The sequence below is a fragment of the Anas acuta genome, chromosome 2, assembly GCF_963932015.1.
Source record: "Anas acuta chromosome 2, bAnaAcu1.1, whole genome shotgun sequence".
Classification (NCBI taxonomy): Eukaryota; Metazoa; Chordata; class Aves; order Anseriformes; family Anatidae; genus Anas; species Anas acuta.
In genome coordinates, this window is record NC_088980.1 from 156,601,173 (window position 1) to 156,741,462 (window position 140,290).

At 49.5% G+C, this 140,290-nt stretch overlaps 4 protein-coding genes across 9 annotated transcripts; 1 reads left to right on the forward strand and 3 right to left on the reverse strand.

Annotated features, from left to right (window-relative positions):
- Positions 1-2,960: 2,960 nt before the first annotated feature.
- Positions 2,961-6,931, reverse strand: LOC137851551 (lymphocyte antigen 6E-like). The gene is made up of 3 exons (XM_068672776.1): positions 6,771-6,931; positions 4,075-4,194; positions 2,961-3,469 (listed from the first exon to the last, which is right to left on the reverse strand). Exons 1-3 carry the CDS (start codon positions 6,820-6,822, stop codon positions 3,261-3,263), a joined length of 381 nt encoding a protein of 126 aa, XP_068528877.1. The 5' UTR covers positions 6,823-6,931; the 3' UTR covers positions 2,961-3,260.
- Positions 6,932-16,937: 10,006 nt separating this feature from the next.
- On the reverse strand, positions 16,938-21,555 carry LOC137851552 (lymphocyte antigen 6E-like). Of its 2 annotated transcripts, XR_011093279.1 has the most exons (4): positions 20,991-21,555; positions 19,520-19,639; positions 18,650-18,904; positions 16,938-17,266 (listed from the first exon to the last, which is right to left on the reverse strand). XR_011093279.1 is itself a non-coding variant. In XM_068672778.1 (3 exons), exons 1-3 carry the CDS (start codon positions 21,082-21,084, stop codon positions 18,747-18,749), a joined length of 372 nt encoding a protein of 123 aa, XP_068528879.1. In that variant the 5' UTR covers positions 21,085-21,555; the 3' UTR covers positions 18,601-18,746. The 2 variants fall into 2 exon arrangements, 1 of the variants encoding a protein (XP_068528879.1); XM_068672778.1 differs by lacking the exon at positions 16,938-17,266 and having other exon boundaries at positions 18,601-18,904.
- A 9,633-nt stretch (positions 21,556-31,188) lies between these two features.
- TOP1MT (DNA topoisomerase I mitochondrial) lies at positions 31,189-53,320 on the reverse strand. Of its 4 annotated transcripts, none has more exons than XM_068672780.1 (20): positions 52,169-52,294; positions 51,793-51,892; positions 51,601-51,674; positions 51,350-51,434; positions 49,657-49,715; positions 47,197-47,269; positions 46,193-47,049; positions 43,851-43,966; positions 41,755-41,876; positions 41,092-41,214; positions 40,385-40,572; positions 39,506-39,650; positions 38,486-38,629; positions 38,157-38,342; positions 37,506-37,574; positions 36,492-36,606; positions 35,906-36,033; positions 35,061-35,155; positions 34,098-34,247; positions 33,859-33,993 (listed from the first exon to the last, which is right to left on the reverse strand). In XM_068672780.1, the coding sequence occupies exons 1-20, from the start codon at positions 52,210-52,212 to the stop codon at positions 33,900-33,902; spliced, it is 2,967 nt and encodes a 988-aa protein (XP_068528881.1). In that variant the 5' UTR covers positions 52,213-52,294; the 3' UTR covers positions 33,859-33,899. The 4 variants fall into 4 exon arrangements, with proteins under 4 accessions (XP_068528880.1, XP_068528883.1, XP_068528881.1 ...); XM_068672781.1 differs by lacking the exon at positions 33,859-33,993 and adding an exon at positions 53,291-53,320 and having other exon boundaries at positions 34,094-34,247; positions 52,169-52,317; XM_068672779.1 differs by lacking the exons at positions 33,859-33,993; positions 47,197-47,269; positions 49,657-49,715; ... (2 more) ...; positions 51,793-51,892; positions 52,169-52,294 and adding an exon at positions 31,189-33,737 and having other exon boundaries at positions 46,193-46,501.
- A 1,912-nt stretch (positions 53,321-55,232) lies between these two features.
- On the forward strand, positions 55,233-79,080 carry RHPN1 (rhophilin Rho GTPase binding protein 1). Of its 2 annotated transcripts, none has more exons than XM_068672783.1 (15): positions 55,233-55,455; positions 61,744-61,862; positions 65,543-65,671; positions 67,506-67,581; positions 67,982-68,059; positions 69,218-69,342; positions 69,620-69,786; positions 70,273-70,460; positions 70,584-70,740; positions 71,647-71,766; positions 73,644-73,838; positions 74,002-74,078; positions 75,295-75,441; positions 76,371-76,529; positions 76,854-79,080. In XM_068672783.1, exons 1-15 carry the CDS (start codon positions 55,354-55,356, stop codon positions 77,046-77,048), a joined length of 2,034 nt encoding a protein of 677 aa, XP_068528884.1. In that variant the 5' UTR covers positions 55,233-55,353; the 3' UTR covers positions 77,049-79,080. The 2 variants fall into 2 exon arrangements, with proteins under 2 accessions (XP_068528884.1, XP_068528885.1); XM_068672784.1 differs by having other exon boundaries at positions 55,234-55,455; positions 61,747-61,862.
- The last annotated feature ends 61,210 nt before the right edge of the window (positions 79,081-140,290 follow it).

Genomic DNA, 140,290 nt, shown 5'->3' on the forward strand with positions numbered 1-140,290 from the left:
AGATAATTTTCTGTGGGCCTTTTTAATATTGCAGTTCAAAATCCTAAATGTTTCTGTTCAGAAATTGGATATTTTATATGAGGGAAAAAGTTGCCTTATTGGAAAATAAATTCCACTGGGCATTGAAAATGACCACCTAAATTAAAAAATAAGAATAACACCCACCCACCCCCATCACATCAAACAAGCTGTGAATTTTCTCACAAATTGCAAAAAAATAAATGTCAAGGAGAACACAAAACAATGAAAGCATGGAGAATGAGGGGCTGCCTGATCAAGTTTCTCAACTCATTAAGTGTTAGGAAAAAAAAAATAAATTACAGCCAACCAAAATTATTTGAAATGCCAAATAAGAATACTCCACTGGGTTTCTATACAGTGCTCTTTATTCCTCCTTTTTTAACGTGTTCTCACTGTACAAACTCAGAATGTTTCTCATTTTATTCTGATTTCCTTTGCCTTTTCCTCCCACCATTGCCTCTCTGCCATCTGATCGTGGGGACGGAAGCACGGTCCCAAAAAAAAGGACCCGTCTGGATCCCTTTCGCATGGCAGCCTGATCAACCTGTGTGCCCCAAGCTTCTGCCAGGAACTCTGCCCCTTGCTGCTCTCCATCTGTTGTACTTCCCCTTTTTTCTTAGCCTCAGAGCTGCTCAGATTTCTGTCTCCCACTAAATATTTGAGCTTTCGGTATGACCCGCCTGTAGTCATCATCTCATTGAAAAAGCATGCCTTAGCTCTTCAGGTGATGTAAGTGTTTCCAGCCCCTGTAAATTGGAAATACAAATATTGCTAGTATGGAAACCTGTGTGACTAAGGTGAGGAAATTTCTGCTTTCTCAATAGGTAGAGCATGAAACTCGGTTGAAACAGAGGTGGCAATTAACCAGGAAAGCTCAAAGGAGGGGTGTTGTTTGGCATTGTAACGCCAGTGCCTTTGTAACGTACCAGAATGAGGAAAACAGAAGCTTGCACCCTCCATACCGGGGACTGCAGCCCTCATCTCCTTGAGAAATAGTTTATTTGCTCCAGTCCAAAAGAGACGTCGTGAGTCTTTATTGGTAAATCAACTTTTTATTGCAGACTATTCGAGGTAACAGCAGAAAAGGGGGCTCCAGTCACCAGGCAATGCCGTTCCGCAGCCTGTACATTGCACTGCAGAGGCAGCCCACATTCAGATTTATTTCAGCCAACAGCATCCATTAACAGGTACAGAAATAGCAGCTCAGCCAGGCACTTTTTTTTTTTTTTTCCCTCCCTTGTAGTCTCATCCAAGCAAAAACTAAAATATCTCTTGTCTCCTGCAAGCTGCTGAGATTTTGATATGGAGAGGCTGTGTATTTTTTAAAGGAATTATTGCAGGGTTTTTCTGTCAGATGGGATTTGCCATTAGATGGTCCTGCACTCTTCCAACTGGTCCCATGCGTCCCTCTGATGTTAATGCTATCTTCATCCCTCACCAGTACCAGGTGAGACAGATTGAAAAGAATCCAGGGGGACAGAAAGGACACAGATCATTAGGTCACTGGAGGGCCCAGGCAAAGAGAAGATAATATTGCAGTTTACAAGTATCTATCGGGAACTTATGAAAAGAGGAACAAAGGATATAACTGAGAGTGAAAGGGGTGAGTGTTTTTCTTGCCTTGTTCTAAACCTCATTGAAATTGTCATGTGAGAAGGAAGGAAGAACAATTTATTTTGGTGGAAACGTGTATTTTTCATGAAACAAAAGCTGAAATTTAAAACTAACCACGATGCTTAATTCGAATGTTGTTTGTGGATTTTTCCAGTTGGCCTAAAGCTTTAAGAACAATTTCAGAAATTGCTGTGGTTAGCATACGGGGAAAGAAAAAGATGGTAAAAGTGATAAAAAAGAGTGCGGAAGCCAAGTTTCCATGGGATTCTCTGAACAGAAATGCCACAACACTGCCATTCTTCAGCTAGCCCATATATACTGTGTATTTAACCAAATGCCAGGACACCCTCCTTGCCCAGAAACTACATCTTTGCAGAATGACTAACCACCACCCCATCCATCCTCACAGCCTGCAGCCAGCGCTGCGAGTTCTCCCCGCTTCCCAGACCCTTTGCCTGGAGCAGGGCTCCCCACAAAACCAGCTGGGCTGAGAACAAGGGAGGGTTTTCCAGCTACTGCTTCTCCACCAGCCCTCCTGAAGCTCAGTGCCTGTGGGATGCTCAGCCAGGAATTACAAGAGTGGATTTACAAGAGAGGAATTATAAGAGAGGATCCAAGAATGCATGTTGTTTGATCATCTTAGGTGTAGCTCTGCTCCTCCAAGAGCTCCTCAGGGATCTCCACCTCATCTCCCCCATCCCCAAGCCTGGAAATGCAGCAGGGACAGAGCAGAGAGCTCCCCATCCGATCGGGCACCACCACGTCTACCCGTTCCCCATTCCCCATAGGAAAATCAGGAGCAATCTCTCGGCAGCAGCTCCTCCTCAAGGCACGTTGCCTCCCAATGAGGACAACTCCAGCATCACCGTCCTCATCTCGGACATCCCCAGCGCCATGGGGAGGGCCTTTTACTTGTTTTAAAAGACAAAATCACCCACCTTGCAGAGATCCCATGAGGAGCTGCTGGCGCAGCCACGAGTGCAACCTGACGCCCCCCGCTCCCTTGTGTCTGTAGTTACAAAACTCCTCTCTGCTGCTGCAAGCGCCACCTTGCAATGGGGACAGCGCAAATGGCTTTGACCTTTCCAGATTGACACCTTCATTCATCAGCTCTGAGTCATCAGGCATAACGTGGGGCGTTATGGAGTGGCTTTCTTGAGCTGCTGGATGCAACCAAGTCAATGGAGAAAGGCAGCCAAGGGAGGATCCCAGATGCTAAAAGAATAAAAGGAATTTGATGTGAAGTAGAGATTCAAAGCACAGCCTTTTCTCTGGAAGACCGGTTTTCTCAAGCTGAGCTTAGTGTGGATATGTCAAACAGGCTGTAGAATAACATAAATCTTTATTTTGGCTGACGATTGTCACACACATGATATCAAAAGAGCTTTCTTGGGGAAAATTAGTACAAAACAACAAATTACACAAGGGAAAAATAGGAGCTATACTGCCATGCCATTTTGTGGATCGGATCTGAAACGAGATCTTAGAAAAAAAAAAAAAACAAACAAACAAACAACGTAATAGCACAGCCCCTGGTGGAGACACTTAGAAGGTGTTGGTTTCTTGGTTTGGCAAGACCGTGCAGGTCCTTGGGTTGTGATGTCTTCTCCTACCTGCAACCCTCATCACAAACCTGCCCTGATGACACAGACCAAGCTGGCCACAATTCCCAGGAGCATCACAGCGTAGCTGATTTTCACGCTGTTGGCCCCGCTGAAATTGCACAGGGAGGTACCGCAGCATTTGGTGGAAATGGCCGCCACGCCAAAGTTCATGTTAGTCTCAGGACAGTCTGCAGAACACTTCTTGGTGATGCGGTATCCCGTGTCCTTGCCTGGATGGGGAGCAGACGAGAAAGGACAGGCGTGATTTAAGATTCCTCTGCAAGTCCTGACCAGAGGACAACGGGAGGAGGTATATTGCTCTACGGTTAATTTGCAATGAAGCAATAAAAGAGATCAGTGGAGTTGTTGAGTGCTGGGTGAATATCCACTCAACCTGGCTCAAACGGAGGACACTAGAAAGTCCTTGCTAGAAACCCATACCATGCTTCATGTAGCACAGCAAAAATCACTCCCAATGCATATGCAATTCCTAAAACCACTTTTCTTATGGCCAACCCCTTTCTGTCCTCTTTTACGAGGTGTGGATGTGAGCTCCCAGAGCAAGCAAGAAGGTCTGCTCGTGAAAATCTCTTTGCTCCAGCCAGCCCTGCCACAAGGTGGTGAGGAACGTAGCCCAGGTGGTGCCTCACAAGGCACTGCTGGGGATACACACACATTACACAACGTGAGCCTTAACCTTCAGTGACCAACTCTTTCCAACCAGACCAACTACTTCCCTGAAGATATTATTGCCCATCAGTGTCCTTGGAGAAAAGAAAAAAATCATAATAACAATAATAAATAAGAAAAGCCTTGATGTGTTATTACTACTCACCGAACCCAGAAGTGCTGTATGTGGTTATACAGTATTTCTCATGATCTTCACACTTGTAGGTTTTAAGGCAGTTCCAGTTAGAGTGCTCATTATCACATGTGTAGCAAAACAGCGAGGAAGCTGGAAAAAAGCACACATGACAAGCGTTAGTGGTTTCCAGCTATGCCCTCCTGGGAAGAAAGTGTCAAAAGCCCTGTCCCTTTTTGGAAAATGCAAGGTAAAAAGTATGTTACAAATGTGTTTGAAAGTGAAATAGGAAGTTGGTTTGCTTTGATTAATGAAGCTGAAAAGACAAACAGAACAAAACTAGTTCTCTTTCTTTGCTTGAAATTTTTGGTGATTAAATCTGAAAACACATTTTTCAGCCTGAGCAGCGCTCTCGCGTGATTTTTCTTCCAGACCGAGCTCCATTTCCCCCGGGTCCACGTTGGCCTGGTTGACAGCCAGCCTGCAGAAGCAGAACTTGCAACCTGGTATAGTTTAGTCTAGTACAGTTTTGGCAAGCGGAGGATGAGCTGGCACCGTTCTCAGGTGAGAGCCAAGTTTTTAGTGTTTTCAGAGTGCATCTGCAAAGCACTGTACAAACATGAATTAATTAAAGCCTATGACACCCCGGTGAAGTAAATTACTGAGCACAGAGTCACGTTAAAGGGAGTTCCCTGGGAGAGGTTGCTCTGAACAATGGAGAGATTATTTCAGCCATCGCCTGGAACAACATGTCCTCAGTGATATTATTAGCAGGTCTCAGCCAGGGCTATTACAACGCCAGAAGGAGGTAGGATATCTGTTTCTGAACAAAAACTGCAGTAAATGGAGTCGAATTTGCAGGCTGGCCAGCTGGCCAAGCTAGAAGCACGGGCACGTGCCGTCGTGTTTCCTGGAGGTTGATTGACAATTGGTGGAAATATTTTCCCTCCCGTTTGGAGTTTGTTGAAATGCTCCTTACGTTCCTTATGTTTGCTGAAATGTTCCTGGCCAGAGGGGCAGAGGGGCTGAGCAGCTCTCAGGACAGCCAGCTCCATTGCCACCACCAGTCCTGGACAAAAGTGACTGAATGACAACCCAGGGAGGGTTCTCATTTAGACCAAAATTCCCCTAGTTCATATTCTTTCGGTTTTCTCAGCCCAGGAAGGTTCTTATTTCAACACAGAGCAGCTCTTTTCAGTTGAACTTGAACCTGCTTTTTTAATCTCCTCCCGGACATTCTCCAAAGCCCAGCTGCTCAGCTGATTCAAATATTTGAACCTGTCCTTGACATTTGCTCAGACAATTCCAGAAGCAGCTTTAGAAGAAAATGAGAACCCATTTTATGCTCCAGATGCCCCAGGACAGAGAGGTAAAGGCCACCTCTTTGCTGCAAGGAGCTCAGGTGCCCTGGGTATGGCTCTGGAGCCACCTCTGGTCCTCACCAAAGAACTGACTGCCTTTTTCTGGTAGAAACCTACCCAAATGTTCTCTTCTAGTGCCACGTATTGTTAGCGTGGGTGTTCTCCATACCAACAGACAAAACAAGCCGTGTTGCAGCCTGCTTCTAACCTCCTTTTAACAGACTCGTCAGCACTCACTGCTTCTCCACGCGTGGACAGGTTAAACCTCTCACTGCTCCCTCTGGAGTCCTCTGATCTCAGCTGTGCGCTGCTGCCCTTTTGCATACCATGCCAGAGCAATCCTTGCTGCCTAGCTAATACGTGATTGCATTTTATAGCCCCTCTGGTTGTCCCTAATTCATTCCCCTGACAAATCTCGCACAGCCATTCAAACCACTTCCTGCTGCAGATAGAGCCAAGACCCCAGCACATGTGCAAAATCAGCTGAAATGTGTTCATGCTCTCTTGCACTGACTGATGCAAGAAAAAGCCCTCCCAGTCAGGAAAACACTTAAACCCTCATCGTTGTTGTGAAGCCTACTATATCTGGCCTCCATCCTCCATTAGCTCTGGTTTTGCAAATGCAGCCAGAAGCAGCTTTAACAGTGAAAAAAAAAAAAAAAAAAAAAAAAAAAAAAGCCTTGCAGGACTCCGTGGGATTACAGACGTGCACAGAGCCGCTGTTTCTCATCTGGATATTTCTAGACAATTTTCTACTTATATCTGCATCTCCTTTCAAAAGAGGCCAAGCGCAACGCACTGTGGATCCCATTACAAACACACTCACTCCAAGACATTTAAAAAAGCTCATCAAACCTATGAACAAAGAGCTCTTTAGGCTTTCAAGTGTCTGCCAGCAGCCTGGTTTCTTAATTGCAATGCCATTGTGGGAACTAAAGTAAAATGCTGGCAGAAGATGCGGTCTCGACACCAGCCCTGTTATCTTTATCAACAACTCCAGCAGTTTCATTCAGGAACAAAAGCAAAACCGAAGGCAAAACCGTGAGCCCAGCTCTATTCCTCGACTGTTAGTGTTTTTCAGTTCGTGTGTCTGTCTTCAGATGCTCGGAGCACGGTACTCCAGGGTGTGAGAAAGCAGGGTGGTGAATTCATCTTCTTTGGGTTATGAGCTGCTTGGTAGAGCTCAAGCAGAGGCTAAAACCCAACCGCACTAAATATCATTTGAAGCAAGCAATACCAAAGAAAAACTGCACTACCAAGGCTTCAGCGATTGCAGCAAAAGCAGTCAAACCTTCTTGTTCCTGCGTTATCTCTACCTGATCTTCTGGTGTTTTCATCCTGGCTTCCCCAGCCTCTGTAGCATCTTACCTCGCTCGGCACACAGGACTGCCGCCAGCAGGGCAATGAGAAAAGCCTTCATGGTCGGTGCTCCCTCAGAGCCTGCACGGTGCAGGACGGGGCACCATCGGAAGGTTTTATACTGGGACTGTGTTTCCTTTGCCTTCCTCTGATTACAGCAATTTGAGGTTTTGGGGAGTGACGGCCCATCACATGGAATCAGCGCTGGGTGTGTTTGTGCGTAGGATCTAGCCCATTACAAGTAGCAATTTCTTCTCCCTCTCCTTCAGATCCAATCTGTTATTCCAAGACCTACTTCTGCTGACAACGTCTGCCTGGCTAATTGGGGGAACAATTTATGACTCAAGCACGGGAGTCCCTTCTAACTCGGCAGGGCTGAACCACGAAACTTGGAGCAAGGCAGAGGCAGTTGTGCCAGTCCAGTGTGGCTCATCGTTTCCAAAACAGAAGGCATTGCCTTGTACCCTCCATCCCTCCTCTCCACCATGATATGAAGCTTCATAGCTGTAATACTGCAAAGTGGGAGAGGACTAAAAAAAAAAAAAGAAAAAAAAAAATCTATTATTTTGGCTATTATAATCCAAAAAGAATTCAATGAGGGAAAAAAAAAAAAAAAAAAAGGATTTTCAGTGCATTGCCCATAGTCATTCAGAATTAACTCACTTGCACTAAGTGCTTTAAGCAGAAAATCATTGAATTTTAGCATTCCATTTCTTTGTGCCTGGAGACTGTCACAGGGGCTCCCAAGGGCCCAGGCATGGATGGGGTCCAATACTTTTGTTTGCTTTGCTTCTCTGTCCTCCAAAAGCCACCGAGGTCTCCAGGTGACAATGTTTGTTGCTATCTGTTGGCCAGCTCTGAACTCTGACAGGTTTTTCCAGTCCCCAGTGACCTTCCCAGTCTGTCTGGGCTCCCTCCTTCTGCTCCCACCACCACCACGTCACCGTCTCTTGCCAAACTGCTCAGCTTGCGGCAGAGGCAGCAAGCGCATGGGAATGGCTGCGGGAGTTTAACTGGGAATGGAAAGAAGAGAAAATGGTAAAGAAATGAAACATTTCCTGGTCAAGAAGGGATCCCAGCAGACCAGGACCCTTCATCTTTAAAGAGAGAAAAGACCAAGTTCATAAGCAAGGTTTGCAAGGTCACAAAACACATGGAAAATGAATAAAGAATTTCCAATTGCTCTTTCTTTTCCCCAAATTGCTCCCCAAGAAGCTGGTCCATGGGCTCTTCCTCCAGTCCCCTATCTATAGGATCCTGGACAGGTGGCTCCTTGCCCAGCCCCTGTGACTGTTCATTTTCCTCCACTCATTCTTCTTTTGCCCAATTCTTCATTTTCTACAGCAACTTCAGCCCCCAATGATTTCTGTCTCTGCGTTGCCCGTACCAGGGTGGTAAACTGGATGCTCACCCCCTCCACTCTGATCTCTAGATTTTCCCTGACCTTGTGCATGAATCTTTAATCATTCTCATTTTTAACAAGGTTGTGATGGACCCACGTGGCAGCTAATGTAGCAATTATGCTTAGGAAATAATCTGCTAAAAAGCCATACTCTGAACAAGACGTTGTACTAATACATCCTCAAATGACATCAGGAAGGAAATACAATCTGCTAGAATGTGAAGGGAAAGAATAAATATTCGACAAGTTTGTTTAACTTTTATTGGCCAGCAGGTGAAATAGAAAGCAAAACTTATTTCCCTTCAATCCACTTTGAAAATCCAGAAAAGAAACTGAATTATTGCTCTGAATTCAGCTCATCTTGGAGCCAACCGAGCAGAAAAATGCTGCTCCTCAGCAGGAAGAAGAGAGCAATGCGTGAACACAGCCCACAATAAGAAAGGAGAAAGGCTTTGAAATTAAAACAAATAAATGAGCAGTAAATAAATGACACTGTTAAAGCAAAGTGCAGCTGAATAGAAAATCTACAAGTGAGAAATGGGCTGTAGGAAGTGGAAATGTGAGAAAGCATTTAAATAGATTAGGGAGAGGGAAGGTTAATAATAATAAACAAGATTAATATTTAACCCAGAACTGGAAAGAGAGAAGGAAAGGGCTGAGAATTATTGGTACAAAGCAAAATAAATCAAAGCAAACAGGCAAAGCTTGAGCAGGGAAATAATTAAAGACAGGCACGGGGAAGGTAAGAAAATGGGATGGGAGGGAAGGATCAGTCCTTCACCATGTCCCCTGTGATGGCATTACTTATCAGGGTGCAAAGTGCACATGTTCTTGCGTGCAGATGCTGTTTAGGTATTAAACATAGCCTGTCAAGGTCTGAGGAGCATTTTCTACAGCTCCACAAATCCCACTTTAACCATCTGCTGGAGTCAGACTGCCTGGCCTCCTGTGGAGCCTGGATGGAGAAGGCATCTAGGGCACCGCTGGCCCCCATCCCCATGTCCCTGAAGGAGAAAATCACAAAAGATTTTGTCCTGTCTTGTCTACCAGGGTCTGGCCAGCTCCCAAAGGACAGTTTTCTTGCACGCTGTTGATATTGCAGTCACGCCCAGGGCCACTGCCAGGGCTCGGGTGTCCCGTGTAGCACAGAGCAGCCCAGTTTTTCAGCTAAAGAAGAAGAAGGCTGGAAAAAAAATAAAAAAAAAAAAATGGCCAGGGAGATGGGGCAGTGGGGAGTGAAGACGGTGGCAGAAGACTTCAGGGAAGGTGGGAAGATGGAGAAGGTGTGAAAAATACTTACCCAGGGACCTCAAAAAAAGAGAGGAGGCCAGCGGGGTGAAGCTTCCTGCAGGAAGGTGGGTGTAAACCTGGTGGGGTCAAGGAGGGTGTTAAAGAGTTAACAGAGCATGGGAATCTGAAGGAAGAAACTTTAACTCCCTTTGCGTTTGGCAGCGGTCAGCGTGTCTGTTTGTGCCAGACCTTGGGAGCACATTGTGCAAGGCTTGTCCCCTTTTGTGTAACCAGGGTGAGACAAAGAGGGTTTTCAGCCCGTGATGGAGCAGCTATGTGGAACAAGCTGCCAAGCCCGGGGAATTTTTAATGTCAGCTCCCCCTTCTTCCTTCTGGAGGGTGGCTCAGATCGTGGACAGCGGGGAGGAAATTCTCCCTTTCAGCTCGGGGATGTAAAAAGTGCAGACTCGGTAGGGGAAAGGAGAGACCATGGGACAAGAAGGGAAGGAACTGGCCATGAGTCGTGCTCCTGGTGTGCCTGAGTCACTCATACGAAGCACAGGAGGCAAGAGGGACAGATCAGCCCCAAATAGCAACAGGCTGGTCTGGTCGTGTCCCCTCCTTCCTCCTTGGGAGGCCAGGGAGTGCTTCATCTGGGCAATGGGGTTATTGGAGAGGAGATCTTGTGAGCAAGAAACACCAAGGAAAAAGGAAGGCCTGCACATGAGATTGTGCCTTTTCTCTCTGTTTCAGGCCTCCTGTGCTCTTCTTCCCTTCCCTGAAACACAGGTAGGACTCCGTCTGACACGGAAGGCTCAAAACAAGACAGAGCTCCTCAAGGCAGCCTTGTGGCAGATGATGGAGGCTTCCAAACCTCCCCTAGGAAGCATAGGGCTGGCCAAATCCACCACATCAGGCTGAAACACAAGGAGATCCAGGTAGACTTCCTTCTCAGTGACCATCACAGAGGCCTTGCCTCAACAGGGGTGAGGAACCTGAGTCCTTCAGGGCCACAGCTCCAACCAAGAAGCTACCAAATCCATCCTCCCACATCCCCTTAACCTCCAAGGTCCTAAGAGGTAATTCAGCCCCGCCAGCTTGAAGGCTCCTGGGGAGACACCAAACAACATATCATGGGGTGAAACACCCTGATTCACAACCCCATCGATGTCCTGGCTGAAGGGTCAGAGCCCAACCAGCTCACCAAACAGGGCACAAGCCCAGCCCCAAGGCCACCCATGCCATCGGGTCAGACAATCAGCATGGCTTGGGCACACCCCAACCAGCTTTGTCGCATGTCCTGACATGGGATTGCTCTTGGGCACCGCCCTGTTTGCAGAGGGAAAAGGTTATGGATGTGAATCATCCTCCTTGGATCCAAGGTGAAGGTTTATTAGTCTGTGGTGGGGTCTGTGCAGCCAGGAGGGGGGATATTAAGAGACCTGCAGGGCCTGAAGGAAAAAGGATGGTGAAGAAGGGGGGCTGGGAGGAAGAAGAGGTGAAAGAGAAAATCCTGTTACCCTCTTAGGATACCCCCTAAGGAGTTAATGCCAGTCCTCTCCAAGGAGGACACCCACATTTGGGGAGAAATGACCCCCCATAGATTACTGCAGTTGTCATTTTTCTAGGGCTCTGTTGATAATTCCCAAATCTGTCATTGCCTTTTCTCTGAAAGTGCGAAATTTCCCCTCATCCCAGGGCCAGCCCTGCTGATTCTCCTTCACGTGAACTGTCAAGGCGCTGGCACCAAAACGGGGCCATTCCCCGCAGCGTGTTCCTGCTGGTCCCAACAAGCAGAGCTTTGGAAGTTCTGGGATGTGATAAACATCTGAACCGTGCCAGTGCAAATGCTAAGGAAAAGCCAACCTAAAGCTTTGCAGCAAATCATTTTGGCCACCCTCTGCAGCAAGAAAATGCATGATATCACTGATGTCTTTCTGATTCCTGTTTTTTTTTTTGTTTTGTTTTGTTTTGTTTTTTGTTTTCTTTGTCTTTTTTTTTTTTTTTTTAATTTCCAACTGAAATTCCAGATCCTGGAGACACGTGGTGGTGTAGAAAGCACATGTCTGGAGCTGCCAGGCCAGGGATATGAGAGAAACTCATCTGTGACACAGCTGGGGGAGCAGCTGGCCTTGAGAGAGCCTCCGCAGCCGTCCACAGGGACACCAAGAAAGTCTCAATGTATTTATCCATTTTGCTTCTGTAAGAAATATAATTTCCCTTACCTACCCATTATAAAGGCTCCCAGCATGCCACACACCCCCTCCTTCCCCAGAAGGCAAGGAAAGAGTCATGATTTTCAAAATTGCTCTTTTTTTTTTTTTTTTTTTTTTTAATTTGCTTTAGGTTCTTGACTCATCCAATGCTTTTGAGTGATGGGTATTTCAGGGCTGGAAATATCCTGTGCTGTGCAACCCGATAGCTAAAATTTCCAAGGTTAGGTGAGAGCTGAGAGTGAAATGAGAAAACCTCCTTTCTCTCTGGCGGAGGGAAAGCTGTGATGAGCTCCGTAGACAACCCCACTTCTGTTCATTGCTTTTAGGGGCTCTGGGTCTGAATTTTTACAGGCTGAGAGTGGAAAACTCAGCACAGGTGTGGGGAGATCAGGATGCTCTGGTTTCTCCCCTGACCCGCTCCTGCTGACCCAGCCAGGAAGGACACCAAAACCCCAGCTGCATGGTGAGAACCAGGTGTTTTGGTTACGTCTAGAAACTCGTCACACCTTGGGTAACAGCCAGGCTGAAACCTCCACCACCGCACCAGCAAAGGCAACCGAGGAGGGCACGGAGAGCGGGGCTGACCCCGGAGGAGGAGGAGAGCCCACAGCAGGCGGAGGAGCTGTGGATGATGGAAACATCCTGGCTGAAACCACCCCAGCCCGATGGGTGTGTTCGGCAGGGCAGGGGAACAAACACAGGATATCTGGGAACACGATCGTGTTCCTCACGGGGTGAGCAAAAAGGGTATTTTCCCAGGAGGGCTAGCCAAAAACTCAAAGCTGTGTGTGTGTGTGTGTGTGTATGTTTTTCAATATTGTTATTGTTGGGGAAAAATAAAAGTGTGGTTTTGCTGGGGGACGTTTATGCTGGTGGTCACGCAGAGGGAAAAGCATCGGTCTCTCCCCAGAGCACTCCTGGGTGCTGCAGATGCTTGGAGCCCCCCCCCCAAGTTTTGGCTCCTCTAACCCCATCCCTGTTGCTCCAGGCTATGGCGAGCTTCCTTGCCCTGATCGATCCCATCTGTTGGCAACAATCCCCTACAAGCCCAGCTCGCCAGCCACACAGCACGAAGGCTTGAAAACCTCGTGGATACCCGCCTGGGAAGGGCATGGGAACCAAAAGCCACCCACACGGAGCCAAGGAGCAACACCAGGGTGGAAAACCGCCCTGGGTTTGCAGACACCCTTCTGCTTTGACAAGGAAAGGGCATAGCTGGAACAACTCACCCCCGCTTTGATTGCATGCACTGAGTTTTGGGGGGTTGACCCATTCCCACCTTGAGAAACATGCCCAAAATCTCTGGCACGGGAGAGCTGGGGCTTTTTACTCCTCAAATGTGGCCGCTAAGGGAAGCTGCTGCAGGAGCAGGGTGAGGGGAAGGAATTGGGATCTCTGATCTGGGGAAAAGAGGCCCCTCAAAGCTTTCCTTTCTCTGAAAGCACGGGACAGAGCAGTGCCCTCCCATTTCCGAGCTGTAAACACAGCGCTTGGTGCCAGGCCCAGCTTCTGCTCACAGCTGCTCTTTCCTGCCTCGCTGCGTGGAGGAAAAACCCACTTTTTTCCCTATAAAAAGGGGTTTGGGATGAAGGAAAAGCCAAGAGAAGTGGATCTGGGGTGGCTCAGAAATGGACACCCATTTGGCAGACAAAACCTCACCCCTCATCCTCCAGGCATGGCTTTCACAGCGGAGATACAGGGTCCTGGCTGGCCCCCTGAAGTGCTCTGACAACAAAAAAATAGCTGCAAGCCTACTTCTGTGCCAGAAAATAAATCAAGGACAGGTCACAGGCTCACAAAATTGCCCATCAGTGCACCCCAGAGGCCAAATTTTCACTTCCCAGATCCTGTGCAGGAGACAGCCCAGTCCCAATGGACAGTCCCGTGCCCACCAAGGAGAGAGGCAGCTCAGCAGCAGCATGAGGCCCTCCTGCTGCCTTCAGAGGCTTTTTGAGGACATGAGGCTCTGCATCTCCTTCTGGCACTGAGCTCATCCCTGGGGACCCATCCCTGGCCCCGTGGATTCCTGTTTGCACTGCCAGGATCCTCGTGCAACGAGGCCAAAGGGTCCTGAATGCTTCCAGATGAGCTCGAGCAGATGCCTCTGGCCACAAGACTTGTGTCCCTGCCGACACCAGATCAGGCTTTGGCCAAGCAGCCGACACATTGAGCAGCATCCACTCCCTCACCCTCACCTCCATGGATCCATTGTAAAACCTCACGTGTGATGGACAGCAAGGGAGAGAGCTCCTTCTGCTCTCTGTGCATGCCCAGCCCCTAACTGAGCTGCTCACAAAAGCTCCTCGGCACCACAGTGAGTCAAAGAACAGCATTTCTGGAGGAGGGAGCGACGTGGGAGCAGCCCCAGCTTTGCCACAACAGGTTTCTGCATTGCACTGCGGGGAGGATGAGTGTTCACACCGGGTCCTGCAGCACGGCGCTGCAGGGGCCAGGGTGGAGGCAGGAGCATCGGTGGCACCAGGTGGGCACGGTGACCCTCCCCGGCCCTGGGTAAGGACATCCCTGGACCAGTTGGAGGAAACATCATCAAAATACTGAGTGCTGAGAGCCACAGAGCCCCATAGCTCAGGGGAGAAGCCCTGTGTTGTTATCTCCATCAGAATCACATGAATCAGAGACACCAAATGGTTTCCTGAGGTCAGATGTGGGATTGAAGCCTCACCTGGACCATCCTCTCCCCTAAAACCTTCACGGATCTCTTCCCCTCTCTGGTTCCATGAAGTTGATGAAGGCAATGGGCAGTGGGTTAAAGAGCAAGTTAAAACCCCATGCACGAGGAGGAGAAAAGGGAAATTTCCATTATTTGCTTGGTTGCAGGTGCCAGTCTTGTCTTTTGGCTGAGACCATTGGAAGGAGTTAGAGGGGCTTAGCTTTAGAGGGGAGGGAATTTGTTGGAGTCACTGCAAAAGGAAAATCAGCCATCCAAAACGGGGCAGAAAGGTGCAGACCCATCTGGTTTGATCCCCTCTTCCCTCCCCATGCCAGGGGACCTTGCAGGTGCCAAGAAAAAAGAGACGAAGAACCCCGCGCCGCCGAACCGAGGCACGTCCCCGGCTGCCGACGGCGTGGGAGCAGGCAGACACTGGAGGCTTGCCAGGGCTGCTCACGCAGCCGTCCTTCCCTGGGAGGCTTCCAGCAGGGCCCTCGCATCCCTTGTACGGCTGCTGATTTTTTTTTTCATCCCTTGCAAATCGCTCCGGCAGCTCCAGCTCTCCGCATTCGGTAGCCAGTCCGGCGCCGCGCAGAGGCACCAGCTCCCTCTCGTGGGCTCAGCCCGGCTCTCAGCACTGGAAACTGTCCAAAATTTCCCAGGAAAGTGGTTTTCTCTGTTTTTATTCCCCCCTCAAGTCTGAATATTCATTAAAGCCAAACAGAAGTTTTGCTGGAATGGGCCAACCTCCATCGAGCTTCCTTTTGATACTTACATGGTGTTTTATTTTTCCCCATAGTTTTAATGCCTATTTATCTTTCCCTGTAGTTTTGCTGCCCTTTTATTTTGTCACTGATTGAAAGCAGCTGATTTGGGGAATCACCCTGAAGTGCCCAGCTCTCTGTTAATGGGGCAGGCACGGGCTGAGGCTCCCAGCACTGAGATACATCAATGAAGGCTGTGGCGTGAGTTCCCAAAGGTTTCTTTACTTCCTAATGGTTGAAATTGAGCTTTATGAAGTCAAAAATGAAGAAAGAAAAGGAAATAACATGGCAAAAAGCTTTCTTGATCAGTGCAACAAACAAAAATGTGTCTTGGCCCCATCCAGTTCTTGGGAAACGCTCTCATTCCAGCTTCTGACTTTGGTTTGGAAAACTCTTGGTTTCCCTAAAAAGCTGGAATTACCCCCAAAATCTTAATGTCCCAGTGGAGTACCTACACCAGCCCAAATCAGGGAGGTGGAGTGAATTTGGGGAGATTTTTGTCCATCCTGTAGCACTGGATGCCTGCTGGGGACCTGCTACCAGGTTGCATGACCCAGCAGGTCCCACCAACATCCTGGTGACGCTCAGCACCCCACAAAGCAAACAAAGTCCTCACCCCTCACCCTGCAAAGGGTTAGGCAACAGGTCAGTGCCATTGCTCTTCAGAAATGTGGCTTGGGGTTTTCCTGCCTGCTGCGACACTCATCTCGGTGGCTTGGGAGGTGGTGGGACAAGAGGGGCGGCTGCTGGCCACGGGGAGGCTTGGCTGCCCTTGTCTTCACAAGGCTTGACAGCTCCTGTTGGCTTCCAGCACTCCTCCAGCCTTGCCCACACACGCACAGCTTGGTGCAGAGATAAATTTATTGCGTGGGTTTGGCTGCTGGAGGCTTCAAGCTGGCAGCGCCGATGCTGGAGGAGGAGGGGGACAACGGCATGCTGCGGGTCTGGCCATCTTACAACCCCAGACCCGAAGCAGCTACGTCACAGCTCCCCCTTACACCCATCTGACTAGCTCCTTAGGTATTTAAACTGCTGCTAATTACCCGCAATCAGGCATTTATGACGTCATTTGTAATTGCGTATTGCTTCATGTCCCTGCTGCATGCGTGCGCCAGCCCCGGCCACAGGAAGGATTTGGGGTTTGCTTCGTGCTGCCTCTAAGTGCTGAGCTCGGGCACTTCTTTCTCCCTCTTCTTTCTCTCTCTCACCCACAGCCTGGAGTTGTCCTGTTTGCACCAAGCATTGGCACAGCAAGGGGCAGAAGAAAATGCTGAAATCCCATGGAAACAGCAAAAAACCACAATGGGATGGGAAACAAACTACCCTACTAAGATCCTTCTTTACCCCAACATGCTCTTCCCCTCCTGTCCATGCCTTGTGCTCAGACACGAGGGGATGGGTGCAGCAGTGCCCATCCTAATTTAAGTGCCCATTCTAATTTAAGTTCTTGGGATCCACCGGGTAATTTTCTGGACAGCCTCATCCTCGTGCTAATGATCGCCATCTCTCTGTGGTCCCCACCAGCTCTAATTGTGATCAGAATTAGTGGTTGGAAATCGCACCCGTGCCTTATTTCTCCCCCACATCGCAGAGGAGGAATTGCCACCAGGGTGGTTTTGCTCCGTGGGAGGAGGGAAGTTTTGAGTGCCCTGGAGCTGCAGTGCCCTTTGCTCCCCATCTATGGCCAGGATGATTTATGTCCCCTTATATTCACCATAGAAATTCACAAGAAAGCTTTTCTGCAGCAAAGACAGACCAAACCAAGCAAAAACAGCCAGTTTTGCTTTAAAAGAGAAAAAAAAAATAACAACAAAAAAACACAACCAACTGTGTTTTCCTGCAGGCTGCGGGGGACTCTGTCTCTGCTGCTGCAGGACGTGTAAATCCAACGCAATGAAATATTAATTATTAGAGTCTGTCCAACTGGGATTCCTCAGTGCTTTCAGAGAGCTGAATAATTCTGGCACAATGAGAAAAAAATAAAACACACGCACAAAAAGCACTTTTTTTTTTTAATGTGAAGATATCGTGTGTGGAGTAAATTAGAGCTTTTGAGAACTCGGACTGAGGGGTGGGAGGGGTCTCTGAGTGCTTCGGGGAGAAAAATGCAAATTCCTACACCAGCACGAAAAAAAAATCATGGTCTAATGAAGAGGTAAAGGGAGGTGCATCGCCGGCACAGCTTCTTCGGCGCGGAGATCTGCCCTCGCAGCACGGCGTAGCTGTGAGAAGGAGGGGGCAAAGGAAAGCAGAAGTCGATTAATAAAAGAGGGCACTCATCTCTGAAGGCTCCCGTTATGCGGCACGTCAGGAGGAGGCATTCATCCGGAGCAGCCACGGGCACCAGCCCAAGGGAGCCGCGCTCGGCACGGCTCAAAGCCCCTTTTGTCCCCCTTGTTTACCAGGGCTGGGCTGGAAATGCTGCACGCACCAAGCGTCATCCTCTGGCTGAGCAACGCTTGCGGATTTGCAGGCTCAGGGGGTGGTTGGAAACCAAGCCCTGGGCTGCAGCCATGCCCTGTTTTGCCCAGGGGACTTGGTACGTGGGTTCGGCATCCAAACCACAACCCCTGCTCTGAGAAGTGCTCCTCTGCCCTCTCGGCCCATCCGAGTGGATGTATTTACATTTTCTTACAAAAAGTGCTGCATGGGAGGAGGGAAGGGCATTCAGCAGCACCTCTGGCAATGAGGAACCCTAAGCTCCCATCATCACCACCCATTTTTAAACATCCTTTTACCCTCTATTATCTGCTGGAAACATCTACACAAAATGTTTGGCCTCTCAAAAACCTGTATTCTTCTCTTATAACCCCCTCTACTATTCCTCACCATCTCGGCCCAAATACTTCTCATTACCCTGCAGTTGCTTTGGGGGATGTCTGAGGGATGGGTAAATGAATGAGTTGGAGGAGGACACGTTGCCAAGAGGAGGGTCCTGGTGGTTCAGGTCACTTGGCTCAAAGAGCAGCAAGAAGCGAGTGAGGCAGTATGAAAAAAGGGAGGACCAAGGGCAGCTGCTGGAAGGGGAGATGGGGATGAAGACTGCAGAGAATATGTGAAGATAAGCATAATTCTGATAAAAACACGGCACCACAGGCAGAGCCAACAGTGTGCCTGGTGTGTCCAGGTGCTAATGGGGTGGTGGCACTGGGATTGTCACTGGGGGCACAAAGCATGAGGCTGTATGGAAAAGAAGAGGTGTGCCAGGGAGGAAAGCTATGGCTGAAACCCATCACAAGGTGAGGATTTTACACTCAGGGCAGGTTCTTCCCTTCCCCAGCAGCGAGTTTGCACAATTTGCCTTGAGTTGGCACAGAGGGGTCATCAGTTTTGGTCTCCCTTTGCTGGGAAGGTGCTGCCTGCTGTGTATCTTCCAGCTGTGCCCAAGACAAAGTGAGGCTGCAGGAGATGCTCAGCACATGCAGGAGCAGCATTGCTGCTGGCTGCAGGGGACACAGCTTGGCCACTTTTCTCCACCGAGCTGCTGGGGCAACAGAGCTCAGGCACGAAAAGCAAGCAAGGAGCTACAGGTTGAGAGGCAACACAGGGCAGGAGGTGGTGACCATAATGCTTTATCTACTCTGCAGCGTGCTTGGTGGCCATACCCTCTTGGGGGAATCCAACCGTGCTCTTCAGGCCATCAGGAGCCCTTTTCTCCCCACCACCAGTGAAGAAGGACACTGACACAGGACCCCCAGCATCTTATGGACGAGCTAGCCTGGGCCCCGGGCAGGCACTCAGGTTGCACAAGAAGGTCTGGCAGCAGTACGAGGTGTAGGTGGCCAGACCCAGGCTGAAGTTGTGGTACGGGCACCTCCCAGCACACTTCTTGGTGATCCTCTTCCACAGAGACAAAAAGCCTGGCCCAAAGGAGAAAGGAGAGAGAGAGGTGTTAGCAAGGAGGGTTTCCCAAGTTATCCTCGAGATCAAAGAGGATGAGGCCAGTGAGACCCATCCCCATCCCACCCAACGCAGCTGGGACCAGCTACACAAGGCATTCAATATCTCTGCTGGGCATTCAGCACTAGCCTCATGGCATACATTAAACAGTATTCTTGCCTGGGCTGAAAATGCATTTCCAGGCTTCTATTCCCTTCTTTTAGAGAGCTTTTATTCCCTTCTGCACCTCCTCATCCATCTTGGTTACCTGCTTCATTTCATCTCCCTGTCTAACTAAAGTCTGAATTTCTTTATTCATCCCCCCGAAGACTGCTTGCTTTATGTCTCAGTGTCCCCTGCTGCTTCCAAGCAGGCTTAAAATAAAGAGGAAGATCCCAACGTGTGTCAGGGAGGAGGATTTCAAACCCTGCAAACTTCAGCACTGCCAGGTTGGGCTCGCCAGGTCTCCACCTCCCACATGCACTTCCCTGTGACTCCTCATCCCATCCATCCACAGAGGGCAACCATAAAAACCCAGGCAAAACCCCACATCCCATTCCTGCGTCCCCTCGAGAGGACGCCCTCATAGCACATACCGATCCCTACGGAGGCAACATTTGTCACACAGTACTCATCCGTGTCCGAGCACTTCTGGGCCTTCAGACAGCTCCAGTTGCTTTGCTCCCACTCGCAGGTGTAGCAGTACAGGGCATCTGCTGCAGGAGGAGACAGGGGAAATGGAAAATGAAGACAAAATGCCACCACTCCCAGCAGCAAAGATTTCCTTCCATTGACCCTTGAATGCACAAGGGCCAGGGCACCAGGTTTGATGTGATGCAGGGAGCAGGAAGGCCAGGATCGGCTGTAGGAGTCTACAGGGATGTCCCAAGGCTTGGGTTCACCCTTTCCAGCTGCTGGAGACCCTACAAATTACACTCCTGACTAATTGGGCAGTAAGCACTGGCAGTTGTTAGTCCCATTAATTGGGACCTCCTTGGTCTGAAGAAGTCAGTCTGCCACACCTGCATCTTTGAGTGGGATTTAATGCCCCCAAATCTGGGTTAAAACACTGATGAGAAGACTGGCATTTAACTCTTAGCAGTGTGAATTCACCCCTATGCAGTCCAACACTTCATTTTTACTTCCTAGGTCTTCTAACTCGAGTTAAGGTGCTCTTGGTTTTGGGGCTGAAGACAATCTCTGTCCCTCGGGCCTTGTTAATGTTAGGAAATTTGTCAAGATCACTATTCTGGAAAGCGAACCATGTTAAATGGCAGAAAAGTATTCTTAGGCCACAATGAGACAGAAATAACTACTCCAAGACATTATTTTTCCGCACCAGATAATGTGGCAAATCTCCAAGAGCTGGCAAAAGCTAATTCCTCTCTAGAAAATGATGATAACATTAATTCTCTTTGGCTGCTTAAGTGACTTGTCTGTGGAGGCTGTAGGACCATGTACTTTTCCTTTGCAATCTCTTTGTGAAATAAACTATGTAATCTGTAATGCAAATAATATGCAAACGTTCCTCTCCACCCAATATCCCAGCATAAGGCTGTTGACCCCGTATAGCAACTTCTCCCCATCTTGACACCAAAGCCTCTGAAATCACCCCTGTAGGGTCTCTGAGATGGGCAAACATCGGGGCACAAGGGCAGATGTTGTTGGTCTGGCCCTGTCTAGGTCTGGCCGGGAGCTGTTGATGTGTTTTGTGATAGTGGGCTGCAGCACTTCTTCATCAAGATTTAGAAATAACCACAGCCTTACATCATCTGAACAAGTAAACCCACAGGAAAATCTTTTAACAAAGACTTAAAAGTGGCAACTAACTGCTTCCTTTTTTTTTTTTCTTTTTAGTCCAGTAGTACACAAGTTCATAGAGAAATTTCCCCTGCAGAAAAAAAACCACCCTTGGCACAGCCAGGCTGAGAAACCCAAAGAGAAACACTAAGTCCTTCATCAAGCATTAAGGCAACCCCTTCCATCACTTCTTTCCCTGGCTACAAGGCCTTCTTGGCCTTCCAACATGCAATTATTCTTTGTCTAGAAGGAACCGTAATGCCTTACCTTGCTCTGCACATAGGACCAAAGCCAGCAGGGCGAGGAGCAAGGCCTTCATCGTTTCCCAGCCGTGTCCGCAGCCCAGGAAAATCACCCTCATCTGGGGACAGGATATATATCTTCCCTGCGTTTGGACCGAGTGATTATGAAGACAACAATTTTGAAAGAATGGGCAGGGATCATGTGTTATTTGACAGGATAGGAATGCATGTGGGTTGTTTTCTCACCTCGGCGTTGCCTTCAGGCTGGTCAGATGGGGTCGGAGATGAGTGAAAGCACTAAGGCAATTCATTCCATTTATTGCTTTTAATACTTTGATGTCTCCATGGTCAGGCTAGTAGTGCTACTGATGTCTGAGTGGGGTTTTTGTACTGTTTAGTTCCAATCTGATCATCATGTTTGTGGCCAGATAATTCAGTGAAGGCATCCACTCAAAGCAAAATGGCAGTAAGTTGCACAAATTGATGGCTTCATCGGGGTGGATGACTGCCAAGAGCCTTTCCAGGGTCAGATTTGGAGAACTCCCAGTACCTACGGTCGGGACAAACCTAGCTGTGTCTCCATGGTTGGCAATACAAACAGGAAAGGTTTTATTATTTCCCGTTGTCTATAAAAGCTGCTGGTTAGTTACAAAGTCCTAAATGTTCCACATCCTACTTTTGTGAGCAGCTGCAGCAAGGGAGCAATGTCTTTGGGGTCCACACGCAGGAGCCAGCATACTGGAGGGTGGTTTCCAGTTTTGCTACATCTGAGTAAACGGTAAAAACATCTTTGTCCTCCTTCTACATGGAACATCCGATCCAAAGTCCTGCTGGATAACAGTCAAACGTAAGGCTCCCATCCTTTACCATTTCTCTGCATGTTTATCTTTTTGGGTGGAGCTGGAGATGGTAATTTCAACCCTTCTGGGTCCTCAGTTTGACCGCCTGTCCCACTTCTGCTTCCAGGGAACGAGCCATCAGGAGGTTTGGTGCAGCAAATCAGCAGATGTCTCCGTGAGTCACCACCCGCCCAGGCACCAAAGAGCAGAGAGGACAAAGCAGGAGCAGCCTCTCTGAATAAATCTGAATAAATCTGCCTGGGCACTCAGCTCTCTGCTCTCCCCTTCCCCACCCTGCAAGTGTTGGTCTGCAGGAAAGAGATAACAGGTATCCAGCTGTATCTGCACAACCTGTGGTTTATCAGATGGAACTGCAGAAGAAGAGAGAGAACGTGAAAAAAAAATAAAATGCTTAGATTGACTAGGGGAGGGCAAAAATGCCTGGGGTTGAGCTCTTTGGGAGCATATGGGTAAGCATCTCTGAAGCACAGGTCATGTGCATCTTGCACATTCAGGGCAGCTGATAGGACTAATCATTGCTCATCACAGTGAAGGCATGACCAGAGGAAGTTCAGAAGGACACCAAAACATGTGGTTTCTTCCATTTTAAGGAGAAAAAAAAAAAAAAAGGGGGGGGGGGAGGGGGAGGTGTTTAGGGGCGGGTAATTTTCAGGTACTGTTGAGGTTTCTGCCACTGGCTTTAAACCACTGGGGCTATCAGTACTGCTGACATAGAGCAGGATTAACAGGATGGTGAAGTCAGCCCTGATAACCCCACGGAGCATTCCCCATTCCTTTCCAATGGACATTCAGCTGGTAGGCGTGGAGAGGAGAAGCCACATCGCTTGCCCAACAGATGAAGTTCTGCCAGACTCGGGGGCTGCATGCCACCGCGGATGCCAGAGGAGGTGTGTCAGTCCTCCCAGGTGTCACAAGGCAGCAACTAAAGAGCTAGACCCATTCCAGGGAGCAAGAATTGTCCGGAGTGATTCACAGTGTGGAGTCCTCCTGCAGGGGTGACTCTTTGGCAGGATCTGGAAATCAGCCTGGACAGCCAAGGTTGAGCATCCTGCAGCAGCAGGAGCACCCTGGCAAAGGTCTGCATGGACAAAGAAGCAGCTTGCTCTAAGCAGATTTGACTCTTTTTTTTGAGGAAGAAGGGAAAAATAATTGTATTACTCTTCAACGTGATTTGCAAGGTGCATTATTGAATTATGATTATTATTTTAAGAAATAAACGGTTCTGATTTAGTTTATCTGCTCACTGCCAAATAATGATGTCGTGAACATTTCTCTGATGCAGAGCTGAAGCAGAGTCACCTAGGGTAGGGTTTTGAATATGTTCTTTGCTGATAGCAGGAAGAGGGGCTGCAAGGCCATGGGAAGTGGTCTACGGTGGTCCACCAGCAGGAGTGGTTTGAAGGAAAAGTGTGGTGATAGCCAAGGGAGCACGATGGGCCACTTGGCATTCAGGGGGTTGCCCGTGGCCCACTGAGCCAGATATTTGGGAAATTACCAACCTGGCCTCAAGTATTTCTGATGCACGTGTGTGAGGTGTGGGGGTGCCAGCACATGGCTGGCATTTCCTTGGTGGCACACGGGAGACTGAGGTTGGCATTGGCACCTTGGGTGGCCAACACGTGCAGGCACCGTGGCTGCAGCATGGAAGGCAAAGCTGGGCTGGATCTGGGCAAAGAGCTGCAAAAAAGTTGCCTTGGTGTCCACCACTACAGAGCAGAAATGAGGAGGCAGCTGTAGAGCTAAAGGCTTCCAAGGACCATCTCCAGCATGGATCCAAGAGGTGGGTGTAAGAGGACCTCTTGCTAATAGCCCTTGTGCCTTCTCCTCTCTTGTTGCCAGACACTGCATGGGTGGTGGTAGCTGCCCCACGTTAAAACCCTGCCAGGAAACGTGCTAACAACTCTATGATTAATTAATTAAACGGTATGGATGACAGCATCCCAGACCAGGGAACGTTTCCAAGCACTGTTTGTTTCCCTTCCTTAGATTCAGCTCTGAAGATCGGATGTTCTCAGGCACGTGGCAGGCCTCTGATTTTGTTCTTGACCATACAACATTACGCCACCCCAGCTTTATTTTGCTGCCCTCTCCAATGTTCTGGCCTTTGAGTCTTCCTAGGTGGAGAAGAGACATGGGAAGTCAACGGCTAGAAGCCAGGCAGGGAGCTGCTCATCCCCCACCTCCCCGGAGCCCCATACTGGGGTCTTCTCACACCAGACCTGCAGACAAGTGTCCATGTGTTGAACAGAGGTGAAGTAGAACAGAAATATCATGGTTTGGTCTCATGAAAGCTCTTCATAGAACTATAGAATATCCCGAGTTGTAAAGGACCCACAAGGATCGATTCCGACTCTTGGCTCCACACAGGACTTTCTTGAATTTGTCCTGAAGTCTTTAACCTTGTTGCCCTGAAGTCTAGTTACATCACTAGCTCTGCCAGGCCCTCATCACCACTTCACTGGCACCTCAGGAGGTTCCCAAACATCTCCCCCTATCCCAGCATCATCCCAGACCATGCTTATTGCCACCTCCCACCCATTTGCCAACACCCCCAGGAGCCAAGCGCTGTGGGATGAAGGAGGTTCTCAGCACCAGGTATGGCTGTGCCACCAAAGATTTTTCAGATGTAGATAAAAACCTATCAAAGAGACACTGTTAAGGTGGTGCCATTTGTTGCTTTTTGTAGGGAGGACAATGTCTTGAAGCACACATTGCCCAGGGAGGAGAATCACAGAACATTAAGGATTGGAAGGGACCTTGAAAGATCATCTAAAGATCAGAAGATCTGATTTTAGAACATTTTAGAAGGGAAACAGCAGCAGTGTATGTTTAGCATCTCTTGGGAGAGGGCAAGCTCCAGATCTTCCCACCCCGGAGTCCGAGGAGAGAAGCTGATAAGTAATTTTTCCTCCTGGCTCCTTCCTTCCACCTTTCTCCTCCTCCCAAATCCCTGTAGGACTCTGCCCCCACCTCCCACACGCTGTGCATGGAGCTGGGTGCTCACCTGGGGGGTCACACCATAGCCCAAAGACACTCAGGTTCTGCCACATATAATGGACAGCCTGGGGCCAAGTTACACTGAGGTGATGAAATCCTTCTGAGAACCTGCCCTTGGGCTCCCCTTCTTTGAATCAGGGCAGGAGAACAGTGCCTTGGGGTTATCCCAAGTCTCCATTTCCCATATTACCTATTTTTTTGGAGTATGTTACACTGCTGTACTGCCCAAATCCCAGCTGGGTCTGGGCTAAGTTAAATACAGAATGATACCTGCACCTGGAGGCTGTAATAGGGGAATCCAGCTGTGGCCTCCAGGTGTCACAAGCTCCAGAGGAGGTCCCCACCCTTCCAGGAGCCCTGAGGCTGGATCCACACTGCCGAAGAGCTGACATGGAAACATTCAGCAGCAAAACATGCAGAATTTCAAAGGCTGTCCCACGTTTGTCCATGCTATTTAATTGTTAGCATGGTTTTATGCACAGTTTTGGCCTAAGACCATCTCTGGCATTTCCTGGGCAGGGTGCAGGTTTTATCACAAGTCAAATAAAATTTCCAATGGGTGCTTTGGACTCAGCCACCTTGTTTTGGGGGGAGAGAGCCTGGCTGTACAGATGGATACCAGCTAATCCCAGGGCCAGGAACAGACACAGGACGTTATATTTGCTAATATGCCTTCCCCATGGCTTCAGGACCCCTCGTCAGGACCAGAGTGCAGACAACGTGCTAGTAAAATACCCCCGTAAATTCATTATTTTCACATAAATTTTCATTTCTGTGAGCCCTCAGAAATTTCTGCCTGGCTGAAGCAGTAGGAGACAGGCTCTGATTTGGGGCTGTGCCGATCAGGATCGTACCCTCCTCCTACTCACCTCCATTTGTTTAGCTCTCCATGTAATTGCACGAACAAGCAGCCCTTGCTGCCTGCAAAACCCCGGCCCTGCTGTGAGTCAGCAATCAACAGAAATTTCCAAGATGGGCGTTACTTATTCTCTTTTATTTTATGGTGGCTGCAGAGCCCTGATGCATGAGAAGCTATAAAAGATTAATGAAGGGATCTCTTTGCCATCAAGCTCACGTTAGGTTCAGGCTGGCCTGCCTGTGTCTGAACATCGGATATTCAGAAGATGTGCTGGGAGCAGATGAATGAAACAACTGGAGGCACTGGGGGATCAGGATGGGCTAAGAGGCCATGGGTTATTCAGCAGGAACCCAATTCCCCAGGGCATCACGGTCCGTCCTGGCACCGAACCAGAACTGTGGTTGCCAACACCAGGAAGGGATGAAGGGATGTCTCCCCCTGGATGCCTCATTGCAATTGCAGCAGCGATGACGGCAGCATTCACGAAAGGTGGGTCAGATTCTGCAATGTGTTTTGCAGCTTTTTTGTGAATTCACCTCTGGTGAATGTCTGGAGCAAAAGACAAATATAAGCAGCCCGTGAACCTTTTTTCACCAGGGTAAATCTCGACTTGAATGTGTAAGCAGCATGTGAGATCACCCAAGTCTGTAGGGGTCATGGCTCATTTGCTCTGTCTTGCTGCTCAAGCAAACAATTAGGCTTCACCTGTAACCCAACATTATTCAGGTCTCCCAAAACCCCAACAATGGGAGTGTTCCAGACCCCAGCGCTCTGGAGAATAAAGTGGGGAATCACAGAATCCTAGGATCATTAAGGTTGGAAAAGCCCTCCAAGGTCATCTGGTCCAGCCATCCGCCTACCACCAATGTCACCCACTGAACCATGTCCCTCAGCACCACGTCCAACCTTTCCTTGAACACCCCCAGGGATGGTGATGCCACCACTTCCCTGTAGGACATAGCTTTATTTGGGCAGCCGGGCTGGGATGTCACAGCCCAGGTGGGTCACGGCAGTGGGACTCACCAACCTTAGTCTATCACAACTGGCGTTACACAAAATGTCTCATTTCTGGCACGTTTGGAAGCCTCCAGGCACTGATCGTTGCTGGTCTGGTTGGTGTAGAGTCAAGGTTGAAGCCTTGGGTTAGCACTGGGCCACTGGGAAAGCTCATTTCCTTTGAGACTTTGCAGATTTCTCTTTGGTGACTTGGCCCAAGCACAGCTCTACCAGCTCCATTACCACGTCTTGAGCTTGGTGTGGTACCAGCAACATGAGGGGAGCACAAGGGAAGTGGAGAAAAAACAGGGGGAAGATGCTGTGCTAGTGTTACAACCTCAAATTCTTGTCTTATGGGCAAAGAAGCAGCATATAAATATATATTAATAATAATAAATATATTTATTATATAAATAAATATAATATATATGTATTTAGATACTTTTTTTTTTCATTTTATTTAATTTGTTACCCCTACAACCAACCTGATCCAACTCCAGCTCTTGCATTTCTTCAGTTGCCAACAGCTTAGAGGTCTCCAGTGCCAGCCTCGGCCCCATCTCTTCTCATCCGCTTGGGTCAGTGCTGTAAAAACCTCACTGTATACAAAACAGTAGGTTGTTATTGCTATCTATACAAACCTACGGTTGCACCATAAAAAAAATACATAAAAGAGGAACAAATTAGCCATAGCCACCTAGTCAATTAGAAAAATTGCTCTTACAGCTCAGCCAAGTAAAACAAAGCTTCAGGCAGGTCAGGACAAAGTCAGAGCAAACCCAGTGAGCCTCAGCCCTGAGGCTGTCTCAGTACAAAGCTCATGGCCTGCTACTAGCAGTGGCAATTCCAAATTAAGGTGCTAGGGGATTACAAACCATCTTGCCTTGGCCTCTCATAGGGGAAAAATTAGACTGAGCACTTTGGTTTTATTTATAGAATTTTGTATCCTATATATTTTTTCCCTTTTCCAGCATATAGGAAGGCATTATGAGGGCAACCCAGTGCAGCCCCATGGAGAAGTTCTTTCAAAGGTCACAATATGGAAAAGAAAAGAAAAAAAAGGAGGATTTATTTATGCATCAGAGGAGTTAGGGTTGTGCAGCCACAGTTCAGGCATGCTGCTTGCTCAAGAAGCCACGCTGCACGGGCCTAGGGAAAGTGGAACTAAATCAAACAAACCAGTAGGAACAATTAAGGAGGACACCACAAAAGGAGATGTAAATGAACCATGAACTCCACGCCAGACTGCAAGGATGCTCAGAGCTTTGCCAGCAGCGCCAGGACACCGTTGGGTGTTCGCATGGCACACTTTGCTACGCCAGGATGGAGTTGAGGTGGTGCTGGGTCTCAAAATGTGGGGATGAAGCAGAAAACTTTAGTAAGACATGAAGCTGCAGCTGCCCCATTCAGGATCCCAAGGAAAAGGAGCCAAGCACAATAAAAAATTGGGATTGTGCTACGTGCCTGCACTAGGAAAAAACAGGAAGAGAGGTCAAACCTCCAGGGTCCTGTTCTTCCCCTCTCAATTTCACCTTCGAGCCTTACCTCTGGAAGGAGAGCCTCCAGAATTTGTCTCTGTAGGCAGACAGAGCCATCTCCTGCCTGCCTTGGTGGGGAATCCTACTGGGCTTCCACTTGAGCAAAATCTGCTCCCTTTCTTTGATCCTACAGAAAGAGGGATGGTGCTAGGTCCGAGGATGCACAGGAGAGGGAATGGTAGAGATTTAACCCCCCCAGCTTCTGCCTCTGAAATGGGATTTGCAGCACCAGGAATGAACCACAGGAAACCTGTTTCTGCCTGGAGGTCTACCAAGAAGGAAACACGAGCCTTAATTAACACAGGTTGCAATCATTCCCACCCAATTTTCCTTCTCTAGGGCAAACCAAGCCTTCAGGGGTTGAAGAGTCCAACCATCCCTTGAGAAATGGCTGGAGGAGATTACACAAAAAAGCAAGTTTAACAAACAAAGAGCTCATTCACGTGTCGATGACCTCTGGGAAAGGATCAGAGACTTCCTCGTCTGACCCACCCTGACGGATAAATAACCTGCCCTGTGTGCAAGAGTAGGGGGTGGTCTGTATGCAATCCACCAAGCTAGAAACACAGCATTTTTTGGAAAGGCCATCAGCCATCCACCTCGTCATCCCTCCTTTGCAAGCCTGCTCCGACACAAGACAACCTATTGGAAATTTCCCAAAACCAAGGAAGTTACCCTGGTTTTAGAGAGATTTCACATCATGCTCTTCCCAGGCTCGTGGCAGCAGAAGCAATTTATGAGCCCTCTTGCAGCTGTGAAGGCAGTTATTAAAAGGCTTATTTCTGAGTCAAACTGATCACTTATAATTGCAGCCTAATCCAGGCTTGGATTAAGAATCGTAATTGAGCAATTTATTGGAATTTTTCATGCCCCAGCTTGCAGCAGCTCAGGATTAAGGTCTGGAGAAGCCTTTCTCAGAGCTCAGGATGGGCTCAGCTGGGCTGAGCTCTTCCTTAGAAGCCCTTTATTGTTCTTTCAAACAATGCATGTGCTCGGCTGGCCAACAATACCACAATTACAGCTAAAAAGAAGCTGTTGGAAGAACCAGCCTCCGTGCCATTTACTCATTCCCTGTGGGACACCAGAGTCAGGCAGCAAAACCTTCCCCTCCCTGGCCCAAGTTGCACTCCGTGCCAGCAGGACTCACAAATCTGATATCCTGGAGTTTTATCCTATTAAAAACCCTTCCTCTAGCCCTCATTAGACTGCCCTTCATTTTATGATGGGGATCCAATTTCTCGTAGGTTAATCATTTACTTTCCTTTGCAGCCACTCCCATTGGAACCCATCCCGTCGGAGCTTATTTTAAGTGGTCTGAACTTGGCTGTCAGTCGATGGATGCAGAGCACAACTGCGTAAGCCCGGGGAGCTCCTTAAACACGGGTTTTATTTCTGCCAAACCACAGCCACGATCTCCTCCTCCTGCTAATCCAGGCTGGGAAAGGAAGCGCCTCCGTTTATTGCGCTCAGAGGGAGAAGCTCTGAATCACAGCAGCGATAGGAAACAACAACGTTTAAGCGAGGCTCTCACATTGACAACATTCCCCTTGAAAGTTTCTGTTCCATTTCTCCCAAATTTTGCAGTTTTTTGTAACATCAGCCCTCAAGGGAAGGAGGCGGGGGGGGGGGGAAAGAAGGAAAAACCCTCTGGCAACCCTTGTGGTTTCTCATCCCCGCAGGGGCTTCCCACTTCTCCCACGTCTGCCCGGCTCCAGCTGTTTTTGCTTTCTCCTTAATTTGATGGCTCACCAGGGAGCAGACACAGGGTGTAAGGAGCAGCTCAGCAGCAAATTCCTTTCCGAGGAGCTCTTATCACACCCGCTTGCCTCTCTGCACCAATTAAGATGAATCAGCCACAAGCCGCCCACCTACAAGCGAGCGATGGCCCTGTCATTAAGAAGATGAAGGACACACACGTGATGGGCACCCACCAGGTCCCCTTCTCCACCCCAGGAAGCCGTGGTGGGCAAGGGAGCAGTGCTGCCCACCCTAAAACCAGCCCTGATAGCCCTAAAAAGCAGGAGGCAGCTCCAGGGAAGGGGAGGCCAATGCACGGCCTTCAGCAGCGAGGATGGATAAGGTTGGTTGAACAAAAAGAGGTTGACTCATCCCCAGGAGAAAGCACCACGTGGGAAGGTTTCTGATGAGCAGAGGCTCAGACCAAGGGCTTCAGCTCCTGCAAAGGGTGCCAGCGCATCGGCTTTCTGTTCCCAGCTCCCTGGGATGGTGACACAGAAGCCCTGTTAGAGCCTCCAGGAGATACAGCAAGGCATACAGGATACAGGAAAAAATAAATAAATAAAAGGACAGAAAAATAAATGTTTGGAAAAATAAATGTTTGTCTGTTTAAATACCAAAAGAGATGCTCAGGGAAATAGTGGAGGAAAATCTCCCTCCCTGGAGATTTAAAGTTTGCCCCAAAGCAACCCAACCAAAGCTTGCCATGCTTTGAGGTTGGACCATTGGACCAGAGCCCTCAGAGACTCTCCCAGCCTCAGCACTTCCACAGAGAGCCTGAGAAGGACAGGAGATGCTAATACAAGTCAAGAGGAACTTCTCACCGCCTCCTGCCACCCACAGGCTTGTTTTGGGGAGCAGCTGTGGCACCAGTGCTGTCCTTCAGCCATCACACAGCGTGGGACAGCCCAAGCCTGCAGGCAGGGAGACTCCAGCCACCAAGAGGATTTTTTGAGCACTGTTATGAAACAAGAGCAGCCCTGAGCCCATCCCAGGATCAGCATGAGCAGCCAGCTTTGTTCCTGATAAATTTGCCATGAGGTCTCCTCCCAGCCAAGATGAACAGCAGGCTTCTGCGAAAAGCCCATTAGCAGCCCAAAAAGTTACAGGGAAACGCACCTCTTCTGGTTTTGCCTGAAACCAGATCTTCTATTTCTGCATTTTTTCCCCACTTTTTTTTTTTTTAAGTGATTGCAATGAAAAATGCTCAAGTTCAGAGCATTTTTTTTATTATGATTATTATTATTTTTTTTTTTTACTTTGAGCTACCAGATATCTTAGTCACCAAAGCCTACAGTAAAGTCACCTCGTTGGAGATATTAAGCTGAAAGCAACCCAAAAAGGGCCAAGAGAGGTGAAGCAGGGTTCAGCTGAGCATGCAAGCATTGCTCTGAATCCCCAAGTAACCCCAATCTGGTCCCTGAAAGAGAAGGGTCCTGCTCTTATAGGCACATGTGATGGGGTCAAGTTCCTGCTCCACTAGGTCCTGAGCAGGGGAAAATCCCTGACAAGATGGGGAACTAGGGCAGATTGCTGCATTATGTGATATCATCAGTAAAAATCCAGCTTCTCCAACCTGTGTCTTGCTTGGGTATGGCCAGAAGCTAGGAGGAGGACACTCCCCAGTCATACCAGCTTCTCCCCTCAAAGCTGGCTCAGATGTATTGTATTACTCAAACCAATAAGAAGCAAAACAAAACCCATCCAACCTCAGTTTGCTCCATTGTCTTTCTGATTTTTGTTTCACTGAGCTTTTTGACAGAACTGGTTACGCCGTAGATGTAGAGTGAATGACATAGGTCAACATTCTCTAGGGAAAAATATAGCTACTTTATTTAGCTCCTACAGAGTAGTCAGTAATTATTTAGCTGATACTGACAGCTCTTCACAGCCCTGATTTCCAGAGCATGGCCAAGGAGCCTTCAGTGTGACACTGAGCCACGTTGGTTGCTCCTCAGCTGCTGCAGTGCAAGAGGAAAGCACAAGGCTTGCAGCTGGATTTCCCTGATGTCTTGATGGGTTTTGCTCCAAGCACAAACTTCTGGAGAGAAGCAAGATGAATGGAGGTGTTTTCCACTGCTTCCTCAGCAGCTATTCAGATTGCTGCAGTGGTTCTCACAACTCTTTTCCCTCACGTGGATCCTGAGAAACTTTCCTCTAAAAGATACTTAAAAAAAAAAAAGGGAAAAATCTACTGGTCCCATGGAAACACCCGCAGTGCTCATCCACTTATGTCTTGCTCCTTTTTCTGCAACTGGAAGTGAGCATTTTTCCCCTCTACAGGCTTGCTAGATGGGACCTTCCCACCACAGTTAGTGGTGATTAATCACTTCGACAATTTTTAAAGCCAGAAAGCATTTGTAACAGAGTGGGCAGGAAAAAACCTCCATGCAGTGGACCCAGACTAGGTCCCCTTGCATTCACAAGTACAAATCCAACAGAGGGGTCAAGGCACGTTTGGCAGCTCCTGTCCAGTTGGCAACTGCATCAGCTTGGTCAGAAAAAGTAAGTAAATCCCCTCTAACTTCTGCCATCAGATTGTTTCAGATCCCTGTTTTAAGATTCACTTGTCTCTTCAAACCCTAGATAAGCACTTACAGCTTGGAGAGGGAGTCCTGGTGATCAGAGTTTCGTAAGCTGCCACATCCCAGCCACGTGGTAGAGCATTGCACATGCCCTCCTACTGCAGATACGAGATAAAAATATTGTTTGCCCTCCTGTGTTTCTCCTTGTACTTGTCCCATCTCAGCTAACATGCAGCAGCAAGTGTAGGGGCTCCGTTTCACATATAGGCCCTTAGGAACCAACACAAATTGTTTTGGAGAGGTGCAGGCAGGCTTGTTGCTTGAAGGCAAAGCACTTCATATCAAGCCTAATCCCTGTGGACAATTGAGCATTCACACACCCATTCCAAAGACCAAATTCCAGCTTGGACTCAGTTCCACTGAGAGCTGATGCACAATGTCTTGGATAAGCTGCAAGAAAGCCTCTGGCCTCCAGTCTCCCAATATTCAGACAGACCACTTCCAGTTTTAATGACTGAAATAGTAATTAATGGAAGGAAGCAGCATCCCTCCCTCTCAAGGATGGAACTCCTCCTATAGCAACACAAAACGTCTCCCTTTTGATTATGTCAGTGCAATTGCACAATTCTCTCACATCCTGAGGGCAAAATGCCACAAAAACACCCCCAGATTTGTCCTTTTTCTCCCAGTGTAACCCCTGACCCAAGCCCAGGTCTTATACTGCAGCTGCCTGTTTCAGTGCTGTCATTGCCTCGTATTTCCCCATCAGGCTAATTCAGAGTAGCTAAAAGCGCAGCACATCTCCATTACAGCAAGGAGATGGGATTAGACTCTGTAATCTCATTTATTGGCACTGTTAAGGCTCTCAAATCTTCTTCCCGTACTCTCAAGGAGGAGGAAAGAAGAGATCCAGTGCACTTGGCAGCTCTGGAGAGGAATTAAAAGTTCACAGCAAAGTTACTGCACTCAGAACGAGCATCACAAGTCAGTTGTTTTAAACATCTGGTTTCTAGTTTTTATACAAAAAAACAATATGAAATACATAGCTCAAACTTCCTTTAGGAAAGCACCCCACATCTGCAACAACCACTGCAGCATGTAAAAAAATGATATCAAACAGCACCAAGTGAGCATGAGGTAACAGGAAAGGCGCTTTTTCAGAATTCAAAGTCCTCATCGGCCATGTCGATCGCCCAGGCAAACTTCTCCCTCTGTGTCTTGTTGTAGATCTTCTCAATGGGCACACCAAACTTCTTACACCTACGGCGAGCACAAGGCACTGAGGGGACATCCCAGGGGCTGCCCAACCCATCCCACCTGACTCCCACCATGGCAGTCCTCCCTCATCATCTGTGATAATTCCTTAGCTCCCCTAATTACCCTTACAGTTGATAAAGATGTAAAAAGTGACTCTTTCTTGCCCTAAACCCTGCAAACAGTTATTTGCAGAAAGGAAGGCCACAGCTTTGGACTTTGCTCTAGCATCTCCAGAGTTTGGAGAGGTCTCTCTGGCCAGCTAGAAACAAAGTTTATTCCTTTATCAAAGAGGCTCAGACATGTTTGTTCCCCAACAAGCATATTTCCTGCACATCTCTCTGTAGGAGCACACCCAAGACTTACCAGGCTATGCTAATCCTGGGGTCCAGGTAATTCAGCTTGGACGTGCCCAGAGCTATCTGCTTGTTCTCCTCCTTGTCTGTGGCCTGGACGTTCAGCTTGGCCAGCTGCTCTTTTAGACGCTCCAACAGCTTCTTTTTCTTCCGTATATTGCTGAGGACAGAGAAAGAACAACACAGTAAGTTAAAGGGAAAAAAAAAAAAGCAGCAGCAGAGGCAAAACACAGCAGTTCTCCTGGTTTGATGCTGCCTGGGAGCGGTCAGTTCAGCTCGGAGCAGTCTCTAAATTCACTCTAAGTCCTGAGCCTGGAAATAGCTCCAGAATGGCAAAGCAGAAGATGCTACGTAGTACTAACCTATCAGATGACAGTATTTGAGGAAAAAAATAAAAATCACACCTTAACTATTAGCACCAAAGTTGTACAAGCACAAAAGCCTGCAGCCAGCCAGCAGTGAGCAATGATCATCTCAGGCAGCCTGCTCTCCACATTAGCAGCACAAGAAACCCCACAGTACAAAAAAAAAGAGAAAAAAAGCTTTATTTCCTTTTCTCCAGCTGCCCTCTGTCACTGGGCAGAAAGTCACATTAGGGCTCTGGGAAGGGGAGAGATACATGACAAATCCTCCAGCCAGAAGTCTCACAAGAAAACTTGCATTAGGGCCAGCTTCAACCCCAAGTCAGGCATCCTTTACACCATGACATTTGTAGGACAACCCAGCAGCTTGGGCTGAAATCCAAGTATTTGGAGATATGGGCCCTATCACACAGAAACACCCCCCCATGGAACTCTTTGTCCTGCTATTGCAGACAACCACACGATCTCCATCCATCCCATAGGACAGGAGGCACCCAGTACCCAATTCAGTTCCCATGAGCTACACGTAGGGTGTTGGACCACACCGTTCCCACCCACAGGTCCCAGCCAGACCCCTCTGCAAACAGGAATTATAACGAAGAGTCACTCACGCCTCTGCTTTGGCATCTTTTGTCTCCTCAAACTCATCTTCAGCTTTTTTCAGCTCTTTTTCGGCTTCCTCCAGCTGTTGCTTCTTGGCATCAATCTGTGAAGGCAAACACAGAGTGAGCCCATGCTCCTGTCCTCCCCAGGGATTTCAGCTGCCTCTCCCTTACCCTACCAAATTACTCCTCAACTTCTCATCAGCCTTGATCTAAACCTCTAAACCCAATAACTGCCTGAGACACATGTAGATGTAGAGCTCACGGACATAGTTTAACAGTGAACTTGGCAATGCTAGGTTAAAGGTTGGACTTTCTGATCTTAGAGGTTTTTTCCAACGCAAATGTTTGGAAAAACTCACAGCTTTTTCATGTTGTGCACGTTTGAGATTGACTGGCTCATAACAATATTAGACCCTACTGCAAAGTCCCAGGCCCAGTGGTAGAGCATGAACAAAAGATCTGAGGACAATTAAAAGTCAGTTTGTGGAATTTCCATAAGAGACCCATTAAATTTCAGCTGGTTCTCCTACAAACAACTAAATAGGAGAACTCATTTCCATAGTCCTGAGCTGTGGCATCACAAACAACACCCAGCTTGGTTTGAAGACACTAAGCAGTGAAAATAATTCAGTGCCACATGGGCTTCAGCCAGCATTTGACCTTATTCCACCCCTCTCCACTCCTGGGTTGTGGATGCACCCACACCACTTCTGGTACATTTCCTAGATGCCACACTTGATCAGGGCAATCTCTTTAGGCATCAGGTTATTCACCCCCTTCCCTTTTCACATCCAAGAAAGAGATTGGTGAGGTGGGAGCAGGGTGAGGGCTCTCAGTTTGGTCTTCCTCACCTTACTCTGGAGGTTTTGCATTGACTTCTCAAAGGTTTTTGGTGTGGACCTCTGATGGTTGCACAGGATGGCCACAGCTCGGTTAGCTCGGTTGTAGGAGAGCAGCTTTCCTGCAACACTGTCTTCAGCTGGAAAAAAAGTGCAGGATCGTTATTTGTCTCCTCTCTGGGAGTTGGAGAAGACAGAGAGCAGACCAGAACAACAGCAATATGTTTGCCTTTCCCATCCTTTCTCAGGAGAGAGCAGTGTTGGCTGTAAAAATTGGTAAAGGGCACCTGGGAAGCACCAAATTTGAAAGTACATCCCATCACTAGAAGGCAGGACAGAAATAATACAATAAACAATACAAAGAAGGGGAAAAATCTAATCCTGTCTTGGCTGTCAGACTACCATTGAGCAGGTAATTTGATTTCATCACTCGGCATGGCTCCTAACCTGTTGCATGCACCCATAAGCTACGCACCACCCTACAACGTGGTGCATGACCAGCCAAGGAGGAGCAGGCAGTTATGGGGACAATGAGTGGACATCTGAGCCCACTTCCCCCACATGGCAGCTGGGGACAACATAAACTCTTAAAACTCACAGTTAGTGAGGGCCTTGAGCTGCTCCTGCAACGTGATGGAAGCATTGTAGGTCCTGAACACTTTGGCAGTCAAGCCATTCATCAGATTCTGGAGGTGTTTGTTCAAGATGACCGTCTGGAGGAAGGAGAAGAAGACAAAGTGAAGAAAAAAAAAAGGACGGAAGAGAAGCAGCAGGAGCCAGGACAATAAATCACTTCTCAGACCATCATATTTTGCCTAAACAAACCTAGTAGGCATTTAAAAAAAGTCTCAAAAAAACCCACACATTTTCTGTAACTTGCAGATCTACTTATTGGGTCAGGCCTTCGACTATTGAAGATTAGGACAAACACTAAAATTCACAAAGAACTTCCCTCAAATTGAATAATTTCTGCCTATTTATGTCCAAGGGGACATATCTCACATCCAATATCACATCTCACACGTATCACATCCGATATCTTTATTCTACAGAGCACACAGGGCTGCAGTCAGAGCAGAAACAGAAGATGCTAAAATGACTCATTTGGGGTTTGGAGAAAGCCTTCCTTAGAAGCAAGATGGACAAGTGGGTTTGTGGCCATGTGGCAGAAGGGGGGGGCACAGGGAGCAGCAGCCCATATTTGATGCTGAAGAGGAGGTAGAAATTTTTCTAAGAGGGTTCCTGGGAGGAAAAGGCTGCAGCACATCTCTTCAGCACCCCTATGCTCCTGAAGTCTCTCTCCCTTTTTTTGTTGAACCCCAGCAAGGCATGGAAATGTCAAACAGCTGAGATTTGACACCTCCAGCAATGTCCTGGGCAACACGCACGTGGGCAGGTCTTCCCAGGCTAAAAAAAGCCCAGGCAGATAAGTTCCAGGAGGGAAGCATCAGAAAAACACCTCCTTAGCAGGGATATGGGTTAGTCGTGGGCGCAGGCAGACAGACAAGCCTGCATTTGGGAAAGGAGATGTTGCCAATGCTAAAAGAAGTTGGGATGTTGTGACTTTTTTTCCCTATCAAGGGGGTTCAAGAGCAGAGAGGTGACAACTTACAGTGAGCCTATCAAAGAGGTCATCTCCTGGGTCCTTGTTCTTCATGAACAGTTGCAGGTTTTTGAACACCTAGAGAGGAGGAAGGGATGGTCCTGGTCAGGGACAAAGAGCACACTGCTCCCAGACACCTCCCTCATCTCCATCTGCCTCCTCATCCCTTCATCCAGATACACTGATTTGTATTCACAAAGCATCCATCCTACTACAGCACCAGCCTGCTCAACTTCAAGAACTTCCACTGACCCCTCAAACACTGGTGCCACAGACTGTTCTCCCCATCCCTGCTATCCCTGGCACTCCACTTTCCCCACAAACAGCATTAACTTCATCTCACAGGCAAAACGAAAAGGAATGGGGACACTTTTAAGCCTTAATTCCCACTCAGTCAACCAAGGATGCTCCTTCCAGCAGGAGGCAGGACTTCTCTCACAGCTCATGGGCTAAAACAACCTTGAAACCCCTACCCCAAAGCTTCTACCCTCTTCTCCAGGCTATGGTCAACATGTGTGTCCTCATCCCACAACACTCTTGCATGTGCTGTCACAGTGGGGTTGAAACACACATTTCATATATGGATTTGGGACCACCACCAAGTGAACCAAAGCCCCCTTGCACCACACCAGCCACGGCACCCATCTCGGCCACGCTCACCGGCTTCTCCACCGACACTTTGTTGTAGTAGCGGATGGAGTCTTTCCCCAGGAAGTCAAACTCCACCACGTGCTCCTGCCCGTCCAGCTTGGGGTGCAGCTTGATGTGCTCCACGCGCAGGGAGCAGCAGCCAACTGTGTCCGCAGTCTCCCCTTCCTCTTTCTCATTGCCAGCTCGCAGGGCCAGCTGGAAGGAGCCACAGGAGACCATGAGTCACCTCCAACCCACCACAACTCCCCTTTCTAAAGAGGGCATGGACATCAGGAAGAAAGACAAACTAAATAATTAAAAAAACCTCACCCTGGGGGCCATGGTGAGGCCACAGGTACCTTATCAATGAAGTAGAGAGCAACTGCTCTTTGCCGTTTCTTCATCTCCTTTGACTTCCAGTCAGCCTGGTACTGAGCACGGATTTTGTGGACAACATCCTTTAGCTTCCTGGCTACCTCATACTTCTGCCAGTCCTTTTCCCCCTGAAAAAAAGAGGCCAAGGCATTTCCATTCAGTGCCCTGTCTTATTTCCATCTCCACCAGCCAGCCCGTTTTGGAAAAACACGACCTCCAGGGTCGAAATATCATTCAAAACCCAGTGCTTTCTGAAAAAAAAAATAATCCAGGAAATTAAAAATTAAAGCAGAAACAACTCAACTGGGGGTTTTGTGCCCTCTGCTGGCTGCACTGGGTTCAGGATCCTCACAAAATCGGAGCTGCTCATACTCTGCATGAGCCTTCCACCAGCTTGTGGCCAGCACAGAGTAAACTGGGAGCCAACTGGTCCAGCACTGCACAGCCATGGCCACCGATACTCGCACACCACCAGCATGGACTGGCACGATGTGCTTGCTTGGCTTGTGGCTTCCTTTTTTTTTTTTTATTTAGCTTTGAGGACTGGAAATAGCTTTAAGTCACCTTTCTCTTCCCGCTGTGTTCCCTCCCTCCCTCCCACAGGGCTACAGATGGTGATCCCACCTTCTCCTGTCCTTCGTTTGCTGGCACAAATGGACTAGACCTCATAGGATCTCATACCCTGTGGATCCCCTCTGCCTCTGCCCAGCTTTCAGCAGCCTTCCCAGGATGAAAACGAGCAGCATGGCACTGGGACAGTTCTGCCAGCAGCAATCCATCCCTAAGAACAGGCTCAATGCTTAAAGAATTTACCTTTTTTCCCCCCCCAACCACAACCAAGGGCATCCCAATTAATCTAGTTGAATTAATCCAGTTTACCTCCTTTTTCTTGGAAAGGAAAGTATGTTTTTGTTGACGTGCCACATTTTTTCCCCCTAAACCTTTCCACCTGACAAAAGGCCAGCAGCTCACAAGCCCTGCACAAAAGGCAGCATCTCACTGACCTTCAGCTTGGAGCTGGGGTTCAGCATGATGTACTTCAGGGAGTTCTGGATGTTTTCGGTCCACGAGGCCAGCCAGGTGACCGTGTTGTCAAAGCGCACCTCCTTCCATTTGTGGCCCGCAGGAGGTTCGGGGATCTTGGAGTCCCTGGGGACAGAGCAAGAACACAGCCCTCATACCAAAGAGGCCACAAAAGGAGAAGAAATGGGTCAGCATCTCAACTATTTCTTCACAGCAAACAAAGGATGGTCAAGAAGCTGCAGCACTCCTTACTGAAAGCACACAGTCTGCCCCAAATTGCTCGATTACATGATCAGTCTGTACCCTTTGGATGTTGAGGACAAGAGGAGAACTTGTTGGGCTGGTGGGGACTGATTTGAAGCAAGGCCACGAGGTCTTCCTGCGGGTGCAGCATTAAGGCCAACCCAACCAACATCATTTATAGCAAATACACTCTTAAGTGATTGCTACCCTTCCTCCCTCCAGTGAGGATGATGTTGATGCTTCCAGCCAGCAAAAAAACCTGTGAAGTGAGGAAGAATGACACTTTTTTTTTAAAAAAAGAAGCACAGCAGAAACAATACCCAGCTTCAAAGAGATGATAGGAGCACTGCTGGACCCGCAGATGATATCCTGCTAAAGGTGCTGGCACCAACGAGAGACAGGACTGATGATCAACCTGCCCAGCCACCATACATCCACAGAGAGACTAGGTCAGACCTGACTGCAAAGCAGAAGTCTGGAGGTCCCAGAAGGGTATAACAGGGCTCCAGTTGCACCAGACAGCAAAATCCCATGGCAGCTCCACGTAGAGGAGATGTGCTGTTTACCCCAGTCCCAAAAGCAGCCCCCCAACCTCAGCTCTTCTCTCGGCAACTCACTTGCTGCAGTTGATTATCACATCCTCTGGCATGATCCTCTTCTTGAGCATGCCCATTTTGGGGTGGTCACCGCGGCCACGGAACAGCCCCGGAGGCTCAGTTTTAAAGTTGCCTATCTTCTCCCGGTGCCCATCGAGGATGCAGTACCCGTACTCTTCCTGGATCTTGTCTGCTGCCTCCTTCAGTTTCTGAAACGAGCACCACGCCACCATCACCCTACAAGACATAGCTGAAACCCCATGACTTGTGCTTGCCCACCATCCTCTCCCTGGAGAGATCAAGGCAGGAAAGACAAAGCTCAAAGGACTGGAGAAAGAGTCAAGCATAACACAGATCACCTCCACCTGCTTTGCAAACCCTCATCAGGATGCTGTCCCAGCATGAGATGCTGATGAAACAAAGCTTGGGTTTTATTAGTACCATACAGCAAGGGTCCACCACCTCCTGGATAAGGCAGGACCCCAAACCATGGCCTGAGGATGACTGGGATTTCTCAAAGCTAGGAGGCATGCACCACCTGCAGAAAAGCTCAGTGAAGAAGGGTGTGATGGCCCTGGAGAGATGGAACCAGCCAAATACCTAAGAGGTCCCAGGTGAGGACATCACCCACCAAAAAAAAAAAAGATAGCCCAGCAGGAGATAGGACACCTCAAGCTGGTCCCCAAGCATATCAGCCAGCCCCAGATATCATGGGAAACAGTCTTCACCTGCTTCTCCTCTTTGGGGAGCGCCTTCCGTGCCTCATTTTTGTCTACGAAGTACTTGTGGATCTCCCTGAAGTCACACTTGTCCAGGTGCTTGATTATCTTCTGCTCCTGAGGGGTCATCTCCTGAGGGAGGGATGACAGGGACTAGGTAAAGACAGTTTGGGTAAAAAAAAGTTGGCAAAAAGAGCTCTGCACAGTGCTGCTGGCTACGTCTCACCCCAGAGAAAAGGGAATACAGAGCTGCACACCAGTTCTTCAGAAAAAAATCATAGGGAAACAGCCACATCAGGGTCTGAAAAAGGGGCACTGAAGGGTGAGGTAAGCGCTAGGAGGGGTCTTGCTTGTGCAGGGGGACTGAGCCATGGTGCTGTAGGTTCTTGATGTTTATCTTTCAGAGGAAGGCACACCCTAAACAGCTTGCAAAGACCCCATGCCTACTCTGTTAGATAGCATCACTTAAACTCTAAAGGAGCTCAAGTGCCAACATGAAGTGCTCAAGGATTGCTCTAGACAAAAAGCCCTGGCCCAAACCCATAGGGAGCATGAAAATAAAGAGCTAAACCCCCAAAAAACATCCCCGTCCTCCCATGCTATGCCTGCAGCTGACAGTTTTAATGTTCGGGTGTTTAATGTAGAGGATGCCCCTCCCTGCAGTGAAGGTACCTTCCTCCAGTCGTTAAAAAAGTTGTTCTGGAAGATCTCCTTGGTGGTGTACTCGTGATCGAGCATTTTGGCATAGAAGGTAGCAATCTCCTCCGTGGCCAGGCTCAGCTTCAGGGGTTTGCCTGCGAAGAGAGAGGAGTATTAGCATCAGTTTTGGGGACAGTCCCACTCTGCAGCCCCAGGAGATCACCTGGTCAGTCCCCAATGCTCAGCATGGTGCCAAAAAGGGACACAGGCTGAGAATGGACATTGGCACCCCCATACACCAAGCAACCTTGCTTGTGGATCAATCTCCTGAGCTCTCAAGCACAGCAGGACACTGCCACGACTAATTTGCAATCACATTTCATCATTTTGCTCTCTGTAAGAGCCCGGTTTACACCGAGGTCACTGAGCCATGAGGCTTTCAGCAGCTGTCCTGCAACATCAAGCCCCAAATTCTTGGCTTAACGAGGCAACACAAAAGGTTTGTTTTCCAGCTGTGATCACTTCCAGGACCACGCTGAACAGCCAGGATCCCTCCCATAGCTTCATCTCAAATCATCTCCTGTGCAGATGGAGCAATCATGGGAAACTCAAAGAAAACATGCATGAAACAAATACAGGTGCAAGATTCACTGGATGACCACAAGAGGGTTTTGGATCATTTTTTTTGGAGGTGGCAAAGCCACCACCAGCCTCTCCTGAGCTCCCTGGCTGTAGCAACAAAACCCAAAGAAGCCAGGGAACATTCTGGCTCTTCCTGGGAAGCACACTTATTTTTAAAAATAGCTTTTCTAGGCAAGCCACAGGGAAAAAAAAATGCCCTTCAGAGCTCCAGGGATGGTTTGATCCTGCCTACACCAGGTGCTGATTTTGGGGTTTTGACCTCCACCTGCACTGCAGAGCATGGTGAGTCACAGCCTCACAGCAACCTACGTGCAGCAGCTCCCTTCCTACTCAGGGCTGCTGCCTGGGCACAAAAACATGGGTTTTCATCCAGGAACGGTGAAACCTTTCAGCAACCGAGCCAACTGCTCTCCAGATGCCAAACCAAAGCCACCAGCCTGGATGCACACAACACGGATGGGTCTGCAATGGAGCAGAAACCACAGAGGAGGTCCAAACCCTACATGAACTACATGTATATGACAAGATTTCTCCTCACTGAGCCAAAAAAAAAAAATAGAAGTCTCCAACAGCCCCATTGATATCCCAGCAGTGCCCTCTACTGACAGTGTTGCCACACACCTCATTTTGCCAAATTGGCCTCTTTTTCGCCCCCATATTCATAAAAAAAAAAAAGGAATAGGAAGCCCCTAGGAGAGCCTGAGGAGGACCAAGACTCCATAGGACTGTGGTCCCATCTCCAGCATCCCTTGGATGATTCCCATCATGGTCCTTCCCACCTCCTTCCCCCACTCCAGAAGGAAGGGTTCAGGGCTGGAGACAAGATTGTGGAAGAAAAGAGCCCAACAGCCACAGTGAGAAACCCAAGAAGGTCAGCAGAAGCCTGGATCCATCCCTCCAACCTCTCAGCCCTTCACTGATGCACTGGGTTGCAGTAAGAAAAACGTGGTGGCTCTGGGGACAACACAGGGAGCCGTGACCAGGAGCTCAGAGCAGCCTGGCCAGATCCTGCAGTGTCCTGGAGGATAAGTGACATGTCACTGAGACCATGGGACAGCAAATCTGCAGCTCTCATCAAAAGCAAAAACGCTTTTTTTCCCCCCAGTGTGCAGAGAAACCGTGCGTGAGCTGACTTAAAGCTCAAACCCAGAAAGCATGTTAATCAGGAAAAAAAAATGCTATGCATAGGCTGGGAGGGAAAAAAAAATATATATATATATTCAGAAAATGTACACAAGGTCTTCAAGTGATGGCATCAAGATGCATTGCTTCCCCTCAAGAAGCTCAGAGACCATCACTGCACACCCCGCACCAGAAAAAGCTGTGAGCAGAGGAGCAAGCCTCAGACACGACTGAGGGTATTGCAATATTTTCAGCATTTAATAATTCATGCCCAGCATTATGCCCCTCTTTATATAAGAGGAGATAATCGTCTCCTTGGCTGTGCAGAGGAGAACAACACACGCCTCCTCCCAAGGTGGGCTTACCATCGTAATAAAACTGCACATCATCAGGCAACGGCTCGTAGAGGGGGGCAAAATAGGGTCCTCGGTGCTCCAGCTGTGTCCACTTCACCCCGTCAGCTGTCTTTTCCTCTTCCCACCTGGGACAGAAGCACACAGATCCATGAGAGCATCTCTACTTCAAGGGTTTGAGACCTTCTCCTGAGCATTGCTGCAAAATTCAAGTGAAATTCCATCACACCTGATGCTGCCTCAGTTTCCCCACTCTTTCAAACGTAGAAAATAATGACCTAAACGAGGGAAAAGCATCATGAGGAGGGAAGGGATGTGCTCAGTGGGACGTGGAGGGACTCAGGGAGAGCAAAGGGATGGAGCCATCAGGCAAACCCATGGGACAACCATCAAAATCCCACCTTTGGACCATAAAGGCTGCTCAGGTTGTATTAAAGAGGCTGCAAGGGTTAACACACACCCCAGCCCCCACTGCCTCCTTTAATCGGCACCAAAAAAAAAAAACCAAAGGGCTCATGGGCATCCACCACACTGACCCGCAATCTTAATGCAAATCAGACCTTAAAACACCTCCCTCCACCCCCCCACAGAGCAAGGAGGGTTTTAAGGCACCATAAACCTCGGTTGCAAAATAAGGATTTAAAAAATAAAGAAAAAGACATCAAGACACCCACCCTGAAGAGCTTTTTTTTTTTTTTTAAAAAAAAAAAAAACAATGAACACTTTAAACATGAAATTAAAAGAGAACTAAGGTGTGTGGCAGAGGAAGAAGCCTGCCTGAGGAGCATTTGGGGACAAGCGGGGGATCCGCACCCCAGGGCTCAGCACCAGCTGGGTGGGCAGCAGCAGGAGCCAGCCCGTTAACCCCAGCATCTCCAGGAAAATTCGGATTGCAGGAGAAACAACAAGATTTTACCCCCAGGGGAAAAAAAATAACTAAAAGCGTGTTTCTCATTCAGCAGTGCCCCGGAAGTATTTCAGAGCTGTCTCCTCCCCGCAGGAGGGGATTGCATCAAAAGCCGGATAGATTGCATCAAGTAGGGCACCAGGAAAAAAATATATTAAAAAATGTATTTAGGAAAATATAAATATATATTATAAAATGCAACAGGCTGCAGAAAACGTAGCTGGGAGCACCTCTGAAAAGCAGGCACCTAAAAGGGTGATTTGTGATTTAAGGAGCACTGGTAAGGTCTCCATCTCTCTTCCCCAAATTCATGCAATCCTCCACCCCGGCACCACCTGCACTTACCTGCTGCAGCCCCCCGAGCCTGCACGGAGGCCTGTGGGGATCATCCGGGGGCGAGGGACCCCCCGACCCAGCAGCGAGGTGGTGAGACGCCAGTACATGCCACCCTGTGCCCCCAGAGCTGGTCACCCCCCCCAGCATCCCAAACCAGCACCCCGCTACCCGCCGGGGCAGGGTGGCATTGCCCAAAGCATTGCCAGGAAAAGCCACCAGCACCAAAAGGTCCAGGTTGTGGCTCTCCCCACGTGTCAGGGCTGTGTAGCCTTATGGGAAGTGTAGTCCTGTGTGTGTTTCGGGGCAAATCTGCTGCAAATTAAGTTTACATAGCAGTATTGCTTAAAAAATAATAATAAAAAAAAAAACAACAACAGAAAGTCATCTATTTTCAAAGCACCCCATGTCCCAAAAAGCTGTCCCAGAGGTCCAGGATGGGATGCTTAGGGCATCATCCACAATCTGGGATAACTGGGATAATGCCCAGCAGCCCTCTTCTGCTCAGGGTTTATGACAGGCTGCAAAGCATCCAGCCCCCCAAAATGCTCCTTCCCTGCCTCAGGTATTGGGGTGCTTGGGGACAGAGTGACACCAAGTGGCTAAAGCCACCAGTCTCCACCTTGAAAAAATTAGAGCAGATGTTGTCCCTCTATCAGCCCCATCCATGTGCTCTTTTCTGATGCTCTCCTAAGCAAAAATCTCGCCTGGAACATACAAAAAACACTGCAAAGAGAAAAAACTGCAGCCTCGTTATGACCTCCTCGACATGGCTCCCACTGATATGGAAGTGGTTTTGTGGGTTATCTCCTTCCACCAGCCATGAGCACATCCCTTGCCTGGCTGGACACCAGCAAAGCCAGTTGAGGAGAAATATATAATCTTATAACAGCATAAAAATACCATAAAAATACCATTTTGTATTTGGGACCTCCCATCCTCTCTCACCCTGTTCCCTCCTGCCAAGTTCAGAGCTCAGGAAAATACAGCCAAGCAGTTAAAGATATTAATAAAAACTGAATTTTTACAGTTTTACTCTCAGAAATAAGATGAAAAACCCCAGTTACATTCAAGTTAAACCTGCCCAGAGGCCAAACACATGCAAGACATTTACCATTTCCACTTCTTTTCTGCCTCTTCTTTCTTTTCTTTCTCTTTCTCCTCCTTTTTAGCCTTTTTGTTGTTCTTCTCCTCTCCTTCCTCCTTAGATTTTCTTTTCCGGGTTTTCTCTGGGATCTCCTCGTTCTCACTCTTCTCTTTACTTTTCTTCCCCTTCTCCTTTTTCTCTTTTGGCTTTTTCTCTTTGTTTTTCTGCTTTTTCCCTTTCTCTGGCCCATCTCCATTCCCCATCTCATCTTCCTCCTGTCCCCATCTCTCATCCCCTTGCTCATCCACCTCCTCCTTTATTCCTTTCCCATCTTCACTTCCCTTTCCCACATCTCCCCCTCTTAATTCCTTATTTGCCCTCTCCAGCTCTTGCTCCTCTTCTAGCATTTTTTCCTTCTTTATTTTCTTCCCCGTTTTCTCCTCCCCCTCTATTTTCACCTTCTTGCGTTTCTCTGCTTTCCCCTTCTCCTGCTTTTCCTTCTCATTACCCCTTTCCTGGGCACAACTGCTGCTCTCTTGCTTGGCTCTGTCCTGCCCCACTCCCCAATTTCCATCCCCATCAGCACCATCCTCATCCTCAATGCCTTCCATCACACCCTCGAGATCTTCCTCAAACTCATCCTTCTTGCTCCCTCCCTTTTTCAGCAACCCCTTCTCCCTCTGCTTCCTTTGCTCTTGCTTCTTCTCTCTCTCTTTTTTCCTCTTTGGGTCTCGGTCATCCCCTTTCTGCTGTGGGACAGAGGAGTCCAGCTCCTTCTCCATCCCCACCCTCATAGCAGTGACCCCCAGAGACAACCCCGAACCCCCAGGCTCTCCAGAGAGGCACGCAGCCATGCCAGAAACACTACCACTTGATTTCAGGACCTGCAGGAAGCAGTAAGAAGGGAAAAAATGGTTGATATTAGGAAAGGAGAGCAATTATCCTGAAGTCCAGGCACACAGAAGAGATAAGGGATGCATCCCATTGAAGATTGGGTCTTGACAGCCACCTGTACCCCCTAGGTTTCCTACCCCAACTCCGTCCTTGGTCTCTGAGAGCTGCTGTCCCACTGCAGGTCCCTTTCTCCAGGATTTGGGCTGTGACCTGTAACAAATGCACAGACAATTCTCATCACAGAATGACCGAGGTTGGAGGCACCTCTGGTCCAGTCCCCTGCTGAAGCAGGGCCAACCAGAGCTCAGGACCACATGGACCAAGAGGCTGAAAAGCAGCCCCAATGTAACAAGGGCATAAAAACTATTAAAGAGTGTCCTAAGAAAGGCTATAAAGTTGCTCAAGGGCCTATAGGGGAAGACATATGAGGAGTTGCTGAGATGCCTTGGTTTGTTGAACCCAGAGCAGAGCAGGCCGAGGGGAGGCCTCATGGCGGCCTGCAGCTCCCTCATCAGGGGAGCGGAGGGGCAGGCGCTGAGCTCTGCTCTCTGGGGACAGCGACAGGAGTTGGACTCGATGGTCCACGTGCGGCTGTGTCTTTTGAACAGAGAGGCCCTGGCCTCTCACACCTCCCTGCAGGGCCGCAGGGACATGGGGGAGCTCCCCCATAGCCTCCTCCTCTCCAGGCCGAGCAGCCCCAGCTCTCGGGGTCTCTCCTCATGGCAGGGGGGCTCCAGGCCCTGCTGCCCCTTGAGGCCCCAAGGAAACATCCCCAGGGACATTCCTGCCCAGAGAACAGGACAAGCTTGCAGGGTTTGGTGACTAAGAGCAGGATGTGGATGTGGCATCAGGCTGAGCATCATGGACATGGAAGGAGAGGCAGTCTTTGGATGAGACATGTCTCCCAGGACTGTGTGGATTTGGGGACAGGCACCCTCAATCCCCTCAGAAGTAGGGGACCTGAGATTCAGCACATTGGGGAAGGATGAAGCCCCTTTATCACAAAAACCAATGGGACCAGAAACATCCAGATCTGTAGCCACCACTAGCAGCAACATGGGTGGGGAAATCATGAATGTTTCCCCGGTCAAAGAGGTTGGGTGAATTCTGGGGAGCCCTGCGGCATGTGCCAATGTTACAAAGCACCAACTTTCCCCTATAAAATCACTTTCACCAGACATTTCTCCAAGCTGGGCAGGGAGTTGGGAACCTCATCTTCCAGTTGCTTGCATTACAGAAAAAGAAAGCAAAAGATGAACTAGACAGTAGCAAGAGCAACCTAAACCATACCCAGTGGTGGATATACCTCTGCAGGGTCAAGGTGATGGTGTTCCCTTGCCCACAGGGAAACTTGAGGCTGTCTCTGCTGGGTCACAGCCACTTCCCAACCATACAAAGCACCCACCAGTCTGTCAAGCATCACAACCTGAGCTTGTGATCAGCTCAGAGCCAAGCTAGGGCCAGTTTTCAAGAACCACCACTGTTCCAATGCCATCAGGGATGAAGCTTGGAAGCAAGGTTTCTCCCTCAAAGGAGGGTGGTGATGGCTCTCCCACATGTCCAGGTGAGCACAAATGACTAGAGAACAGGGGCCCAGTTTCTGCTTTTAGCCAAAAAAAACACAGACAAGGTTTCAGAGAGGAAAAGGGAGAGTTTATCCTATGCCTTTCAAGAAGAATGATGCTTAATTACTGGGCTGTAGGACTTGAGAGCAATGCAGGCTCTCCATGGCTCTCAAACCCTATTAAACTTTTAAACGATCCCTGTATGTCCCACCAGGCTCCTCCATGGGCAAGCATCAGTCTCAAGCCAAGTTGGAGTATTGCTTTGCGGTGAAATAAATCCCTAGGGATTGCCCATTTTCCCACAGCCCAAGCCCCAAAGCAGCTTTGAGGAAATAACGCCAGGGAGACGGCTGAGACCGGATGCTTTTTTGGAGCAAGCATTGCACAATTTCCACTAAACTCATTAGTGCAAATAGCTTGGCAAAACATTCTCCAATCTCATTAGGAGCCAGTAGATTTGTGACTCAGAAGGCAAAGTCCTGCAGCCTTTTCGGACCAGCTCCCTCCCCAAAAGGTCTTATTAGAGGCTTCTCGCTGGACATGAAAGCCCCTGCCTCCACGAGGTGGAGAGGATTATCCTGCTAAAGGCCAGCATAATGAATTCAGGCTCCTATCTCTGCCCAGATCTAGCACAGGGCGAGGGAGAGAAACACCCTTTTCCCAAGCTTTGCGAGGCTGGTTGTCCCCGCTAGCACTTCCCCACCGCCTACCTCTGCATTTATGTAGGTATGTGCGGCCAAGCCATCCCACCTTGCTGACTCGAGCATCCTTCTGTGCTTGGGGAGGTTGGATCAGGCCAGGAGCCTTCCTCACCCACCCAAAGGCCAGGATGAAGGCTCAAATGCCACTTGTGATGTTTTCTGACAAGCTTTCAGGGTTACCAAAGACACTAAGACATGGCCGAGCCACATAAAGGCATCAAAAGTGGGGTTGTCTCAGTGATAAATGAGGGGCTGCACAAGCCCACAGCAAGAAGGACAATTTTCCAGTTCTTTAGGCAGAAAAAGCCATCAAGAAAGTGGCTTGACTTACCTGGAAGAGCCCTCCAGCCCTGCTGATGACCCTTGGTGAAGGCTGGATTCAGTCTTCTCCTGAAAGAAGTTCATGGCATTGATGCAGAAGTTTAAAAAAAAAAAAAAAAAAAGATGCAGAGCTGGCACGGGTACCCCAACAGCAGCATCACCCCCAAGCAATCACCCAGCCAGGCCATGGTCCCTGCATCCCAACAGCATCACCCTCCCCTTCTTCGGCCACTTCTGCCAGAAACCAGGAGCCCAAAACAGCAGGCCTATACTAGCCTGACTTCCCCAGCCATGCTGGAAGCTTCAAGGTTTTATGGGGTTCAGAAACCCGTATCTTATTTCATCAACACTAAAAAGAGATTTTGTGGCTTTGCTGTACAAAATACATCACCCCCTCAACCACCCGCTCATTAGATGTGCTGCTGTTATTGGGGACACTGGGCCAGGACGCCAGAAGGACAGAAGGGCTCCAAAAAGATGGTTCTAATCACAGCTCATGTGCAGCCAGGCCAGTTTATTCCACAGGAGATTAAAAAATGGCCACTGGAGCAGATGGCAAGAGGGAAAGAAGCAGGGGGCAAAGCCATCAGTGGGAAATATGACAAGAAACAGTAGGGAAGGAAGAAGGAAAAAAGAGCAAAAATTAGAGAAAAACTGGGACAGGATCTGGAAGAAAATGAGCTCAGATGGGACTTGAACAGAGACCCCAAAAGCTTCCAACCAACGTGCAAGGCTACAGCCAAGCATGCAGTGCCCTGAAACCCATCCCAAGCATTGAGGCTCTTGTTAACAAATTCTGACTCCCCGAGTTTCTCTTTCCAAGGCTTTCAAGGGAGGCCAAAACCACACAGGGATTTTTTTTTCTTGAAAGCTGCTCATGAGAAGCAGCTGGGTTAACTCATTAAGTGGAATAAAAACCTGAGTTAATTACAGGTTGGCTGTGGCAATGTGCACTTTCGTTCCCTGGGAATACTCCTGCTCTCGGGTTCACAATCCTTCAGCTGCTGTCAGCAGCCAGGATGGGCCATGCAGGAGCCACATTCTTCCTGCACGCAAATGCCACCAGGAATGGTGGCACTACCAGGGCACCAGCCACGATGCCCTCTGGGGGTTTCATGGCTTCAGTTCTCTCCCGATGCAATCAGAGCTGACCGCTGACATTAACACCAGCATTTACAAGAAGGATGGGGTGGACAGTCACCTCTCCTAGGAGGAAAGGCTGAAAGCTGGGGATGTTCAGCCCGGAGAAGAGATGGCTCTAAGGAGACTTCCTTGAGACCCTTCAACACTTAAAGAGGTCTCAAAAAGGATGGAGAAGGACTCTTGTTGCCCAGAGAGGTTGTGGATGCACCATCACTGGAGCTGTTCAAGGCCAGGCTGGATGAGGCCTTGGCCAACGTGATCTGGTGGATGACATCCCTGCTCATGGCAGGGGGTTGGAGTTAAATAATTCAAGTCCCTTCCAACTCAAGCCAGCTCATGCTCAATCCAGCAAAAAATACATTTGATTCAACCCCAATCCCACCCACATCCACTAGCAGGACACCCAAGCTTCAGTCAGTTTGCTCTTTAGTTTAATTCCAGATGCCCAAAGGATCCCTTTTATGGGCTCACACCAAGCTGTAGGACACCATCGCCAAGCTCCCTTGAGAACAAACCACACGAGGACTCCTAAATCCCCCGGCACTGAGACCACCACCTACCAACCCAGATGCAGCTGCCTCCTTCGCTCGGATCCCATCCCACTGGCTTGAGCCTTCACCTTCCACAGCCTCATGCTTTAGGGAGCTTCCCGACCAAAAAATGAAAAAAAAAAAGAGAGAAAAGGCAAGATTTTCCCATTAGTAAAAACCTTTTTAATAGCAAGAACCCCAAAATGAGGTGGACAAAGCCCCACAGTTCCCATCTCCTCCCCGCAGCCACCTCCATCCCTTCCACCCCATTGAGGGGTTACCTGCTGATGATGTTCTCCTGCAGTGGTTTCTCTTTGGTTTTTGCAGATTTTTTCTTCCCTTTCAGCACAGGGGGCTGCATGCCAGTAGAAGGGAAGAGAAGAGTTTGCGCAATGGGGTTTGATGCCCACAAAACACCAAAGAAGGCACAAGGATCATCTCCAGAGCCTAAATTGTAAGAGGGCTGATGGTACCTGCACCACACATGGAGTTTCCTCTGGTTCCTTCTTCACAGCCTTTCCCTGGGGTGCCTTCAGCACCTCCTGCCCTGTCTCTGCCTCATTCTTCCGCTTCCTGGGGACAACAGCGAGTTCATCCCACCAAGGCCAAGCAGGCAAAACCTCTTAAACCCCCCTTGGTGCTAAAAATAAGCTACACTACATAGCCTTTATACCCAAAAGCACAAAAAAAAAAAAAAAAAAAAAACACACACACCAAAATCTCTCCCAAAAGGAGATTTGTAGGGTTTTCCTCCCCACTGATTATTTTAGGGGTACGCTGCCCAATAGAGCCACCTGCAGCACCATAAAGCCAGGGGGTCCCCAACCTTCCTACCCCCATGGTGCCCACCGGTTGCTGCTGTCCTTCGCCCCGTGGGCCCTGGAGAACCCCATGGCTTTGTCACCCGCTGGCTCTTCAGGGGGGGACACAGGGTCACGGCAGTGGTCCTGAGGATGGGCACTGCAACGAGATGGAGAAAGAAACCCCACAGCCCAACCCTAAAATTTGGTGCAACACACGGGAGCAAGCTCACCTTCTGCAAGGACCCAAGAGGAGCACTGAGTGCTAAGCGTTGAGCTCAGCACCTAAAATGCTATTAAAGAGATAAAAATAAGGTTGTCCTAAAATAAATGGGATCCCCAAACGTCAGAATTCACGGACCCATATGGGTGGATGGGGGCTGTGTGCTGGGGTGGGTTGTACATTACCCAAGGCCCTTTCTACACCCTGAAAATGAGCATAATGAAAAAAATAATGGATTACAACAAATAAGCAATAGCAAAACTATGAATTTGACTCCCCCCAAAGCACACAGCTAGGCCACCATCATCCAGCAGCCTTCTCCCCTCCTTCTCAGGGCTGGAAGAGACAAATCCTTCCCCAAATCACCCCCCAAAAAAACAAAGTCTGAGAGAAAGCAAGCAACAAAGCTCAGATTGAAACACCAAGGTGGACTTCACCCATAAAGGTCCTTCCCCATCAAGGAAACCAGGGGAATTTCCAAGGATTGAAGGGCAAGCTGCAAAGCACCATAAGATATCCCACAAACTTCACAAGGAAGAAGAAATATGTTGAAAATTTTGGTGTTTTACCAGCTGGTGGTGGGACCACGCTCACCCAGCATGGGGTGACATGCTCAGAGCCACCCCAAGCTGGAAAAGATCTCACCCTCACTGCAACCCTAGGGGAAATGTCCTCCCCCAAGCAGCCTCCCTAAAACCTCCCCTCAGTGTTGATTGGAGGCCCCCAACCCAAGGTGAGCCCTGGGAAATGAAGTTTTTAACCCAAAATATGAGCTTCAGGAGAACCCCACAACTTTGGTAAGGGGATTTGCTAAGTGGGGACAAAAATCCCTTTGTGTTGCTCAGGTGTGTTGTCTCAAAAATAATGTTGTACAAACACCACCCTCCCAGGGGACACCACCCCTACAATCACGTGACAAAATAAAACCCCAAATCCAGCATTTCTCACCTTCTTCTTCCCCATCAGATCCCCATGGCTGGTTTCAGTGGGGTCTTTAAGCCCAGGCAGGGGGGGGGCACAGAGGCCAGATCCCAAACAATGCTACCACCCATAGCTCTCCCCCTACAGCACAGCCCCCATCCCACCCGTCTCCAGCCCTATTCATGCAGACGAGCCTATTACTTCCACCTGCCCTCATCCCCACCAAAATTCTCCCAGCTGAGCCTCATGAGGGTCTCCTAACCCCAAACAGTGGCCCTACAGCAGCACCGGGGCCTGCTACAAAGGGGCCGCAGCTGCTGCAGCACCCTTCAACTGCATAATGGGAAGAAACACCCCTTTTCCCCAAAAAATTTTGGCTTCTGAGGGAATTTCGAGGCATTGCCCTGTGTTTGGGGCGAGTTAGTGGGGCCATGTGTTCCCTTGGGAAGGTGCCGGAGCGGAAACCCCCCGAGGCAGGGCTGGCTCGGGGAGAACCTCTTTGATCCCCCATTGCACCACCCGGGGAAGAGGCGCCCAAGCCACCTTTCTGGCTGGATGAGGAAAAAAAAAAATAAAAAAAATTTAGGGGTTGGGAGCCGGCCCCGGGGCAGGGAGCAGGAGCTGGGCCTTGTTTGCTCTTCTGCCAAGAGATTATATGTTTTTTTGGGGGGTTTTGTGGCAGTCCCATATGGGTTTGTTCAGCCCTGGTGCTGGGGAGGGTTGGCCCTCCTGGGAAAGGACGGGGTTTGTGCTGGGAAATGCCTGTTCCTACCCAAACTCACTTGGGTTTTAACCCTGCCTGGGTTAAAAACCTTAATAATCGAGGTGGGTTTCACATCTTTTCCCTTTCTGGGTGCTAAGACTCTTTGCAAGTGGGAGCAGGACGGCTCCAGATGATGCTCTGCAAATGGGAAATCCACACCACAAATGGGGACCTGCATGGTCCAGCGATGGTCCAGGACCCTATTGATACCCTATTGATTTACAGTTTTCATCAGCCTCATTTTAGGATCAAAGCCGTGTCCCGGTGGAGACCCCAAGCCCCATTTTGAGATGACCCAACCAGCTCAGCATCCCCGTGTGGGCACCGCACACCTTGAGGTCCCATGGAACCAGAGTTTGTCCACCCCTGGGTGCTTTTATTAATTAATTAATTTATTTATTTTATATAACTTATTTATTTTATTTTATTTATTTATTTTGTTCTTTTTCAGGATGGAAATTCCCCCCCAGAATTCCACCTGGCTCCTATTTGGGGAGAAACCCTACAAGCCAAACCTCACCGGGGCTCAACGGGACGGCTCAGGGGGTTGAGAGCAGGGCAGAATTTGCCTGAAAAAAAGCCAGAAAGTGGCTCTTAGGGTTATTTCTCAGGGTATTTTTAGGGGTATTTCTCAAATATTTTGTAGTTATTTTTTCAAAAATACTTTTTAATGTATAAATACAATTAAAATATTAATAGATAAAAGTAATAGATAAAAGTAATAGATAAAGTATTAATAGATAAAATATTAATAATAATATAACAGTACAAATAAATATATATAATATATATATAATATAAAAATATAATATATAGTATATAACGTATAATATAAAACAATAACATATAAAATATAATAAAATATATTGTTATTTTTATTCGTATAATTATATATTTATTTTTTAATTATTTTAGTTTATTTTCTCATTATTCGTATATTTTTGTGCCCCCCATCCAGATGTTTTCGGAGGGGGGGGGGCTCCCAGATGTGGAGGAGGAGGGGGCGTGGCTTCCCCGCCAGGCCACGCCCCCTCCCGATGACATCACCGCGTTCTAATCCCCACCGTTGCCACGGGCGACAACCCCCCCTCCCCTCTCCGTTCTCCCCCTTCTCCCACCCCGCCGCGCTCCCATTGGTCCAACCCCACGCCCGTCTTCGCGGATCCCCTTTCCCATTGGCTAACAGCCCTCTCCGCCCCGCCCCTCCGCCTTGCTTATGCCCCGCGCCGCTCCCGGGGCCCGGCTCCGCGCTCGCTGCCGGGGCTGAGGGGGGGGGGACCCCAAAAGGGACCTCGGAGGAGGGGGGCAGGGGCTGAGCCCCCCCAAAATGGTGCCCCCTGAGGACGACGAGAGGAGCCCTTCTGGGGCTGGGGAGGGCTCCGGGGGCTTCGTCCTCCTGCGAGCCCCCAGCTGCGGCAGCGCCAGGAAGGTGAGGTTATGGGGGGGGGATTTTGGGGGAAGGATTTTGGGGAGGGGGGAGGATTTTTGGGGGGTCCCCACCCCAGAACGGTGCCCCATGGGGTTTGGGGTTGGGGTCCTGCTGGGGTCTGCGCTGTGGGTGTGTGGTGTGTGTGGGGGTGTCCGTATGGACCCCCCCCAACCTCTTTTTTTTGGGGGGGGTCTTGTGTTTTTTTGGGGTCCCCCCCATCTGTCCCCCCCTATTTGTCACCCCTTGAATTGCTTTGAGGTTTTTAACCCCATTTCCCCCTCCCATTTTACCCACTTGTGGGTACAGGTTCACCAAGTGGGTGCCACCCCCAAAATCACCCATCAGCTGGGTGCACCCCCCAAAAATCTCTGCCCCCCCCAAAAAACGACCCCATTAGCACCCCATATTTAATGGGTTACAGGGGGTGCACCCAGCAGGGACCACCCATGGGTGCCCCCGACCCCATCACCCCATGGGTGCCCAGGTGGGCTTGCACCCCCCTGGCTTTTAGGGGGGGGGCACAGCAGTGATAAAAACTCCCAAAAAACCACTTTTTTAGGAGTTTTTACACGGCTTTCCCATTAGGTCCATCCCCTGGGAGCTGGTTTTATGAACCCACAGTGATTTTGCCCCAAAACTGGAGCCTCCATCCCAGGAGGTGATTTCCCAAAGTTCTTCAGTGGGGAGCCGCTGCCTTTCTGCAACCTTTTTTTTTAAAAGTGGTTAAAAAAGGGGAAAAAAAAGCTGAGAGGTGGCTTTTCATCAGCAGGGACCGAGCTGACCCCAGGCTGCAACCCTAAACCGGGCTGCGCTTACCCCGCTGGCAGGTGCCGCTTGCAGGGCTCATTTTCCTGTTTTTTTTACCCAAATTTCCCTTCTCCGAGCCCTCCGTTTAATTTTTCCATCTGTTGGGTGATTGAACGGGAGAGGATGAAGCAGGAAAGCATCACGAGGCTTTACCAAGGTGGGAAAAACACGCATTATACACCACTTCTTCCTAAAACCACCGACCTATTGGGGTTTCCTATTACTTCTCTCAATTTTTAGTTAAAAAACCCCTCACCACGTCCTTTTTCCAGCTGTTTTTTTCTGTTCTGGCCGCGTGGGAGGCCGTGGACGTGGCCCCACGTGTTTCTCCTGGCTTTTAGGGGATCGGAGGCGCCGCGGCGGTGCCCGTCTTTTTACCGGGGTTGGCGTTGTGGGGCCGGTGGTTTCACACATCTGTTTCCTCCTGGCTCCCTGCCCCGGCTCCCGGGACACACAGGCAGCCTCTCCACGGCTGCACCTTCCCAAAAATTCAAGCTTTGGCTCGGGTTTGTGGTTATTAAACCTTTTAAAAAACCCGGTGCCCCATTTCCCCTGTTTTTTTCCCCCTTTGCTGAGTCCCTTAGCCCACGGTCGGGGCACTTTAAGTTTAAAACCTTTAATCCTCGGCTCGTTTTTCTTTTTAAAAGGCCGCGTGATGTAACCATATTCTCAATAAAGGTTTTAGGGGTTTTAGTCTCCCACAGAAAAGCCAGCTTTTGGCCCGAGTGCTGGCTGAGATTAATTCCCTGATAAGGGCTTTTTGGGTATAAATAGACCAGAAGGGAGAAAAAGGGGGGAAAAACCTGGGGAGTGACCCACCTGTAGGAGCCCATTCTTCCTGAAATGAGTTTTAGCTGGCAGGAAAATGAAATTATTGATGTTTTTTTCTAAAAAATGAGCATTTTAAAGCCCTTTTTAGGGCATGCAGCAGTTCTGTGGGGTTTGTTGTCTCTGTCCCCCAGGCCAGTGTCACTTGGCCACTTGTCCTGGGCTGCCCTAATCCGTAACTCGCGGGTTGCAAAGGGGAAAAATAATTCTGGCTGACAGCTCTGAGTGCAGAAAAATAGCAGGGTTTTTACACCAGCGTGGCTCAGAGTTATTTTGGAAGGGAAATAGAGCTTGCCCTATTCCCCCAGCGAGCTTCGTGGCTGCTGGGCTACTCAGAAATGTCCCTTTTTAGGGGCAAGCCCCTGTGTTAGAGGGGAATATTGCTCCTGAGAGTGGATGGAGGTCGGTCCCTGTCCTATTTCTCTGCTGGAGCTGCTGTCAGTAAATGCTGGAGAAAATTCTGAGGCTGAGGGCTCAATAACTCACATGGGGTCACCCTGTCAGGGTGAGATTTTGGAGCCTTGCTTGGTTCTGGCCCTGAAATGCTTTTTATTTCTTGTATTCGGACCCTGATCTTGTAATTCTGACCCTACAGCTCTTGGTGCATGCAGGAGTAGAGCCTGGGGTGGCTTTTTGAGTAGGAGGCGATGAGATCAAGGTGGGTCACGGAGAGCCAGGTTCCTGGCACTTACACTCTGAGCTTTATCCCCAAGGAGAATTTGGTGCAGGGAGGGAGCAGAACAGCGCTGGAGAGGTCAAGGGATTGAAATCCCCGCGGATCATCCCGGGGAAATCACCACGGATCATCCGCCACGAGTCAAAAAACCGTGTCCCGCTGCTCCCCTGGGGAAGGGCTGAGCAGTAACCTTCCTGGTGCCTTTTTGTCCTCCTCCCTGAAAAATGCCATAAACTGCTCCCTGGGAGGGATGATTTCTAAAATAAAGAAGCGTGAGGCTTTTTAAGGAACGCGTGCAGCAGTCTGGGATAATGAAAACACTGCAGGCAGCCGAGATTTTGGGGCATGTAGAGGAGCAGGTTGTGCATCACGGCTCGCTTTGCTAACTGCAGCCGGGCTGGGCTTTCTGTTTTCCTGGTATTTGACATCTCCTGCCTTGGTTTGAGCAGTGGAAGGATCTAATCCTGCCGTTGCTCCAGGATCCTGAGTTAGATGCCGGCCAAAAGCATCGCCCTGCAGTCAAGGGATGGATCTGAGCCCCCGTTACCTGCCTCTGAGCGCTGGGACCGCAGCAGGGACGTGCTGCTCATTTTTGAGGTCGTTTTAAAACATTTTTAGCTTTCTCCTGCTGTTTTCTGGTCCGTGGAGAGCCCCTTGTGATCCAGCCAAGCTCTCCTGGGAGCTGTTGCTGCGGTTCCTGTTGGGGCTCAACCTAAACTCATGGCCACAGACCCCGTTCCCACTTCTTTTTTTTGACAGATCCATGCCTGGCTTGTGTCACCCTGCTCTGAGCTCCTCTGGACGGGGATTCAGCAGGATCTGCCTGTCCTTTTTTCTTGCTCGTAGCATTACCAGCACCTCCTAGGGCTGTGTTTTTCTTTCTGACAGCGTCCTTTGATCCCTTCATGTGCTCTTTTTGCTCTTCCCCAGTCACTTCCAGCTACGGAGCTCCCATTCTTCTACCCGAAATGAAAGAGAAATTAATCCCTTAGCACACGCCTTTGTTCTTTGGACCTGCTGGCCTCCACCTCTTTCCACAAGTGCTTGGCGTTGCCTGTCACTGTCCAGGACGAAGCTGGGAGGCAATAACCCTGTTTTTGCACCCGGGTCACGAAACAAAGCTCTAGGTGTGCCCCGTCATCCAGGAGACACATCCAGGCTTCATCTCCCTGCATTTATTGGAGCCACCAGGAGCAAAGTGCACCCCATGATCACCTCCAAACAAACTTTCCCTCAGGACTAACCGCGTAATTACCCTATTTAACACCCCGTAAGGGTGCTCTTGAGCTGAAAGGAGAAGCTGCTGGCTCCTTTACCCCTAAATGTTCCCAAAAACTTTTGACATCTCGCTGGGGGGAGTTTTATCTTTGCCTCCACGGTGGGTTGAGTGCTCCCTGCCATCTTTGCATGCTGAAGGCTGAACGTGAAGTTATTTGGCGGGTGAATTCGAGGCATAAAATGCCCTTGCTTATTTTTATTGCCGTAATTCTGCCTATAATCCTGCGTTGTCGTGGGCGGTGATCTTTGGAGCGGGACCCGGCATGGGTAATTCAGCGGCACGCACCTCGCTCGCCGTCAGGGCTTTCGCAACGAGCCCTGCACTCTGCTGCTCTCTGTGATTTATTTCTTTCCCCTCGTTGGAAATAAATTTCCCCCTGTTTTTTTTTCTTTCCCAAATTTAAAGCTTTAACCAAGAAAGGCTGAGAAATCCCACCTCGAGCCCGGCCCCTTCTCAGGCACCCAACTTCGCTCCGGCATCAATGTCCCTGGGCGCACCCAAGAGGATGATTGAAACACCCAATCTTTCCTCTGACCTTTAAAGGGTTGATCCCAAGAGCTTGTGCAAAGTGAGGAAAATCCTTTTTATGACTTAACAGTGGGGTTTTGGGTTTCCTCTTTGTATTCCCTTTTACGTAAGGCATTCTTAAATCCATCCTGACTTATTTAGGAGCTCCGGTGCCTGCCTCTCCTGTGCCTTTCTGCAGTTGGAGAGGAGCCTGGATCGGCACCAATAACCAAATCGCTAAATCTGATTGAGGAGATGTTGTTCAGGTGGAAAAAAAAAAACTCGTGGCTGTACAAACAGCTCAGGGAGAAGTCTGGGCAAATCCCAAAATGTCCCGGTTGCCGTCGGAGCGTGTTCGCTGCCCGGCCACATCAGGGCTTGCGAGAGTTCCTGGAGAGCTGCTTTGTTCCTGGGTGGAAAAGCCCAAAATGATCGGTGATTATCAGGGCTTGCTGCTGTGTCTGCATGCCTGAGAAAGGTCTCGTTCATCAGCTTCATCTCACTTCTTGTTTTTTCCTAATTTCTTCTCATTTTGCCTCCAGCCAAGGCATTTTCGGCCCTCCTGCGAGGCTTTTGGATGCTCCTAGTGCTTCTTCCATCTTTTTTTCAGCCACAGTTCCTCTGGCTATCGTGTAATTCACGTAGTCCTCGCTCCTCTTTTCCCCCAGAACATCTTAGATTTAAGAAGTTTTTGCTTTTTATTTGTAGGATGGGTGAGAGAATTTTCCCTGGGGAGATCCCAGAGGTGGCACTTTCAGGGCAACCTCTTGTGCTTGCTCCTGAGCATCTCGGACCTGGGATTTGTGCAGCTGTTTCCGTTTAACATCCCCTGTAATTGCTTTTGCAGAATAATCGTGGCTTCGTGCTCTCGTCCCAGCCCTTTAACTTGCACAAATTCGTGGATTAAAGCACTGAGCCTGCAGATTTACAGACCAGATGGAGCGGCTCCGATTGCTCGGTCTCCGATGTATCAATTAGGAGCTCAAATCTTTCACCTAAATGAAAGAGGCGATGTTAATCCCAGGCCCTTTTCAAACTGGGCACCTGTTACTGGATGTCAGATATGAGAAACGAGTGCCCAGAAAGCTGAAATCCATAAAAACGCAAAATTTTTTCGTTCCCTGCATACCAGTCAAAGCTGCCCTTGCGCTGTTCCCCCTCTTTCTTGCCTTTTTGGCATCCCAGAGAAATAATTCAGATAAAGCATCCCAGAAAAATCATTTGAATAAATATTTGGAAATGGGTTAGTGTTACCCAGGGTTTTTTGTTAGTGTTTTTTTTGGAGGTGCCAGCAAGCATCATCCTGGCTTGCTGGATTAAACACTGCTGCAACCCATCCTGGAGGAAGGGGTGAGACCTGGGGATGCTCTCCAAGATTTTGGCAACGTGGAAAAAATTATCGGAGAGCTTTGGGCAGGTACTGTTTGGGCTCTTCTGAGTCCCTAGGGTGGCAAAATCCCCTCCTAATGTAGGGACAAGGGGTCCACCAGCAGTGGCGGTGCAGGTAAAGCACATAAGACGACAGCAAAGGGAGGTTTTCCTAAATTAAGGGGGTGAAGTAGTGGCTTTGAGTGATTTCTTTTAGTGCACGGGGATGCTGCCGTCTGCGGAGATGAAAACGTCTGAGGAAAGCCCGAGGAAGGAGGCGGGGGTGGGATTAATTCCCTGCTTTCTGCAGCTCGTGTCTCCGGCCTGTGAACTTTTGACTCGCTTCCACTCCATCCCCTGCAGCCAGCGGGAGATGGGAGCTCTGGCAGACACGGCGTCACGTCTGTTTGTGAGCTCCAGGGGTATTTTGGCTCGTCTGCCCCCCCCCCATGACATCTGGTTTCACTCCTGGGTCGTGTCCACACGGCCAGACCCTGGCGAGGAGCTGCTTCGTTCCTTTATCCCTTCCCTGCTGCACTTGAACCCTTTGAATAACTTCAGGGGAGAAAAAAATACGCTGTAAGCAACAGGTTTTATTAGATAATAAAATATTTTTCGAGTGGCTCTGCTGCCTGGCCCCAGGTGTAGCAATGATGATCAGATTAAATCTGATTTATTTTTTTTCTGTTGAAGATCTGCCCCCACCCCAAAGCCTCTGCGTGCGGCAGGGCTGGTGAGGGGGATCTGGGGGACGTCAGGAGATGGAGGTGGGATGGGAACAGCTGCCACGATGCCGTGGTGAGAACCTGTCCCTTTTTCCTAGCAGGGCTGCGACCCCTTCGCCCAGACCCAGCGCAGCAAACTGCAGCACCGCCGGGCTCGGATCAACCAGCAGATCAACAAGGAGATGAGGATGCGTGCCGGGGCAGAAAACCTCTTCAGGTGAGTCCCCAGAGCATCCCTCCGGCCCTGGGATATATCCTTCCCCATGCAGGGGAAAGCTTTTGGCTGTTTTATCCGTGTCTGTCTCACTGCCGTGACCCGTGGCATGTCCAGGAAGCACCTGCAGGCTGCTTGCTCCGAGGGATGTTTTTGGATTATCAGCTGCTTGTTTTCCCCCCTGTGAGGCAAGTGCAAGGCTTTTTGGACAAGTTTTTTTTCTTTAAACCTGTCTGCAAGCATGGATCAGTCCCTGAACGGCTGCTTTCTGCCCTGGGGAGGCTTTCTGTGGCCGTACCCTGCTTGGGGTTTGCTCAGGCTTTGCAGCACTCACCCTGGAAACGCCTGCCCTCTGCTCCACGTGGTGCTGATGCTTAATGAAAAGTGGGGATTTAAAGCCCTGGAAGCCTGTTACAAGGCAGGATGCGAGTGGATACAAGAAAAGGGACAGATGTTGGACTGGGATTGAGCTCTGAGTGCAGGCATCCTGCATGATACCCCCAGAAAGTGGGTCAAATCCAGCTTCATTTAAAAAAAAAAAATAACACAAAAGTGTTTCAGTAATTTCTCCTGAGCAGAATCTGTCTGAAAACCCAGGCATGTCACTGCATATTGATACAGCCCAGCAGCTCTCCCTCCTGCTGGGAGGATGCATTTATGCCACGGTGCAAAAACCAGTCCCTGTGCAGGGCTTTTGGGTTGCAACTGGTCCAGCACCAGTAGAGCCATCCCCAGAGAGCGGTCACGATGAAACCATGATACTCTACCCCAGTTTTTATTTTGTATATATAACGGAGACAAGAGATCTGTAAAAATTATATGTATTTCTTTAACCTGCCCGTGACCTTTTTTTATAGCTTTTGTGTGTGTATGTATCAAATTCCTGTAGTGCAAGGTGGGCAGACTTCTTAATGCAAGAAAATATCCTCTTTTTTTTTTTTTTCCTGCTTATCTTGCAAGTTTGGTGTTGATTTCTCTCCCCACCCCCAGCAATAAAATAAAACTTTTTTTTTTTTTTAATAATTTAATGTCAGTCTGTGCCTGTTGTACCTGAAAGAAAAGTTCTTGGTGCAAGTAATGGGGTTTTTTAGGCAGATTAGGACAGCAGGGACACCCTGGAGGATGGTGAGGTTCAAGCCCTGTTATCCCTCAGCTTTAGCCAGGCTGGCTGTTAGGGACAATAATTCATCTAATTAAAAAGGCCTCGACATCCCTGTGTGTGCCACTCCATGCAACTCCCCTTTGTTATAATAATAATAAAAAAGCCCTGGAAATGTGCTGCCTCAGCAGGAACGTGGTTTTGGTGTCAAGAGCGTGCATCAGAGCTGCTCTGCTTCCTCCCTCGCCGGGGAGCGAGCAAAAATGTGATGCAAAACCCATCTTAATTACTTGCCCAGGGAGGGGAGGGATCGTTCTCTGCCAGGGCAGAGGCAGAATGCACTGATGGGGCCCTTTTTTTTTGGCTGGATCAGCAATTTGAGTGTCCTTTGGTGGTAATGAGCTTTCCTCCTTCCCTCCCTCCAGTCTATTTTGCAGCTGGGTGGGTTTGGGGGTGCTCTGGCTTTCAAAAGTTGAGGATCTTGGGGGGAATCAGGAGGAAAAGATCAAGTCTGTGCCTGAAATTAAAGGCTGGAAGAGGAGGATTAGAAGTTTTAAAAGGTTATTACTCAAAAGCTGCTGAGTTGCACTGAGAAATTTCCTTTATATCTACCAGGTCAGTGACGTGCCCAGCCCGGCGCAGTGTTTGCAGCTTTGCCTCTGCACTTCCAACTTTAAAAAATAAAAAAAACACCTTCAGTGCTTTAAAGAAAGTAATTTCCTCAGCTGTTCTGCGCAGCCTCTTGGTCCCTTTTCATGAGAGCTGTCACGAAGGGCGCGCTGGAAAAACGCACGTGGTGTTTGCTCAGCAGCACGAGGGGTTTGTTTGCTGGGTAAATGCGTGGGCAGGGGAAACCCTTCCCTTTTCTTGTCCAAATAGTGGGGCACGGCAAAGCAATCGGGAAGATAAAGGTGTCGCCAGTAAGCCCATTTCTTCCAAATAACTCAAAAAACCTTTGTCGAGTGTTAGCTGAGCAAACAGGTGATGACTGCACTGAGGTTGAGCAAGATTGGAGGCTCTGCGTGCTCGTAGGGAGATCAGTGCCTGCTCCAGGCAGCACCAAAGCCTCCCTCAGCACAGGTTTGCTCCTGGCAAACAATTGCTCGTTCCCAAAATTGCCTCTCGGAGAGGTGCTGTGCTCTGCGTGGCTCCAAACAGCGCCTGCGGAGTGCAAACAGAAGCGCCCCAAAGCAACACCAGGCTTTGTGCTGCCTGCTCTGAACCTGAACCAAGCAAAGCTGTCCATGGAAAAGCTCACAGGTGTGTGTAAAATCAGGCTTTGCAGGATGGGAAGTCCTTTTTTTTTCTGCAGAGCAAGAATGGAAACACCATTCAGAAATCCATCGTGTGTCTGCAAGCGTCACCAGGCTGCGAGTCAGCAAAAATCAGCTGCTGTAACTGAAGGGGGAAAAATAAATCTGGTGCCAACTGAGGGCAAGAATAGGAAGATATTCAACTATTTGGAGGAAAATTGTAGTGAAAGCAGCACTGCACCTTGATCCTGGAGGAGGTGGGATGCGTAGAGGACTGAAATGATGGCACAGAGCTGATGTATAGGGGAAGAGGGGGGAGTGCAGTGCTGATGCTGTATGGAGAATTGCAGAAATGCCAGAGGATGTTTAAACGGAAGTGGCTGCGGAGATCTTTGGACCTGCTCTGCTTTGTTTGTTTAAAACAATAAAAAAATCCATCGGTCTTGGGGAATCCCAGCGAGGGAGGTACAAGGGAGGAGACCCTGAAGTGCCGTCATCCTAAAGAAAAACAGCAGAGCTCCATATGGCCAGGTCAGGGCGAGGCCCCTGGAGGAGGCTGTCAATAAAAAATAAATCAAAAGCAACGTGCTCTGGAAAAGCTGGGGAAAAAAACAAAACAAAACAAAAATTGCCCTGGCCGTGGTGTTTTTACTGCATCCCTCGGGGGCTTGGCGTGATTTAGGGCCAGCAGCCCTTTCGGCCAACGACTGCACGTTGCTGGCTGCGTGGCCGCTGGGTTATCTCTCCCTGCTTTCCTTGGGAGCTGATAAGGAGGGTATAATCGGCCTGGGAGTTTGGCTTGCTGGGAGCAGGCAGCTTGCTGCAGCTGAAATCAATCCTCGGTGTTTACATCTCCTGGCGTGCACGAGGAGGGAGGGAGGGAAGGTCCCACGCCTCTAATGGGCGAGCACAGCAAGCCTGGCTCTTGCAGAATGGTTATTTGCACCCAAAAAAGAAGTTTTTCCCCCAGTCTAACCATAAAACATAGATTTTATTTGGTGTGGGAGGCCAACGTTGAGCGCTCGTAACTAAATCTGAAGCTGTGCTGGAGGTGGGAGCATGGACGGGGCTCACGGAGGGACTGGGTGAAATGAGAACGGGCACCCGCAAGAAAAAAAAAAACACCCAAATAACCCAAATTTTTCTCTGTGTCATGAAGAGATGGATGGAAATAGCTGGTCGTGAAGGCTCAGCCCTCTGGGGTGGTTTGGGTGGATGCACGTGGCAGGGAAGAGGCGATGGCATCGTCCCTTTGGGTCACTTTATCCCTGTTTATCGACGCAGCCAGGCTTTTTATGGGGAGGTTTGATCCATGCTGTGTTGTCCCGCAGAGCCACCAGTAACCACAAGGTGAAGGAGACGGTTGCCTTGGAGCTGAGCTACGTCAACTCCAACCTGCAGCTGCTGAAGGAGGAGCTGGAGGAGCTCAACAGCTGCATGGATGTCTACCAGAACGAAAGGTGGGTGCTTCGTGCCCTGGTGGCCGGGGAACAGGAGACAGGAGAGGGCTGGGGCATGGGGCAGATTGGCCAGAAACAGTTTTTCAACATAGGAACATCCACATTTCATCCACCAAACTCAAGAGCTTTTCCCAAAAGATCCTTAAAGGAGGTGTTTGGATACTTACGGTGTGTCCTTTGGATGCAGATGTCCGAAAAGCAGGAAAAATAGATCAGGAAAAACAAAAACACATCATCCCTTACCTCGTCCACCTGACCTAAGCATCCCCCAGAGCACGATGTCTTCCAGCAAGGGATTTAATAGCAATTAACACTTTGGCTGCTCCTGGGATGATTTCTTTTCCCATCAGGGTTAGGAGTTTCTTCCCCCTCTTTCTGCAATTAGACCTTGCTGTTGCCTTGAAATGCTCACCCAGCCACCTTGTGCCTGACTCGGGTAATCCCAGCAGCGATTTGTGGGGTTAAAAAAGCAGAAATCCCCCAGGCAGCAAAGCCCAGGGGTGTTGCAGCAACGTGGAGCCATGGATATTCCTCCTGGTATATCCGTGTGCTTTGCCCAGTGCCTGGTCCTCCCTGGGGAGCGTTGCTCTGCTGCAAGATCAAGGATCCTGCATCTCCAGCACCCTTGGGTGCTTGCTGCAGCCTCTGAATGTGACCCTGGATGGTTTCCCTATTCCCCAGCAACGTGCTGGCCATGTGGGATTGTTGGGCTTGGACTCCAGGGATGCTCAGCTTTTGCAGCCCTCCACGTGCTTGTTTGCTGTGGTTTATAAACAAAACGCCAGCAGCAACCCCAAAAACCCTGCCCAGGCCAAACAAAAAGTTCCTTTGTTTGCTCTGGGCACTGGATTCGAGTGGAAATCTTGTTAGAGAATGAGTGATAATGGCTTTTCAGCACTAATTATAGCTCTCGAAGCTGTTTGTTCGGGGAGCATGAATCGAGCAGAATGTGGGTGCAACCTCTGCCCTGCTCCCCAGTTTTTGCCCTCCTTGGCCTGTGATGTGCTAATGCACATTTCTGCTAACGTGCAGTTTCTGCAGATAACGAGATGAGCCTGTTGTGCAAACCCCGGGCTGGTGAGGGCCTGATCCTGCCCGACCTGCCTCCTGTCTTGCCTTTAGAGAGCCCAGTGTGAGCTGTGGATACCATCAAAGATTCTCACCTCCCATCCGTATACAGCAGCCAGATGTTGGCACCAGCTTTGGGGCTCTTTGCAGATCAATAATGCTGTAATTTTCTGCACATTCGAGGCCTTCAAAGACCATTTCTTTACTTCTTGGCATCAAAATTCAAAATATCAGCTAAATCCCAGAAAAGATAGCCCTTCCTGGTTGTCATCCTGCCACCGTGTAGCATTCCTTCCTCATTTTGGCACAAATGCCCCGTTTTTAGTGGTGGCACACAAACCCCTCCCAGCTGGGTGTTACCAATGTCGTCCTAATCTTCAGTGTTTTACAGTATCGACCTGTCTGCCCGATAAGAGCTATTATTAGGTGGCTGCTTTTAATAGCAAATTTCAGTATCAGGCGGAGCTGCGCTCCCCGAGCCAGTCCTTATCAGCGACAGAGCCCAGATTAGCACGTAGGAGCTCATGAAATCCGTGACCTGTGCTCGCATCACACCCGTTTCCCAAGGGCTGTTAATGAAAGCAGCTGCGTCACGGCAGCCAATTTGATTGCTCTGGTAGAAAATAAAACATAAATATGGTAGATTTGGGGTTATTGGCATGCTTTTTCAGCGCGAAGCGCGTCCTGCTGCCGTGCAGAATTGGGTTCTCTTCCAGTTTTGCCCTTCAAAAAACCAGCCACCAAAGAGGTTGTTGTCTTCTTCCAGTGAGTCCATCAGCGTCCCGATGATTCCCTTGGGCCTGAAGGAGACGAAGGAGCTGGATTTGCTGCTGCCGCTGGAGGTGAGCATCACTTTGGCGCATGCAAGGCGGTGAAGGCTGATGGAGGGAAGCAGATTCGCCCTTCGGAGAGGTTTCTGCACGTGGGCATGATGGGGAGCTGTAGAGGAGATGCTGCAGCAGCTGCAAACATTTCCCTTTTTGGAACGGTTCCATACATAGGGGGATGAGGTGGACTGAAAAGAGTGGAAAAAGGGTTACAGGGTCTGGAGCAATGGACAAATCAATGTGTTTTTCCTGGGGTAGAGAGCAGGAGCTGGGTGGAGAGGAGATCCCTTTCTGCGCTGGAGATTTTCTTGCAGGGAGAGCTGGCAAGTCACTTAGACAGAATTACCAGAAGTCACCCTTTAAATCTCGAATATCCGTTTTCAAGATCGATTCAGGATTTTCTTTCCCCATCCAGGATTTCATCAGCGAGCACTACGGAGAGGAGGGGACCTTGTTTGAAAAGGAAATCAAAGAGTTCATGGAGCTGCGGCAGGTCGGTGGCCCTGGGCGTGCCGAGTCTTGCTTTGGCTTGCTGAGAAATGCTCGTTGGAGGTGCCGTGCTTTGCTCCGGGTCCCCTCGTGCTCCCTCCAAACTGCACGCTTGTCCTTGTGTCTCGGGGGTACTGGAAGCCTGCAGCATGCACTGAGCACCCCGGCTTCGGTTCATAGATTGCAAAATAGTACAGATGTTTCAGTAATTGTTCATGGTCCCGGTGAGTGAGTCCTTTAATGACCTGATAACCTAGAACGACCGGCAATAAAAATACAAATGCCATCCATTATTAATGTTTGATGAATAGTTCACCCCTGGCGAGGCTAAATGACTGCTCTCTCTCCAGCTAACACGCAGCGTAGCGCTTGGAGAAGAGGAAATGTAGAGCAATCCGGTAAAGGTGAACTTTATCCTCTCCTACAAAGCAGCTCTCCGAAGTAACCTCGGTTTTGCCTTGCCGTGCGGCTTTGATCTTAAGAGCGGAAAGGAAAAGCTTTCCCAGGCTTTGTGAAGGTCCCAATCCTGCTCGCTGGGCCGCGGGAGGGGTGCCCTGGAAAGGCACGAGCTGGGAAAAAGGCTCGTGACTGAAACGAGGAGAGCTCTGGCACTCCTCCCCGTGTCGAGTCAAAAGCCCAAAGGCTTTCCTGTTCTGAACAGAAATCGTCTTTCTTCCCTCGTGTTAATTCCATCAGGCTTTGCATGAATTTCTATCCTAAAAAAAAAAAAAAAGGCAAATCCCAGCTCGGTTTAGGTGAGCACGGCTGAATCGTGCCCTGCTCCCGGGCTGCTGGCTCCGGTCTGGGTGCCCCAACCTGGTGTCCCCAAAGCCTTTCCCATGCCAGCAGTCAGGCTGTCCCCTTTCAACCTGCCAAAAAGCAGGGAAGCTACAGAAAAAGGGCTTCTTTTTCAGCATTACAATCCCACAATCCCATAGAATCCCATTCCTTGCCTGCTTGTGTTAGGGGGGTCCGGCCGGGCTCAGCTCCAGGCTGTTCCCCCATCCCCTACAATCCTGCACCCCTTTGGGTCAGGTTTTTCCCACCTGGGCTGTAGCTCGTAGGGTTTCCCAGCATGTCCAGCTCCCTAAATCTCATCTTTCCCTCCTCTTCTCCTCTCTCCCCTCCTGACGTGTCTCTTCCTCCTCTCCTGTCCCCGCAGGCGATGCGCACCCCCAGCCGCAACGAGGCCGGGCTCGAGCTCCTCATGGAATATTACAACCAGCTCTACTTCCTCGACAGCCGCTTCTTCCCCCCCAGCAAAAGCCTGGGGGTCTTCTTCCACTGGTTGGTGCAGCTTTTCCCATCCAGCCCCAAAAAACGGGGAGGGTGAGCAGGGAGGGAAGCGCGGCCAGGCTCCCTCCCCACCGTGCCGGGGTCTTCGTTTTGGGGAAATTCCTTCAGCAACGTGAAGAGCTGGGTTTCCCTCTTGCTTTTGGCTCGAAGACGTTGCCTTGGGTGGATGTGTTGAAGGAGGCAGGGCTGGAAAGCTCGTCCTCGAGCGGGAGCGGTGTTGGGATGGCCGTGATGCCCTCGTCCCCGTGTTGACTCTTCCCTTCCCCAGGTACGACTCCCTGACGGGGGTCCCGTCCCACCAGCGGGCGCTGGCCTTCGAGAAGGGCAGCGTCCTCTTCAACATCGGAGCCCTACACACCCAGATCGGGGCACGGCAGGACCGTGCCACCCTGCCGGGGCTCAACCAGGCTATCGATGCCTTCCAGAAGGCGGCCGGTACGTGGATTCCCCTCCCCTTACCCCTTGGTGGAGCTGACGTTTCCCTGGGGCAGGAATAACGTCAAGAAGTGGAGCTGTTGGGCAAAGAGGGATGGGGGAGTCTCCAAGGGACTGCGTTTGGGGCTTTGGAGGGGAAAAGCTGCAGGTCCAAGGGTGGGTTAGATGGCAAGGTAGCACCCCTTGGAGTTTTTTTTCCCCGGGATAGCATTGCCAGTTATAGTGAGAGGTTTGAGCTCAGGGAGCATCTTCATGGCTTTTCTCCTGGTCAAAGTGGGAAGGGACCTCTGGGTCCGTCTGGATCAAGGCCACCTCCAGCAGGGTGCCCACCACCACGTCCTGGTGGCTTTTGGAAGATCTCCAGGGATTTGAGACTCCACAACCCCTCTGAGCAACCCGTGCCGTTGCTCATAGAGAAACCTTCATGCTCCAAACCCTCCTGGCTTGCAAGCCCGAGAGCTCCCAGCAGCTTCTCCCCTTGCGCAGGTGCCTTTAACTACTTGAAGGAAAACTTCTCCAACGCTCCCAGCCTGGACATGAGCGCGGCTTCCCTCACCATGCTGGTGCAGCTGATGCTCGCCCAGGTCCAGGAGTGCGTCTTCGAGAAGGTGACCTTGCTGCGTGCCCAGAAAGACTTCCTGACGTGGTTGCAGCTCGCCCAAGAGGCAGCCAGGGTAAGGGCACCCCATAAAACCCTTTAAAAAGCCCAAGGGTGACAACCTGCTGTCACTGCCACCCAACAGGCGAGCTGGATTCTAACCCTTGGGTCATCAACTTTTGGGTTTTGATTCCTGCAGGTGGAAGACGCCTACTCGCTGGTGCACCAGACCATGACCCAGGCCCACGTGAAGGATTACGTGCCCTTCTCTTGGACCACCATGGTCCAGGTCAAGTCGGAGCATTTCAAGGCCCTCTCCCACTACTTCTCTGCCACTGCTCTCTGCGACTGCCCCGGTGAGTGCTGTGTCTTCTCGTAGCAGCCTGGCACTGGGAAAAAGAGGGGAAAAAAGGCTTCTGTAGAATACCAGCATGCCAAACCTAGAGTTTTTGGGATGCTCTGAGCTGCTGATCACGCCGACTGATGCAGTGATTCATGCGCAGGGCAGCTGTCCCCCATATTTCTCCTTCTGGCTTGCATGTTGCTTGCAAAGTCCTACCAAAAAAGCCAACAAAAAGGTGCTGCAGGGATGTCACCCGCTGTCCCCTTCGGGGCTGGGTGGGTGTCCACAGCCAGGCAGCCTCCAGAGCCACCTGGTCCGGGTGGTAGGCCAGCCAGGGGCTTCAAAAACATAAAAATAAGCTCCCACCAAACCAGGAAACTGCTGAGCTGCTCACATTTAATTGCCAGCTTGTGGCTGGCTGCCCTGGGTGTCTGTGTGCAGCCTGCCTGTACCCGAGCTGGGTGACGTGGCTCCGGGGAGCCAGCTGGAGCAGGATGCGACCCATAATCTCCATCTGCTCTGCCACCACCGCCCCTACGAGCGATTTTGGGTCAGGCTGAGGGTTTGGGGGCGGGCAGCTGATGCACGCAGGGACCTGCGGTGTCGAGCCACCTCCAGCAGGCTGGAGGGCTCCTCGAGGTCATTTTCTAAGGTAAGTTCATCTTTTTGGCTCTCTTCCTCTCTGGGAAGGGGTGCAGGGCTCAAAACCACTGAGGCTTGTGCGTTGCAGAAGCAGGGTTGAGCGAGAAGAGCTGCTGGGGGAGAGATGGGAGAGGGTGGGACACCCTGGGGATGGAGACAGAAGTGGCAGAAGGTAGTGGTGGGTCCAAGGGATGGGGCAGGTGTCTCCCCTGAAATTTTGAAGCTCTTTGAATGCCCTGACTTTTCCCTCTGTCCCCTTCCTCTTTGTTTTTCCCAGCGGCATCCGATGCTGAGTTGCCAGAGCACGAGAAGGCTTTTATCCAGTTCCACATCACCATGCCAGAGGGGCCGTCGCTCCGTGTCCTTCTGCAGGATCCCGAGGAGAGAAGGAAGCTGGGTAAGTGCATCCATCCCTGGGGCAAAACCCACTTCTGGGTGATGAAACCCTGAATCCCTGTAGGAACGGGATTTGTAGAGGCACCACGAGCTTTTGGGGGATTTCTCTATGCAAAGACAACTTTTATTGGGTTTTCTTTGAAAAGAGCCTCTCCTGGGGAGGCAAGAAAGCATCACGGTGCTCGTGTTGACCCATCTGGCCAAATGTGACAGTAAAACCCCGGGCACCGAGGTATCCCGAGCCAGGTAACATCACCCAGCACAGAGAAATCTGTTGGGAAGGAGCCCGGCTTGGGCTTGCAGCTGCCTTGACTTGACGAGGAGAAGCAGTGACGGCTGGGGGTGGTTTTTTTAGCTGCATCAAAAGGCTTGGGAGACGAGAGCTTCCTCCCACGCGGATTTTCAGCTTCGGGGAAGAGACAGAGCATTGCTTATTCAGCTGAAGTCGTGTTTTAGCAGCCCTCCCGAAGAGGCAGGAGCGAGAGCGAGCTCAGTGCCCTGCTTCTGGGGTGTCAGCTTCTGCTTGCCTCCTCCACAAGCTGCCTCTCGGGTTTTTTTTCCCAAACATCTCCATTCAGCTTGTGAAAAAAACAAACGTGCAGGTACCAGGCTCAGCTCTGCTTTGAATCTGGAGGAAGGGGAGAACCTCGCGGCATTAAATCATGTCCATAGAAGGATATTTTTTCCCCTTCCCTTGCCTTATAGTTTTATAACACCATGCTTTATTCCACCGTCGCCAATAAACTGGAGCCAGCAGCTTGCACAACGTCTGTATTTCGCTAATCTCTTATTATCTTATCTCTTCATTATCAGTGCAATTAGCAGCAGGTAGCGATAAGCCATTAAAACCTCCTTGCCGTGGCGTTTTCTTGCCCACGAGTGGGGCCGGCTGGGGGTGCTCGGATAGAATACGATTGATGCGTGAGATGAGATTATTTTGGGGGAGAGTCTCTTTCCTCTCCCTGTTTTTCATCCAGCCTCGAAACGTTCCCTCGATTGCGACATCTTGCACAAAGCAGCCTGGTGGGCTCTGGTCCCCACGGCTCTGAAGCAAACAGCATCGTTTTCCCTGCCTTATGTTGCCACCGTGTGTCCTAAATCTGGAAATGCTACAGGCACACGTGTTTCGATGATACATCCATCTATCTAAATATATTTATCCTTTTCTCTAGCATTTAGAAGCGTTGGGGACGGGCGCCTTCATCTCAGTCTCTCGCAAAGGGGATGTTTGTAGGATATTCGTAGGTCGTTTATTTGGGATTTCAGTCGATTCTGGTTGCTTTTTGGCTGCTCTCTCTTCACGATTCATTTTCACGAGGGTGGAAACACCTTGAAGGCTGGTGGAGAGGAAGAAAGTGAGAAGAGGGCACCGGAGAGGGTGGAAAGGACCCGCATGTGCTTAGCCTAGAAAAGAGGGAGCTGCAGCAGATCATCCTCCCGAAGCTAAAACGCTGTCACCAGGAGGACGGGGCTCGATTGTCCTTTGTACCCCCGGGGGATGTAGGGTGATGGAGAGAAGTTAATTTGTGGAGATTTAGGTTAAGCGATAGGAGGAACTTCGGATAGGGGGCGGCGGAGCCCGGTGCCAGCCTCCCTCTCGCTCCTTCACCGGAGTTTTTTTTTTTTGGGAACATCTGCCAGCCCCATCTCCGGCGCCGGGGGAGCGAAGTAGGTCACCCTTCAAGGTCCCTTCCCGGCTCTCCTTCGGGGGGCTCGAGCTGACGGCTGGGACCTACCCCATTTCGAGCCCGTTGGCAGGCTGCAAACGTGACGGGGCCGTCCCTGAGTCACGGCTGCCTTCATCCGTGGGCAGCCGAGCAAGCGAGCGAGAGCGCCGCCGGTCCTCTGGCTTCTGCATCCATCTCCGCTTCCCCGCAGGCAAAGCTCACCTGAAGAAAGCCATCATGAAGCACGAGGAGGCCATGAGGATCCACGGCTTGTGCAAGATCCTGCGGAAGATGGACATCCTCCAGGAGGTCCTCTCCTTCGCCCACAAGCGCTCTCTGAGCAAATACTCTGAAATTGACCACGAGGAGGACTTCTTTGAAACTGGGGACGCTCCGGATATTCTCCGTAAGTATTTTATTTTTTATTTTTTTTTCTTGCTGGTGGGAGTGGGGACTGCGGGGTTTTATGGCTTGCCCCAGCCCTGCTCGGGGTGCGGGATGCGGAGGCAGCAGCTGCCGCTTTGCTCCTGCCTGACGGGGTGTTTGTGCTCTTCTCTCCTTACCGCTAGCCAAAACGCATCAGAAGCCAGAGATCAAACCCCCCAACTTCTCCCAGGTGAAGGTGACCGACCTCTTCCACAGGCTGGTACGTACAGCTGCAGGACTGGGTGGCCCCGTGGGACCAGCTGTCACCTCCTCCCCTGCATGCCCTGCTTTCCTGCTCCCTTTCCTCCCCGTGCAGCTGCTCTCCGAGCAGGACAAGACGTCTCCTTGCGCACAGGACCCAGGCAGGAGGAAGGGTAGAAGGGCACGGATCTGTCTATGCAGGACTAAATGGGTCAAGACTCGTTACGTTCCCCAAAAGTCTTCCTTGTGCTGTGATGTGAAGCTCCTCCGGTGCACGGGCACTTTGGGTGGGCTTTGGTCCAAGAAGGACCGAAGGGACCATTCAGTGGAAGCTTTTTTGGGAGGAGAGCAGGTTGAGGATAGAGTTACTCTTGGGGAAAACACTGTTCTGTCTTAGGTATGTGACCAGCACCAGCTGGGAAGCACTGGGAGAATCCCATGGGGTCTTTATCTCCCTTCATAGGGTTTATAGGGTCCTTGGGAGCAGGGTTGAGCTTTGGGGCTGCTGTGGCTCTGCCGTCCCTGTCCCTCAGATGCCCCAAGGACACAAAATACCCTGGGGAGAGGCTGGGCTGGTTGGGATGTAATCAGGATCTCTGCTCTTGGATGACCTGAGCAGAGGGCAGGGGGGTATATCCCGCTCCTGAAAGAACAGGAAAGGCTTTTGGAGTGGTCTGACCCCAAAGAAGTGACCCATCCCAATGCTTTGCACCCTGCTGCATCTCCCAGAGCCAGGCTGGGGTGAAAACCTCACCCCTCCATCCCAAATTTGGTGATAAATTTTATTTCCGTAAGGGGAGAATTAAGGGTCCTGCTCTGCACCGTAGCTTTCTGTTTTATTTGCTCTGGGACTGTGATGTCTAAAACGATTCTGGCTCCTTGACCTTGGTGAGATCCCCTCCTCCTGCCTTGCAGGGAGGATGTCCTGACCCAAACTGGCTGAAGGGTTGGGGCAGGACCTCCCCAGATCCTTTCCAACCTACACAAGTCTGTGGTGCTGCTCACAAAGCCACCCTCTGATGAGCACTCTTCACCCTTCTCACTTTAATATGCACAAATCTGGTGGTTTTGATACACAGGAGGATTAAAACACCGTGCAGACTCAAAACTTCATCCTCAAAGAAAAGCAGAAGCCAGGCTTACGTGCTCTGCCCCCTTGCCAGCAAAGGCTGCGTGTCCCCAGGGCGTTGCTCTTGCACCGAAAGGTGCTTTCCTTGTTTCTGCTTTGCCCCCAGGGGCCCCTCTCGGTTTTCTCAGCCAAAAACAAGTGGTACCCGGTGCGGAGAGTCCACCTGAGGAGAGGAGAGAACGGCTTCGGGTTCACGCTGCGGGGAGACTCCCCCGTCCTCATCGCCGGCGTCATCCCGGGGGGCTGTGCTGCTGTGAGTACCAGGGGGCTGCTGGAGGTGGGGACCCCCCATTTGGGGTCGTGACGTTGAATGGAACGAGATGGCAAGCCCGGAACACGGATGATCTCCTCGAAAACTCACTCTCTGATGTATCAGGAGTGGCTTTGTTTTCCAGCAGAGGCTCAGGGGAGCATCCTGGTGGGATGCCTGAGTGGTCCCCCACTCTCTCATCGCTGCACAGCACCAACTGTGCCGCCGGAGCTCCGCATCTCCATAACAACAGGCTCCTTAGCAGCAGGATCACGTCCCTTTTGGGGAGCCTCAAAGCTTCTTAAAGAAGATCTGAGCTCACGGTGTGCCCCCCAGGCTGCTAATGCTCGTTGCGCTGAGCTGGGGTGGGATTGCACTCTGGATAGACACCAAAAGGTGGCTACAGGGACAAGTTCCTAAACCTCCAGCTGCACCAGCGTGTCCTGGCTTGGGGTTGCTCCTGGCTGTAATATCCTGACAGTCCCCAGCTTTGCTTTAAGCATATCCAGAGCCTTGTTCTTTCCTGATGGTGGAACTGGTGCGTAAGACCTTGCTAAGCCTGCTCCGTTTTCCCAAGGCTTGCAGGTGCTGATTTTTGTTTTCTGGAGACCTGTAGCCTTGAACTCCTGTCGGTGAGTCAGAGTCAGATGTGCTCTTGTCGCAGGGTTGGCAGTTTATTGCGTGCTGGATGTCGAGCCTGGCAGCTGCAAAAGAAATCCTTAGCCTGCGAGCATTCCCCCTGCAGCAAAGCAGCTGTAAGATCATTAGGGTGATGAGGCTTTGGCTGTCGGCTGAGGGCAGACCCCAGCCCTCCCCACAGCTCGTGTCTCTGCAGGATTGGGACCTGCTGGGGTGGGTAGGAAAGCGAGCAGACCTCATGCAGCCTCTGTGAGCAAAAACGAGTGCACCCTCTTTTTTTTTTCCCCCTGCAGGAAGCCGGGCTGAAGGAGGGCGACTACATCATCTCGGTGAACGGCAAGGACTGCAAGTGGTCCAAGCACGCCGAGGTGGTGCAGCTGCTGAAGAGCACTGGCGAGGAGGGTGTGGAGATCGGCGTGATAACCCTGCAGGGCTCGGAGGGGCCGAGAGCTGTAAGTCAAGTCCCAAGCCTTTTTTTGGGGGGGGAAAACTGTAGCTCTGGAGGGAGAGATGGGCTGCATAAACCAGGCTCTGCTCCCTCTCCAAAGCAAGTTCATTTGCAGCTGGCTTAGGAAATATAAAGCAGGCAACAGCTTGCAGGGATGGCCAGCTTTGTTGTTTCAATCTTAGCCTCGAGCTAGGCACCAAAGCAAGCTGCCCTGCAGGGGACAGAGGTTTCCCAGTGTCCTGGGGCAGGGCTGAGGCCAAGCCATCAACGTTTGCACCCCCAGCTTGGTGCTGCCTTAGCTTCACGCCGCTCTCTGCTCCCCAAACAGGCGGAGAAGAAGGCTGCGGCGATGTCCTCGGGCAGCGGGCTGCTGAAAAGCAACAAGGAGAACAGCCGGAAGAGCCTGATGAACAGCAAGAGCGCCAGCACGCTGCTGATCTGGAACAAGAAAAGCAAGCGGAGCAAGAACAGCACTTACAGCGTCCCCTTCACCGCCGTGGGAGACAACGAGGCCATGTACTGAGGTGCCTGCCGGGCTAGGTTGTGTCCCACCAGCTCGGGGGCTTGGCTGCCTGTCGATCCGGGCTGCGCTGGCGTCGTGGCTGCATGGAGCACCCCTGGAGGATGCCAGGACCCCCCCCGGGGATGCGCCGCTGGTCGGACCCTCTCCGAGGAGGCGAGTGATGCACAGCCCCTGGCGCTGCTGATGGCCGGACTCCTCCATCTCCTGTGTTAAAAAACAGTCCTCTGCTAAACAACGGGGGAGGGGGGAAACACTGGTTTATTATTATTATTTCTTCTTTTAAGGGGTGGGGGAGCTGTGCTTCGGTATAAAGCAGGGGCTGGTTTGTGTCGTCTGCTCGGTGCGAGGAGCAGCCCAACCAAGCCCAGCTATTAAAGCAAAAGCTGTAACCTTTTCTAGCGTGTCTCGTAGGCTTTCTCTGCAAGGTGGAAGGCAGCACGCTGCTGGCAGAGCCAAGTCGTTCAGGAGTTCCTGCCCGGCGGCACCGTTGGAGGAAGGTGGAGAGGGTTTCAGTTTTGCAAGCCCCTGGTTGACAAAGCCCATCGGGGCAGGCTGCACGTGGAGATCACATTTGAATTCCCAGTTTTAGGGAGTGTTTATCTTGGGCACAATGTCACAGGGTCTGGGACAGATCTGCCCGGGTGGTTTGGCAGCACCGAGCTGTGCATCCTTGCCGTGACACTGCTTAGGGGTGTCCTAGCAAGCTGTTAAAGCTAGGATGGGGTCGACATGTCCCCATCACCAGGTGGCAGCGTGTCAGATCCTCCGTCGTCATCAGCAAGGAGGCAGCTCGTGGGCTGCATGTTCCCATGAGTTTTGCAAATAGCATATGTTTGGTCACATCTAAGCGAGCTCAGAGAGAAGAAACACGAGCACAGGCTTGTGCTGTGTGGAATTAGGGCTCCTGTGCAGGTTTTTTTTTTAATTGGCACCCAGGTTTGACCAGCAAACGCAGCCTGGCTGCACAGCCTGCTTCTTTGGAAGAAAAGGGAAAGACTTAACGTGCATTTGTTGTCTCGCTTTTTTAATCAGTAGAGGTGGATTGCCCTAAATATGTGAGTAGATTAATAGCTAAGAGCCTTGTTTCTTACTTGGTATGAGATTAAAATTCCAGGAAGATAGCTCCTCCAGATTATTAAACTACTAAATTTGTGCTAGTATTGGATCTTGCACACGTTGCTAATACCCTAACACTGTGCTGTCAGCATTCGTACCAGAGCTGGCCTGATGGATACATGCATCTTGGTAATTGTACTGGAAATGCAGGGAGACTCCGAATACGCACGAGATAGATTGGCAAAATTTTCTCAATCCCATTTCTGCCTTGTGCATTATTTTTCTGAAAGCTAAAGAGCTGTCTGGTCTTGAGTGCTTGGATGATCTTGGTTAGGTATAAAATACCCTTCAGAGATGCAATTGTATTTTTGTACTTTTTAAGTCGTGACAAATTTGTAGCGGGAGCTTAATGAAATGAGCCGAGCACGTGGCTGCCTTCGGGCTGGCAGCAGGACACGGCTCGGGGTCGCACCTCCACTTCTTGGTGGCCTGGTGCCCACGTGCCAAGCTTTTGGCCCCGGTTTTATTTCGGGAGAACTGGAGGAGGGCTTCTAGCTCTGCCTTCCTTGCCGAGAAGCCTCTCCGCTTGCACGATGCGAGACCTAGACGCCGTCAGACAGGATTACGGCTCTGGCTGCCACCGCGAGGCCATCTGCTGCAGTCAGATTTTCTGCCTAATCTTGCCAGCTGCTCGGCGCGGGGCGGTGAGACTCCCAGGCAAGGGGCTTGCCATGAACACATCCACTGATCCTAAACGTCTTGGAGCTAGAGGTGTATTTATTTAAAAAATAAGCGTGCACACGCGGCGGCTGCGGGCATCGCGGGTCCTCCTGCATCACCCGACCCTTCCGTCGGCGTTGCCGGAGGGGTTGCGTTTCGTGCCAGCTGGATATTTTTCCTAACACCCGTGTTTTGGTTTTTAATTTGTACGTGGACTCTCACCTTTTATGGATTAAAAAGCACTGCTTTGAAAACACTTCATTGCGTGTATCTCTGTTGCTTATTTTAGGTGGACTGGGTGCACTGGCTGTGGTGGGGGAATAAGCCCTGGGTTGGGTTTGTGAGTGGGTTTGGGTCAGTTTTATGTAAATGTGGAGCTTTGGACGTTGGGAGAGATGATTGGGCTCTAGTAAGACCTGATTCAAGGCAAACCAAGCTATGAAGCATCCGGATCAGTCCCACAGCCCTTGGTGATCCATCATCTCCATTTCCAGCATGCTGTAGTGGTGGCCGGTGGCTTTGTCACGTGAGTTATTTCACAGAATTAAAGCAAGAGATGGGGAGTGGGGTTCAGGCTGGATCCCTTGGGGGCTTTTCTCCTGAATCAAAATGAAAGAAAGTCATATTTCAAGAAAATAATCTTTGCTTCAAAGCCCATCTTCCTGGTTTTGGATGAGCATGTCCGTGGGGGTGAAGGCATCACTCATGCTGGAGGAGTCAATGAACCTCTCTGGTAGCTGGTAAACAGCAACCCCTCGATGTGGGGACACCTTCCACCCCTGCCTGTACACCCCATTTCCCCTTGGACATCTCAGTTTTACTGGTCCCCACGTTCCTGATGGAGGAAAAGGTCACTGGAGGGCCACCAAGCCCATAGCTGCCAGGGCTCATGGTCCAGCCCCACAACCAAGTCCCTCAAGCATGCACCCCAATGCACCCCATAGGAGATGGAAGGACAGACTAACTCCTCTTCTGAGACACGGGGGTGGGCTCAAGCCCCCCGAGATAGGAATGAACCAAGGTCAGTGCTTTCAACATCAGAGTAACATCTAAATGTGGTGGGCAGCCTCTGCTTGGGCTCAGCTTCTCCCATCTATCAAGCCAGGATTAAAACAGCACCTGACTTCTTTTGCCAATTTTTTTTGGGCCATATATACACTTAGGACTTGTTTACCCTTTGGTTAGGTTTTCTGTGCCCGGCACCAACCTCCAAGTCCTACCAAGGTTTTCAACCATGAAGCCCTACCAGTTTGCCAAACCACGAAGCTCCACCAGGTTTTTAAAGCCGCCCACGCTAAGTCGTTCTGCCGCAGTAGATCCCCTTCCCACCTACCACCGAAGCAATGTGGGAAATTTGTGATGCTGTAGGCAGGATCACCTCCCCCTCCGGTGACAGCTTTTCGGATGAGACACGCTCCAACAGCAAGAGCTTGGTGCTCCCTGCTGACCAGCTAAGGAGCTGGATCTCACCATGCTTGTCTTCTCCATCTGGACCGGGAGATGAAGGGGTCCTGTAGGATCTTGGCTGGGGGGAGAACATGGGCAGGAAATATAAGAAATGTTGGAAAAATAGCTTTAAACATCTGAGGTCTCTCCAACCTTCATCTCTGCAGAGAAAAGCTCCAGGTGGGCTCTGGAGCCCAGGCCATGTGCAGCACTCCTTGGTCTGAGTATCATGTTTTGGGACCAGCTAATGTATCTCCTAGGAGCCCCTTATGGTCAGCAGGGAGGGGTTTTAATCCCTTCTTCACAGAATCACAGAATCATCTCTAGGTTGGAAGAGACCTCCAAGATCACCTAGTCCAACCTCTGACCTAACACGAACCAGTCCTCCACTAAACCATATCACTAAGCTCTAAATTCTTGATTTCTAGGAGCCTTGAGACAGAAAATAGTGGTGACCGCCATCTTGGAAACCCACAGGATTTCAACAGTTGCCTGCCTCGGGGACTAAATTTTCCTCTTCTCCAAGATGAGTACAGGTTATGGTCTAACTTCTAGGATTCCTCGGATAATGATTTAATGGCCCTGCACATTCTGAGGAAAAAAAAAAAAAAAAGAGGGAAAAGAGCTTCTGGTCTGATGGCCCCCAGTTCCAATGGGTTTTGGTGTTGGGTTCATGCTCCCTACACTGAATTTGCAGCTCGCTCCATCCCACATCACCACAGCATCACAGAATGGTTGAGGCTGGAGGCACCTCTGGGCCATCTGGTCAACCCCTGCTCAAGCAGGGACACCCAGAGCAGGTCGGGCCTTGTCTAGATGGGTTTGAAGACCCCCAAAGAGGAGTCCCTCCCAGATCCCAGTGCCAGGGCTCTGGCACCCACCCAGCCCAGTAGGGCTGCCTGGGGGCCAGGGGGAGCCTCCTGGGCTCCAGGCTGGGCCTGCGGCCTCCGCTGATGGCCCTGGCCTCTCAAGCCTCCCTACAGGGCCGCAGGGACGTGGGGGAGCTCCCCCAAAGCCTCCTCCTCTCCAGGCCGAGCAGCCCCAGCTCTCGGGGTCTCTCCTAATGGCAGGGGGGCTCCAGGCCCTGCCACCCCTCATGGGCTCTGTGCTGGGCTCTCCCCAGTTTGCCCAGGCACCCAGCACTGGGCCCAGCTCTCCAGTTGCAGCCTCCACAGTGCCCTGAGCACCCTGCTGGGCGCTGGGTGCCTTCTGCCACCTTCCTTTCCAGCCTGAGCCCACTGGAGGGCAGCAGCACCCTGCCCGATGCACCCACTTTATGAACACCAGCACCCAGATTCAGCCTGACACTCCTCGGCCCATGCTGACACCCAAGGGAGAACCAACTGGGGTGTCCCTGAAGTGCTTTGGAGACCAGTGCATTGCAAATCACAGCATTAAAAGCAGTTTTAAACCCTATATTCCTATAGGGGGGGAGTGTAAGAAATAAAGCCAAGCACTGCAGTGTGGCTGCCTCTGAAGTAGAGCTCCCTGAGCACACAGTGAGCTCCATCCACCCCATAAAAGAAATGTGGCATTCTACTGGAAGCACTGGGAGCCACTGCTGTGGTTGCAGAGGGTCTTGTTCCCCGGGGCTGATGCAAAAAAGTTTTGGCAAGGTGCTCACTGAGATTTATGAGGTGTTCTCCTCAGCAGCTCAGAGATGCAAAAGCCCTCCTGCATGGCCAAAAATCACTCTGGGAGCCTGCTGGATGCGAGACCACAAGAAGGGGTCATGCAGGGAAAAGCAGGGGGGTGAAGGCCGTGCTTGGGGTCGGGATGTTGGGCTTGGTTCTGGGGCCAGAAGGTTCGGGAGCTGGGGATGTGAGCTGACTGTGTTGCACTAGAGGGCAGAGTCAGCACATGGCAGTCCTGCTCCCCAAAATCAGCAGGGCCTGGGGGACACCTCCAGCCCTCTCTGGTCCCAAAGGAGGGTGCAGGAGGAAGCTGGTCCTCTACCAGATTAATCTAGACAAGTCCTGGAGTATTACGGGTCACCTTTTCTAAACTGACAGAACTCCCACAACCCACCCTTCTTTACTTTGATTTGCAAGATTTTTGCCCCAGACAAAATTTTTTTTTTGACAGAATTTTTGCCCTTCTGCTGACACGGAAAAATGGGATACGGGGTCTTTGCCAGCTGTAGGATGAGCTGGGTGACCAGGCTGGGGTTACACCATGCACTGAGGTCCTGAGGCTCCTTGCTATGGGGCAAGGAGGTCGAGCTGTGCTGAACCAGGTTCAATGATTTTGGAACAACGTGGACATGCTATGGGGCAAGGAGGATGTGCTGTGATAAGGACGGGTCATGCTGTGGAGGAAGAAGGTCATGTTAGGAGGCAAATGGGTCATGCTCTGGGGCAAGGTGGACATGCTATGGGGCAAGTGGGTCTTGCTAGGAGGCAAGAGGGTTGTGCTATGGGGCAAGAGGGTTGTGTTATGGGGCAATAGCATCATGCTATGGGGCAATAGGGCCCTGCCATGGAGCAAGGTGCTCATGCTATGGGACAAAGAGGCTTTTAGAGTCGTGGTGCTCAGTGGGGTTTGGAGCAAGCCTGGCTGGTTTGACCTCTCACAGCACAGCTGAATGCAGTAGGAATGCAGCTCACTACCCCAAACTTGCACCGAGTCGAGCCAGCAGCCAACGTGACCTCCCCAGAGCTGTGGGTCCTGCTCATCTCCTGCAGACAAGGGACAAATGCACCCCACAGAGCCCTCCCCTGCAGCACCCAGGGGCAATAAATGCAAAGCAGCCCTGGGGGGGCATCTCCCTCCTCTGCATGGAGCAACATGGGGCAGCGATGCCAGCTCCTACCGATTGATAAATGAGCTGAGGGCACCTAAGTCTGATATCGGGCTGTTTTCTGTCCATTTGCCTTTGCCCCGTCTGCTCCCAACAAGCTCATCCCACTTGATCTGGTCTCAGGAGCAGTCCCCCTCTTTTTCTCTGCACTCATGCAGGGCCTTCCCCCCCCCTCCTTCAGCAGGGCCCCGTCTTTAATGGGAAGGACAGAACCGAGCCGTTCGGAAATGGCTTCTGAATCTTTAATAAAGCAAACATTGCTTGGGTCATAAACATATGATGACAGCAACAGAGGCTCTCAAGCTTATTGCCTGGCCGCTAGTTCTTTACTTAACTCTGCCATAATGGCTTTAATAGCCCGGGAGGGAGCTGAGGTGAAAGTCCTATTAAAAAATGTATTTCCGAATTTAATTGAGGCTCCATCTGTGGAGAAAGAAGGAGGAGAGGTCGCTCCACAAGAGAGCCATGAAAAGAGATCTCTCTCCTCCTCCACCTCCGCCTTCCCCCCCTCTCCTGCCCTGGCTGCTCGGTGCCTGGCAGCAAATCCCACCTTAGCTGGTGGCCCTGGGGACACGGGACCTTCGTAGCATCCCCTCCTTGGGGGAGAGCACCAGCCCCCAAGGAGAAGGGGCACCCCCTCTTCTGATGCATCCCCAACAGCTTTGTAGGGCTGCCCCTCTGCAATCAGAGGGTATCACTCTCTACAGCCAGAGGTATCACTGCGTGGTTGATCTGTTTGTCTTCCCCCCCATCTGACCCACACGTGGCTTTCCAGAAATCCTTCAGTCTGTCCAGCTATCCCTGCAGGCTTCCAGGCACCAGGTCCCATATACATGTAGGTATACTTGTACCTATGTATACGTATACTTTGGACTAGGTGATCTTGAAGGTCTGTTCCAACTTGGATGATTCTATGATACACAAATATATTTATATATTGTGTACCTGCATCATCAATCCATTTTCTCAGCTCCATCACCCATCCATCCATCCATCCATCCATCCATCCATCCATCCATCCATCCATCCATCCATCTTTACATCTAAATATCTATCTTTACATCTACCTATCTATCTTCCCATCTACCTACCCATCCATCTAGCTGTTCATCTCTCTGTCCATCTATCTATCTCCCTGTCCATATATCTAACCACCTCTCTATCCACCCATTGATCCTTCTGGCCATCTGCCTCTCTCTCCATCTCTCCTGTCACTCAGCTTTCCTCCATCCAGGGAAGCTCAGTGCCTCGACACCTCTATGACCCCATAAAGAAGTCACCTGGGATGAGCCCAGCGTGCCAACTGGGAAGCATCCCCATGGTTGTCCCCAATGGATCACCACCATTTGGGAAAAGATGTCCTGAAACAGGGTTATTTCACCCCAGAAAATTGTCTGTTGTAAAGTGGATAAATAAGGGGACAAATAGACAAGAAGATGGGTGGATGACGGGTAGGAAAAGGAGGAATGAAAGAGGAAAGAGTTGAGATGGGGCTGGGAGATGTCCCTGTCTGCTCGCATCATGCCAGCATGTGGGCTGGCGAACAGCAGCTCTAATTAGTGATGAAGAAGGGGCAATGGGAGAGGAGGAATTCATTCCTTCCTCCACCCCCTTCCCTCGTCCCCTCCTGGCGAGCATCACCCTGAGTCAGCAGATCTGCCGAGGTCACGCCACCCGCTCTATTAATTGGATTAATAAAGATGTACGTCATTGAGGTAATTACCCGCTAATTGGGGATGACAAGGTTGTCAGGGTTTGTCCCTCGAAGGGACAATTTCCCGTCCCCGGCCCTCCCCTTTCCCAACACGCACCGAGTCAATCGCATTAATTAAAAATCAGAGAGTCCATAACCTTGTGCTGCCGGGCCCTGGGGAAATTGTCACCTCCAGAGCCAGGCAGCAGGGCATGGTGGTGGCATCTGCCACTGGGCTGCTGGTGCTGGTGCAGGAGCTGGAGGGGCTTCAAAGGTCCCTGCTGCTTCCCCTGCATCCCTGCCTTAACCCCCTGGTGATGCTGAGAGGTGCCAAGAGGAGAAATACAGAAGTTGCTACCAGGACCGATGAAAACATTGATGTGCAGTGCTTTTCCATCCTCCCAGGGACTTGTAGTCCCAGACTTTTGGAAAGCAAATCAAACTGCACCCCTCCTTCACCCCGCCCCAGCCGTCCCATCCCGTAACACACAGGTAACTCTTTCAGAAGTGGAAAGGCTCATTGGAAATGTTTTGTTTAAAAAACAAATCCCCCGAGGAAAGATCTCAGCCCGATGATTTCTCTCTCGGTGATGAAACCTTTCCATTCTGCCACAATTTTCCCTGCCCTTTCCCTGGAGCAAGTTCCTGCTGCCAGACAGACGCTGGCCGTGAATCATCTCTGTTGTGGTGGGGAAGTCCTACATACACCCCAAGAAGGTTCCCTGCATGGTCACGATGCCCCAAAACAGCCTGGTGCTGAGCCCTGCACATCTGGATGCTGAATCCTGCACATCTGGATGCTGGGACACATGTCACAAGACTGTGTGGCCTCAGCACTGATGCAGCCCTTAATAAATCCAGTTCCAGATAAGGAACCCAGGCTTAATGGTGAGGAAGGGGTCGTACTCCTGATGCGAGCAGAGCAGTAAAAAAAGGCCAAGGGAAATTCCTGGGAATCCATCCTGCCAACATAAATGTGAGTGTCACAGTTTTGTGTTATTGGTAAAAAGGCAACAAACATAGTGGTGAGAAAGTGATGGCTGCAGGACGCGAGCAAAGCTGGTGCTTTGGTCATGGCAAAACTCAAAAATTCATTGCAGGGGTAGGAAAGGCTGGAAGGTGCCTCTTGGCTCTACAAAAATCAGGGATGGGGTTCACAAGGCTTAAACCTCCTTGTAATGAATGGCTTTGCCTAGGCTCAGGTCTCCCTGAAACAAAAATTTGGCCTTTCTGTCGTGTTGGCTTGGATTTCCAGATGGAAACCCCAAATCTCATCATGGGTTTGGTTGATGGAGAGGGGAAACTGAGGCACGCAGGCTCATCCAGCTCGACTACTGCCCCTTACCTTGTCTAATCTCCAGGTTGTGGGCTGGGAGGTGACGTTTCCTCAGCTGCTTATGTGACAGAACCAAATCGTTTAATCCTCGCTGAGCCGAAATCAGCCTCCCTGCCCAGGCCCCCGCGTGCTGGGGAGCACGGATAATATTAAAGTGCATATTAAAGTGCTGGAACAGCCATTAAAAAATTGCCATACATCCGTAATGCTCCCGAGCTAATGTTGCTACAGAGACTTGAACTTCTTAATTACCCGATTTGGGGTGTGTTTGCTTTCTCCTGACTTTTTTTTTTTAATTATTATTATTATTTTTAATTTTATTTCAATCAGAGGCCAGCATAACCATTTCTGTGACCTGAAAGAAAACTGCAGCCTGAGGTGGCATTGTCACTGTGCCCCTAGCCACAGACAGGGGCTGTGGGTGTTGGGTCTTGCTGTTGGTACCTGCACCAAAAACCCAACAGAAAAGGATGGGAAAGGCAGCGAGCTGAATTTCTGTCCAGGTCCTAGGACAATTAGAGCAGACGATGCATCAGATGGGGAATTAAGAAGGGTTTTGAACCCCCGCCGAGGTCTGGGCTGTACAAAGAGGGCTGGACTCTCCTTAAGGTGTTTTCCTCCAAGCAAGAAAGGCAAATGATGAAAATATGATTACAGCCAAGAGATTAGCACAGCTCAGGGAGCCTTCGAGCAAAGGCTCATCCCCAAACGATGCACCTGGCAAAAAGGCAAACGGTGGCAAACTGACAGCGTTGTTTTTCCCCAAATCCCTCTGGGGAAAACCAGTCCCTGGTGTCCCCAGCCTCATTTCCCTGATTTTAACCCAAGAGCTGCCTTTTTAACCCAAGAGCTGCCTTTTTAGGGCTCCGGTGCAAACCAGGCAGGAGACACCGAGCTGCGGGCGCGAGAGGAGAGTGATTACCCGAGCGATAAATCAGCAGCACGGGGCTGATGATATAATAATGGCGATATGATGTCATCCCAATCCTGCCCATTGATTTTTTTGCTTTCTGATTTTTTTTTTTTCTGCTTCCCTTCCTCTCGATGAACTGGCTTTTCCCATCCATTACCTTCCCCGAGCCCACGCTGCCGCCGCTGCTGCTGTGCCTCTTTATTTCCAGACCTATCGATTGAGCCCCAACGCCACGATAAAGCGATGACAATCGGTGCCTGCATGGGACAGACCCTGGGGGACTTTGCTGGGGACATTGAGATGCTCCTTACGAGATGCCAGACCATCCCAGAACTCCCTTAAGCCTCACACACAGAGAGCAGGAGAGGTTTGCTCAGGGACGAGCTGGGATTTTGTGCTTGGTGCATGGGTTGCCACCTTTCTCTTGCCCTCTCCTTGCTCTTCCTCCTTCAGCACCTGCTTCAGGTGAGAAAGAAATATCTCCCAGTCTATGCAGGCACCATCTGAGCACACATGTAGGGCAAAGGAGATGGGAAAAGGCTTCACGCTGGAAGTGAACTAACCCATCCCATTGGGGGAGGCATTTATAATACCCCCAGTCCCAGCTGAGGGTTTGGGCACCCATGATTTAGCAGCATTATATTTTATTATTATCAGCACCCGCGTTATTTGGTGCTTCTCCTGGCCACACCTGCACGTTTCACCTGCCAACACACCCCCTCCATCCCTTTGAATGGATGGCACAACACCGCACCACCATCCATAGCTGATGGATGGACAACCCAAGACCAGGCTTGTCTGGAGCCCCAAACTTTCCCCACCATCCTGAAAACCCTCCTAGGCAGGATTTTTTTTTGTTTGTTTTTTTTTTCAGCATCCAGGTTTCTGCAGGAGAAGCTCCAGGCAAGCTATCTCCCCCGGAGCAGACGGGTTTCCATCAGAAGTGCAAGGACAAGCATTAATCCTTGGGCTCTACGGAGTTGGGAATGGGCTCAAGGCAGGAAGATGTTCCCTAAAGTGCTTCCCTCTCCAGCACCTCCATCCCTCCCATCCCTCCAGCCTCTCCCCCAGCCCAGAGCTAATCTCCCCCAGATCAGGTTCCCCAAGGGGGCAAAGAACCAACAGCTGGGGTGGTAACTGGGTAGTGTTTCAAATTATAAATCAATTAAATTGAATTTTAGAATGAAAAACACGGATGTGAAGCTGCTTTCTTGTTGGTTTGCAAGCACTGAAACCACATCTGGAGGGTCCTGGGGGTGGACCCCACCAGGATGTCTCTGCTCCCCCAAAATCCCAGCTCCTCCTGTCCCTGTCCCTATCCCCAAAGTATCCAAGCATCAGGGAAGGGCTGTGGGTCCAAGGCTCACCTGGGGAACTAAAAAGTGGTGAGCAAGGAGCATCTGATGGATTGGCCAAGCTGCTGCCAGCAATTTCATGCAGGGTAAATCCATTTATCACCCCGGCACGAGGAGGGGAGGCACAGGCAGCTCGAGGCACCAGCAGATGAGCACATCTGTCACTGGGAGGCAAGGGGGGCTCCAGAACCTGCCTGGCACCCTAAAAATTTGGGGGAAGGGTGTGCAGTGAGGGGTTGGGACAGGGAGGGACAGGGGTGTCACGATGCAAATTGGTTCTTGCAGCGACCTGGGAGCTCCTGAGCTTCCGCTGCGCTCTGGAGATTGAGCAAGGATTTTTGGGGATGTTTCTCTCCCTCATGGATCACAGGCACATCTCTGGTAGTGACGTGCTGCTTGGGACTTTCCCCTCTGTAACACCTTCTTGTCCTGGAAGTGGTTTCTGGGACCATTTCTCCCAGAAGGTCACCCAGACCCTACTTTAAACAAATAAATCACAACACAGAGAGCTTTGGGACCCTTCGGGACCCTCTGCTTTTGCTGCAGCAGGCTGCCATCTCTGCACCTCCCTGGAGATCTTCCAAGGGACAGGTTCAGCGCCAGATGGGCACAGGATGAGCGCAAAGGCATCCCCATCCCGGCAGCATCTGAGCAAATTCCCCTGCAGCTCTGTGCATGTGTGCACAGCACAGGTTTGCAAACACGCGGCGCGCCGAGCACATGCAGCTGCTGCCCATCTCTGAGCGTGCAAACGCATGCACACTCATTGTGTGCAAGTAGGGAGGTGCAAATCCACGTGCAAATATGCGCAGGGGTCCTGCGGGCCCCTCGTTGGGTGTTTTTTGGGTGCACGGGTGCCCAGCAGGCTGGTGGCATGCAGGGCATTACAGCGCATCCTCCTCCAAGAGGCCGCGGCATTTCGCGGCGTTAGCACTTTGCAGCGTGCAGTGTTAAGGCTGCAGTGGGAATTGCTCGCGGATATTGAGCAGGTAAATAAAGCACAGCTTGGAAAAAGCCGGCAGAAATGGGCTGCGTGCGAGGCAGCCTTCCCCGAGGTGTCCTTAACCCGCAGCCCCCCCCCCCTCCCTTCTCCGCCCCGAGACCACGGTGGGGGGCTGCCAGCCCGGCAGCCTTCGTTCTTCTTAACCCCTTCCTCCTCCTCCTCCTCCTGCATCCTGAGAGCCCCTGAAAAAGTCATTTTCCTCCTCTCCAAACACAGCTCAACAGGATGTTGATGTTCACGAATGGTCCTTGCACAGCTCTGGAGCTCCCCGCTGTGCTTCCCACGGGGCTGCCTTGCTTTGGACTTCGGGATTCAGGACTTCAGAGCCTGGAGGTATCAGCACAGCACCTCCACGTCCTGCAGCACCGGTGGTCTGAAGCCCCTTCTGCAGCAGGGTGGGGATGAATCCCATTCCCCAGAGCATCCCGAAGCAGAGAAGGGTCTGTTTTCAGGGGGAAATGGACCTCAGCATCCTCCCCTCTCCCAGTTAGCCATACCCTCTGAGCCTTGTGCCCATCCCTGCTTAATCTGGGGCTCACCGGTGGACACCATGAACAGATTTTCATGGGTTTTACCTGGGAGAGACAGAGACTGGATGGTGTCTCCCCGTGTCACCTCTCATATTCCTGCAACTCACAGCCAGAGGTGCCCCGGTGCCCACCCCAAACCCTTCCAACCCCATATTTATGGAGCAGTGACACGCTCATCCCAGCGCTCATCACTTCCCAATTTGCTCTCCGTCTTCCTGCTCGATCCTACCTGGTTGTAAAGCGGTTACATCTCTGCCGAAGGGGATTCGCGGCCGATGTACATCAGTATTTTCACCTCCCCTCGGGGACCCATTTGTGGCGTTATTGCTGTAAGGTCGACGGCTGCCGCCGCGCACCGGGCAGCCCTTACGTGAGGCATTTGGACAGATTAACGGTATCAGCATGGGGTAGCGTTCCTCCAGATATATGAAATGAAAAGATTATTATTTTGTTATAAAACAAAGAGGAGAGAGAGTGAGAAGGGGAAGGAAGATGAAAGCAACCCCCCCCCCAGAGCTCGCATAAACCTACGTCTGGTGAAGAAGTTGGGAAATGGACTTTGCTGCTTATGAAAAAAAAAAAAAAAAAAAAAAAAAAAAAAAGATCATTTTGGCGGTGTTTGGACGGTCTGCTTTAAAAGTGCGATTCCCAGTGATGCTTCAAGGTATCACTTAGGTCTGTTTATTAAAAAACTCTCAAATTGGTTTCTCCCAGTTGCTTTTTAAAAAGTGTTTTCATTCATCAGAAATACGGAAGATGGGCATTTTGCACTTTCATTTTCTCATTGAAAACACGGAGAATTTCACCAGAAATAAAATGAAATGAGGGAAAATGCCACTTGCAATAAAGCCATAGATATTCATGCACTTATTATCATATTCACCCCTGAATTTGGTGCAGAAGGGATGGCTCCCTCATGACGGGGTGGGGGTTGTGATTTCTTGCTGGGTTTTTCCATCCTAAACCCCATGGGAAGGGATGCACAAATGTCCAGGGAGGAACATCCTCTGCTCACACCCGTGGTATCCTTCAAAACTTGCTGCTCAATGTGCTGATACACAGTTTTGAGTGTGACCAACCCAGCTCATGGGTGATCTCCTGAACCCATAGATGGCTGGGAGCTGGAGGCGCACACATCCCTGGGCTTGCACCAAAGCCTGGCTCCCCAAAAAAGAGCAACCGGGTGCCACCGTACACACATCCCCATGTGTAGGATCCCCATGGGAGTGCGAGGATGCTGCATGTGGGGGGGAAGCCCTCAGAAAATCCACTATTGCCTGAAATCCTTGGAACCAGAGCAATGGGAATCTCCTCTTGAATGGAAAACACAGGTTCCCTGTGATCTCAGCTTTTTTTGAATCACAGGCTTCCAAGCTGAAGATGGAAACAAACAAACAAACAAAACAACCTCTGTGCCCTAGAATAGCTCATTTTTGAGAGCAAAAAGCTGTTTGCTATTCCTAGGGTGATGCACATCAAGGTGGGGTTACGGTAAGGGGCAGGAGGCATGGGGAGAGCTGGCTCTGAGCTCGGCCTCGCTGATACATCGCTTGGCAGCGGGATGAGGACTCCACGAGCTCCGAGGCTGGTCAATACGCCTCGCTGCGATCAATGGGCAAGCGGCAGTAATTACATTTCCAAGATCAAATGGGCGTATAAATGTTTCATCTGGGTAAACGTTGTGTTGTCGGGTGTGTTTTTTGTTTGGTTGTTGTTTTTTCTTTTTCTTTCTTTCTTTCTTTCTTTCTTTCTTTCTTTCTTTCTTTCTTTCTTTCTTTCTTTCTTTCTTTCTTTCTTTCTTTCTTTCTTTCTTTCTTTCTTTCTCTCTCTCTCTCTCTCTCTCTCTCTTTCTCTCTTTCTCTCTTTCTCTTTCTCTTTCTCTTTCTCTCTTTCTCTCTTTCTCTCTTTCTCTCTTTTTTCTTTTCCAGTTTCTCCTTTCTGCACACTCTGCGGGCAACTGAGCAGATCCCATCAACACAGACCGAGCCTTCCCATTTTCTCCCAGCCTCTCCAATAGCTCTGGCAAAGTTTTGCCTCTATTTTTTTGCACCAGTCCAAGGTAGATGGGCATTGTCCACCCTGGTAAACTGTGATGAGAACACATCCAAAGAGATCTGATGCCACCAACCATAACTCTCCCAGCCCCACTGTGCCCCACGGGAGGCTCGTGGCCTCTGTGTAGCCCTGCAGACCCCCTGCTGCCTGCCCACATTTGCCATCCAGCAATACAGGGACATTTTCAGCCCCATATTACTCAGCACCTGGATGTACCCCCAGTAGCAATGCTGGGAAGCATCCTCCCCATCCACCATCCACCTCCTCTCCCTTCCCCTGCCATCCAACGCCAGGCTGTTTTGCACAGCAAAGCAGAAGAAACCTGAGCAGCCTCTGAGGACACGACATAACCGCTTGGATCCGTTTCACCCTGCAGACAAGCCCCCAAAGCATTTCTTCAAGCCTTTTCTGACACCACCAACCTCCAGGCTGTGACATTTTAACAGTAAGGAATTGCAGAGAAGGAGCTGGGCTCTTCCAGCACCAAGCAAGAACCTTCCCACAGCTCAGGGAAGAGCTGACCCCACCCCTGCTGCTCCCAAATCCCTCCTGCTCTCATTCATAGCTTTTTGTACCCACTCTGAGCTGCTCAGCAGATGCCACAGAGTGGAGGTGGCTGGGAGAGGCTCCTGGCAGGGTGCGAGAACAAACCCCTTCCAGAGCACGTAGGACATCTTTGGAGAAGGAAGGATGGTGAAGCTGTGGATTTCTCTGCTGGTGTCCACAGAGATCACGAAATCCATTTATTTTATTTTATTTTTTTTTCCACTGGGCATAGAGAAAAATCTTTTTGGCTGCCTCTAAGGGAGAGGAAGGAATTTGGGCTGTTTTCGTTATTAATAAAGCTCAGATTTGTTCTCTTCATCCATGTGTGGTGTCTCCTGGAGCCTCAGGGACCTGGTGTGATGGGTCGATCACTTTGGTCTCCCTCCTGAAGGCTGTGTCTCCCTCTGCTTTTGCAAAAGCCTTGGGAGATTCTGAAGGAGAGGCTGTCCCTGAGCAGGACTGGTCCCAGAACTCCTCTTTAGGGCCATGGTAAAGGACATCCCAAAGACCTCAATCCCTGCCCAAGGCAGTCCTCAGTGGGAAGGAAAGTTTTCTGATGGACAGACGGACCCAAGACCCTTGCAGAGGGGACACTTGCCCAATACCCAACAATCCCAGCTCAATTTCTATGCCTGATTCAGGGATTAATCCACCCCAAACTGCACTTATTGTTTATTGCCTTCCTTCCCCTCCACCCTGGCCGTGCACTGGCTTCTCCATGATCCCAAAGGCGTCACGGCCCCATGTGGCCTCTGCGGGAGCATCGTCCTTGGGTTGTCCCCCAGCAGCTGCTGAGGAGCCAGATCCCAAGCTGCTGACTTGGTGCGTTGGCTGTACTCACACGGGGAGGCATTTTGGGGCCAACTTCCCCACCTGGGCCCTGGAGCTGAAATCCAACACCAGGCTGACCCTTGGAAGGAGGCTGGTTGTCCTGGCCCTGCCAGGCCGAGTTTTGTTGCAGAGAACAGGGCAGGGTTGAGAACAGTCCTCTCATGGCATCTTACAGACTCCATCACGCCTTCTCATTAGGTCTCTGGTGGCCAGCACTGATGCTGTAGTCCATCAGGTATCCCTAAGAGAGCCCCGGCCACCCCCTTCATGGCCCATCTTGGCCTCCTGGGCAGTGGCCAAGAGATGTTTTGGGAGCACCAAGTGACCTGAGCTGCCCCATCCATTCCCCCATCCCTCTCCAGCTTCCCTGGATACAAAATTTCCACACCCAATTCTTCTTCCTTCTCTCCCATGGGCTTTCTTAAACATCACAAGCCTGTTATTTGCCTAATTCTGTCATAACTAATTGGGCCGGGCTACTAATTACATATTCTTCTCCTTCACGCAGATATTTGCCACCTCCATTGGTGAATTCTCCCCTCTCCAAAGGAACCATTGAAGGTAGACCCTGACCATCCCATATCCCCCCTGTCCTGATGCATATAAGCACGAAGATTTCCTCTTCTCTTTTATGGAAAACTTTAAATGTCTTTCTCATAAAGACATGCAAACTTCTCGTTTCCTCTTGCAGGGAACATTTCCACCGCCGGCTCTTTACGGAGACCTGAAAAACTTCATCAAAAGCAGGCGCTCGCTGGGGTAACCTCCTTTTTTTGTCAGCGAGAGGATTTGAAGGGCAATTTGCAGGCAGCTCCACTTGAAGGGAGCTTTGCGGCAGGGCTCGTTTCTCTGCTTGCTGCATCAAGAAGCCCTCCCATGAATTGGGATGCTGAGGAGGGACCTGGTAAGAGGTGAGCTCCTCTGAGACAACCAACAGACCCGAGCAGGGATTGCAAACAGTGCCAGGAGTCAGCAGCAGTTTTTTTCCAGGTATCTCCTAGAATGGAGCAGGGCAGAGCCCCAATTCCCTGGATGAGGACCTTGGTGTAAGGTCTCTCTTTGCTAACGAGAGGTGGGGAGAGGCAGGCTCTTTCCCACGGCTCCACAATCAGCATCATTACAATTCGGAGCACCACGCTTAGCTCCCCTGCTAAAAACCCATTTTTTATTGCCACAGGTCTCCCAAAGAGGGTGATTTCGGAGGGGCTTACCCCAAACCAGAACCATCACAGCATCTTGGAGCTGTGGTCCCAGGCTGTCCAAAATATAACAAATAAATGGCCCAAACTCACAGCTAAATGGGGGCAGGCAGGGAGCAAACAGGAAAGAATGAAACTCCAGCAGCTGGCTTGATAACTTTACCTCTTAAGCAGGCATTAAAGAGAGCCCCCGCCCTCCAGGCTCCTTCCGCACATTCCTGCATTGAAATAATTAGTTTTCACTTCTAACTTTTTTTCTTTTTTTTTCCAAAGTCCAGAAGGTCAAAGTTTAGTACCTCCAAAAATAAAAAATAAAAATAATACCGGTGGAAAAAAAAAATCCTCTCTCTGCTTTGCTGGCAGAAAACAGCAGGGGGTGAGGGGTAAGGGAAAAAAATCAATTTGAGCTTGGGTCAGCGGTGTGTGTGAGAGAGACCTTTGGAGCAATGGAGATTAATTTAGTGGGAGAGAGAAGGCAGAGTGGAAAAGCAAGGAGGGGGAGAGGAGAGAGCGCAGCCCGGCTGCAGGGGAGCCGGGGACAGGTTTGGGATGTGCTTGCTCTCTCTTTAATAAGATCCCAGCGTGGCCCAGAGAAATTAATCACTGCTTCGTTAGTACACAGATGCAAAAAAGTGCCAAGTCAGTTGCTGCACTAGAGGAAAAATCCGAGGAGCTGCTGGGCTGCTGCTGTGTCCCACAGCCACCATCCCCAGGGATGATGGAGGCATGAAGGAGATGAAACCCCTCCTGCTGGAAACCCTCCTGTCTTGCTGGAAAACCCTTCACCAAGCTGATGGTGGGTTCAAAAAGGTTTATCATTGGACAGGGAGATGCTCCAGCAGCAGGAAGGGTGCAGAGGACCTCGGTGGGAGGATGCTGAGAGTCGGGGCAGCATCACCCATGGGTGACGGAGAGCTACAGGGCTGCTGGAAGCACCTTAGTGGCAGCAGGGATGGGCCCCTCGCTCATCTCCACCTGTCAGAGGCATCATCCCTGGATTATGCATTGCTATAACTGGGGGAGGATAATAAACACCTAATCCAACGTCTGCCCAAGCCTTGGAGCATCTCGGTGGGAGATGAGCCCCTCTGGAAAATCTGTCCCGCTCACCTCTGCTATCGTAGTGGTGGCTGCTGTGACGTGGGCCTGTCCAGAGCTGCTTAAGAGCTTATGGAGCCCAGCTGGCTCATTAGAGGCACCTTCCAAGGCTTCGGGTGGGAAATATGAGCGTTTGAATTAATGAGGCAAGAAAAAAGGCAAGAGGAATTTATCCATCAATCGCACACTGAAGTAGAACGCAGAAGGCCCAGGCCTTGTTGGTAACGAGTCTTTCATGGATTGATTGATTTTATCTGTAACAGCCACCGTGAAATATTCTGGGGCGAATTCTGACCATATTGACCCTGGCGAACCTGGCCGTCAAAGGCAGGATTGACAATGACGAGTATTGCTATGGGCAGCATCTCGGATTGACCGGGAGGACAGCGGTGGTGGAGGGTGGCGGAGGGGAAAGAGCAAGCTTTGCCTTTCCTAAAGATGCTCCAAAGCTGCCAGAAGAGCGAGAAACCAAAAGTGGGAAATGCGATGGGGCGGGGAGGGAGCGAAGGTGAGCTCAGGGCATCCTCCCACTGCTTGGCTCGGAGATTGACTGATCCCAGGGGATGGCGGAGGAGCAACCTCGCTCACCAGGGCGGGTTGGCAGGGAGCTGGGGAGCCATCACCGACCTCTCCACGGGGTGGTTGGCCAGCCAAGAGCCTCTTGCCCTTGGGGAGGACCTCAGCAGCAGCGTGAGCCATGGCATGGCATGTCCTGCCTGTGGTAAGCAGCTGCTAAGAGCCTCAGTGCTTTGGTTTTCAGCTCCTGTGAAGTCAGGGGGATCAAGGCAAGGTGAAACAAGTGTGGTGCTACAGATGAAGTGTCCCTAAGGTTGGTGGATTTATCAGGCTGGAGGAAAAATAAAGCAGTCACTTGAAAGCCATAAAACCATGGGCCACCTAGACCACCAACTGGAAGAAACCCATCCTTCTCCAGATGCTCTCCAAAGCATCTTGCCCTGGTCTCTGTATTTTCCCAAACACAGAGGGCAAAAAAGGGCAGTTTTCCCAAACAGAGTGCTAGAAGAGAGCAGAAAAAGCCCAGCCAGGAGAAAGCACTGTCACAACACTCTCGTGTCTCAGCCCCATGCTGTTTTTCACAGGGGGAAATAAAGATGTGCCCAGCTTGGCCGTGTTGTGCCGATGACCTTAATGCTTGCTGCCCCAGCTGGAGAGCAAAGGTGGGTCTGCCTCCGGCAGGCTCTTGGTGACAGCCGGATCTCACCCAGCTGGAGGAGGTAATATTGCTAACAAAGCTCATGTCCAGCAGGATTAATGGCTCACCGAATGACCCCAGGCTCTCAACATCCTTGCTCTGCCAATCACGCCAGCAGAAATGAATAAAGACTTTTTTATTGGTATTTAGAAGGCTTTTAGGAAAAAAAAAGAAAACACCCCCCCCCCCAAAAAAAAAAAAAAAAAATCCAGCATCCACCCCTCAACATTTTAATTGAGCCTGCAAGGTATTTAAATGCTTGGCTGGTCAGCAATTGCTTCCAAATTACTTTGGGAGCCGCGGGGACCTGCCCGCGTGGGGCCAGTGTCACCGAACTGTTCTGCCTCGTGACAATCCCCAGGTGCCCGGGCACACACGTCTCCATCAGAGGATGTTCGTCTTGACAAGGGAGCTTTGAGACCCAGGTTCAGCCCAAAAAACAGAGCCAAGATCCCAGGCTAGCAGCTGAGCAAGCAGGGTCTCCCCAAAATATGGGCACAGCCGGTGTCCCTTGGTTTCCCCGTCTCTAAAGTGGAATGAATAGAGGTGGGTCAGGTTAAGTTTAATATTTGAGAAGGGAAAAGTGCTCTGTTAAGTATCTCCCCCTCACACACATGCACATATATATTTATATGTATATGCGATCCCTTCTCATATATGAGCACAGCGTGAAAGCAGCCAAGCAGGAGCTCGGTTTGTGCTGAAGGACTTTGTTCGCAGCTTTGCTTAGCGAGAGCACCAAGATGTATTAAAATCTAAAGGGGAAAAAAAAAATCATCTTTAAGGGAAGAAAAAAAAAAAAGAAAGAAAGAAAAATAAAAAGGCCCAACTTGATTTGACTTTCATGAGACACCAGTTAAATTTTTTTTTTTAAGCTTCCACACAAAACGGCAAATCGTCTAAAATTAGATCTAGGGAATTATTTTATCTGCATGGGGAAAAAGGCTGTTTGATACCATGACTGTGTAATAGGGGACTTCTCGGCTTCCCAAACACGTTAGGAAGATGCTTTTGATTTTTTTTTTTTCCCTTTTCTCCTCCTCTTGTCTTGGCAAGCTCTCAACGTGTTATTTAAAGAAAAATTAAGAGGCGCTCTCAGGGCTGGCTAAGCCCAACGTATAGATTTTTGTTTTAAAATAAAAGGTTGGACTGTTTTTTAGTTATGTGCTTTAACACAGCAGAAGAGCACTATAAAAGCAATCCCAAGCCGACGCCGTTCCAAGTGCTGATGCTCCCCGTCAACCTCTTCCCCGCAGCATTTCCACCCCGTCGAAAAGAAATTGCAAGCCCTGGGTTCGCAAAAAGCGGGACAGAGGAGGAAAAGGGTGAAAAAACAAAGAGATCTGGCAGGATCCTACCCCTGTTTGAACTGCAAAGCCCCTGGGGAAGGAGGGGGGCAGATCTGCCCTGCAGATGTTGAAGCCTGGGGTGAAGCATGGTGGGGATGCGTGACCCCCTCAAAGGTGTCCCCATGCTTGAGGAAGAGCCAAAGCAGGGTGGTGGGCAAATGGCAGCACCCGTGTGGTGTATCACAAAGGGAAAAATTGTTCTCAAATCCCTTTGGGGCTTCCCAGCTTTGCGCAGGTCCCTAAGAGCAGCTTACCTGCACGCGGGGCTGCTGAGGAGGAGTGTGGCTACACGTGGGGCTGCAAATGTGGGACAGCCTCGAGAATTTGGGGGACAAGGTGTCCCCACAGATTTACCCGAGGCAGCCCAACGTCACTTCAGATCCTCTGCACGGAGCTCTGCAGGGGACAAAACCCCCGGCACCACCACCCCCGGGCTCCCTGACCACGCACAGGTCCAGGACATAACGTCAGGCATGGCTGGGATCCGATTTTAGCAGGGTATTTGTGTTAGGAGAGAAATAATGCTGACAGGGGAATAGATTTTGAGGCCAGGAGGAAGCGTTGTGGTCTCAGCTGAGCTCTTGCACAGCCTGGGCTGGGTGGGAATGGCACCGAGAGCTGGGATGCAACAGGAGTCACCCCTCTGCTCGGCTGCTTTGTGCCTCCAGACCGAGGGTTTCTTACACAAATAAAGGTGGAGAACATAGCAAAATGAAAAAGGAGAAACCTTTCACCTTGGGTGACTGCCTCCAGGTGGGCCAATAATATATTTTGGGGAGTCTGTTATTTAAGTAAAGGTTTTAACCCAACACAATCATTTTAAATACCAACATGGGAGCACGGGATTTAGGGTAGAAAGTGAAAGTTTCTGCTATGCTGTTTTATTTATTTTAATTTTTTTTTCATTCAAAACTGCCAGGGGAATTAAGACCCACAAGGTACACCTGCCCATGATGCTGTATCTAAGCTCCTTACCTCTCAGCATTTCTAAATTAAAACCTGATCCCCTTCCGCCTGTACCTGTGGAGCTGCCCTGCGAGGGGCACGGTGATGCTCCACGTGATGGGTCCGAGGGCAAGGACCTGGCATGGACCTGCCCCAAAAAAAGGTCAGGTTGCAGCTGTGAGCACCTGGATGCATCAGGGTCACCTCCTGGAAAAGTCCACGTGTGGTGTCCCCACCTCAAACACTGATTTGCAACCTTCACCTGGGTTTAGGGCTGGGGTGAGAGTGGGATCACCGATCCAGCCACCCCCCAGTGCCTAGGCAGGATGCATGGAGGCTCAGCTTGAGACAAAAGCTGTTTGGTTTGGTCTCCATCTTCCTGAACTAGGACAAAGTTTCAGACTCAGTGGATGGACAGCCTGTGAGCAAGGGGTTCTTCTCTTGAGGGAGCTGGAGAGTTTTTTCTTTGGCCATGAGATGGTGAAGTTCAGGATCTGGAGGAAAAGGAGCAAAAAAAAGGCAGGATAAGAGTCCTGAGCATCTGGGGAGCAGACATAGGACTGCTTGGAAGGATCCCATAGGACTCATCCCCAGAAAGAAGAGGGGTCCAGGAGAGCTGGTAGTTTTACCAGGACCACCTCCTCCAAGCTGAAGAGCACTCCACACCAAAGTGCAGGCAAGTCAAGAAAAAAGTCAGGCTGGAAGTCTGGCACAGGCAGTACAAAATAATTATAGCCAGTCTGGAGTCAACCTGCTTACTCAAAGCCATCTCCAGTAAAATCCATCCCCAGCCAATCTCCCACAAGTGGAAAGCTTTGCTCAGCAAGTGGTCCGTCCACGGCTTCTCCTTTCCCACTCCCCAGCCTGCCCCCGTGCTCCGAGCATCATCCCAGCAATCAGCACAACGCAAGCTCAGCGCAAACCTTGGGCAGCAGGCATCCGTCACCAAAATCCTCTAGAAAAAAAAAAAAAAAAAAAATCCTGGGGAGGGGGGAGATGGAATTGGGAAACCCCACAGATACATAGCAGAAAAGGTGCCTGGTTAATAGAGCAGCTCTCCCGGAGACCTCTGCTAGGTACCGGTGAAGCCCTTTACCAGCCAAGGCAAGGCAGCGTGCTCCGCAGCCCTGTCGTGTCATATTAATGGGCAGGATCATTTAAGCTTGGATAAAACCCACAACTTAATTTTTTTTCTTTTTTTTTTTTTTTTTTTTCAGTTCGTGGTGGTGGTGGTGCTTGTCGCGGCCGCCTGTTCCAGATGATGAATGGTTCTGTTTCAGGCCGATCCGCTTGTTTGAGCACTGTGGTGGTTTCAAGACTTCATGCAAAAGAGGAGCCCTGGCCATTTTTCACTCGGAGAGATGAGCGACACAGGAATAAATTTTCCTGCTTAAAATTTGCTGGGCCCAGGGTTTCTTGGTGAGGCAGCTTTGACAGCCTGTCACTTTGCTAGATGTTTGGTGCTTGGAGTATTCTGGGTCCTTTTATTGCTTTTTAAAAGATTTAAAGGAAACAAAACCCTGGTGCATTATGACATTTAGCAGGGTCGATATGTGTATCTGACTCTATCCAGGCATTGCACTGGAACATGCTGGGTCCTGATCCCACCCTCGCTCGGACCAGCATAAATCAGTGGCAGCTGCAGGTAGATCAGGGCTGCAGAGCAAAGGCAGCTGAGGTCGGAGGAGCACCCCGTGCACAGCTCACCGCTGGGCTGTAGTCAAGCCAAAACCCAGCTTTCTGCACCTTTCTGTGACAGCAGGAGGAGATTTTTCCAGGCCTGATAAAAAATAGCCATGCACATGCAATACACATCCAACCTACAGAGCTGCACGTGGGCACGTCAGCACACAACAGGAGCTGGTTGCATTTTATCCAGTGGGCTCTGAGGAAGCTTATAGCATGAGCAAGGGTCAAGACACAACTGAGACACCCCATCAAGGGAAATGTCCTCATTTTGAGGCTTTGGATTTCAAGTCCCTCTTGTCTGCCTTCACTTTGCTTAGTGCTTGCATCCTTCTTGAACCATACGTGGGTGATGGGACCACCCCATGGAGATGTCACTAGTGGAGGAAGGGATGAGCCTGGCGTGACCCAAACTTTCAAGGTACCTATTTTAAGGTATTTAAGACAATTAGGCTCACCACTTTGGTGGGAGCTCATGTCAGAGAGGTTGCAGTGTCCTGCAGTTCCCAGTTTGGATGCAGCCCTGATGTGCTGTGCAGTTTTCCTCCCTGATAAATTTGCCACCCAGTGAATGAGGGCTGTGGGCAGCAGCTGGACAGATGTGGAGAGGGTGGCTCTCATCAGAAGCCACCTGAGATCCACCTGCAGGGGTGGTCTGGGATGCCAAAATGCGGGATGCTGGGCAGCCAGACCCACTGGTTCCATGGGGACTGGGAGAACTGGGGTACAAGGACTGAAGTGTGGAGCAGAATAGGGCAAAGAGCACACAAAAAAATGCAGAAGGAAGGGGAGCAGAGGCAGGGGATGCTCTAAAATGGACAAGATGGCCAGCATTGACCCTCTGAACCAGATATCAATTTGCTTTTCTGTCTGAGGGGCTTGAGCTGAGAGAAAGGGAGCCAGTAACAGTTCCCAAGCAGGAGATAACTTGTCCCAAAGAGCCACCACCTCTGTCCACATCTGGAGGATGCTGGGCTGGGAGCAGGGTCAGTCCCCAGGACCAGCAGCATTGCTGTTGCTGGCAAGGCTGGAGCAGGCACCAAGCTAAGACCTGGAAAGTGGAGAGAAGACACACTCAGCTGCAGGTCTGGCCTCTGGAGAGCTGTCTGGGATGAAAACCGGTGTTTTTGGGAAGGGTGGAAGGCATCAGTTGTCAGAACTGAGACAGCCCAGCACTGCCTCAGCAGGGATTGTCCCGGGGAGGGGGAGAAAAGGCAGCAGAGAATCAATTCCTTCAGGCTGGCCCCCGAGATGGGCACTGGGGGACGCGGCTTATAAATGCTGCATGGAGTCCTGCAGGGACAGGGCTTGGTGTCACTTTAAAAAGTAAACATACGCAGCCTAATGAATGAGTTATATCCCAGACGCTCCATTCCAGGAGAGGTATTTAACAGGCACTATTGGATTCTGCGGTATCTCTCTATCTGTAACCAGTGCATTATGACCATTAATGGATTTTTGAGGCTGGATTGATTTTTCATTAATTTGGTAAAAATCTTTTCCCTCTCCCATATAATTCTGTCTTAAAACGCTCCCCCTGACAGACCGATAAGTCACTCACCTCATAATGCAAGTCTGGCTCATAAATCTCCGTGATCCGGTGAGGAGGGGAGCGGGGAGCGAGCCGGGCTGGGGGAAGGGGTGGCGAGGGGGGAAACCTCCTTGGGTCCGGATGGAGCTGCCAGACAGCTCTCATCGTGTGCACAGCCAGAAAGCTCCATCAATAATGGAGGGAGGATGGAGGGTAGGGGGGTGTGGGGGCTGGTGGACATCCAAGAGTGGGCTCCAGAGCCAACGTTGTCTCCCCAAGCCTTGGTCTTGTGTGTCTGTATGTAAGAAAGGGTTCTGGGACCCCACACATGTGGCTTAGTTTGGTGAGTGTCATCCCAAAACCATGCACCCCGTGCAAGGTGCTGTTGTGGGCACTGAGCTGTGTTCTGCCCAAAGCCTCCCAGTTAAAGGTGTGTGTTGGAGGATCAACAATTTTGACTTTTCCTATTATGATCCCAAACACTTTGCAGAAGGGCAGCTCTCATCCAAGGTTTGTTCCTTCCAAAAGTGGTATTATCATCCCAGGAAGGTGAGGAGAAGCCAGAGATCTGGACCTGTTTCTCTGGGGTTATCTGAGACATCCTAGGACTTTGGGACAGGGAGGATCCAGCCTGTAACAAAGGATCAAAGCCCTGCAGAGCAAATACCCATGAGGGATCCTCACCCACAGTATCCGTGCAGCTGCAGATCCCCATGTGCAAGGGCAGGATGGAAACATCATCTCATGCAGCCTTGTGAGGAAAAATTTCACAGCCCTTATGAGCCCATATTTAAGCTCCATCACTTTCAACCAGGTATCTTTGTCAAGAAAACACCTTTTTGTTGCTTGGTATTACCTGCTCCTGAGATGGAGCAGTTTCAGATCATGTTTTTCATGGCATGTCCCAGATTTAGTCCCTGGGTACAAAGATTTCCTTTTCTTACACTGTGTTTTTATTTATTGCATCTGGTTCCACATCTCCACTGCTTGGAGGTCCCTGGGCATTGACAACTTGCACCCTGGGCAGCAGAACGAGACAATGTAATGAAAAGAAAATCCTTCTCATGTCATCCCCTGTGTCTCTGCCCACTTCATCCTTGTTTTCCCATTCCCTTAAACCTCCCCAAATGCTGCAGGGCAGGGATGGGGTTTGAGGCGTGCTAAAAGGAACCGAATCTCTTCTGCATCCGCTGCCCCCAGCACGATCCCCCACAAATTACTGCGGCTGCAGGGAGGTGTGAGAGGCCCGCTTTAACTCATGCTATTGGATTTCGCTGCAGCCCTCGCTCCTGCCATGTAATCAGTGCATTATCGCCGCTAATGGATTTTTGAGGCCGGATTGATTTTTCATTAATTTAGCCCCCCAAAAGAGGGAAATCTCCACCCCCTGCTCCTTTTGTATTTCTTTCTTTTTGTGCACCCCTGAACAGCAAGGCAACTCAGTGCTTACCAGGGGGAAAGAAGAGGTAGAAAATGAATATTTGGGAATCTCCTTTTGCTTTCCTGCATGCTTGCATTCCCCTGTGGGCAGCAGGGAAGTGGTCTGGTAGCCTTGAGTGGTTGTGGTGGGGAACAGGAGCCTCCCACCAACATATATCCATGAATCTATTCTCCCCTCACACCTTTTCCCTCCTCCAGGTAGCAAACCCCACTCAAACCTTGCTCAGAGATGCTCTGACAAGGGCCCACAGCTCCACTGGTGGCATAAAACCATCTCCTTTCCCTGCTTTATTCACAAGATGGGTGCAAAGCAAGATGCCCAGAGTCCTCTACATCCTTGTGTGCCCTCCAGCCATGAGCACACGCTCACTCCCAGTCCTGCCACCTGCTTTGCACAACCCACGCACCTCCAAAAACCTTGGTGCTGACCCTTTGTGCTTACACATGCTAAGTGCACACCAGGTTCAAAGCCTCCTCCCAGTGAGGTTTGTGCATATATGGCTGGGCTGGCCTGTAGGAGAGCTGCCCATGATGGTAGGACTAGGAGGGACAAGAGAAGAAGGGGTGGCCAAGATTGGGCTTGTGGGTGTCCAAACATTTCCATTCCTCGAGGCAGGCAGCTCAGCTTCCAGCTGCTGGTCCAGAGAGGGTCAAAAACATTTCCTATAGGTCCTCCACAACACCTGCCAACCTCAGAGGGTGTCCCAGACTTGTGGAGGGATCTCGGATGACACACGATGCCCTGTGTTTCTAATCGAGTCCATAAGGTGTGATACCTGGGTGGAAAAGGAAAAGTGCCCTGGGGAGGAAAGACAGAGGCAGGAGCCGAATTCACCTCTCCCAGCTCACATCCCACACTACTATTGCATCCGTGTCCTATAGAGTAAAGGGATGCTAATTGCCCATCCAGACCATTCCAGTCCCACAGCAGTGAGTATGCCCAGAAATAATCCCAGGTCATAAGAAAGGCAGGAAATGAAATCTGGGATTCAGCCCTTTTCCCCTTGAAGAATTGCATAAAGTGTGATTGTTTGTTCAGATGGTCCATCTGAGGTAGCTTTGCAATGTTTCCCAAGAAAAGCTTCTGCTTGCTTCTTGATTATCTTCCAATTGTTTATTAAAAAACATTTTTAATGAAGACTAACAAGCAAATAATCAATACCCACAAGGATCACCTAGGAATAGATAAGCCTCAATAAGCCCTTGGGGATCACTGTATTTACTAAGCAGACAATTACAAGGGTAATGACTATCCCTGCAATTTAAAATTAATAAGATGTGATTGCATCCTGAGGAAATGCAAACTGATTAACAGAATCACACCTCGAGGTGGGCAGGCGCTTTGGAAATGTGTTTTAACCTGGGGTAGGGAAGCCAAGGCAGGATACCCATGAAGGAGCAGTATTCAAGATCTTCATTAATATGACAACTTAAAGCTTACTTTGAATTTTCAGGCATCTTTTTTAGAATCATAGGATCTGGAAGGGACCTTTGACATCTGGAAGGGACCTCTGGCAACCTCCAAAATTCTGCTCAAGGGGATCAATATTGAAGGCAGACTCAACTTCAAAGCTGGAGCGGGATGCTCTGGGCCTTCTCCAGCTGAGGTCTGGGTACCTCTGAGGATGGAGACCCACACTTTCTTTGAGTCTAATTTCTAATGTTTGCCCCCACAAGCTGTGTTGTCCATTCCTCCAGCCCAAACTCATCCTACTGTCCCAGTTCAAAATCAGCTCTGCCCTTGTGGCCTGTTTCTTCACCAATTCTAAGAAAAATCCCTGTCTTGGTGTATCTTACAGTCACATTTACCTTTTTTCATGGTCATGCAATAGTGATGTCTCATGGCATGAAGTCAGTGACTAATTTCAGCTTTCTTGGTTTTTGGTTGGTCGGGTTTGTTTCGTTTTTCCAAGTTATAACAGAGAATCTTGTTTTAAGTCTGTATATGCATGGCCTTGTGCTTAACCTAACTACATTTCAGCCCATTTCACTTTTTCCAGTCTCTCAAGGTCATCTGGCACTTACTTGGACATGGGTACTGCCTCCTAACCTCAAACCATCAGCAGATTTCATCACCAGACTCCCCCTCTTTGAAACGAACTCATGCTTGAAATTCTGAAATAAAAGTGGTCCCAAAGGCAATCTTTAAGGAACTCCACTCATTCCCTTCCCTCTGGCCTGATATTTCCCCTCTCAGCCACTGTCCTCTCACTGTCTGCAACTTCTTTCCCCATCTCACAGTTCTCACACAGATCCTATCTTGCCCAGCTTCATCTCTAATTATCTATGAGGTGCCACATCACATGCTTTGCTAAATCCAGATAGGTGCCTTCTGCTCTTCCTAGAAAATCTCTTATCCAAGGGAGAGCTCAAGAGTGAAGGACACTACCTATCTTTAATAAATGTACTTCCTTTCATTTATCATTTGCTCCAAGCCTTCAATAAAAGGCTCCTTGCATGCCCCTGAGACCAGGCTAACAGCCTTGCAATTGCCCAATTTAGCTTATTCTTAAGCCAGCAACTTCATCTGCCAGTTTCCAATCAAATGGTTCCACTCAGGCTCGCAATCCTGCGACTCAGCTTGTGCTGCTTCTTTCTGCAGCTCTTCCAGGACTCAGCCTGGAGGGTAGCTGACCCCAATGTGCCTTAGGTGTATAGATGGAGTTTCATGCCATATGCCCTGGGTGGAAAACAAAGTGACATCTCTCCTGGACTTCATGGGAGAGGTAGCCTCAGCTCCCCGAGATCACTCTGTCTTTACACTGCCTGGAATGGACACTCTGAGTCCAAAAATATTGAAAATATTGATAAATCTGTGCACACAGAGAGGAAAATGGCACCTACATGGATCGTCTCCATATAAGAGAAGAGATCTAGGCGTGTTGTGGAAGAGACAGTCCTGGGACCTGCAGGCTGCCACCTCTGGAGAAGACCAGCATACATCAAGAAGCTCCTTTCCATTGGATCTGATTTAATTGGTGCTGACGGCCGATGTCTCCATCTCGGAGGGTTTCTGCCTGCTCTGCCAGCCCTGCCACCGCTCTTCATCTTCATCTGTGCCGAGCGGAGGTGGATGGCTTGCAGACGAGTCCTTCTTGTGTGGCAGCTGTGGGCTTCCTGCTGCATTTATCCTCGCTTCCTTTGCTGGTGTGGCTTTGCATGATCTCTGTTTCCCCCAGTGATACCTGTTGCTGTCACTTGTCAAAGGCTGATAATGATAAGGGGCAGAAAACGCCAGCCCCAAACAAGCTGGGCTTCCCTGCAGCACGTTCCCCAAGAAAGAGGCCATCAAAGGAGGCATCAGTGACACGTTTGTGTCACCTCGATGTGGCAGAGCACCTTTATGTCTCCCTTTCCTCCTCACAGACAGCTCATTAAAGCTGAAAGCATTGAAGGGTGATCAGCCCCTGAGCCAGTGAGCTCTCAATCAGTCCTCTGAGGCTGGCTTTGATCAGGAGACACCAAAGGTCTGGCTGCGAGAAGGCTGTTTTCCAGCTGAGGTTCTGGTTACCTGGAAATATAATCCATGGAAAACAGAGCTGGGCTGGCACTGGGGGACGAGGGGCCACCCCTCTGCAAGGTAGGAGCAGCAAGACCCATGTTGCTCTTTCTCCTGACCTGGCCTTGAACTCCCCAGTGCCTGAGATCCCCCTCCTCCCCAGACATTGCTTCACTCTTTCCAGTCAGGGAGCTTTTCCTAATGTCTAGCCCAAAATCTTCCTTCCTCTGTCCTCTTCTAAACCTGCCCACCAGGGACACAGAGACCAAAGCACTCCCTTCCTCTTGCTGCTCTGTTTGTTTGATTTGAGGGCAGTCTTTCTTCTTTTAGCAAGAAAAAAAAAAAAAAAAAAGTAAAAAAAAAAAAAAAAGTAATTATTTCCATCTTTCCCTGTAGTTCCCATCCTGTAGCTCTCTGAGCATCCTGGCTGCTCTGCACTCACCACCCCAGCCCCAAACTGGAGGCTCCACCAGCACCCTGAGCAGTGGTGTGCCCATGTGGCCAGGAGGATGGCAGATGATGCTGGAAGCAGGTGTAAGGGAGGGAAATTCTTGCCTGGAAATGTTCTTCTCAAGCAGAAACACTGCTACTCTCTGTGCTTTTCTCACCCCAGGCATTAAAATGCAATTTCAACCTCCACTCAGCAAATATCATCTAGCCTACAGCATATCCTGACCGGTGGATTTCCTTGGCATATGACAAGGATACGTTGGGTCTTGGACTCCCACTGCAAGAGTGGTGTTAGTCCATTTCCTTCTTGCACTATCTACATGAAAACCAGGGAGAAGAAACCCCTGCCTGGCAGAGAAAGGAGGAGGTGATTGCGTGACTTGCAGGCTTCCCTGCAGGCAAGTGGTCTAACGGCCAGGAAACCCACCCCATTGCTGGGAGGTGAAGTCACTGGAATACAAGCACGAAGGAGAAGGCCAAAAGAGCTAGTCATTTGGAAACTTCACATTTCTTGAGCAGAAAAACAACCCATATTTGGGAAACCAGCTGTGACCTGAGTCATCTCCTTAGTCCATTTGTGGAGTAACACTAAGTGATGCAAATGCTAGTCCATAGCAAATGGAAATCAATAAATATGTCAGGTCTTATCTGGCGGAGGGATGAAAAAAATGCCTTCCAAAACCACCCTGTGTCCTTCTTTACACCTGCCCACTTCAGCCAGGTTCTTGAATAAGCAGTATTAGCGTTGTGAATGACGAGAACTCTGTTGGATGCAAAGTCAGGAGTCATCCTGACTCCAAACCCAAATCTTTGGAGACCTACCAGATTTGCTCCCTAAGCCTCTTTGGGCTAGATTTATTGGAATATGAGGACAATGACTGCGTTCAGACTACCTTTCTAGTTGCCTCAGCTAGACGTTGGTGGGAAAACATGCCAACACTTGGCAAATCTCAGTAATTAGCTCTCAGACTTGGTCATTCTGAACTTTCCTCTCTGTCGTTCTTGAACTCAGCTATTTAGCCTCAGGAGGCAGGGGAATACAGCCCAGATAGGCTGTTCAGCATAGCTGTTGTGCCTTTGCAAGTCCTCTTTTCCAACTGGTTCAGGAAAAATCCCAGTAGTCAGATGGAAAATAAAACTGAAGACTATCTTCGTGCCTAGCTGGTATCATCAAGCAGTTCCTATCCCTGCTTCAGGCATTAATAGTCTATTATAGTCAACTCTGGGGCAGGAAAAAAAAAATCATAAAACCGAACTGCTAAGCAGTGAATGTGCTTTTCCTCTCTTCAGAACGTCTGGAAGCTCTGCCCATTTGCATCCAATTGTGGGATTATAACTCACAGCTCTCCTGGCAGCTGGTGCTGTAGCTCACCATTCGTTTTATGGCTGCAAGCGTTAACATTTCTGCAGAACATCATGGTAATTTTCTGAAAAGAATGATCATTTTTTTAGTGACTCGCAACAATTAATTATCTGCCTCTTAACAATTTGCTGGGATAAATGATCACCAAGGAGTGGCCATCGGGCTCTTAGGGAAGCTGATATTCTAACAGATGAAATGGCAAGAGGTGAACAAGGTACATTCTGCAGTTTGGGTGAGGAGCTTCCTTGCATGACAGCACTTTGGTAAGGACCTCAGGTTGCTATAAGCTTTGAAAACCACCCATGTAGGTTGATGCACGTTTGGGAAATTTTTATGTAGGTGTCATCCAAACCATAGTGCAAACCAGCTCAGCACTCCAAGCTGGTGGAGGTCAGCCCCACATAATGACATGCAAAGCCAGTAATTTTTTTATTTTTTTTTTTTAACCTAGTGCCAGGCACCTGGAAGTATAATTGGATGGACTGAGCTTTTTCCAGGCATGTTAGCTTCTGTTTTGAACACCGGTCAGTGATGTCTTGCACCCTGTCTGGCTGAGAAGCAGGCACCCAGCATTATTTTGAGTGCTGATGTGGAGGTTTGCACACATCTGGCATGATGGCATTGCCATGCAGCTTTCTCATAGAATTTTCCCTGCTTAACCTGCTCAATTTTTCTTTTCTCTTTTTTTAAATCCTTGTGAAGGTGTAGCACCCACAACATCCCGTGACAGGTATTTCTACAGCTCGACCATATGCTGTCAGGGGAGCCACCTCTGCTTTTTTGTTTTGTTTTGACCTTGTCACCTTCTGATTTCATGCAGTGTCCCACAGACCTTCCACTGGAAGAGCCTGTGGGCAGGTTTCTCCTAATCCAACTCCTCCAGGCCAGGTGGGGGAAAGTGTCAGGGTAAATCCTGAGCTTGCAAGGCTGGAGTCAGAGCATCGCTGTGAACTCACCCCTGCTACCTCATCTTTCTGCCAACTCAGAACAAATGTCCGCATCCCTTGCATGTCATGAGCCAGGTACATCTGCCAGCTTGGATCTAGCGACCACGAAACTCATCAGCTCAACCTCACCCACCAGCAAGGCACCAGAAGGCAGCACCAAGAGTCCCCTCCTGCGGAGCACTGAACAAACACGCTCCGACAAGGTCGCCTCTGCTCTGAAAAGCTCTCGGTTCAAACTGTACGTGGCATTTGTCTCCCCTAAGTGCCTGCAGGATGGGCACGTCCATCCACACCAGGCATCTCTGAACCCATTATGGTTGATGGCGATGGAGTCAATGGGGGTTCAGGACATTATTTATCCGAGCAGAGCAGACACCGTGCTTGGGGATGACATGATCTCCACTGAGCCGCTGCCCTTTGACTACAGAGAGGTCCCAGAGCGAGGTCAGCTCTACGTGTCTCCGCTGTAGACAGCTTAGAGGATGTGCATTAGCTTCATCCTCTGGCCTCCGGGTGGGAATAAGGGATGACATGGGCCGTTCCTGCAAGGGTCAGCAACGCCGGGGGAAGCGGCCGTGCGCAATTGCCAGCATCCAGAAGGAGAAGCCGGGGGGAGCAAGCGACCTGCCTCCCCGCTGCCTGAGAGCTCAGCGTGGCAGGAGGAGCCCAGCCCTGCTTACAGCCTCAATCTGCTGAAGCCAGCACGTTTCTGCAGACTAAGCAAGTTTACCAATAAAACCCTCTCATAATCTACCACTGTTCAGGGAAGAGAGAGAGAGAGAGAGAGAGAGAGAGAGCAACTGGGCCACGGTGTCCGTGTGCAATAAGCACTGGAGATTTAAGTGGGAGAGAATTACCTTAAATATATATCTATACAGGGAGGGAGGAATATATAGGTACATTTAAAAAAAAAATAAAAAAATCTGCGCTGCCAAAGAGGAGTAGAACCAATTTCCCAATTTCAATCGCCGGCACGCTGGGACTCAGCCTCTCAGATGTTGCCTGCTTTGCTAAATTGGCTGGGCTGAGGGCTGCTCCGTTGCTTATTTCGGCTCATTGTGGTGCATTTATGAAGGGCTGTCACACGGGTCTGACAGGGTGATGAATTGGCCGGGCTCACCAGCACCGAGGAAGGTGGGGAGGGAAGGGGTGAGGGAGCTGGCAAGGGCTGGAGAAGGTGAGGGAGCGCTCCTTGGGCAGAGATGGGGGCAGAGGGGAGAGGAGGAAAAGGAAAGCATCCCAAAGGGTTCAGCTCTGTAACCAATTCCCTGGAAATAAGCAGCCAAGCCAAGGGTGAGCCTCATTTATATGGGGACGGAGGTGGGAGAAAAGGAGGGAGGGGATGGAGCTGAAGCAGCAAGTTAAGCAATTTGCTGCAAAATTCACCAGGTTTATTGGACTTTAGAGCTATAGTAAGACTTGGTGCTGCCTGGGGTGAGAGTTCTGGATAAAATATCCATCCCATCTTCTGGATACCATCTTCTCAGCCCCTGTGTCCCAGGCTTTAGGTACATCGCTGCTGGTGTCAACACTGGCAGCTAAGTGATGGGGAGCAGGGTACACAGGAGAGAGGGTAAGTGCCTAGGCCAGGGCTTCTGGAGCAGGTCTCGTGGGTTTGCTCTGTCTTTCCTTCACAGGTGTGTGGATACAGGTAAAATGTCCCTCTGGCATGCAAACCAGAAAATATAAAGTAAGTCAGGTAGCCACCGATGGCAAACCGATGGGTGTAAAGTAGATATAGATATATTGATCTCTGAGACAGGTAGTATCCATCCCAATCTATCTCCCAAGCATATTTATCTGTTCTCAAATCTCCCTCCAGCCATTTGCCCATCTCCACTATAGATCTCTATCAATTTTTCTATCAGATTTTATGTCTGTCAGTCTCCCTCCCTCCTCCACGTCCTCCAGGCACATAGCACGGACCTGGTGAGCATGGGGCTGAGCACCAAGCCCTGTCTCCAACAGGAGAGACCTTCTTGGTGTAGATTCACTGCTTTAAAGACAAGGAGAGAGGTTTTCCTTAAGTTTCCATCTTTGACTGCAGTGCATAACTGCTCCTGAAGGATGGGAACACCATGGCTAAAAGCGATTTTCTAAAATCTAACCCTAAATTGCAGTGATATTAATATTGACCACCTACTGCTATAATAGAGGAAATATAGAGATAATAGAGTCCCTTCACCAGAGCTGATATTACAATAAATAATCATATCATCTAATAAATTTTCACTGTGCACTAATAAGCATATTTTTTTTCCTTCCAAAAAAAAAAAAGCCAATGCTTTCAAAGTGGCTTCATCAAATTCCCCACCTATCCCAGCAGATATATCCCTTTTTATAATTACACTTTTTGTCGATTTCAAATACAGTTAAAAATGTGCAAACCGAGTCAATTTTTACACCGTAAGTTTGTGTGATATAGGACCCCGGTGTCTCGGGCGGCCAGCCCCCTCCCCCTCGGTGCTCCTCTCCTCCCTGATCCTGACATTAAACTACTCCACTTAGACTGGGTACCTGGTGCCAGGCAGGCTGACCTCATTAAAATAGATTACTGCAGATGTAAAATCTAAAAGGTAATAAAAATTGCCAATATTTTTTACCAGGACATGCATGTATTTTCCTTTTTTTTTTTTTTTTTTTTTTCCCCATTTCATATCTCAGTGGGAAAAGCTCCTCTCTGGATATCAAAATACCCAGCTTGCAACTGAAAACCCTCATTTTTAGTATTACTCTCTAGGCAAGATGTTAGGAGTGACCTGGGCGAGTGGAAATGTATTTACTTTTACTCTTTTTGCATTTCTAGTAATTTATACCAGCAATGTAGTGATGTGACTGCAGCTGAGATGAGCTAAAGCTTATAAGCAAAGCTGCATTTCTAGGGAGAGACATCATGAACCTGAAAAAGTTCCTGTTTTAATTTAATTTAATTTTTTTTCTGATCATACCCACTAGCTTTAGAAAAGCTATTACTTCACCAGTACCTCAATGGAAAAGATGCAAGAAGTTTTCATTCTCCCCACTGTTTTTTCCTCCTTTCCATGAGCAACGTGTCCCATGGGGCAACCTCCAGGGCGTGCAAGGAATGTCACTCGGTGGCTGGTAACCACAGGTGCTCGACCTCAAGAGTGGCAAGCAGCACAAACGTGGTGACTCGTGTTGGCTCATGGTCTCCTGCCAGCCTGAAAGAGCTGCCTGTGTGCCCTGCCATCACGTCCAGAGACACCTGAACCACCAGCAGCCTGGAAATTTCAGCAGGCAGGACACCATCTGCCTGGCCAATGCCACCACAAGCCCAGGGAAGGTGGGAAGAGGATGGACACACAGCTGGAGGCATCTTATTGAGGACACCAGCAGGACCAGGCATTTCCAGGGTTGGGTTGGAATAAAATCTTAACTGGGAGCTGTCAGGCAGAACTCCCCTAAGAGAGGAGGAGGCTTAGCTAGGAATGCATGTGCAGCTTGGCTCCACTGTGTATTTTCCATCCCAGGGGTCCCATGCCAGGTCTTGGATGGGGACAACTACCTTCAAGTGGAGTGGAAGAGCTGCCCACCCTGTCCTGAGCAAGGAGTGGGAGCTGTGCCTGGTATCCTCTGCAAGGGCTTGGGAAGGAGGATCCTGGAGCTGAGCACTATTTTCAGGATTATTTTCTGAGCAGAAGATATGGATTTCCAGAGCAACCCAAAGCAAACCTGCAAGCAGCAGTGTCCCATTGTTGAGAATACCTGATGTGCCCCATGTCTGTAGGAACACAGCCCACAATAAGATGACATGCTCCCCAGGGCAGGCTCATCTTGTTGCAAGCCTTGAGGAAGGAGGCTTTGCATCCCAGCTGGAGTTCAAATGAGCACGTCGTCGTGGGGAGGGGGGAAAACTGGAAATCGCAGCCAAAACAAAAAATGCATGCATGTGATTAAGCACGAGCAAGAAGTTCTTTACAGCTGAGGTCCACGGAGGAGGGAGCTCTCGATTCTCTATCATCAGCCTACCTCAGCCAGGGGCATAATGAGAGAGAAGAGCTTTAGGAGCGCCCACAGGAAGAGGGTCTGGCCATGATGGGCTCTGTGGGATCTGGCCGCCGAGCCCCCATGCCCCAGGACTCTCCCCATCTGCAGCAGCTTGAAGGGAATTAGAAATAACAACCTCCCTTGCCCCCGGCGCTCTGGGAAGCACTGGGGAGTGATTTACTCTGCGCAGGGGAAGCGAGATTTATCAGTTCTTGGAACCAGTGTTTATGAATATTCCTAAAGAGGAAAATCAATCAGTTCTATCATAACATTGCCATTTTTCTAAATGATAGAACAAGCATTTTTATACACCTCGCACTGGCTGGTCGAGAATCGATAGGAATTATGAGCTTCTCTCTGAATTTACTAATGTTCTGGCATCATCCCCTCCCATCCCTGAAGCTGGGGCAGGGAGGGTGCTCAGAAGGCTCTGACTTTCCTCTCCCATCGCTACCCGTCTTCTTCACTGCTTATACCTCTCTCACTTCCTTTGCTTCCATCCAACAAGCTCAGCCAGGCTGGACCAGATCAAGGCGAAGAGGAAAGACCCTTGAAGCATCCTGAGGTTAAAACCAGGGGATGGATTCATCTCTCACCTCTGCCAGCTTGGGTTTGATTCCTGGAGACCTGGGGAAAAAACACCAGTGAGTATCATTTCCCCTACCAGTGAGTCCAATGTAAAAAGCAATTCAACAAACCCTGAAGCCAGCCCAGACCCTTAAAACTTGCAAGCATAAATCATGCTTTTGGTAAATTTTATGTATTTTATTAAATAAAGGTCATTAGAGAGAAACATTGCTTCTCTGATCACTAAATAACACAGTTTAGGGGGAGAAACCATAATAGTGCTCCAATAAAACCCTCTCCCTCCCCAGGGATGGGAAATCTCAAACGCTTTGCAATACACAACTGGAAGAAGACCTCAGAAAATGCTTTTCCTGCTGGCCTTGGTGTTAGGTGGCTGCATTTTCCGTTCTTGCAGCAGATCTCCACACGTGACAGTAAAACCCACATAACTGTGAAATAAGAGCTACAACCTAAAGAAATGCACCCACCCCACGGGATGCTGGATATGATCAGCTCTTCAGTTGCATCCACGCATCCAGACAGGGCTGCTCCCTGTGCTGCTGAAGTCCACCCCTGGGGAGATAATTCCCCTCCAGTATGTTTGGGAGATTTTCCACTCTGTGCATGGCACGTGGCACCCAGCGTCATGAAGCCCCCCTCTCACTCCTACAACCCTTCCTGCTCTGGTTAACTGGTTGTTTTTCTTCCCCATGGGTTTGTCCCGTTGTGCTGTGCATCTCCGGCAGACATCAGCAAATTCCACATCAGGAGATGTTTGATGCAAAAGAACAGCCCTGGTGCAAGCAGGGATTAATTTGGGAAACCCATTACACCGGAATAAATGTTCCCAATCATCCACTCTAATGTTCAGTAGTTATGTCCACGTCTCCATCTGATCACCTTTGCACCAAGTTGCTCCCCATTCCTGAGCACTGCTGCTCACCATCCCAAGCCCCAAGAGGGACGTGCCCTGTGCTGGATCAGGCCCTCCAAGGAGAGCTCCTGCCTCCACTTCTGGCCCTCAGAAACTCCCTACATGTACCCAGAAACACCTCTGTTAGGGGAAAAGGAGAGGCCAGTGCCTCCAGCCTTGAGCGTGGCCACTCGGTCATTTTTTCTTCTTGGGAGACATGAATCTCTGCAACAAGGGGCAGGCAAGCCAGCGATAAATCCCACTAAAGGTAAAAGTGATTGATTTTAGAAGACACTGTTTAAGAATTTGTTTTTCTAATGGATCCTAAAGTCCTGTCATCAATTTTGCCAAGCTCAGCGGTGCCAGGAGGCTGCTGTATCCTGTCCAGAGAGGAGGAGGGAGCTGCGGAGAAGACGGAGAGATGGGGTGGGTGAGGTGGGGATGGGGGGGAGGCTGGAAAGAAGAAAAAAAAAGAAGATCATCATATGTCCCTTCCAGATGCAGTATCCTAAAATGTGGATTATACTCGACCATAAATACTAATCCATTAGTTGCTCTTTCACACGCTGCTGGCTGGAATGCTACCTCCATTTGCCTGCATGATAATCTATTTGAATATCAATGTGGCTTCATGTTAAACTGCTTCCCTTGGAGTTTCAGATGAAGGGCAGGCGTGCAGGGCCTGCGCTTTGGGGATAGGGTACCGTATCGGGGGCGGAATCGGAAGGTAATTATTGAAATCCCTCCTCGCTCCAAAAGCTTCCTTGCAGACAACCAAAAAGCAGAAAAAAACATATTTTTATTTTATATTTTTTTTAAGAAAAGATTCAGCCAGGCAGTGTTGCCTTGGTCTTTAATGGGACATTAAAAGAAAGTTCTCCTTTATTTTCGATTCCGCCAAAGGACTGCATTGATTTGGTTGATTCCCAATGATGGGGAAAGGAGAACACGGCCGCATGATGTATAACGGGAGTCTGCATGGGGAAGGTGCTGCTATGGAGAAAGGGAATTTCTCTAAAGAAATAAGAGCCCCCAACAACTCTGGAGGAGCCTGGAAGCTTGGCTGTGAGGCTGCTATAGCCCTTATCCCATCCCTTCCCTTTATCCTCTGCAGATATCATTTGTGGTTAGAACAAAACCAGAAGAAAGTGAGAGAATCCTGGAATCTGAACCAAATCTGGCACTATTTATAAAGTGACGGAGGCTTTGTCTGCCCAAGCTGATGCAGGGAGCTGTGAGCTCCAGGGACTTGTGGCCACAGTCGTGGCTTTTCACCTCTGTGTTTAGGAGAAGTAGATCCAGCCTGGTCCACAGCGAACAGAAAGGGGCCACAGCTGGTGTGTATCAACTCATTTTCTACCAAGCTACCCATCTTGCTACACCCTTTTCTCTTTCTTTTGATACTGAGAAGGAAGAAACCCTGGTTCTTTTGGACAGGGGCAGCACCTTTGTAGGGACTTACACTCCCTGATGGATCAAATTTATGTTCTTATGCCTTGCCTTGAGAAGCCTAGGTGGACTTAGCCTGCCAGTAGAGGATGGAGATGCTCTCCTCGCTGACTTGTGAGGCTTTCTGGCAGATGTTCCTGCCCAGGGAATGCCTCCAGCAGAGAATCCCAGGATCCAGAGCTCAACAGCTTGAGGAAAGGAGCCTGGACAGATTTCTCCCAGGGAGGTGTGGGCAGGTGATCATGGGCACAGATAAGTAAAACACAGCCCCATCCTAACAGAGTCTTGAGCATGAGCCGAAACCAAGACAGGCAAGTTGGAAACATCTCATCCATGGGGACTGGAGCTTGGCCAAGAGAGCTGCATTGCCTTCTTGCTTTGTTTGACGCGGCAATGAGAAGCCATTAAATGCCTCCTGCTCAGGATGCTCAGCCTTGATGAGGGGCCTTTGGAGAGGGGCCAGCTAAACCAGCCAGCACTCAGGCATCGAGCAGAAGGGTCAAGGGAGAAAATACAAATGCCTGACAGAGGAGAAAGCCAAGAGTAACGCTGACCAAGCGAGGGTTTTGTTCAAGTAAAAGCCACAGTCTTGCGGGTTTATTTTATCGGTGTTAACTCCACATCAGTAGGTGATGGGGTAAATCACCGTGACCTTTCACAGCCAGACCTGTAGGCATCCCAAACCTTTCTCCTGGGACAACCATTTAAATAAACAGGATGCTTGCAGCTACAGCCATGTGCTTTTTCCTTTCCTTCCTTCTTTCCTTCATCCCCCTGCTCCCATGTCTAGCTTTGTGGTTGCGTGCTCCTGCTTTTAGCACAAGGCCATTTTTAAGCCAGATGAGGCCAATGCCCCATCCCTAGACTGAATATGTAGAGCCGGGACCTCCAAAGTTTCTAGCTGAGCCATGTCTTTAAGCAGCTTAGCAGCAAGTGAGTGTGTTGGGAGGCTTTGCAAAAGACCAGTAGAGAAGTGGAAAATACCCTAAACACCTGTGTATTTAAGCATTTCTAGGGTCAAACATTGGAAGAGCCTGAATGTGAGGACCTTCTACAAAAGAAAGGCACAGGTGACTTAGGAATTGTAAGGAATCTGTGCTCATGTGTTTTCCCTGAAGTAAACAGAACCCAGAAGACAGAATACAGAGAATACAGCAGAGGTTTGCCTGAGAATATCCCCAAAATAAATAAAAATAGAAAGAAAGGAAAATTAGTGGCTAAAGAGCTCTGGGGTCCAGCAAAGAGCTGAGTAAAGCCCAGCTTCATGGCAGCAGGGAGCAAGGATGCTGCTCCTGGCTCTGGGGATGCTTTGATCTCGGCCATGGCTCTGCAAGAGGTGTCCAGAAATGCCAGGTACCTGCTGCCTGGTCTTGTTTTTCTGCCTGTTCCTTTCCCCAAGGGGATGCTTAGATTAGGATGGTGATGCTCCCCCAGTGCCAAGCACGGGGCACCCCCTGCTTCATCATTGCATCCCTTCACAGCCTGCCTCCTGCCTCTCCAAGGCCTGGCAGAGGCTCCTTCCCTCTCCACGCCTCATCCATCAAGCCAGATGATGTTGTTTGCCCACCCCACCTTCCTCGGCCTGTCAGCGCCCAGAGAAAACAGTGATAAATAAACTGGCACCGAAGACACTCTCTCCTGCTGCTTGATTTATCTACTATTTGTGCTGTAATCCAAGCCCCTTCTTCCCTTCTCCTGCACCCCGGTCATTAACTCTTCTTCCTCTGCTTCAGGTGGTTTTCCTGCTTGTGACTCTTTGTGAGCCTTGGCTTTTGTCTAGGGCTGAATTAGACTCACAGGACTGCCTCAATCAGGGAAAAGAAAACGAGGATTCAGCTTCCACCTTTTCAGCCATGTCTTGATATGAACATTGCAAAAAGCCAAATGCACTGTTTTAGACCTATAACAGGCATCTCCCAGCACGAAGTATAGCAGGAGGAAAGAAAAACCCAGGAAAAGAGCTTCTTTTGATGTTCATTTTCCCAGGTGGGAGACAACACAGCTGAGGGGCTCAGAAGTAAAGCAGATGGTGCCCATGTGATGTGGGAACCTTGGTGCAAGGTTAGGGAGATGAGATTGCTCTGGGACCTGCTTCATGCCCAACCTGGGCCCTCGAGTGCCTTTCCAGGGACAGAGCAGGCTCCAAGCAAGTTGCTTGGTTTCGGTACAAGAGCAAAAGTGCACGTGACACTGCATTAATTGCACTGATGGGAAGATTCATCCCTACCTGCGTGTGCAACCAGGAGAGGGCTTCCCAGTTCTCACCTGAACAGATATCTGACTTCTGTCACCTTGAAAGCACTCACCCCAATTGATATAAGATGTGATGGATTTTTTTTCTGTTGCATGTTCCCCATTTACGCTGTTTCTGTAGAAAGAGAACTGGAGGAGGATGCTTTGAGGGGACTGTTTTTGGGTGATCTGCTGAGTCTGCTCATGCAGAAGGATATGAGGGGGCTGCAGAGGGGAGCCCCACCACCGAGCTGAAGATGGAGAGACCTGAGGATGGTCCTGCTAGAAGATGAAGAGATTGCAGGGAGATGACAAGACGTAGAGCCCACAGAAAGCTCCCCTGGGGCCAGAGGCAGTGGCATGGTGTGGAGTTTGCTGCAGAGAAGGTCTAGGCACAGCACAAAGCTCTTCCCACCATGAGAGGCAGCACTAGGTGTGTTAGAGTCTTACAGACCCCTCCTGACTTACTCTCAAACAGTAACTCCTGCTTTCCCCTTGATTTCTTTTTTTTCTCTGTCTGCAGACTTCATCAGTCCTGTGCAAACATGATGAGGTCCCCCACCACCACACCATGGACCAGAAACCCTCCACCTGCAAAGCAAACCTCCCAGGTTGTGCTGGCAATCCAGCAAAACATACGGCCTGGCAAAGGGCTGTCTGCTCACAGCAGCCCACCTGAGTGCCAGAGAAGAAGCTGTGGTGGGCTGCAGACAAAGGGTTTGGGTTCAAAGCCTTCTCGGGCTGGAATTGGACAGTCCTGCTGGATTGAGAGCACATAAAATTAGGAGGGCAATAATACCCTTAGGACCTCCCTGATTCCACCATCACCTCCCCAACCAGTGCTGTCCCTAGTCGTGGTCACTGTGGTCCAAGCCATCAGCAGAAGCAGCTGGCAGAGGTGAAGGGCAGGGCTGTTGGCCCAACAACACTTTTCTGTGTCCTGTGCAGCCTGGTCTTAAAATATTAAAACCCATTTGCATGCACTAAGAGTATGTGCATGACCAATTACCAGAGCTGATGTGCAGCAAGCGGTTTCGTGTGTCAGAGCTCAAAGTTGCAGCCTCTCTCCCATTTCTAGCACTACCTTTCACTATATAACCCTGTAATGCTTTATTTATTTATTTATTTTGTTTTAATTTTTTTTTTTCTGTGGGACACCCATATAGTCATGGAGAAAGATTTCCTTGTGGTCCATTAAAGTTGATAGGAGATTCTGCTTGAACGGTTTGAATTAGACCCTTGGAAAAATTACATCGACAGTCTCCAAAACCTAGCCCTGCACCTGTCTGGCCTAGAAGAAGCCTACTTTCAGGAGACATCACAATATTTTTTTTATTTTTTTTTCAGGAGACACCGCAATTTTTGGTATTGGTGTTCCCCAAATAGTTCACATTTTGCTTCTGGAGAGGTCTAGGAGTCCTTCAGCCTTCATCAATCTGAGCTGAGAAGGTTCAAGGACTTCCACCAGGTCTATCACCATGTAATATGGCGTGTCAAAGCAGGGCCACTTCACCTCCAATATTTAGCAGTCGTTGCTTAATATTTCAGGCAACACTTCACCCCCAATATTTAATGCTCCTTGCTTAATATTCTGGCTATCTTGGCTAGGACACTCTGCAGGTCACCTAGCCACCAAGCTCTGGGCTGGGGACACCACTGGAGGAGCCAGGCATTGAAATGCCACCCGCGGTGTGACACAGCACCACATCCTCAAAATCCTGCTGTAGGCTTTGTTTTTCACAGCTTATCTGGGCTGCAGAGACAAAGTGATTTAAAATAATCCTCATTATCTCTCCACTGCCCATCCTGCCAGCCCTGCACCCTGCGTCTGGCTCCGTGGACACCCGCCTTGGCTGTTATGATGATGTTTCTTCCCACACAATAAACCAATGAAGATAGTTCCATAACACACAAGGCGATAAAAGTATATTGAATGTTTAATCAAACATTCCCCTCCTTTATTTGCCTCTAGATTGCTAGTTATTACATCATCTAGATCCTTTCCCTTTTTTTAGGTGCCATAAAATTATCTCTGCCTCTTGCAGTCTGTGAGTTTATGATTAATCAATTACTTAGAGAAGTTATCTATTAAAAATCAAAATGTGATGCTCGGTGCACTTCCAATAAAGCATCGTACAGCGAGAAGATTACTGGCCTAATCCTTTTCTCCATCAGTTGCTTATTACCGGTAATTGTGTTAGGGGATCACAGGAGTCATTAAGTAAACAGGGTGCATTAAAAGTGTGTGCCGCATAACGGGGAAAATTACCCAATTAGTGATAGATGATGCTGGAACAGATTAATTGAGGAGCTTTTTCCTTCAACTTTACTCTGCCTGACTCGTGCCTCACCCTGGAAATGTGGCCAGTGAAATCACCACTTGGCTTGAGCGAGGTTGCTTTCATGTCACACTGCCTCTACAGAGAAGCTTGGAGCTGGAACATCCTTCCACCAGCACCCAAGGGGACATGGGGAAAAATATTTGGCTCCGTGAAAGTGAGCTGGGCCATAAATAGCAGAGGACAGGGGTCAAGCAGTGCTCTGATATCTGCAGCAAGGCACCCAAATGCTCAGATCCTGGGGACAAACCTTAGGGGAGGGGTGGTTGTGTTCATCTTTATGGGAAATTTCCCCTTCTTCAGCATAATTCCTTCCACTCAAGCCATGTCCTGGTGGCAACCACCAGCCCATGGGGTTGTCTCCTGCGAGGCATCAGGGAGAGAGCCCCGTGATTTGAGTTTGCTGGGTCTCATTGCAATCCCTGCTGAATGAGCCTGTTGTCAGCAGCGCAGCAAGCAGCAGACAGGGGCTGGTGCCTTAATTAGCAAAGACGGGACCGAATAAACAAGGGGGTTGGCGTCACGTTCCCTCCCAGACGTTTTCCCCCCTCGTTTCAGGATCCGTGACAGCACAGCATGTGGGGAGGGATGGGGCTGCTCCCGGCCACCACCTACCTGCCCCACTGCTCAGGCAGCGAGCTGCCTTCCGCAGGGTTGTCAGCTTGCAGAGCTCGTTTAGAGACACCGAGCAATTAACTACCCCCTCGGCTCCCCCGTCCCCCTCTGAGCCTGACAATCTCAGGAGAGACAGGGACCGCAATGCAGGTCTCTCCCCGGCAGCGTGAGTGGCTCGTCTCTGTCTTGGCCCATGCAGGCAGCGCTCAGTGGGTCTCATTTGTTTGCATTTGCCTGGTGCCTTGACATGATGAAGTAAAAAGTTTTAATATTCGACAACATGAATTTTTAATGCCTGGCTCCTGCTCCCGTGTCATTATTTGCCTGCGCTTCAGCAGTTTTGGAGTGCGTTTGTTTAGATAATGTTCCGTTAAAGGGAAAAGGGGGTGGGGGGAAGGCCTGTACCTTTCTCCCCACAGTGACCATTAAATTATGAACCAGTGCCGGGCTGGTGTTCGACAGGTGCTGGCGGTGCAACTTCCCCCTGCACGAGCGGGGCCGCAGCCACCCTGCTTTGCAGCAGAATTAATGGGAGAAATCTGTACGAAGATCAGAAATGTGGTTCTGAAGAGTTCTGGTGTGTAGAGAAATTGAGAAATTTGAGCTTTTCTGCCTTCTCCTGCCCTTCCTCAGCATCACTCCCACTCCTCACACTCAGCTGCCTTAGAGACAGCAAGAAAAAGGGCTGAGGGTGGGCAGGGGGAAGAAATGGGGTCAAAGAAGGGAAAATGCTCCGAGGTCTTTGGTGGATTAAAAGGCTGAGCAAAGACTGGGGGTAAAATGGGACAATTATAAGAAGGCACAGGCCTCGGAGTGGCAGCAAAGTCCTGGTGACCAGCTTAAGAAGAGTTTGTTTTTTGTGTATGGTTTGTGTTATAGTAACAGGGTGAGCGTACCAGGGCTGAGGTCAGTGCTGACTTGCTCTAAAAACAGCTTCTGCAAAGGCAAGCTCGTGAGTTAATAAGGGATGGATAGAGAGAACATTAGGTGATCTGTGGTGATGGATAGATGGATGGGGGCATGGATGGATGGGGACAGGGAGGATGGATAGGCAGAATCAGTGAGATCTCAGCGTGAAGCCTCATCCTTTCTCTGATATGTATGAGCTGCTCAGAGCTGCACCTCCACGAACCAGCCCTCTACCTCCAGCCTTCCCCCTTGCTGCTTACACAGGCTTGTTGCTCGTTCTTCAGCATCCCAAAATAAACTGTTCATGCAGACAGAAGGATGATCTCCCACCCTGGCTGCCTGTCTGGGTTCAGATTCTTCCCCCCAGCACCCTTCACCTCGCAGGACCACTTTGGGGTCTCTGCCCTCACCCCCATCCCAGGGTTTGGCATTGCCCCTGGGGCTGATTCCACCTCTGTCCGTGGTGCTGAGCTCTGCTCCCTGCCCCTGGGGGGTCCTGTCCAGGGGGTCCCACCCCTCCAAGAACCCAGATCAAAGGGGATTTGGGCAGATCAAAGCATTACATAGTTCAGCCACTGAGATTCTTAAATCATCTTTAGTGTGTTTGAAACCAGCTTTTTAGTGAGTGGAGCTACAGGTTTTTGGTGGTTTATTTTTCTTTCTTTTTTTTTCTTTTTTTTTGAAAGTAAATCATAGTTGAACAATGAACTGGTTTTCACAGATCCTCCAGGAGTAGGTAACACAGTGTTCAAGGGATAATTCCCCATGTCACTAAAAAGCTGAAGTTCAGTAAGATACACGGAGTGCCTGCGGTCACATAACGAGTGTAACAGCAGAAATCTCAAGTCTCCGGACTCCTGGTCTGGCTTCAGGTCATTATTCCTGCAGTCTCAGGGCTAAGTGAAGAGACTTCTGCTCCAAATTGTGTTGACGTATGGAAAGATGGACTAGTCAAGTTAGGGAGCAGTACTTTGTAGCATAGAAAACTCTCTAGACTTTCTCACAAAGTATATCAGGGTGTGAATCTCAAGCCCGTGAGTTCTCTGGGCTTGCACACAGCTGGACCCACAACAGCAAAGGATTATCCCAGCAATAAGCTGGGCATCCTCTGGGAGAGCTTGTGGGTTGGAACATGGCTCGGGGCAGAAGTAACAGAAGCCCTCATCCCCCTGCGATACGAGCCTGAGGGAGCTGCCACCAGCTCCCGGTCCTTTAAAAGCTGGAGACTGCTCCAAATCGGGATGCCCTTGGCTCTTGTGTCTGTCAGCAGTGTCCTTCTGGCCGTCCGACACCACCCCAGCTCCACGCAAGCACGAAGGGTCCGTGCTGGCGGCAAGCAGGGGGTTACGTTTCACACACTCGCCTGCCTCTGCCACGAGGAGATAAGGGTAGCACAGCCTCCATCAGGGAACATTCTTAAGTTACTAGTGTCTCGGCTCCGGCCGACATGTAATCCAGGGGAAAGCAGGTGCAAGAGAGGAGCACGGCCAGGTGGCTTCTCTTTAAAGCCCGGGGGCGAGCTAAGGATAGAGGAGGAAAAATAGAGAGATGAGCTTCACCTCCAGAGGGAATTAGCACCCTCTGCGTGCTATTAAAGGATCCAGCACAATCCATGGGCATGTCAGATGGCACAAACCCAGCACCACCCCTTCTCACAGAGGCCAGCATTAGCTCCCAGCACAGTTCATAACAATTCCCCATGCTGCAGGGGAAGACAAGAGAGGATGCACTAGAGGGAGGTTTGAGTCAAGGCTTTCAGAGAACGAGCTACGTGATCCAGCTCAAAGAGTGGTTTCTTCTGCTGGACAAAATCCCTTCTCCTTGTGTGTGGACAAAGGGTGGGGTGAGCCTTTCCTAATTTTAAGGGTTCTTATGTATAAATGCCAATGTATAAGACAGTTTTCTGAACTCCTGGGATAGGCAGTGAAATATGGTGTGACCCAAGTAGGCATCTGTTCTATAGCCCACCCGAGGACCCAAACCAGTGATGTGTTAATGTACTGATGGGCACCTAACATCAGAAAAGGCTAACTCTGCTGTTCCACCTCCCCACCCCTGGGCCCAGGTAGAAGGCAAGCGGTCTCAGCTGGGACCTAACAAGTTCCTATGGACACGTCCCTGCTTCTGGAGTACAAAAGGTAAAATTTGGCTTTTACAGATAATTAGAAGAATGAAGGGCATACCACATACCAGACAGCTTCTCTTCAGTTCCCTGTTAAATAACCTGCTTGCAGGCATATGACTTCATCCCAGAGCACAGATCTGTGGGGGAGAAAAAAAAAAAAAAAAAAAAAAAAAAAAAAGATTCTGTGTTTCTTTCACCTGGGAGGGACATGGCTTTGATTCCTCTGCTCTTTACCTTTGTAATTTTCACTTTATGAAAGCCATTAGACCTGCCATAAATACACTGATAATGATCAAGTGGCACATCTTTAATAGACAGTAAGTAGCCTGCTACATCCCAACGAAGTGGCCTGTTAAGCAGACACAAGACATTTCCCACAAAGACACTGCCTCTCAGTGTTTACGCCCTTCAGATACTTAGGGAGATGTCACATCATGTCTTGATCACTGCTGTACTGATTCAGCTCTTTTCATCTTGCCCTTGTAAATCAATCCTTCCAGCCCTCAGTCATTTGTCGGTTGTTCTTATATGAACTCCCTGCCATTTGACAATATCTGTCTGGTAAGAAGAAGCCCAGAAATGAGCACAACTTTCCATATACATTAACGTCGAAGCCCCGCCATCCCTCCGGGATTTTTGATCTTTCTGCTGTTCGTTATTTCCAGAAGGCTGCCGAAGGCGGCTCTGCTCGTGAAGTGGCTTCTTGACTGGGAGCTGAGATTTGCAGAAAAAACAAATAAACAGGGGCTTTGCCCAGACTCCAAGACTACTCTTATACATTAAATGTGCCTGGACTGTCCACTGCCCCTGAGGATAGCCGGCGCTGAACAACACACAGCCATGCTTTTAAACTCCCTTTAACCTTCAAATAAGATGTCCAACAGTGTGGTGACAATGGCCTGTGGCTGGTCATGATTCCCGATTCCTGGGAAATGTTAGAAAAAGGATTAATTATCCTGGGCCATTAATATTTCCAGGAAAGTTCTAACAGCCAACAAGTTTAACAGTTTAGTCCCAGTGCCAGGAACATGCTCAGACACATAAATTTACTAGTATCAATATTGTCCCAGTGACCTTATCCCTTGCACTTCCCACCCATGAAGGAGGATGGGGAATATTCCCAACATCTTTTAGTTTGCTCATGGGAGAAAATGTCCAGCCCAGGCCAGTTATTCAGTCTACAGTCACCACACAACTCCTTCTTTTAGTACGTGGCCAGTCTTTTACATATAGGAGGAACAACTCATGAAAGTCAGGGCAAGGTCTGAACATATGATATTTGTGTGTGGATTTAGACACAGTTTTACAATGATGGAACAGAGCTGCTTGTCTGGAGGACCAGGCGTTCCCTGTTAGAGTTAAGAACTGTTTGTTCTGTAAAGCACCCCTATCAGCAGAAGATGATCCCTACATGGGGTATCAGTCCTCATCATCAGTGGGCTGAAATTGAGAGTCTGTGGCCAACCTCATCCCTGGTATGTTGCCTTTGCAGCCAGCAGAAGGATGCTTATGACCCAAGAGGTCAAGGAGGAGAAAGCAACTTGTAACTCTGTTAGAAAAGCTGGTTTCTCTGGGAGCCATGCTCCTCTCTCAGCCTGGAGATGTGGTAAGGGACAATGAATTCATCAATCTGTCATTTAAGATTGTTCGCTTGACAGCTCCAAAATGCATCTTAAAAAAAAAACAACAAACATTAAGGGCTTTAATAATTTAAGCTACTCTTAAATATGCCCTGCAATTCAAATCCTTGGAGTGGTTTAAACATTTGAAAGAAGTTCAATCTGGACAGTGATTTAAAGCCAAGATAGCTGAGTTCAATTTGGCTGTGCACTGTAGACTGGCACAGTACCTGAAAGGCCAAGGACCTGACATCTCTTTGCACTGAGCGTCTCCAGAGATGTCAATATGAAACAGTAATTATGAGGATGGCCAAGTGTGGAGTGGGATGCAAATACATTGCCAGGACAACTACAGACTGGATGAAGATGAGACTAGAAGGCAGGATTACTAATTTTTGTTGCAGTCCAGCCTCAAATCAGTCCATGGAGAGACACCTCTGATGGCAGGGAGATTTGGATCCAAATGACAGTGTTCTCTAACTCTTTCACAGCCTTCTCTGCTGTGAAAAATTACTTTGTGGTTTTACAAATCAGAATGGCTTTAGTGGTTCAGAAACAGGCACAGCTTGGGTGTGATTTATTTGAACATTCAAGTGGGATGAGCCATGCCATCAAAGGGCTAGTTTTCTCCCCACTAACTGAAGAGAGATAAGACAAATCAGTTTTGAGGCAAACATCTGAAATAGATGCCATCTGTAAAAATCTAGTCTGGTTGGATTAAACCAGTCCTCAGTACCCAAGCAGATCAGCATCACCATTGCTTTCTCTCACGGGCCCTAATCTTTATAGAAATTGCCCTCTGCCCTGATCTCTGTTCTTTTCTACACACTGTTGTTTATTCTTGCTCATTTTATTTTTGATCTGCGGCAAATAAGTCCCAGCACCATGAGATTCAAAACTTGTTGGCTCTAGACAATACCAGGGTGTAACTAATGACAATGAAGTGATTACCCTAAAGAAATCCCCCTCCCAAAAAAAAAGATAGTGAAAGTCTGATGTAGCCCTAGAGTCTTTTGCCACCCTGGGGTTTTTTTCAAAAGCTGACCTTTCTAACCAAACCTATATATCATTATTCAAGAACTCCAAAAGATGGTCACTCATGAGTTCCCAAACTGCACTACAGTCACTTGCAGTCACTTTTTTCTCTATGGCAAGGACTGAAAATCTACCAACACACAGGCAGAGGTACATCCCCGTGGTATGGTGAAGAAAAGAAATAAAGTCTGCCATTCTCAAACTGCAGATGCTGTTACACGCTTCCTAAATACTCAGGTCACTTGCAAACAATAAAAAAACACTTGCAAATGCCTACACAGAAACTCCAGGTGGAAATTACTTAAAACTTGTGGTGTGTTTGTGTGTGGAGGGCATTTGTGTCTAGGAACAAAGGACTTTGGTAGCATACCTGGATCCTGACACCTCCACTCTGTACATCCCCACACATCATGAGACCTGAAGAACATTTTTAGCCCATAGCCCACCTCTTAGTGTCTTGACTGAAGACAACGTAAGCTGATAAGCACTGGATTGCAACCGAGGGAGTGAGTCCCACTCCACTGAAAGAAGCAGAGGATCCCTCATCAGTTTGCTGAGATTTCTGAAGAGCCCCAGCACAGGAAAGCTGAAGTCACGAGCCACCACCTTCTGTAAACTTGCTCCCTGAGGCTTAAACATTATCCTGCCTAGCTCGTTCAGGAGTTATCTTCATAACCCTGCTCTGGTTAACAAGAGGCTGTTCCATTGCTGACTGGAGATTAAATTATAATCACATCCAATTCCTTTTCCCCCATTCCCAGCAGTTTCATTACTCTCCATAATCAGACACCGACTCACATTCTTCAGACATGGTAACCAATATTGCCCTCCATATTTCACAATAAAAATTGCTTGTGAACCCATGTCACCGAGAATTAATTTTTGTAAGACAATGTTTATATTAACCATTCATTTATTGACTTCTGTTTGGTGGGTCAATTTCGAAATTTATGGTCCCCTGAGATCCACACATTGACCTCAGTTTCATCTCAGGTCAATATTCCCTTCTCAGGTCAATAAATCTTGAAACTGACCTTAGCAGAAGTCAATAGTATCTGCATATTCTTATATTGTCAGAGGGTTGGTAACATACAATTGTGTGTCTGAGAGGTGAGGAAGAGCAAGAGACATCCAAAACTATTGAATGAGGTATTAAAATGGAATTCTTGCTCAATAGTTCTCCTTCCCATCCATCTGGAGAGTTAGATCTGCCAGCAGTAGAGAAAATCGTTGTTTATGTTATTTATTTGCAGATAACCATATACAAATGGTGGGTATCCCATCACAGACAAACATGTGTGCTAAGAAATAAGGAGAAATGGAGGATATGAGGATGGGCCTGACCCTAAAAAGCTTCCACTGAGTGTGGGCAGGTGGAGCAGTTCAATCTAGTGGCATAAAAGTGGAGAGTGTAGAGATTGTATATCTCAAAAGTAATCAAAGAAGTCTTTACATATCTCACCAAATGAGAATTTTATTCTGGGACTGGAAAGAGAGGGAAGAGGGCACTTTGTAGTTCTTGGGAGGTTTCTTCCAAGTCAGGGAGAGCACCGATGTGTCTGCATGAAATTCTGCTGGGGGAGCAATAGTATCTGCACTTTTCTGTTGATCGGAGATGAGAACTGGTCTTCTGGCTGTGAACGAGAGAGGAGAGGCAGGATGGAGACAGACTGCTAAGAGCTCAGACAGAGGAGACAGATATTTGATGCTCCAAATGGATCTCCAATGTGCCAAAGCAGCACTGCATGCAAGCTAGCAAACTGTGCCCAGAGGCTCCAGGACCAAAGTGTGGCCAAAGTCTCCTCTGGCCTCTTGCATCCTGATGGGATTCTTGGGAGCCTGAAGGACGCAGTGCCCGTGGGGTAATCCCCTTGTGCCTTCCAGCCTCGTCTTCCTTGCATGGAGGCTGTGAAGCTTTTACCTCCGTGGAGACACTGTAGACTTTTTTCTGTGTTTTCACAAAGCTTGCAGGAAATTAATTATTTCAATAGAAAAAAACCCTCTTTTTCTATTGAACCTGATCAAAAGTGGCATGGGAATTATGAGCTTGCAGGGGCTGGGGACATCCAACAGGCAGGGAAATAAACACAGGGACACACACAAAGAACAGGTTCTTGTCTGCAATAACTTCAGCTGGGACTGAAACATTTCCGTTCTTCTGGCCATGCCATGAAACATTTTGAATCACCACAATAATGTGATCTTTGTCCTGAAAACCCTGAAGCCCACCTCAAAGAACTGTTTTGTTTGCTGAGCCCTCCTTTAAACCCATGCCTTGCCTGGAAAGATGTAGCTGGGTTGGGATTGCCCTCTGGCCTTCCCCAAGTGCTGGTGATGATTGCATAAGGAGTATTCACCCAGCCTGTTATAAAGTTATCAGGGTTGGATTTGGGTTGGATTTTTACAGGCAGTTGGTAGAAAAAATAAAAAACCTAGAGGATTTTGATTCCAGAGGTTCGTTACCAGACCCACGGTCTGCTGAGAGCCAGGATCAGAATGAGGAAGATCCTGAGCATCCTCTGATTAATTCCCTATGGCCCAAAGGTGGCACAGCAGTGCCCAAATCTTGTACCCAGACCTCACAAACCTTCAAGCAATGGACTTCCCTTGGAGCCACAGTGCTGCTGGCTCCCTGTGCTTTTCCCCTCCGACAGGAACCACCAAGCTTTGCTTTCCTGGGAGCGAAGCTCATTCTGCTTCATGCTCCCTGGTCTGATCAGTGCCTCCCCCTCCCTGGACCTGCTGAGCTCTCCTCCTGACGGCTGTGGTGGGATGCATTCCCCCTGGGCAGGGAAGACAAAGTGGGCTTCATGCAACTGCGATTTTCCCTCCCACCTTCCCCGGCTGAGAAAGCACAGCTGTTACCTGTCTTTTCCTCCACAGCTCCAGCGCGGGAGCCCGGATCCTGCCAGCCACTAATCTTCCCTGCCTGAGGGCTTTCCTGACAGAGCAAATGATCTGCCAGACCCAGCTTAATGGAATTGTAATTGCCAATTAAAAGCTGTCCTGTTAATTGCGGCAGCTTGAAGGTTTGAGTGTGCATCCGTGTGAGCACGTGGGCGCGTGCGCCGGTGTGAGCTCCTCAAGCCTCTGCTGCTGGAATTGGTGCCCAACCTGCAAGGAGGTGGATTTGGGAAGAACCAGCACCTTGTGAACATTGCTGCTGCTGAAATTCCACCCATGAAGTCCCTATGGCCTGTTTGGTACGACAAACTGCCTAAAATAACCAAAAGAGGAGGATGAGCAGTGCGAAGGGGGAGAATCTAGTGTCACCAATAACAGGAGGACACATTTGAATTACCATCAGTCCAGGGAGTGAGCTTGATGGATGCTGGGGGAAAACCATGAGAGAAAGGCTGCAGACTCACTGAGGCAGCTACTGTATGAACAAACAAGGTCTGATAATTTATTGCACCTCTAGAGCTTCCAGCACGGTGTTTGTCCAGACCTGGCAGGCTTGTTCTGCGAATCCAAGAGACTTTCAGCCTAGGTGAAAGGAAAACACCTGAACAGAGAGAAGGAAAATTGAAATTTCCTTGCAAAAGCGAGAAAGCAGAAACCATGCATTTTTTACAGGAACAAGGTGCTTTTGAACTCTCTGCGGAATGACAGCCCATCTCCACACTTCCCCTTGGAGTCCCGATTTCCCACTGCCATGCATAAAACTGTTTATACCTGTGCAAAGCAGGCATTTATCTGACCGAATCTGCAAAGCAATACCCCTCACCCACTGTTCCACCTGTAAAAAAAACAAAGAGACGTGGAGATGGGACACATTGGGTAGCTCATGGTCTGCAAAAGACCAGCATTCAAAAGACCAACCTTTTACCTGCTCTGCTACAATTTCCCTGTGATGCTTGGCATCCTAGGCTCAGGTTTGGACAGAGATTTGGGCAATGTGATGTCAGCTTAATCAATTTGGCTGGAAGAAAAAAGAGAGGATATCTTCTACAAAAGGCTTGTAGAATCGTCCATACTCATCTGTGCTGCAGGCAAGCAGAGTCTGAGGGGTTCCTATACCATGGGACCTACGTGGTGCTGTAAGGGGGACAGTTCACCCTTGTGTGATTTGGTTTTCTTCCTCTGCCCTTTCCGTTTTGAGCACGGAAATCTCTGCATCTCTGCTCTGCTTTGAGTGTTCTCTCAAGGAACAGATTCCTCTGCCATTTCCCCATTTTTCTCCCCAGATTTTCAGCAGCATCTCACCCCTTCCCAGGAGAAGGAGCTCCTTAGCTGCCCACCAGGGAGGACTGAAGTCCTTCCACAAGCGAGATGTTTTCTTGATGTCACCAGGCACAAAAATATAAAGAAGACTAGATATAGAATAGATATCTAAAAATTAGAAAATATTTACTCAGAGGGTGGAGAGGCACTGGCACAGGCTGCCTGGAGGAGCTGTGGATGCCCCATCCCTGGAGGTGCTCAAGGCCAGGCTGGATGGGGCTTTGGGCAACCTGGCCTGGTGGGAGGTGTCCCTGCCCATGGCAGGGCATTGGAATTAGGTGATTTTTAAGGTCCCTGTCAACCCAAACCACTATATGGTTCTATAATTACTGGAAGAAAATTGGAGAGTTTCCTCCTGAGCCCACATATTCTGGCAAAAAGCAAAATGAGGTTCAAGGGAGACTGAAAAGAGCTCCATGCAGACCTGGGCAGTTCGGATTCCCAGAGAAGGAGGCTTCACCACCTCTCAGAGCCATTTTTTTACATTGCTTAACCAATCTTTTTGTTTGCTTTATATCTTACTGGAATTTCCTTGCTGCAGCTTGCAGCCAGGGAGAACCCAGGTGATGTTATGGCCATTCCTTGAGAGCCTTTCCACCACGTTAGCAGGTGTTGGTGGAGAGGACTTCAGATGCTGTCCCTGTGCTTGTAACACAGGGCTAAGTCCCTGTTCCTACATGAGGGGTGCCCTGAGAGGCTGGAGAGTTGCATTGGCAATGCAGCAGACCCTGCTCAATAACAGTATTTCCATACCTGAAAGATTGAGAGCTGTTCTTTACATTTCCTCCTGATGACACTACATTGACTGACGGCTCCTTCTCACCCTGCTCACTTAAAGCCTGAATTGGCATCATGTGCAGTTAGCCAGTTTGATGTGGCTTTAAATGCTAGTGGCTTGGGATAAAGCTTTTATCACCATGCAGTCTCCTGTAGTCCCTACCAGGGGCCCTCAAAGCAGTGACCGAGTGCTCCAAATCTACCAGATCTACCAAATCTACCAAAAAGAATAACATTATTTTCAAAAATGATTTAATTTGTTTGTTTGTTTGATTGATTACCTGCCTTTGAGTCTGTAAGATCCATATCTTTATGGGTTTATTCACAATTAGTTCTAGAACACAACTTTATTTAAAAAAATAATAATATAATAATAATAATAATAATAATAATAATAATAATAATAATAATAATAATAATAATAATAATAATAATAATGCCTATGAACATGATCTAGGAGCTGGTGCTTGAACAAAAGGCTCCTAACTCCTAATGAAACTCCTAACATAGCAGGTCTTAGAGCTGCAGGACGCCTTGTTGGGGGGGTCGTGGATTCAGTTAATGACTGAGGAGGCTGCACACAGGCTTGGAAAAGAGATCTCTTGGGGGTTACTGAACAGACAAGTGACAACAGGCTCAGGAAATCCCCCGAGCTAAGAACAGCTGGAGCCCGGGAGGTTGTTACAAGGGGTATCAGGTTTGTCCCCTTATTTTTTCCATTGAAGGACCCTGCTTAAAGCCACCATTGGAGGGAGAGCCCTGGCCAGGACAGAACCTTTCCTCTGCCCTCATAAATCACTGATGTTGTAGGACTTGGGATGAATCTCAGGAGTGACTTTGGCCCCACTGACACTCATGTCGTCTTCCACCTGTAAAGCTGTTTTTAAAAAGGGTCACAGTGCCTCAGATTTAAGTGTTGGAAATATGAGTCAGCAACGCCAAAAGATGTTGATCTTGTTCAAGCAATAAAGCAAGCTGTCAAAGGAGGAAACATTTTGGTTTTGTATAAGCTCCGGGCTGCAGCTATGACCTCCTGCTCTTCGTTCTTTGCCTGTAAGCCCTTTGATGGCAAGATCACAGAAAATGTTTGTTACACGGTGGTTTGCAGAGCTTCACAAGGCTCCCTATCCCCTCCCCTCTCTGTGCACACCTTTGAGCTCAAGGGACCCATCACAGGGTGACCCCCTAGGCTCTGGTCTCACCTAAAGTGCTCAGCCCCTGCTGCCTGTGTTCAGGGTGGGTCCCAAATTCACCTCATGCCCCTCTGCAGCTGATCCCTGCCTGCCTCAGAGACTGATCCAGGTGCTTTGCCTCTTTTCTGCCCTCCCAAATCTGCGTCTGGCATCCTTGCGAGCCAGCTGCTGCCACCTTTCCCTCTGTGGCACCAGGTAAGGTCTCACAGGATGGCATAAACCAGTGACAAATGTGTTATTTGATTTTCTCAGGGCTGCTTTGTGGCCGGGAGGAAGCAAGTGGGTGGAAAAGCAGTGTTAGGATTGACGTCCCCAGTCCCCGAGTCTCTCCTGGGTGCTGAGGCAGACAAGGGGGTGATTTGGGATGGGAAATATTTGCACAGCACTGGGGACACTTTAGTCCTGGTCAGGATCATCAGTCTGGTTGCAAAAAAAAATGAAGAAATAAGTGTAATGAGCAAGACAGCTACCTACCAGCTGTGAATGGTGTGACCAGAGGCACAGGGACATCACACTGCTGGCATGGGCTGGGTACAGCTATAAGAACTAGAAGAAATCTCATGCACAGACAGCTTGGTTAAGGCAGGAGACAGCGATGCTCGTACGGTGCAGTCCCAACCCCACAAAACCCAGAACAGCATCTGCATAGCCTTTGTGATCTCCCCAGAGCATCCCACCAGGGATCAGCTTAGCCTTAAAAAAAAATAATCCTTCTTCCAGGCATTACATACCCTAGAAACCCAGACACATCCCTCCTGCTTGTCGGCACTTAACTGAAGTACCTGACTTGAAATTATTTTTGCCCTCAGCTAATTCTCTACCCGGTGGAGAGAGTCAGGCAGAGAGCCAGCACAGCCTGACGCTCCCCTTTGGTTATAGGGTGAGCTCTCAGCCCCTTCAGATGGGATGAACCTGCTTCTCTATAGCCCCACTCCCCCTAAAAGGGTTCTCCAAGTCTCCTCCAGGTCTGGAGGAGAGGTCTCTGGAGGGCACGGGGCTTGTTAAAACAAGACGCAAGCTGAGATGCAGAAATCACTGCCACCCCAGAGGAGCGCTGCCTGACCTGCTCTCTCCCTCCCGCTCAGGTCTGTGTCAGCTTTTTCTTTGTTGTTCCTTTAAGCAGCTTTTCCAATTGATGCTATTGAAAAAAAAAAAAAAATCAAATAAAAAGAAATACAGGGCTTGCAAGGCAGAGCAGGGACTGGCCCAAAACAGGCTGGCTGCTTTGCTGGGGCCAGCTATGGGCTCTCAGCTCCGTGGCCCCACGGCGCAGAGCTTGTGCTCCGGGAGAGCTCAGCACGTTGTGCTCTCCACCCCTCATGTGCAGCCCTACCTCTTGCCCTATAATGCTCTGAATGGTTTCTCTATGGGGTTTCTTCTCTCTTGGGATCCCTCAGACCTCTACCACTGCACGTGGAGTCATGGGCATGCCTACGGGGTGCCTCTGCTCACACACACGTGTGCACGGACACTTAGATGCTCAAGCAGGTACATGCACACAGCAATTTCTCCTCCAGCCTGCAGACATCACCCCATTGCCAAATAAACTGCTCGGCCACCCTGTGCACCCAAATTTCCTCCAGCATTCACCCCGTGCTGCCACCCCCCCTGCACTCCTGCTGCTCCAACCCCACAGATGTGCCAGCGGGCGTGCAAAGCCCTACACGCACTCTCTCCACCCCCCAAGCTCTGTTGATGCTCCCCACGAAGACAACCCGCTGGGAAGCCCCCCTCGCCCCAAACCAGCTCCCGAGGGGGGACCAAAGGGGGACGATAGCACCCTAAAGAAGCCTCGCTCACCCCAGCCTTGCGGAGAGGCTCCCCCAGCCCCCCCACCCCGCACACACATCTCCGTTTGTCCTCTTCTCCTGCAGCCACTAGACGGCAGGTCAGACCCGTGGAAATTCTCCTTCCCTCCCCGGCAGTCGATGGCTTCATTTGTCCCGGCTCTTCTTCCCCCCCAACCCCCCCAAGTCGATGGGGCTGACACTCGGCACTCAGCGCCCTGATTAAGATGCCACAGCTGAGTTAAAGCACACATTAAGGTTTGATGAGCCATTGATCAACGCATCAACGGGGATGCGGGGCTGGAGAGAGGAGCCGAGGCTGCGGACACCCGGGTGAAAGCTCCCGTTGCACGTCTTTAAATAAAAACTTGTTAGGGACTTCGGATCTTTAAAGGGGTCATTTGGGTCTGTGTGAGATATTTAGAAGAGAAATTCTATTCTATATGGAATAGAATATATATTATCTATATGGATTATATAGATATTGATTCTATTTTATATAGAATATAGAGTATTCTATATAGAGAATATACTTCATATAAAATAGAAAATATATCTAGATATCTAAATAGAATAGAATAGAATAGAATAGAATAGAATAGAATAGAATAGAATAGAATAGAATAGAATAGAATAGAATAGAATAGAATAGAATAATAGAATAGTTCACTCGGAAGGGACCTACAAAGATCATCGAGTCCAACTGCCTGGCCACTTCGGGGACAACCACATTATTAAGGGCATTCTCCAAATGCCTTTTGAACATTGAGATGGAGCTGCTGAGTGCAATGGATAGGTTTGGTTTTTAAATGATTTAAATTTCTGGCTCCTGTGTATATCTGTGGGGCACATCCAGGCAGAGTAGGAGAGAGGGGCTGCGTCTTGGCCAGCTCACCTTTATGTCAATGAAAAAGTGCTGACGCTGATGGATTTGTTCCTGGTTTTACAGCAGCAGAGCTGGGTGTCTCTGGCCAGGCTGGGACCTATAAACAGGCACGTGTGTGTGTCACGCAGACATTCAGGGCTCCAGCCTCTCTTGCCTTTTTACATTTTGAGATATTCTGTGGCTGGGGAAAAAAAAAATGAATGAGAAGTGGCTGTAAAACGCTAGCGCTTCGCTTCACGGTTCAATCAAAGCCACACTTGTGCTTAAGTGCTCGTAGACACAGGGACTTCACTGCCAGCCCTCCAGAAAAAGGGTTTCCTTTAAACTCAGGGCTGTCACGGGAGGGTAATGTAAGGAGATATAAGGTGCCTCTAATAAGGTACACAATTCTTGCCAAGAAAGCCTGGTTTTCCTTTTACACACATATCCATACACTCTATAATAAACATGCACATGAAAAGGTAAAATAAAGCCTGTGCATCATAGGAAGATCTGCTCTAAGTCTGTGTCTTTTCCTTGTTCCCAAGGAAGAAAGGCAGAAGAAGACCCGGTCCACACCCTGAAATAATAATAATGTTAGGAGCTGCCACAAGAATAAATTTGCACTTTTTTTTTTTCCTGAAAGAGAAGCCTGTCTGCCCTCCAGTATTTGACTATAGCCAGCCTTTTCTGAAGGATTTTCAGTTCAGCTCCTGCCAACATTTGAATAAAACCCTGATTTGGTGCTCTGGGCTCGTTTTGTTGAACCCACCAGGATCCTTTCCCACCCCACCACCCTCCTGGGAAGGGACTTTAGTTTTGTTCTACCAAGGAGGCAAATAATTACAGAGCAAATCAATTATTGGGTTTTGAGGTCGGGTCCTGCTCTTCTTTTCTATTCTTCCAGCAGTTTTGGTTTTAGAAGACTCGCTCCAGCAAGGGGATTAAGAACACACCCAGCACAAGTGTTTGGGGTTTATGACACAAGGCAAGACACACATCTCGTGTCATCTCCTGGCTCTTAAAGCTCTCAGCCCCCATCTCTTCATTCAGGTGGCAGCATCCTTGGAGCGGGCATTATTTTCTCAGCTCAGCTCTTGCTGAGTTCTGGGCTGTTTCTGTGGCTCCGGTGCCCTTGGTTAGCACAGGACACAAGCTGGAAAACTCCGAGGTTATAGACAGCACCAGGCAGAAAACCACTGACAACTTTCCCAAAGAAATAGTAAAGGCTTGGTATCTTTTAGTAAGGCAGAGGGGTTTTGCACCATGCAAAGTCCTTTGCCTTGCACCCATAGCTTTTAGTTTCTGTTCCTTGTGCTATGCCCTAGGCTGCACCAACAGAGATACCCGAGCTGCAGGAACACATTTCTACCTGACCAGCCCATTTGCTGATCCGTGATCCTATTTACACATGGACACAATAAAAATTACAATGTCTTAAATAAACAGGCTAAGAGAAGAATAAGGAAAACCCACAGGGGAAACACGGAATAATTTTTGAGCAGTTGTCTAAGTGTGCAGCACATCATTGTGCTGGGAAATGGCATCTTATTCTGCTTGAAAATCCTGACACCTGCAAATGAGTTTGCATTCTGAAGCCAAAAATACATATAGGAATTTGAGATTTATTCCCAGAACAAAGTCCACCTGGAAATGTTTTATTCTGTTGTTATGGTGTTTTAACTCAGCCAAAAAAAAAAAAAAAATCCTTCTCACGAGCAACAAAATATGCTAAAAATCTCAACTTTATAATCCAATATATTGTTAAATCCAAGGTTTAACTATAAATACTTGAAGAAACCCGGATGCCTCAGCAGGGCTGAAGCAGTATGTTTCCTCCCAGCAATGAAAAATATTTTGTTGCTTTGAGAGTGAAGCAAGACAGTTGAAACAAGTCCATTTCAATATTTTTAATATAAAAAAACACGTCACCACAATCAGCCTGATCCCGAGATGATTTCGACAAGAATGTGTTTTCCGGTAGAAAATTCCACTATCAAAAAGTGTTGACCAGCATTTTGTGGCATTATCGCAGAGGCGCAGCTTCAAATAACACCGAGACGGGTGTGAGCTGCAGCTCTGCGGGCTGCGAGGTTTTTCTCTGGGTTTTGTTTTTTTTTTGGGGGGGAATTACCTGCGATGGGACTTGGGCTGGGGGTGAGCAGCATCATGAAACTTATCCTAGAATAAAGGAGGAGCTACTGAAGCTAAAATTTAGGAGAAAAATTACTCTGTCTTCTCATGTGAAGAGAACTGTCCTGTATGACGTGGAGTCTGCATGACATTTGTGCTGCAGAGCTGCCTCAGTTTCCCTCCTGCTCTTTATTTTGGTAATGCAATGTGTGCTCAAGTGTCCGAATTCGGGGTGGCAAAAGCAAAGGAGCAGGAGTGTTGCATTGCAAAGAGGCTCTGCTGAAGGCAGAAGGCACGATGGCTTTTTGCATCCTGAAGGGAGCCCAGAAAGACCCATAATAATGCAAGTGTGCATGTAAACAGTCAGTTTGTGGAGAGCTGTTGCAGTTCATGGTCTGATGAGATCACCTGATTCACCAGAAAAATGAATAAAGAAAGAAAGAAAATAAAATAAATTAGGTAAAATGTTCACCGACTCTCTGCACTCCTGATACTTGCCACCAAACCTCACAAACTTATTTTCCTGCTGGCTATGAGGGTAATGAGAAAGAGAGGCAGGACAGTAAGAAAAAAAAAAAAAAAAAAAAAACACAGTCCCAAGATTTCCAGAGCTGGAGCTGTCTCTGAAAGTAAAACAAAGGTCAGAAAATGACTGCTGGTTTTGTTATGCATGTTTTGAAGCTGCTGTACCTTGATGCAGGATGATGCCAGGGAATCGGCAGCACCCTGGCAGCCCTCTGCGGGGCTGCGGCAGGGAGCGGGCTGGCTTATCTGCAGCCGCAATTGAAGGTGGCATTTGGAGTGTGCAATTACGCACATCCCTTCTTTTCTCATCTCCGCCAGCCCTTGCAATCCTGCTGCTCCTGCTACTATTTACTGCTGAGGGCGGCGGAATTCTGCGCGCTGCCGGCTTGGCCTGAATTTCATCACACAGACACACACACACACACATATATCCACAGAGCATCCCACCTACCAGCTGAATGCAGAGGTGGCAAAAAATAAATAAATAAATAAATAAATAAAATTAAAAAGCCGGTTCTTTGTTTTCCAGCTGTCTCTGTTTATCGCACGGGGAAGGGAAGGCTGCCGCTCTTGCAGGGAGAAAGAAAATTGGGGAACACAGAAAAGATGTGGAGGGAGAGAAAAGGTTAAAAACTACCATAGCTCATGCAAATCTTACCACTATTTTTTTTTTTTTTACTCTTATCTGTCCCATTACTTTCAATCCTGCCTGCTCCAGTGGAAATTCCTGCTGTGGAAAGGTGTTTTTTCCTGTTACAGCTGTGCTGGGAGCCTCTTGGTTTTGTGCAAGCACAGGAGTAGGTTCGGTGCCCAGGAGGCCACCAGAGCCCAGTGAAAGCCACCAAATGTGCTCGAGTCTCGAGTTCCCCTGCACCCAGAAGCCCCTTTTTTTGCAAACGTTGCAAAAATAACATTTTGCCCTG

Bases quoted from the DNA above. Each gene is read 5' to 3' on its own strand.
- TOP1MT (XM_068672781.1), bottom strand. The intron at 51,435-51,600 runs GTAACCCCTCAA...TTGGTCGGGAAG, and splicing joins CAGGAGAACATCATCAGCAG to CTCCCTAAAGCATGAGGCTG. The intron at 47,050-47,196 runs GTAGGAAACCTA...TGCTTCCTGCAG, and splicing joins AGACCAAGGACGGAGTTGGG to GTCCTGAAATCAAGTGGTAG.
- RHPN1 (XM_068672783.1), top strand. From the start codon at position 55,354: ATGGTGCCCCCTGAGGACGACGAGAGGAGCCCTTCTGGGGCTGGGGAG. The intron at 61,863-65,542 runs GTGAGTCCCCAG...GTTGTCCCGCAG, and splicing joins GGGGCAGAAAACCTCTTCAG to AGCCACCAGTAACCACAAGG. The intron at 75,442-76,370 runs GTGAGTACCAGG...TTCCCCCTGCAG, and splicing joins TCCCGGGGGGCTGTGCTGCT to GAAGCCGGGCTGAAGGAGGG.
- LOC137851551 (XM_068672776.1), bottom strand. From the start codon at position 6,822: ATGAAGGCTTTTCTCATTGCCCTGCTGGCGGCAGTCCTGTGTGCCGAG. The intron at 4,195-6,770 runs GTAAGATGCTAC...GCTTTTTTCCAG, and splicing joins AGTCCTGTGTGCCGAGCGAG to CTTCCTCGCTGTTTTGCTAC. The intron at 3,470-4,074 runs GTGAGTAGTAAT...CTCCCCATCCAG, and splicing joins ATACAGCACTTCTGGGTTCG to GCAAGGACACGGGATACCGC.
- LOC137851552 (XM_068672778.1), bottom strand. From the start codon at position 21,084: ATGAGGGTGATTTTCCTGGGCTGCGGACACGGCTGGGAAACGATGAAG. The intron at 19,640-20,990 runs GTAAGGCATTAC...CTCCTCCTGCAG, and splicing joins GGTCCTATGTGCAGAGCAAG to CAGATGCCCTGTACTGCTAC. The intron at 18,905-19,519 runs GTATGTGCTATG...CCTTTGGGCCAG, and splicing joins TGTTGCCTCCGTAGGGATCG to GCTTTTTGTCTCTGTGGAAG.